Source organism: Hyperolius riggenbachi, chromosome 5, assembly GCF_040937935.1.
Source record: "Hyperolius riggenbachi isolate aHypRig1 chromosome 5, aHypRig1.pri, whole genome shotgun sequence".
Classification (NCBI taxonomy): Eukaryota; Metazoa; Chordata; class Amphibia; order Anura; family Hyperoliidae; genus Hyperolius; species Hyperolius riggenbachi.
The window spans coordinates 359,079,555-359,209,181 of record NC_090650.1 but is presented as its reverse complement, the minus strand read 5'-3'; the positions used below and the strand labels follow the sequence as shown (position 1 = coordinate 359,209,181).

The window sequence follows — 129,627 nt, the reverse complement described above, 5'->3', positions numbered from 1 at the left end:
TGTTCTAGCGCTGGGGCCGAGGCGAGATAGGCTCCAGCCTCAGGGAGCAGTGTAGGAGGGAGCACACACAAGGCTGGGCCGAGGCAGAGGGTTTGCTGAATTTTTCAAGCGCTGGCGATTTTAGAAATCGTCCTAAAAGCTCTTATGCAATGATTTCCTGTGAGAGTGTTCACATGTGAGCGGTTCGATTTTATTAAAATGTTAAAGGTCTACATGTACCATTTTCTGAGCGTTACCACAAACCTCAGATCAACAGCAGCCAATAACTTGATCACCCCCAGTATCCAACGCAAATCATTTAGGGCTTGAGTGCAGGCCATGGCGGTTTTTCCAGCCCCCATGGTCGGGCTGAGCTAGATTAATGACAGTAAAGTGAGCCAGAAAACACTGGTTATGCAGTGTGAACCCAGTGTTGGCCTAGTAGGCTTTATTGAATAATCACCTGAAGTGACCAAAGGTTTAACCAAAACGTATCCAGCCCATCGATCGAATTTGGTCTGTCCACAATGAAGCAAGAACCTTATCCTCTTGGGTGTGCCGCCAACACACTCATATAGGTCATTGGTTCATTGTGACATGCAAGCCACTTCACTATGACAAGGTAATGATCATGAAGGGGAATTGACATCATTTACATCATGCCTTTTTTTTTTTTTTGCAGCCACATTTCAGCACCACAGTCCAGAAAAATTAGGACTGTACACATGCCAGAAAAACATATTTTTTGTGGCAGAACTCCACCTGGAGTCCTGGGCTGGACCCTGTTGGTGTTGGCAGAGAAGTCAGTCAGTCAAACACAATATAGTGATTACAGAGGCAATAGAGTAGTAGTGTGCTTGTATCTAATGTGGCACACAATAATAGTAGTGGGCAGAGCTCTGGGTGGGTGCCTGTGGGCTGTGGAGTTTCGCACACAGAAAGAAATTAACAACAGAAGGATGTAGTAGCCCTCAGGAGGGCTTTTTGGGGTGCTTTATCAGCAAGTCAGTCAGCGAGACACAAAAAAAAAACAGGCCTAGCTAACGCTTTCCCTATCTTAGCAATGTGTCTCTCCCTTCCTCTCACTAGCCAAAGACTGACTGTAACATGGACGACGCAGCAGCGTTTTTATAGGGGACGGGGGTCCATGAGGGAGTGCAGGCTGATTGGCTGCCATATGTACCTGCTCACTTCCACTCCGAGTTAAACACCCCCCTTTCAGTCACATGTGCATGCAAGGAAAGAGAGTGATTGCTCTGACAGCTCAAGCTATGCCTCTCTGCTCTCCTCCACTGGCTCTTCTCCTGACACTTGTGCCCCATGTGGTTGCCTAGTAAGGAAACGCATGTGATGTCAGACGTTACACACGCGGGCATGTTACTAGGCAACCACGTGGAGCATGCGTGTACGGAGAATGGAGAAAGCCAGGAGCCAGCAGAGGACAAGCGGCGGGCATGAAGAGGTAATGTATAACTTGCACTGGGCAATGGGGGGGGGGGGGGGGGAGAGGGGAGACGACATTTAACATTAGGGGGATATAATATCGCAAGCGAGGTGGCCATATGCGGTGTCACAAGGCCAATTCGTGATCAATTTTAGCAATGTTAGAGTGGCATTTCAGCATGAAATTGATCGGTGATCGGCCTGCGGTGTATGGCCAGCTGATCAATCTCTCTCTAATCAGATTCGATTACAGAGATTTGTATTTTGGTGGGCTCATCGTCGCTAGATATATGGCTGCCTTAACCATGGGCAATTCGTACTAGTAACATAACCTAAATGTTGTGATAACCAGGACAAATGGGCAAACAACATGTGTGGGTTTTATCTACAATAGCATGGTTTAATGAAGACATTGTCATTCTCCCATTTCACCCCTTTAAAACGCAGAGAAAATAGTAATACCTAAAAAAAATAAAAAATAAAAAAAACCCCAACAACCCACAAAAACCCTAATTTGGCCCCAAAGAACAAAACAAAAACAAGACATAGATCACTTAGGTGTGATGAGTACCATAGTTGGGCGAATGAATGAAATCAGCGCTGAAATGTGAACAATAAAGTACATATGTAATGTTCACTAGGGAGATGAAAAATTAAAGGATCGTGCCCAAAGGAGTAACCAAAGAAAATGGCTCCTTTAGTGTTAACTATCCCACTTGTCCGAAACTGGTTTTAAATTAATAGGCAAATTTGCATGCAAAAACACGCATGCAATTTTTACAAATGTTAACACTGCCTAAAGCACAGGAATGGAGCTCCAGTCCTCGGAGGTGTAAGATCCACTAGTCGCTCATGGCGGCGGAACGCCAAGAACCACACTGAGGTGCAAGCCCCTGGGGTCTTGGCCTGTCTCTGAAGTCACTGGAGCGCATGGCGCTCAGCTCCCATTGGAAAAGCGGCGGACGCGGTCAGTACGCGCTCCGCCGTTGTAAACAATGACCACGTGGGCGCACAGTGTGTCAGCTGACCAGTTGACACACTCTCTGTGGATTGGTCACTTTGGATTCCTTTAGTTCTAAATGGTTTAGCGCTAGTATACTATGCTAGCTCACACCAAGTGGTTGTCTTGCTGCCGACTTGTGTCTGTCTCTTGACTAGATTGGATACCCGTTATCGACCCGGCTTGAACCTGACCACACTTCTATATTGGATACCTTGTTACCGACCCGGCTTGTTGAAAGGATTCACACGAACGCTGCCTGCATTGACCCTGGCCTGATTGACCACGCATCTGTCTAGTGATTACTTCAGCCATTCCCTGTTACCGTGTCTTCGTTTGGATTGCCTCAGCCTACAGGCCTCAGGTGACTATTCAGTATATTGGATTATATTGCATTGCTGTGTTTGGTGATTGTTGTCTGCCAGGTTGTATGCTACATCTACCTGCAGGGTATTGTAGTTTATATTATGTAGGAGCTTTCGCAGGTGTTAGGGCTGGGTTATATGTCAGTCATATGGGCATACAGTCTGACTCATAGCAGGTGACCAGGCAAGCCTGGGGGGCACTTGTCCTGGAAGATTACTGGAGACAATGTTACCAGGTAACTAATAACTCTAGTCTTCCCCAGTAATCTTCCAGCATATGAACTCTGAGATGGTCAGCAAGAAATGAGAGGTTAGGATGAGTCCCCAGCCTAGAGAAAGGCCTGAATGTAGAGCAGGTGACATCAGTAGATTAGTTCCAGCACTGTGAGGCCACGTCATTGCTGCTGCTCTAATAATATGTGCTTCCAGGAAACGTGTGCTTGTATCCCCGTAGCTTCATAAGCCGTCTGACTGTAGCTTTCCTCCTGACACTACTAAGGACACTTTCCTGTGTGACTAGCTTTCTGACTGAAACATTTACCACACTCTGAACACAAATAAGGATGCTCTCCTTTGTGTCTCCTGTGATGTCTAAGAAAAACATATTTCTGACAACCATTTTACGCATTCAGAACATGTAAAAGGACGCTCACCCATGATTTTTCTCAAGTGTAGTAAGATTACCTTTCTGGCTGAAACATTTCCCACACTCTGAACATGAATAAGGACGCTCTCCTTTGTGATTTCTATGATGTCTAAGAAAAATACATTTACGAATGAAACATTTTCCACATTCAGAACATGTAAAAGGACGCTCTCCTGTGTGACTTCTCTGATGTATAATAAGACTACCTTTCTGTGTGAAACATTTACCACACTCTGGACATGAACGTGGACCCTCTCCTGTGTGAATTCTCTGATGTTTAATAAAATTTGATTTCACACAGGGAGATTTCCCACATTCGGAACATGAATAAGAAAGCTTTCCTGTGTGATTTCTTAGATTTCTAACAAGATCAGATTTCTGACTGAAGCATTTCCCACACTTTGGACATGAGAAAGGATGCTATCCTGTGTGAATTCTGTAATGTGTTCGTAGACCAGCTTTCAAACGAAAACATTTCCCACACTCAGAAGATAAAAAAAGGATGGGTATTTGAGCTAACAGGATGGGATCTATCAGAAGATTCCTCAGGATTGGAGAGATGTGGTGATTTGTCCTTCTGGTGACGTCTGCTTAGTATATTTTCTGCAATGGAGTTTCCTGCTGGTAAATGCAGTGTGGCACCATTATCTGCTGCACCATAATCTGTTAGATAAATAATAACAGAGTTATTACCTGACACAGTTATTATCCTGTCAGCAGTCGTGTGTGTTGCCGTAGCAGTGACAGATAATAAAGACCAGGTCAGACTCAAACTCAATAGATTAAAAGATAAAACCAAGAAAAAAAACAAAAAACACAGAGACCCACGCATAAGCGAACACGGTAAATCCAGCGCTGGAGACTTGGGCGCAGCAGCGCAGGAGACTTGGGCGCAGCCGGCGCCACCATAGGCCGTAATAGGAACTACGGCTATCGCAGGCACAGGGAGTAACTTCAGCGCCGTCAGAAGACGGACCTGAAGTTGCTTTTAAAACAATAATTCGCGAATTATTTCATTCCCCCACTATCCATGTCGGCCTGGAGGGGGAATAGTAATTAACACGGCCCGGACTTGTGCGGCAGCAGGATCAGTCATATACTGGCTGTGTCCTGCGCCCAAGTCTCCGGCGCCGTTCTCTCTCGTACGCCGCATAAGATCCAATGTCATAGAAACAATTACATCACTCAATCCAGTCCAACAATAGAGCAGATGCCTCCCGCGTTGCAGCACATGTAATGTACACACTGGGTGCCCCAATACACAGCAAGGTGCCACATAGCACCACAAATATCAGTATAGATACATAAATGTAAGTGCTGAAGGGTTAAAGCACCGTGTGCCAAACGCTATATAAAGGCGGCCACAGACCATTAAATGTTTCCTTAGCTTTTTTAAATACAATCAGTTCTCTTGATTGATTGTTTTGTTTAAAACCCAACACACCATTCAGATATTTGTACAGACTGATCAGAATTTTGCCACCGCAGCTGATAGATCAGAAGGCGGAAAACATTTTAGGGAATTTAACCCTTAAACAGCTTTTTTTTTTTTTTTTTTTTAACAAAGCCAGTTATGTTTGTATTGTGTTTATAATCTCTCGAGGACCACAGGTTTACACCCCCCTAGTGACCAGGCTATTTTTTACAATTCAGCACACTGTAGCTTTAACAACATGCTGCAGAGTCATACAACTTATCACCCAAATTAATCTTGCCTCCTTTTCTTGCCACCAACATAGCTTTCTGTTGGTGGCATCTGATTGTTGCTGCCCACAGAATAATGTGAACTTGAATAACAAGGACTACTACTCCAGTGCATGATCTGGCATTGTGTATCTTACTGCTTATTACCTGCAGTGTGTTGCATGTCACCCCTATTATCATTGTCTGTAGTCTTATTTATTGTCCAGCACTGTGTAATATGTTGGCGCTATATGAATCCAATAAATGATAATAAGCCTGGACCTGTCATTAACTAACAAACAGCCATTTGCTAAAATGTACAAGCAATGGAGCCAGCCAATAGGAGGAGCCATCCATCCTGCTACTCACTCCATTAATACTGATATACTGCCGGGTGGGAGATCATAAAGTAATACACAAGATACTAGAGCAGGACACATTCATAGAGGTTTCCCCTGTAACCCTTCAGACGTAAACAGGGAAAGACTGGTACTCTAAATATACATGACATACCTAAGGCAGTACTTTACCAAACTATTATTTTTTTTACCGAACAGCTCTGAGTGATTTGAAGCCAATGTGAAGGCTGGAGGGATGATGCACAGTGTCTAGTCTGGGGCACCAAATAGGTGTGAAATGGCCCTGGGTGTAAGCACATTGTTACATGTGGCAATGGGCAAGGCTGCTTGTTCACCTGTAAGTGGCATCCCTGAGTCACTGGTCCCTATCATGTCAAGACTCAGACACCACTAGCAGTTGTGTGTGAACAAATCTGCTAGACACACACACAGATTTCTGCGCTGAAAGGGATATCTGTCCCTGTTTATGGCAGTTACGACAATGTTACCCACTGCTGTCAAGCTGCACGCATTCACGTCTCTTGTGTCAGCCGCAGGCTTTACTGGCATAGTAGTGACACAGTGGTGGCTGCTGCTGGCACATTAGGGGCACAGTGGTGGCTGCTGCTGGCACATTAGGGGCACAGTGGTGGCTGCTGCTGGCACATTAGGGGCACAGTGGTGGCTGCTGCTGGCACATTAGAGGCACAGTGGTGGCTGCTGCTGGCACATTAGGGGCACAGTAGTGACTGCTGCTGGCACATAAGGGGCACAGTGATGGCTGCTGCTGGCACTTTAGGGGCACAGGGGTGGCTGCTGCTGGCACATTAGAGGCACAGCGGTGGCTGCTGCTGGCACATTAGGGGCACTGTGGTGGCTGCTGCTGGCACATTAGAGGCACAGTGGTGGCTGCTGCTGGAACATTAGGGGCACAGTGGTGGCTGCTGCTGGCACATTAGGGGCACAGGCTGCTCTTGGCTCGTTAGGGGCACAGCGGTGGCTGCTGCTGGCACATTAGGGGCACAGCGGTGGCTGCTGCTGGCACATTAGGGGCACAGCGGTGGCTCCTGCTGGCACATTAGTGACTTCTGCTGGCACATTAGGGGCACAGCGGTGGCTGCTCTTGGCACGTTAGGGGCACAGTGGTGGCTAATGCTGGCACATTAGGGGCACAGCGGTGGCTGCTGCTGGCACATTAGGGGCACAGTAGTGACTGCTGCTGGCACATAAGGGGCACAGTGATGGCTGCTGCTGGCACTTTAGGGGCACAGGGGTGGCTGCTGCTGGCACATTAGGGGCACAGTGGTGGCTGCTGCTGGCACATTAGGGGCACTGTTGTGGCTGCTGCTGGCACATTAGGGGCACAGTGAAGGCTGCTGCTGGCACATTAGGGGCACAGTGGTGGCTGCTGCTGGCACATTAGGGGCACAGTGGTGGCTGCTGCTGGCACATTAGTGACTTCTGCTGGCACATTAGGGGCACAGCGGTGGCTGCTGCTGGCACATTAGTGACTTCTGCTGGCACATTAGGGGCACAGCGGTGGCTGCTCTTGGCACGTTAGGGGCACAGTGGTGGTTAATGCTGGCACATTAGGGGCACAGCGGTGGCTGCTGCTGGCACATTAGGGGCACAGTAGTGACTGCTGCTGGCACATAAGGGGCACAGTGATGGCTGCTGCTGGCACTTTAGGGGCACAGGGGTGGCTGCTGCTGGCACATTAGGGGCACTGTTGTGGCTGCTGCTGGCACATTAGGGGCACTGTGGTGGCTGCTGCTGGCACATTAGGGGCACAGTAGTGACTGCTGCTGGCACATAAGGGGCACTGTGCTGGCTGCTGCTGGCACATTAGGCGCAATGTGATATGACTGATGTGTTAGTTAGGCTTTATGATAAAAAAGAGGGGTCTACATGTGCCAGCAAGGGTATAAGATGACAGAGGTACACACCGACTGTCAGCAATGATGCACATCACACAGGGGTACAGAGGTGTCTCCATATGTCAGAAACTATGTTTGATGACAGACTGAGAGAGATGGGGAGGGGAGGGGGGGTTATGATTGTGAATGTCAGTTAGACCACCACAGTGACTGACAGGTACAGTACACACAGGTCCGGGACACGGTTCCCCAGCAACAGAGGCTGAGCTTCCAAAGTGCGCCCCCCGCCCCCAAAGTAGGTCATTTGGGTGCCACTAAAGGGGCCCATGTCAAAATTCTAAAATTATTAGCCATAGAGGGGGAGTAAAGCCTCATACGCACGAGGCACAAAACGAGGCAAGCGATACACACACACACAAAAAAAAAAAAAACAGCGACAGCTCGTCGCCAAAGGTCCCTCCCCCCGCCGGAAGCTCCGCTCACTGTGTGTGGGTTGCTGTCGCTAGTCCGCATACACACGGCGGACTAGCGACAGTTGCGGCGACAGCTGTTGCAGGCGATTGGCCAAGTCAATCGCCCGGCGACAGCTCTGAGTAGCGATGGTTCGGGGCACGCGCGTCATACACACGGGCGACCTGTCGCCACAACACATGCCACATGTGTATGAGCCATTAGACTGAGGGCATTGCAGTACTGAGAACACACATCTGGTCACTCACAGTGGCAGCTATTGATGTGTGTGATTGTCAGATAACTGTCTGCCCTTCTCCAAACCCCCTTCCAAATCCATACCAGTCTCATTCTAGGCATGGATGATTCCAGACATCCATATAACAGCTGCTTCCCTGTCCCGTCGTCCAGTCATCCATGGGCACGGGTGTTGACACTGAAAGGTTCACTGCTTCCTCCTGAATGAGATCAAGGGGGGATTCCCTCCCCCCTGTCCAGTCCAGCCACAGCTCAGCTCACGTTTTACACGGGCATCGCTGCAGGAAGCCACTTCCGTTGGAGCTGAAGTCGGCTTCCTGCTGTTGCCTAGCAACACAATGCCATAGCCGTGCCTGTTATCTCTCTGATGACAGCACGGCTGTTTGAGTCACACAAGCACACTAATTAGGAGGATGGCAACACTAGGGGACTCGGGCAATTGCAATGCAGTCATAAATGTGACAATCCGGAGCTTTCCCACTTCACTCCTCCCTGTGGCTTTTGCCCACTGCTGTGCCAAGTACTTCGGAAACTTGACCAGCCTAACGCCTGTGCTCTGCTTGGCTACGCTGAGGTCCAGCTCCTCATCAGCAGCCACAATCAGTCTCTCCTTTCCACCACTGTAGCAAGTACATTAGTGTTGTCCGGATCATGAACCATTCGGATCTTTGATCCGAATCTATTTTGTGAGTCGAATCATCCGAATGAGTGATTCGGATCGCAAAAGGGGCAGGGCCAGGAGCGACGCCCCCTCTCAGCGGGCAGCGGGGTCCTGGAAGCAGAGCTGAGATGGATCGCTCTGTTGGATGGGAGCCAGCCTTGCAGGGAGACAGGTAGATGAGAGAGAGGGGACATGGGTGCCACTGCCAGATATGTGTAGAGCACAGATACTGGCTATAACGTGCTGCTGATTATAGGCTGTCTGTTCCGTAGTTGTGCACAGTGAACACATTGGAAGCTTTTGGCTCAGCTCAGGACAGCTCAGTAACTTTGCAGGCACTGTAATTGCAGCGCAATATGATCCTCCTGCACTGCTCTAAACAGCTGCACTTTACTTCTGGGAATGCTTTGGGGAATGCTTTCTTTCACTGTGCGACGTTTGCATTCAAAGTACACAGATGAGCATATAGGTGACATACATGTAAAGCATATGATTGCAGCATGTGGGTATTGTGTGCAAGCAAACATTTCTGCTCTCTGCTCGTCCCTCCTCCCTTCTCTGTCCACTCCCTGCCCTCTGTCCATCTTCTCCCCTTCTCTGTGTGTCCACCCCCCTCCCCTTCTCCTGTCCACAGCAGGGAAAGACCTGTCCTGCTATTCATTTCACCCCTGAATGCTTCAGTAGTAAAATGATCCGAGATTCGGATCAAAGATCCGAACTTCCCATCTCTAAAGTACATGTGCACACAGGAAGTAACTCAAGCCAGTGCACACTTCAGTAAGGAACACAGGATGGGACACAATGCAGAAACAAATAGCGCTGGTGAATGCAGCAGGCAGTAGAGATGTGAAGTTCGGATCTTTTCAATGATCCGGATGATTCGAATCGGATCATTGAAAAGATCCGGATCTTTGATTCGAATCTCGGATCATTTTACTACGGAAGCATTTTGGGGGTGAAATGACTAGCAGGACAGGAGAAGGGGACACTCAGAGAAGGGGAGAAGATGGACAGAGGGCAGGGAGTGGACAGAGAAGGGAGGAGGGACGCGCAGAGAGCAGAAATGTTTGTTTGCAGACAATACCCACATGCTGCAATTATATGCTTTACATATATTTCATCTATATGTTCATCTGTATACTCTGAATGCAAACGTCACACAGTGAAAGAAAACATTCCCCAAAGCATTCCCAGAAGATAAGTGCAGCTGTTTAGAGCAGTGCAGGAGGATCATATTGCACAGCAATCACAGTGCCTGCAAAAGTTACTGAGCTGAGCCAAAAGCTTCCAAATTGTTCACAACTACGGAACAGACAGCCTATAATGAGCAGCACGCTATAGCCAGTATGTGTGCTCTACACATATCTGGCAGTGGCACCCATGTCCCCTCTCTCTCATCTACCTGTCCCTGGCTCCCCTCCAACAGAGCGATCCATCTCTGCTCTGCTTCCAGGACCCCCGCTGCCTGCTGAGGGGGCGTGTCGCTCCTGGCCCCACCCCTTTTGTAATCCAAATCACTCATTTTGATGATTCGACTCACAAAATAGATTCGGATCAAAGATCCAAATCGTTCATGATCCGGACAACACTAGCAGGCAGTCGGCCAGGAAGATCACACAGAACTGCGGCAGATGGGGATAGAACAGAGGAATGCGCCCCCTGGTGGCTGCGCTGAGGCCTCAGCCTTCCCAGCCTCTGCCTCGGCCCTGAGTACACATAGTACTCACATTATGTGTTATATATTAGTGAAGTGATGCACAGGCAGCAGAGGGCACCCCCACCACAACCAGACTGGACGGCTCCTTCCCTGAGGGAATCATTGTATCACATGTACTTAACTCCGAAGCTGCCAGCAACATTTCTAAAAAGCTACTGTCCAGTCTGTAGGATTTATCCCAGGAAACAGCGCTGCAGCATTCATTCCAGTCACCAGTGACCTCCTCCATCACACAGGAAGCATTCTGCAGCCAGCCAATAAAATACCACAGGAAGCACTATGCAGCCAGCCTGTGGAGCTCAGGAGGAGCATCTGTGCTTTTGCTAATCCTCCAGGGAAAATGTCACGTGATTCAGAGTAATTATACACGATCTTGATACTGGGTATGCGCGGCAGCTTTACCTTAGGGCAGCATGATCAGACAGACACAACACGGGGTCAGTAGGAAGCCGCATTACACATGGAGGAAGTGACAGGGCCAGGAGGAGGAGTTGCACGGAGCTGGCGGGAGCTTGATTTCTATACTACACATGAGGTATTTGCACTTGGTATTGATGGATGGGAGATTCCCAGAGCAGCGTGAGTAGTGATAGCAGCGCTGCAGCCAGTCAGTGATCTGTGTATTGTAAGGAGCGCTCTGCTGCTGCATATATATTCCGGAGACATCCTCGCTATACTCTGCCGTCACATTGTACGCAATGTTCTACACATTCCAACTTGGAATTTCCAAGGCAAGCTGTGCCTCAGCTCCCTGGTGGTGATACTGTCCCCATAACGTCGTTGTGCAGCTGTAGTGTCGTCATTCTCACCAGAGATGGGTTTCCTTGGTGTGTTTATACTTACCTGGGGCTTCCTCTAGCACAAAAAGTGCATGGGGTTCCTCTACAGCTGCTCTGTTCTCTTACAATCCCCCTTGGTATTGCGTGCGAGCCTTTTATAGCAGCGCAGAACTCTTCAAGACATGGAAACATGGCCAGGCCATGCATGAGCAGAAGCGCATGACTGGCCAGATTACTGAGAGGACAGCGAAGGACCCCACGCACCTCATGTGGCTGGCGAAAGCTCCAGGTAAGTATAAATACACTCAATTAGCCTGTCTCAGGTACACATTAAAGGGGTTCTGTGGGGGTTTCTGAGGAGGAAAGCTGCCACTTACCTGGGGCTTCTATGAGCCCCATGCAGCAGTAATGTCCCACGCCGTCCTGCTCCCATCCGCCGTTTCCCGCAGCCAACACTGGGCTATTATTCGTCTGTCACACAGACGAATAATGCGCGATACTGCGCCTCCGCTCGCGTCATCTGAGGCTTACTGCGTAGGCGCAGTACGTTTTCTTGTACTGCACTTGCGCAGTAAGCTTCCGACGACGCAGGCAGAAGCGAGCAGGTGCACGGCCACTGTAGCACAGCCGCAGTTGGATCCCATGCCGCGCTAGACCGGGGCTGGCGGCGGAGAACGGCAGATGGGAGGAGGACGGCGTGGGACATTACCGCTGCACGGAGCTGATAGAAGCCCAAGGTAAGTGTTTGTTTTTCTCCGCAGCACCCCCCCACAGAACTCCTTTAAGGTGCCTACTAATGATACAAACGTGATTGCACAATCTTACCAAATCTATGTAGTAGAATGCTAAACTGAGTGAATTTACTTAGAATTGATACTTTTGGAAGTCCAGCATATTACATAGAAATGGTAAGATTGTACAATCAAGATTGTATTATTAATGGGCACCTTTACATTGTACAGCTGCAGTGCCGACACTCAACCTTACATTGTACATCTGCAGTGCCACCACGCTTACCCTTACACCGTACAGCTGCGGTGCCAGTGCAACCACTCCTACCCTAACATTGTACAGCTGCAGTGCCACTACTCTTACTAGGGCTGCACGATTTTAGGGGAAAATCGAAATTGCGATTTTTCTCTCAGAAATTGCAATTTAGATTTTCCCCCGATTTTTTTTTTTTTTTTCTTTTTTTTTTTTTTTTTTTTTTTCTCCCCCAAATCCTGCATTTTGCACTTTGGGGCAGCGGGGGGGGGGGGGGGGGGGGGGGGTTGTGTTTGTTCACGGTCCGGAATGCCTGTCCGCACTGCCCGGTCCGCTGTCTGTAACTTGCTTCTGGCCCCGCTGTGCGCGGATTGGCCAGAAGCAGTGAATATGTATAAGTGTTAATGAGCGGGGGGGGCGGATCCACTCGAGAGCGGCCGGGCACATACAGCATTACTAATCACTGGCTAGCGATGGAATGATGGCAGCGGTAGACGGAGCTGTACAGAGCATACAGCTCCGCCTACCGCTGCTGTGATTCCATCGCTAGCCAGTGATTAGTAATGCTGTATGTGCCCGCCGCTCGCTCGAGTGGATTCGCCCGCCCCCGCTCATTAACACTTATACATATTCACTGCTTCTGGCCAATCCGCGCACAGCGGGGCCAGAAGCAAGTTACAAACAGCGGACCGAAAAACCGAAGGTACTGACGATCAGCAGATCGTCTTGCCACGAACCGCGGTTTCGGTTTTGAACCGAAAAACCGTGCAGCCCTAACTCTTACCCTAACATTGTACAGCTGCAGTGCCACCACTCTCACCCGGTCATTGTACAGCTGCAGTGCCACCACTCTCACCCGGTCATTATACAGCTGCAGTGCCAACACGCTCACCCTTACATTGTACAGCTGCAGTGCCACCACGCTCACCCTTACATTGTACAGCTGCAGTGCCACCACTCTCACCCTTACATTGTACAGCTGCAGTGCCAACACGCTCACCCTTACATTGTACAGCTGCAGTGCCACCACTCTCACCCTTACATTGTACAGCTGCAGTGCCACCACTCTCATCCTTACATTGTACATCTGCAGTGCCACCACTCTCACCCTTACGTTGCACAGCTGCAGTGCCAACACTCTCACCCTTATGTTGCACAGCTGCAGTGCCAACACTCTCACCCTTATGTTGCACAGCTGCAGTGCCAACACTTTCACCCTTACGTTGTACAGCTGCAGTGACAACACTCTCACCCTTACGTTGTAGAGCTGCAGTGCCAGTGCCGACACTCTCCCCCTTACATTGTGCGGCTGCAGTGCTGACACTCTCCCCCTTACATTGTGCGGCTGCATTGCTGACACTCTCCCCCTTACATTGTACAGCTGCAGTGCCAATGCCGATTCTTTCACCCTTACATTGTGCGGCTGCAGTGCAGACACTCTCCCCTTAAACTGTACAGCTGTAGTGCTGACACTCTCCCCCTTACATTGTACAGCTGTAGTGCTGACACTCTCCCCCTTACATTGTACAGCTGCAGTGCTGACACTCCCCCTTACGTTGTACAGCTGCAGTGCCACCACTCTCACACTTACATTGTACAGCTGCAGTGCCAACTCGCTTACCCTTACATTGTACAGCTGCAGTGCTGACACTCTCCCACTTACATTGTACAGCTGCAGTGCTGACACTCTCCCACTTACATTGTACAGCTGCAGTGCTGACACTCTCCCCCTTACATTGTACAGCTGCAGTGCTGACACTCTCCCCCTTACATTGTACAGCTGCAGTGCTAACACTCTCCCCCTTCCATTGTACAGCTGCAGTGCTGACACTCTCACCCTTACATTGCACAGCTGCAGTGCCAACACTTTCACCCTTACATTGCACAGCTGCAGTGCCAACACTTTCGCCCTTACGTTGTACAGCTGCAGTGACAACACTCTCACCCTTACAAGATGATTCAGTGGAAAGGGTACACCGCTACACTGCAGGCTGATGGAGACAGTGCTGGACCCTGGATTGCTCAGTCCAAACAAAGTAACAAGTAGAAAGGGAAGGTCCGCAACAGTAACACTGTTGCGGACCTTCCCTTTCTACTTGTTACTCTCACCCTTACGTTGTAGAGCTGCAGTGCCAGTGCCGACACTCTCACCCTTACATTGTGCGGCTGCAGTGCTGACACTCTCACCCTTACATTGTGCGGCTGCAGTGCTGACACTCTCCCCCTTACATTTGTACAGCTGCAGTGCCAATGCCGATTCTTTCACCCTTACATTGTGCGGCTGCAGTGCGGACACTCTCCCCCTTAAACTGTACAGCTGTAGTGCTGACACTCTCCCCCTTACATTGTACAGCTGCAGTGCTGACACTCTCCCCATTACGTTGTACAGCTACAGTGCCACCACTCTCACCCTTACGTTGCACAGCTGCAGTGCCACCACTCTCACCCTTACGTTGCACAGCTGCAGTGCCAACACTCTCACCCTTACGTTGCACAGCTGCAGTGCCAACACTCTCACCCTTACGTTGCACAGCTGCAGTGCCAACACTCTCACCCTTACGTTGCACAGCTGCAGTGCCAACACTCTCACCCTTACGTTGCACAGCTGCAGTGCCAACACTCTCACCCTTACGTTGCACAGCTGCAGTGCCAACACTCTCACCCTTACGTTGCACAGCTGCAGTGCCAACACTCTCACCCTTACGTTGCACAGCTGCTGTGCCAACACTCACCCTTACGTTGCACAGCTGCAGTGCCAACACTCTCACCCTTACGTTGCACAGCAGCAGTGCCAACACTCTCACCCTTACGTTGCACAGCAGCAGTGCCAACACTCTCACCCTTACGTTGCACAGCTGCAGTGCCAACACTCTCACCCTTACGTTGCACAGCTGCAGTGCCAACACTCTCACCCTTATGTTGCACAGCTGCAGTGCCAACACTTTCACCCTTATGTTGCACAGCTGCAGTGCCAACACTTTCACCCTTACATTGTACAGCTGCAGTGACAACACTCTCACCCTTACGTTGTAGAGCTGCAGTGCCAGTGCCGACACTCTCCCCCTTACATTGTGCGGCTGCAGTGCTGACACTCTCCCCCTTACATTGTGCGGCTGCAGTGCTGACACTCTCCCCCTTACATTGTACAGCTGCAGTGCCAATGCCGATTCTTTCACCCTTACATTGTGCGGCTGCAGTGCAGACACTCTCCCCTTAAACTGTACAGCTGTAGTGCTGACACTCTCCCCCTTACATTGTACAGCTGCAGTGCTGACACTCCCCCTTACGTTGTACAGCTGCAGTGCCACCACTCTCACACTTACATTGTACAGCTGCAGTGCCAACTCGCTCACCCTTACATTGTACAGCTGCAGTGCTGACACTCTCCCACTTACATTGTACAGCTGCAGTGCTGACACTCTCCCTCTTACATTGTACAGCTGCAGTGCTGACACTCTCCCCCTTACATTGTACAGCTGCAGTGCTAACACTCTCCCCCTTCCATTGTACAGCTGCAGTGCTGACACTCTCACCCTTACATTGTACAGCTGCAGTGCCAACGTTCTCTCCCAACGGCTCCTTGGTAGATTGGTGTAAATTGATTTTCAGTCAAATTGGATTGCACTTTTCTAACCACAACTATCCTGTTGGTGGCTCACACGGTCTTGCTTTTAAGAAGTCTACAAAGTGTCATCACTGACGCCTTGATGTGTGCAGCATTTGCCTGGTTTGGGAAAAGCCCTTGATTTACTTAGCGTTCCTCACCATTTGGGGCATCCTTGCAAAGTGCTTTCCCACAGCGTTTGGCCAGGTTGCCCAATAAGTATCATATATTCAGACTTACGCATTGTGGCTTGCAAACAAAATGTCTATCAGTATTTTGATATGCGACGCAGTTTAGTTATGTCTGTCACGGAACAGCTGTGAGAAACACAGGTGAATTTAGAGTATTCAGTCGATTTCCTGATCGCTCCCTGTCGGATCTGTGCAGTCGTGCAAGCGATCAGAAAACGACACTTTTGTGTTTTTTAATCCAGAGATCTGTTCCCCTGTGAGTAAAGCATTCCCCTCACCCCTCAGGAATGCCTTACCCCTCAGGAATGTCGCACGTGGCCAGATTCCCTGCAGGGACCAGCTCCTCCCCCCCCCCCCCCCCCACAGCCAGATGGCCCCATGAAAAGAACAAGGAAACTGGCTCTCCAGGGGGCCATGACAAAGCAGCCGGAGCGGCACCGACCAGGCAGATATGAAAACCTGTGGGATAGGGTTTCTTACCTATTAAATGGAGACCGTATATCGCACAGCTATAAAATTCATATAGTCTTATTCGTTAAAGTCTGCCCAACGTGCTGATAGGAAATTCATCGCCATAGCCCGTCCGGTTATTGCGGTATGAATCTTCTCAGGAATCTGACCCGCTGCCCTAGCCATGTCTGATGTCATATTAATCAGTATTTTCCGACAAGTATGAATCTGCTATCCCCCTAAATATGACATGTATCGTTCATGAGTTACGGCACTTTATAAGTTTAGCCCTAAAATTTCTCAGAGGGAATGAACTGTCATTGGGTGGCAACTCAGAGGGGGCCGGCATTGCCACACCCCCAAACCAGCTTCATCAAAAGCACATGGCCGGCAGGCTGGCCCTCAGTCCTCCAAATTCCACCTTCACGAGAGCACACTGCCAGCCAGGGGACCATGTGGTTGGCGGCTATCTTGTCTGAACTGAAACAAAGGACATTTTCCATTTTGCTTGGATTTTAAATTGAGCTGAAACAAAGGTCTTTACCAAGGAACTTTGATTCTTCCCACTAAAGGACATCTTTCCAGAAACGAAGTATTTTTTTCTCCCTTCCTTTATTTTCCTACTGTGTTATCTCATGTCTTAATAATTGTTGATTTTAATAATTGTCTGTATATATTAATTATATTGCCGTGAATAAAAGACTTTATCAAAGTCATTCACTGTTCCGCTACCCTGCTTTTCAGCCATACACAGAAACTGATCCCAGGTCTCTGGAGGGATGCTACTACTATTGTTGATATCTAGACAGAATAGAGTGTGTGTAACCGGTTTTATTCGCAGGACTAGTCAGTCAGTCGGGTCCACTGGCCCATACCAGTGGTGGTGGCAGTAATACCCTGAAATCGTGTGTAGGTTGTAATTACCGTACCTCACAGGCTCCCTTCTGGTCGGGCTGCTGCCCAAATTTCTGTCTATTTCTGCGCAAAGATCGCGACCAAAGCTTGCATGGTCTGTGTGCTGAAACCGATTGGAAGGCAATTTGCGGTCTGACCACTAGGGCTCCTGTGACAATGTCCAATAGAGAAACACCACACACAGCGCTGAAGATGGTGGTGGCAAGGTGGGCAGCAGTGAGTATTGTATGAGTTGGCTCTAAAAGTAAGTAGTAAATTAGGCTCACATTGTTTTTTGTTTTTTCCAGTGGTGTGTTTGTTAAAATTTTTATGCAAGCAGCATTAACACTTTCTATTGAGTCCCTCAGCTTTATAATACATGAGGATTTGTGTCCGACGAAGGCTTTTTATAAGCCGAAAGCTCACTGTTTACTCATCTCTAAGTTAGCCAATAAATGGTAGTATCCTGATTCAAAACTCCTTGTGTATTTTCAGGTAATATGTTGAAGTGAAACATGACCTCGATGGAACATTTTCCCTACCCCGAGGAAAAGCTCAAGGAACTGGGAGAGCTAATACTCTGCCGAGAGTCCCAACTTTCTGCACTGCTGGCTATCTTTGGAGAGGTGATTATTATTTAGCTGTGTGCTTATTTACATCTTAACCTGAGGTGAGAGGGATATGGAGGCTGTCATATTTATTTCGTTTTACACAATGCAAATTACCTGGCAGTCCTGCTGATCCTCTGCTTCTAAAGGCGCGTACACACTCTAGATTAAAGTCATATATAAGGACTGCCTCTGCCAATAGTACAGAAGACCACCGCCCAGCCAGCAATCCGCCAGGCCGTTCAACTCAGCTGAGTGATAGCCGATAGCTTTGATCTTGCTGATTGCCCGCTTGCTGCATGACGACATGTCTGTGCCGCTCTGTTGGTCCTCCTCTCCTCTCCTTCCCTCCCTGCATAGAAATAGATCACATTGGTGTCAATTCATAAAAGGCTGTGTGAAAAAAAATCTAGTAGGGAGAATACTGCATTTGGTATTTTAGACTTTTGTATGCTAATTCATAAAAAAATTCACAGGTGGGGAAGAAGTGCGGTAAATTACTGAAGCCCATTGACAAAAACCTTTGCAGTAACAGCAGAGCAGTCTTGAGTGTATCTTTGTTGTTACAGAGCACAGAATATGGAATCGCACACCACAAGTGAGGTGCTGGAACCAATATTGTTATCCACAAAAAATTCCAGAGGGTCCGCACACTCATCAATACCAAACGTGACACAACCATTCCAAAACATGACACAACCATTCCAAAATCCAACGAATCATTTCGGGGCCCCCGGGGTCCCCTTTGTCAAGGCAATTGTACAGAATGGTAACCCTTTGTCAAGGCAATTGTACAGAATTTGTCAAGGCAATTCTGTACAATTGCCTTGACAAAGGGTACCCCCCGGGGCCCCGAAACGATTCGTTGGATTTGGGAATGGTTGTGTCATGTTTTGAATAAAATAAGATTTGGTATTGAAGAGTGTGCGGACCCTCTGGAATTCTTTGTTGTTACAGGCTGTTCCGTGCAGTGAGGGCATTGCGAGGGATCACGACATACCTTTAGATGTACAGGTTTTGTTATACTGCCTCTGCTTGCTCTGAATATGTCTATTAGTCTTTCTTAACATTCTGTTTAATTGCCACAGCTTAGATTAACTTCGAAGAAACTTCACACACGCCATGCTTAGGTGATTTTTCCCCACTAACTTCCACATATCTTCAGACAGGTACCCAAGAGGTTAAACAGCCACACAGCCTATGGTATTCAGGGGATGCCTTGCTTGTTCCAATCTCACTCTGCTGCTGTTTCTATTGGCTCCCTGCTCCTGTCAGTCACAGCTCTCACTGCTTCTGCTTGTGAGTCCACGGCTCCCAGCACAATCTCCTCACACAGATACCGCACTCTTTTCACCAATTCAAGGCAGGTTTTACCGCTTGTTGTAGGCTTTATGAATTGACATTTACTGACGTGTTGAGGTATTTATCACAAAAGTCAGTAATTTACCTCACTGCTCGGTAATTTCAGCTTTTCAAGCGGTAACGGCTTTTATGAATTGACATTTTCTTAAGTGCTCGGTAAAGTCAGCTGTTTTCTGCATTACCGAATGCGGTAATACTTTATGAACCCCCTTGTCAGCCTGTAGGCTGACTACATGTTTGTCCAGGCCTTGGCCCAGCGATATCACTCGAGGGATCGGCTCCGTTCCCTGTTGGGCAGCATTAATCCAGTGTGGGTACCAGCCTTAATACATTAACCACTTCAGCCCTCAGTTGTGTTTCACTTTATGCATCCAAGCAATTTTAACCTCCCATTCATTCGCCTATAACTTTATCAATACTTATCACAATGAACTGTTCTATATCTTGTTTTTTCTGCCACCAACTAGGTTTTCTTTGGGTGGTACATTTTGCTAAGAGCTAATTTACTGTAAATGCATTTTAACAGGAAGAATAAGAAAAAAACTGAAAAAATTCATTATTTCTCAGTTTTCTCATGCCTCCATAATTAAAACCCACGTATGGTATTTGCCTAATACTCCCGGGTATTACACCGTTTAAATTATGTCCCTATTGTCAGGAACCGGCCCGCGGCACGCCTGCGTATACGGTTCCCGACTGCGGGTTTGACCTGATCAAGCGGGGAACAGCCTTATTTAAGCTAAAAACAAGGCTGGGACCCCTCAAACACTTCCCACTGCCACTACTAGCCGTTGCTAGACACGTTCACTCAGCTGTCGAGTGCTCAACACGCACTCCGCGTTTTCGTATTTGGGTCAGCTTTGCGCTTAGGCCGAATACGAGAACGCCACGCACACACACACAGTTGCAATCTTACGCTGTAATGAAGCAAAACCACTAACAGTCGTTCCGAACGATACTGTTAGACTTCCCACTCGGCTGTCGAGCGCAGAAGTGCCTCATACACACAATGCAATTACAATTTCATACGGTAGTGTTGCTCAAGCGTACAATTAGGCATGAACTTATACACAGCTACACTGTAGTCTCCTAGGCTATGAGTGTTAGTTTAGTACCGCAGAAGTCAAGCTTATTAAATAACGATTTAATATTCCATGAAAAATAGAACAATACAGAAAATAATATATACAAAAGATTACAAAAAAAACTAAGTAAAAATAGTTACAAGATAAAAGTTACAAAGATACACATGGATACTTGCGTAAAAATAAAATTGGGGATTAAAAACGTTACCAACTTGAAGGTCTCAACGTTGTCGGCAGGAGCATGCCGCTTGTTCGACCAGAAGTCGAGATCATCTCTAGCTATGCGCTATCTCCAAGAGAAGATACCGGTGGCTGTCCTGGGCCAGCTTAAATAGTCCGAAGTGTCCCCTGGGGCATTTAATGTCCAGCCCCCAGGAACTAATGCACTTTCCCCATTTGTGACATCACTGAACGCTTGTCATAATCTTGAGAACAACAGATATCCTGTTGACACTTACAGATTTCAAAGCAATTCCTTTTCCAGAGATCCAACATCCACTATAGTACCCACACCCAACAAAAGACTTCCTTAGCCCAATTTCCCCAGGTTACAATGTCTATACATCAAGAGATTGTTAAGTGAGGCTTTTCAACTCCAGGTGAAAACTTGATTAAGGCTTTTTCCTGTCTCCGTTTTTAAAGTCTGCAGAGATTTCCAACCCCCTTCCAATAGATGTAATTTACAGGGCATGTTTGCGTTTCTTCACCACAAGTTGACATGTGTTAGACTTTTCCTGACTAGGCTTGCTTTGTGTATTGAGACAATGGGCCGTCTCCTGAGTTCAAAAAGCCAGGCAGATAATCCCATTAGCAGAAACTCAAAGCACTTCATATGGTCAAGACAATACCCACTTCCTTGCCCCAAGCAATCAAAGGCAACAGCTCCCTCCATGGAACACAGGCAGAAAAATGAAAGAATATGTTCCTGTTATCCTTACATCATAAGCACCCCAATATATTCCTGACACCTATCACCTAATAGGTGATAAAATATGTCCCTAATATATGGCGACAAAATTTTATTTGGAAATGAAAGTGCATTTTTTCCGGGTTTTTGCATCCATCACTATTTACAAGCTAATAATAATAATAATAATAATAATAATAATAATAATAATAATAATAATAATAATAATAATAATAATAATAATAATAATAATAATAATAATAATAATAATTAATTTAAAAAAATAATATAAAAATACTACTTTTTACATGGGTATTTAAAAAGTTTAGGCACTTAGGTACTTTTTTTTAAATGTAGATGTAGTTTTACTATTTGACCACAAGACTGCAATGATGAGTTTGTTTACGTCACTCTAAGCGTAACATGTATGATTAGAGGGACGTAGGAGGCAGAAAGAGCAAGGCTTCCGAGAGAAGCCGTCACTTTTTCTGCTGGGGAAAGGATCAGTGATCGGACACCATGTCCCGATTCACTGATTCCATGGCTAACAAACCACGGGCCGGGAGCACGTGCATGCGCGGGATTGGCTGCGGGAGCGCACACGCGTCCTTTTGGACTTATATTATACGTCTGAAAGGCCAAAATAGTTAAGCATAGACCCTGAACAAGCATGCACATCAGGTGCTCTGACTCAAGTCTGACTGGATTAGCTGCATGCTTGTTTCAGGTGTGTGATTCAACCATTACTGCAACCAGAAAGATCAACAAGACTGCCAGGCAACTGGTATTGTTTAAAAGTAGTCAAACTTCTCCTCACTCATTTCTTCAGTCCCATAAACCTAAACTGTTTAACACCTTCAACTCTTAACTTCGCTCCCCGCCTCCTGATTGCTGGCAATCAATAGGCTGTATACTGCGTTTTTTACTCGATTGGAAGTGAAAATTGTTTGGGGTGTAGAAGGCCTGAAACACTTTGATGCATCTGGTCATTTGATCAAAACTTCAAGATAGAATCTTTAGTTGCTGAAGTCTCATTTTACACACATCCAAAAAACTTAACATTAGGGCACTGTGATAGTTATCAGGTGGAATACAAAGATCTGTGCTTGGATATGGGCTTTATGGGTGCTGGGTCAGGGGAGCAGCCATACAAGTGGCATTTTCTGAAGAGAAAATTAGATCAACAAAAAAAATATCTCCACACTCACAAAAGGTCAGATGGGTAATAGTCGGCGTCTGTCACACGCTGTGCTCCACCGAATAGCCAGACAAGGACATCTCTCAATAGAGAACCATGTGCACCAGCGTTCTGTAATGACAGTTTAATCAGTAATAATTGTACTTAATTGTTGTCTCATCACTCAATGACAGGATTAGGCAAGACTTCAAACTGTAAACTGACGTCTTTTTTTTTTTTACTCCTGTTATTTGGGAGGTGGGGCATCCATTATGTACTAGTATTGCTGAATAAACTCATTACAGTGCACACGGTTTTCTATTGAGAGATTTTTCTTAACAGTTGTCCATACTCCCATCAGACCTGGCTTACATTAAAGGGACCCTGAGCTGCACTTAAAATCGGAATTTAGACTTACCTGGGGTTTCCTCCAGCCCCCTGTAGCCCCGCAAGATCCCCCGGCATCTTCCTGGCCTCTTCTGTGGTCCCACTGTCTGGTCCGGTAATCCAGCAACTTCAAAGCAAGTTGCCAGTGCGCGCTCCGATCCGGCGCGCCTCCTGTGTATGATTACCATTTAGATAACTGCGCAGGAGGCTAACGGCGCCTGGTGTGATGACGTGACGGGAGCGCGCACAGGCAACTTGCTTGGAAGTCGCCGGATTACCGGACCAGACAGCGGGACCACGGAAGAGGCCAGGAAGATGCTGGGGGACCTTGTAGGCTACGGGGGGCTGTAGGAAGCCAATTTTAACTGGTTCCGACCAACGTAGTTTGAATCTACGTCCACCAGGTGGTGCTGCCACTCTGACTGCACGTATATTCAACATCCTGCTGAACGGCGCGATACCGCCGATCTCGCCGCTCTGAACCCGCCACAATTCACTCACTCACGACAGAGCTCTGTAAGCAGGTCAGGAGCTGCTTTTATTGGCTACTGACCGTGTGATCCTGGAGAACCAATCGCATTGGCTTCCATTGATAGACAGCGTCAGGAGCCAATGAAAGCGGCTCCTCACCAGCTGTCAGCACTCTGCCGTCATAGAGACGGAAGACAGAGGCACCTGCGGCAATGGGGCAGCATCGTGACCGCCGAGAGGCGCGTATGTGCGGCGATTCGTCTGGAAGCTGGGTTTTACCGTGCCAGCAGTCTCTGGTCCATAAGGGGGCAGAGACTGCTAGTACGGAAGTGGTTAAGTACAGCTCAGGGTCCCTTTAACCCCTTCGGGACCGGCTTGTGTCAGGCAGCCAGAACCCTGCTGGGCTGTGTCCCCCCCCCTCCTTACGCCAGCAGCCTCTGCTCACCTCCCAGGCTCCAGTGATGAGCAGCTATGGGCAAGTTCCAGGTCTCTGCTTGATGTCATCAAGCCGGGACTCCGCACTTAGCGTCAATACAGCTGGGATGCCGGCCAGAGCCGAGGGGAGCGCGGATCGTCGAGAGAACGGCAGGAAGGTGAGTGGATCCGCGATGGCTTCTGATCACTGAGGGGAGATGACAGCTTAATCTCCCCTCTTTGGTGCGCACAATCGCATCGGGACAGTTCGTTATCATGGACGTTGAATCTACTTCGAGTCAGGGCGGCAGCACCACTTGCTGGATGTAGATTCAAACATGTCAGCCCCCAAAAGGTTAAGCTCCACAGAGACAATATTCTGTCAACAAAAATAATCAGTTATGTAGTTACAAGGGATACTTTACAAGCGCACCAGGGGCGTAGCAATAGCCACAGCAGCCATAGCAGCTGCTATGGGGTCCCAGAGGATAGGGGGCCCAATTGGAACTGAATGTATTCACCATTAAAGAGAGTCTGAAGCGAGAATAAATCTCGCTTCAGAGCTCATATTCAGCAGGGGCAGTGTTCTCCCCAGGCTCTTTTAGCCGGGTGCTCCACCCGGCTAGATTTGGTGACCACCCGGCTGTCATCGGCTCACCTCCTCCTATGCTGTAAGCGGAGTTGCCCTGCATTTTCATCTCAACCCACCCGGCTACTTTTTCATGCCACCCGGCTACTATTTCATGCCACCCGGCTGGGAAAAAATTCTGGGGAGAACACTGCAGGGGCATGTGTGCCCCTGCTAAAACGCCGCTATCCCGCGGCTAAACGGGGATCCCTTACTTCCCAAATCCCCTCCGTGCAGCGGGAGATCACTTCCGCATTGAGGCATGACTAATGGCCGCAGCCCTGCCTCACGCACGTCTGTCAGAGCGTATCTCCGCCTCTCCCCAGCCCCTCTGTCTTCCTTCGCTGAGAGGGGCGGGGGAGAGGCGGCGATGCGCCGCTGATAAACGGCGCTGAGAGGCAGGGCTGCAGCCGTTAGCCCTGCCTCAACAGCAGCAAAATCTACGACCAAGTTGGTCGTAGATTTTGCAGGGGGGGATTTGGGGGGTAAGGGACCCCCGTTTAGCTGCGGGATAGCGGTGTTTTAGCAGGGGCACACATGCCCCTGCTGAATATAAGCACTGAAGCGAGATTTATTCTCGCTTCAGTGTCTCTTTAACTTCCTTGTGTTTCTCCACCCTCTGACTTTGTCTCACTGCCCATTAGGCCTGAACGATATATCGTTTTTGGATCGAAATCGCGATCCCGGAAATGCAGATTCCGGGATAGCCATGGCAACGATATTCACCCCCCCCCCCCCCTCTGCAGCCCATCCAGCGGTCCCCTCTGCTGCTCTGTGCAGCGGCGGTTTGCGGTGGCTCATTGCACACACTCGTTCTCTGAGTGGAGGCGGGACACTCTCCCACAACTTCCCACTGTGCAGCCAATCAGCGGAGCGAGCGGCAGGCCCCGCCCGCAGGCTCTCACACTCCTCCCAACATTAGCTGGGCGGGCGGCAGACTCTGCCCGCACGGCTGTCAATCGCTGAGTGCTACGAGAGTACGAGTGGCAGACTCCGCCCACCCCGGCCTGCAGTCTCTCACACGTCCCGGCGGCTCAATATTCCCTCCACATCATAAGCTGGTGAAGAATCCCCAGTAATATAAAGAACTTTTTGCCTTGTCCCAGGTATGCTTTGCTCAACTTCTACAGTGTGTCTTCAACTGTAATGTGTGATGCTGCTGGTAAGAACAGCAGAGACTCAGATTTGGGTATCATCATTAAGGCTGTTAGGTTGTGGTCTTGCCCCCTTTACTATAAAGTGCCAAACATTAGGCAAGATTGTAGCTTCATGTGTGTTAAACTGAAATATTGGAGCCGTAGGTCTCATTAAAATCTGTTGGATAGCACTATACTGTGCCAACACATTTTTTGTTTGTTTCTAAAGCATCTGAAAAAACCTCCCAACAGGTCTACACCCTATTAATGCACAGACTAACCAAAAACTCCAGAAATAATTCAAATGATCTGTCCAGCCATCTGTGTCAGTGGACACCAGAGATTAACTTTCACCAATTATTTATGGATGTCTGGTATGCTACTGACAATCACTTTTTTGTATGGAGTGATTTGTGTCACTTTTTTAAGTGGTATCAACTGAGCAGCAGGCTCTCACCTGGAAACTCCCTCCTCCCAGTGCTTTAACATCATTTGCTGGGCGGGCGGCAGACCCCACCCGCATGTATGTCAATCAAACTATGTAACAAGGCCAGCATACTCCGCCCACACTCCTGCATGTTTCTTATTAATACATACCTAATTGAAAGCAATTCTTGGCTTTAATTTTCATCACTGCATTTTAGATTAATAGCTATTTGTTTTGATACATTCACATAATGCAGTGACATTTACAAACATAATTTGATAGTATAATGTCATTTTTTCCTTTAACCTCCAGGACAGGTCCACCACGAGAACGACAGGCTCCTCCCAGGAACAGGAAACGTCCAGATAGAGCACTCTATAAAACTTTGTCCAACCCCTTGATCCCCAGTTGACGTTTCCTGTTCCAGGAACAAGGAGTGCTCTGGTCGCTCGCCGGTCCGTCAGACCAGGAGAGTTTGGGACTTGGTTGGCGGCTATGGGTGGACCTGCCTGGAGAGGTTTTGCGGTCCGGAGGGGGAAGAAATAGTGGAGTTACCTTCCCCATGGCTGTCCTGGCTGCCCGAGTTGCGGCGGATCCGGAGGACACGCGCGGCGTCCATGATTCCCCTTTGGCGGAGGCTAGTGGCGCGCCGGAAGTGACGCGAGGATCATGCGGGCCTCCGGAGGGAAGGCAGCTGATTGCCCTCAGTTGCGGAGTACGTATGACGTACTTCCGCCCTTACGTGACGTCACTTCCGGTCGTGTGGGTGAAGAGACGCCGGAAGCCCGCATGGTTTGCCAGTTTGTGTTCGGAACGGAGCGGGATGGACGCTAAGCAGGAACCAGGAAAGGGCCCGGAGCCTACTGAGCCGACAAAGCCAAGGAGGCGGTGCCCGCTCTGTGATGCAAAAATGGCCCATAACTACAATAAGCAGTTTTGTCAACCTTGTTTAATGAAGCTTATACAGGAGCAATCAGGGGGGTTGAAGGAAGAGTTAATGACAGCCGTAAAGAAGGAAATGGCAGACACTATTAAATCTCTAAAGGAGGCGTTTGCTTCTGCTATTCCCCCAGCAGCAGAGTCAGTAAACCCGGGTACAAGTACAGATATACCGGCCGCAGAAACACCTAATACAGAATCTCAGCCTGTAAAACACAAAAGTAAAAGTACAAAGAGAAATATGGTATCTTCCTCTGAAGAGGAAGACATGGAGGGGGAGGAGGAAGATAATGATGATGAGTCAGACTCCTCTGCTAAAAGTTGGGACAGCCAGTCTGAGGTTAAGAAAATCTCTAGATTTAGATTCCCAGCTGATGAGACAGAGCAGCTGATAATGGCAATTAACAAGACCTTAAACATTGAATCCAAAAAATCGGAGGAAATATCTATACATGATAGGTTATATCAAGGAATGGAACCAAAAGAATCATTAACCTTCCCTATACACAGATCCACAAAGAATACCATATTAAGCCAGTGGAAATACCCTGATAGAAAATTGTTCATGTCAAAGGGTTTTATGAAAAGATTTCCATTTACAGAGGAAGATGTCAAAACTTGGGATAGATGTCCCAGGTTAGATGCGGCATTTTCTCAGGTTAATAAAGACAACGAATTGGCCTTTGAAGATCTAGGCTATCTAAAAGATCCGCAGGATAAAAAGGTAGAATTCGCTCTTAAGAAAGCCTGGACAGCAGCAGGAGCAAATTTTAGACCTGCAGCTGCCACAACTTGTGTAGCAAGAGTTCTATCCCTATGGGTTAAGAAAGTAGAGGAGAAAGTTGAAAAAGGAGCCTCTAAGGAGGAGATTTTGGAATCATTAGAAGTGGTCTCTAAGGCCACTGATTATATAACTGATGCAGCAGCTGAGAATATCAGAGTAAATGCTAGAACCTCGGCATTAATTAACACAGCAAGGAGGAATCTGTGGATAAAGAATTGGGAAGGTAGTCAGGCCTCAAAAGCCAGAGTATGCAATATCTCCTTCAATGGAGAATTACTATTTGGAGAGCAGTTAGACCAAATATTAGAAAGAACTTCTGATAGAAAGAAGGGATTCCCAAAAAAGAAAAAGTTTATACAGAACAAAAGATTCTTTAGGCGAAATAGACAAGACAACAAGGATAAGCCTCAGCAGAGGAGAAGACCTTGGGCCATTAACAGAGAGGGGACGAAAAGGATTTTTTTTTTTTCGAAAACAGGAGGGACAAGAAAAGAAATGACGCCAGAGAAAAAGTTGGGGGGCGTCTGTCGGGATTCTATTCCCAATGGACAAAAATTTCCAAAAGCGATTTCATCCTCAATCTCATAAGTCAGGGGTACAAGATTCAGTTTCAATCCTTCCCTCCAAAGAGATTTATTTCCACGTCCCTTCCAAAAGAAAGAGAAAAAGCTAGCGTTAAAAAGCATAGTAAAATCAATGTTAGACGAAAACGTGGTCATTCCGGTTCCAGAAAATCAAATCTCGAGCATTCAGGGATTTTATTCGACGGTATTCTTAGTAAAAAAGCCGACGGGGAAATTCAGACTGATTCTAAACCTAAAGGCCCTGAACCCCTTCGTATCTTATCAGAGATTCAGGATGGAATCAATTTACTCTGTGCGAACCTTGTTAACCCAAAATTGTATAATGACAAATATAGATCTGAGGGACGCTTATTGGCACATTCCGATAAGGGAGTCATCTCAAAAGTTCCTCAGATTTGCGAAAAAAGAATGATTCAGCATTTTCAATTCAGGGTCCTACCTTTCGGGATATCATCGGCACCGAGGATATTCTCAAAGGTAATGGCGGAGGTGACAAAGTTTTTCCACATGGAAGGGATTCTTGTAATCCCGTACCTAGACGATCTCCTGGTAGTGGCAGAATCATATCAGAAATCAAAAGAAAATACAGAAAGGGTGTTAGAACAATTACAAACCCTCGGATGGATAGTAAACTGGGACAAATCAGTCCTTCAACCAACATCAAAGATCCAGTTTCTGGGAGTCATTATAGATTCAGAGACAGAGAGAATGTATTTGCCAGTCGAAAAGATAGGGAAGTTAAAAGTTATGATACAGTAATTCATAACAAAGCCAGTAATGACGATAAGACAAGTAATGAAAGTTTTGGGATTCCTGACATCAACAGCTCCAGCTATACAGTGGGCAATGATGCATACAAGACATTTACAAAATTGGATGCTAAAAGTTTGGAACAAGACACAGGACAATCTAGAGACACAGGTCATATGTCCACCAGATGTACTGAAGTCCTTGGAGTGGTGGTTATCGGAGAAGATACTCACCGAAGGCAGGATGTGGATCATACCAACAGGGAAGATTATCACGACCGATGCAAGTCTTATAGGTTGGGTGCACATCTGCAGGGAAGAATGTTACAGGGGCGGTGGCCAAAGTGTGTGAGGATGCAGTCATCCAATTACAGGGAGCTAGCAGCTATACAAAAAGCACTAGAACAGAGTGTACAGACACTGATGGGTCATCATGTTCAGGTCAGGTCAGACAACACCACAGCGGTAGCATATTTGAATCGGCAAGGGGGTACAAAGTCAGCGAAGCTGATGGAACTGGCCATGAACATATTAACAATAGCGGAAAATAATTTTCTATCATTATCAGCAATACATCTGAAGGGATCATTAAACACGATAGCAGACTTTCTGAGCAGACGAAAGATGTCAAATACAGAGATGGAAATATCAGACAAGATGTTCAGAAGATTGACCACACAGTGGGGTCGACCACGAGTAGATATGTTCGCAACCAAGCAAAACACAAAGTGCAGAAGATTCTACTCCCTGAATCCAAGCGAAGGAGCCGAAGCGGTAGATGCGCTAAGTCAGAACTGGATATTCGACAGGGGGTACGCATTTCCACCAATACAGCTAGTGCCACGAGTATTACACAAGTTATCAAGGACCAAGACAGTAGTAATTATGGTAGTCCCGGATTGGCCAGCAAGAAGTTGGTATCCACTACTACTAAAGATGAGGCTGGAGGGTCCAATAAGGATTCCGGACAAGGAAGTACTAGCTCAGGGGTCAAGAAGAACTGGAAGCTCTATTCCAAATCTAAGCCTGTCAGCCTGGCTTCTGAGAGGTCCCCTTTAAGGAAAAAAGGAGTATCAGAAAGGGTTATTAGTACTCTATTGGACTGTAGGAAGAAAGTTACAAGAAAAATTTACCTCAAATATTGGAAAACCTTTAATATGTGGCAGGAAGAGTCAGGGTTCAAGGGTGATTTAGTGCCAACCATTTTAGAGTTTCTACAGGACGGGGTTGAAAAGAATATTTCGTTAAGTACTTTAAAGGTACAGGTAGCAGCAAAATCTACCTTTATGGATGAGAGGTTAGCAAGGGACCCCCTTATCATCCAATTTTTTAAGTCAGTGGAGAGAAAGAAACCTATGTTAAAGAAAAAAGTTCCCAGTTGGGATTTATCCTTAGTTTTAAAGGGACTCCGAGCAGTGCAGAAACTATGGAAAGATGCATATCATTTTAAAGCGCTCTTTCTCCTCTTTCCAATGATATATAAACCACCACCCTACGTCTTTTAGTTTTCGCTATTTTCGCGATTGAAATTGCCGCGGCCGCGATTTCGATCGCGAAAATAGAGAAAACTAAAAGGTGTAGGGTAACGATTTAGGTGTCGTCAGAAAGAGGAGAAAGAGAGCTTTAAAATGATATCCATCAAGCCATAGTTATATTGTATTAGACAGGGCGACACTTTCCCCAGTGTCAGCAGCTCCATTTTGCTGAATGCAGCTGCTGACTTTGACAAAAAGTCGCCCTGTGTAATACAATATAACTATGGCTTGATGGATATCATTTTAAAGCTCTCTTTCTCCTCTTTCTGACGACACCTAAATCGTTGCCCTACGCCTTTTAGTTTTCTCTATTTTCGCGATCGAAATCGCAGCCGCGGCAATTTCAATCGCGAAAATAGCGAAAACTAAAAGGCGTAGGGCGGCGATTTATATATCATTGGAAAGAGGAGAAAGAGAGCTTTAAAATGATGTGCATCTTTCCATAGTTTCTGCACTGCTCGGAGTCCCTTTAAAGGTACTAAAGAAAGAACCCTTTGAGCCCATAGCAGATATTTCCTTCAGACTATTGACAATGAAGACGGTATTTCTTATAGCTATTACATCGGCTAGACGGGTGAGCGAATTAGAAGCCCTATGTTGTGATGAACCGTTTTGTATAATACTTAGAGATGAAGTGATACTGAAGACATGTGATGAATTTCTCCCGAAAGTTACTACAAAATTTCACAGATCCCAGGACATTGTATTACCATCATTTAAAGAGGAACCAACATTGGATGTAAGAAGATGCCTTATGTGTTATTTAGAGAGGGTAGCGGAATTTAGAAACTCTAAAGCTTTGCTAATTAACACGTCAGGAGCTACAAGAGGTAGTAAAATGTCAAAGAGATCTATAGCTAGATGGATAAAATTATGTATAGAGGAAGCCTATACGATTACAGGGAATACGGTAGTAGATACAATTAGAGCCCATTCAGCTAGGGCAGCTGCCACCTCATGGGCTTACAGAGCGGGTGCTACGCCAGAAGAGATCTGCAGAGCAGCCACGTGGTCAAGTTTAAGCACCTTCTCTAAACACTACAGAATAGACCTGATGTCTGCAAGACAGCAATCATTTGGAAGGAAAGTTCTGCAGGCAGTCAGCCCACCCTAAGGCTCCCTGCACATTGCAAATCCGTTTTCCGATTCCGTTTCCGATTCCGATTCCGTTTCCGATTTTCCTTGAATACATTCAACAGAAAAACGGATCAAAAAACGCAGCATGCAGTTAAGATTAAAAATCGGAATCGGAATCGGATGTAAAAACAGATTAAAAAGCGGAATCGGAATCTGAAATGCATGCAGTGTGCAAGAGGCCTTTATTGGTAAGATTCTTGCTCATCTTCTCGTGGTGGACCTGTCCTGGAGGTTAAAGGAAAAACCAATGTTAGTTACCTGGTAACATCCTTTTTAGTAACCTCCAGGACAGGTCCGTAACCCACCCGATATCAATTGTGTATATATATATATATATATATATATATATATATATATATATATATATATATATATATATATATATATATATATATATATATATATATATATATATATATATATATATATATATATATATATATATATATATATATATATATATATATATATATATATATATATATATGATGATGTGAGAGTATATGTATATGCAGTATGAATATTAAAACCCCTTTTTTTATTTAGGAACAGTACTTGAAATTGACTGGGGATCAAGGGGTTGGACAAAGTTTTATAGAGTGCTCTATCTGGACGTTTCCTGTTCCTGGGAGGAGCCTGTCGCTCTCGTGGTGGACCTGTCCTGGAGGTTACTAAAAAGGATGTTACCAGGTAACTAACATTGGTTTCTGTCAGCACATGTTTGTAAATGGTACTGTGTACATTGTGAATTTAGTGCTAAGGCTTGATTTGAAGAAAATCGCGAATCGAATCGAAATCGCAATTTCTGACAGAAATCGTGCAATTCAATCTTTTCCTAAAATCGTTCAGGCCTACTGCCCATGAACTACCATATGTGCAGTGATTGCATGATAATGGAAATTGCAAAATTAACTTCTATCCATAGGGTAGGGGCAGGTGGCATTGCTTAAGAGAGCCTACATCCGAGGGCCCCATGAAAGTTTTGCTATGGGGCCCCATGATGTCTAGCAACGCCACTGAAGTGCACATACTGCTTCTTCCAGCCCCCCGGAGTCCATCGGCTCTCTTGGCCTCCTCTGGGTCTCCCCTTTTGTCCCGCTGGCAGCTCTGTAAGATCTGCAACTGGAACCTCTACTGCGCATGCATGATGTCATCTGTGCACTCTTTTCGATCTCTCTTCCGTTGCCAGGAGAGTTTAGCGCATGCACGATTCTCAAAAGGATCAACTACGGGAGACCCATCAAGAAGGGCGCGTGAACAGGGCCACACATACTCGGTAGGCGTGACTGGAGTTCCAGTCGCAGATCAAATGGAGCTGCCAGTGGTAGAACAGAGGGGACCCAGAGGACACCAAGGGACCTGGTGGACTACAGGCAAGTTAAAATCCTCAGTTTTGAGTCCAATTCAGGTTTGCTTTAGATCTTCTGGGTTTCATCATCCTGCTGTTCAGACTTCAAGGAGCCGAAACTGACATGTCTGAGAAGATTTAAGCTGTTAGCTGTGGCAGTCTGTGGTGTAGGCCACTGTCTGGGCTTACCGTATTTTCCAGGTATTCAAAATATCACATCAACTAATCAAGTCGCTTCTCCACAAACAAACCTTCTGCTTCTGAGTGCCAACACACATCTACAAAAACGTTTGTGTCTTGAGTTCAGATTTTAATGCTTTTGGAGTCACTGACAGTAAACTAGTATGCAGATCATGTGTTCTGATGCCATAGAGACTCCACAGGCAGCATGCTCGCTTTAGGTGGGTGACTCAAAACCTACAGAAGTCGAAATGTGGGCAGGACAGCTGGGTTAATGAGCATTTAAAAAAAAATATGAGGATACCGTAGCTTCCATGTTTCTCTTCATTAAATTTAATTTAAACGTTGGAGTTTGCAAAGATTTGTAACAACTTTTAAGTAACACATAACAGAGCAAATAATGCATGCGTTATTTCGAGAGGTCCTGTAAATAAATGAAACTTGTGTGGTACTTAGCAGTGTTGTCTGTTTTTGTTTCACATGCCCACATGCAGCTACGAGTAAACTAGGGCTGTTGAATCTCTTGAGGAGCCAATTAGCTGGAAGCTCTTCCTAAACTTGTCCCTGAAATCTAAATTGAGCTTATTTTGGCTGCCATATTGATTTCCTTTTAATCAATACCATTTGCCTGGCAGTCCCACTGACCTCTTTGGCTGCAGTATTGTCTGAAACCTACAGCTGACACACACATGTCAGACTTGGATCAGAGCCCCTTGATCTCAGGGTCTTTGGTTTAAAGTATTAGAGGCAGAGGATCAGCAGAACAATCAGGCAATTTTAATTGTTTAAAGGAACTAAATATGTCAGTCTCCATATTCCTCTCATTTCAGGTGCTTTAAAATTCCAAAATAACTTGCAGAACATTTAACATTATTAGTCTTTCCAAAAAAGTTGGTATCTTTTTGGCACGAGGTTTGCCTTCCATGCAGCTTTATGTTCTGCCCCGCCTTCCATCCAGCTTTGTGTATTGTCCTGCCCCGTCCTCCATGCAGCTTTGTGTTATGTTGTGCCCCGCCCTCCATGCAGCTTTGTGTTATGTTGTGCCCCGCCCTCCATGCAGCTTTGTGTTATGTTGTGCCCCGTCCTCCATGCAGCTTTGTGTTATGTTGTGCCCCGCCCTCCATGCAGCTTTGTGTTCTGCCTCGCCCTCCATTCAGCTTTGTGTTATGTTCTGCCCCGCCTTCCATTCAGCTTTGTGTTATGTTCTGCCCCGCCCTCCATGCAGCTTTGTGTTATGTTCTGCCCCGCCCTTCATGCAGCTTTGTGTTATGTTCTGCCCTGATTTATGCTGGGCATACATGATGCGTTTTTTTGCTCGATTCTCCGCTTAATTGATTTTGCCACTTGATTCTCTTATCTTCCGCTTGTTTTTCTTATCTTCTTCTTTTCACTTCTATGAGAAATCGAGTGGCGAAACGATCGAACGGGGGAACAGACATGTCAGAAGTTCTCTATCGAGCCATCTATCTGCGGCAGAAATGAACCGTGTATTCCCAGCATTAGATACAGCATTTATGCTATGGCAGAGTACAAGATATCATGAGATTTTTTTTATTTCAGCGTCCTCATCTTAGCTTTCCATCCATCTTCATATATGGCCAGACAGGTACAGGGAAAACGTACGTCCTGCAGACAGTGCTGAGTATACTACAGGTAAGACTAAACTTACAATCTGGTGCAATCAAGGGAGTTATTTGAATTGACTGTTTCAATTACTTCTACTTTCCATCTGTGACTGATATTATATATTTATCAGGGTACTGCTGTGCACCACCTGAGATTTCCTCAGTTGTCAAGAGACATCTGAAGCAATATTGATCTGGCTGCTGATGGCACGAGCTCTATACAGTCAGCTGACAGCCAGTTTTAGAAATTCATAGCCAGCTGAAAAATGTAATGCAAAGGTACTTTTCAATAACGTTAAAATGCAAAAACATTTTTGCGGCACCGTTACATTTTTACAGCATTTAAAGTGTACCGGAGTTGAAGCTCTGGTACAGAATCGCATACCGGTACTTACTGAAGGAGAGGGAAGCCTCTGGATCCTAATGAGGCTTCCCTTACTGTCCTCTGATCCCCCGTCGCTGAGAGCAGATCTTCCAAAAATTGACTAGCGCGAGTATGGCCATGCCTGCACAGTAAGCTGGACGAGCGGCTCTGTGCTACTGCGCAGCCACAGCCATGCTTTTGCAGCTGCAACGGGGGTGGGCTCATGCCAGCATAGCACGCCCCCGATCAGCTGGAGGATGTTGGTTTTTTTTGTTTTTTATAGCATTATTTTTTTGGTTTACGATTTTAGTTCATCTATGACTTATGAACAGTATATATTCTCCATATCATTATCTACGGTCTGTATCTTGCAGCTGCCTCATGCCTTTGTAAACTGTGTGGAGTGCTTCACATCACGGTTGCTCTTTGAACAAATACTCAACCAGCTCTACAGTCACTGTCCATCCCCCGAAAATGAATACTGCTCCTATGAGCGATGCGACACATTTAACGAGTTTGTCCGCTTGTATAAAAAGATGATTCAGTGCCAAGAACTGGAGAATGAAACCATTTATATTGTGAGTACAGCATGTGGTAATATGGGAAGTGTGCTGCTGCCTCCTGTAGTGTGCTGTTATGTAGTGCGAGTCTAATGGCTACTTGTAAATTAGGGCTATCTGTTTATACTGTGTACTGGTAGTATTGCATGTCAGGGTGGCTATGGCCAAATTCTTTTCAATAAACCTGGACCCGCAAGATTACTTCTAATCTCCTTTTTACATTACAGCAATGGGTACAGTATTATAGTATAAGGTTACATTTTCCTGGGCATTTTAATGGCCTATTACAAATGCATTATCCCATCAAGTACCACGTTAGTGAAATTTCAATTTAAATACCATTTTGTGGATTGTACCTCCTTTAGATTAGTAAAAATGACACACTTGTCTCGGACCTTATTCCGGCCATGCTAGAATAATTTAAAGGACTTGTCGTCATAGAGAGTCATATGGAGGCTGCCCTATTTATTTCCTTGTAAACAATACCAGTTGCCTGGTAGCCTTCCTGATCTTTCATGCATCAGTAGTGTCTGACTCGCACACCCGTAACAAGCATGCTGCAAATCCACTCAAACTTCAGTCAAGCATCTGATCTGCGTGCTTGTGCATTATCTATGGCTAAAGGTATTAGAGGCAGAGGATCAGCAGGACAGCCAGGCAATTTGTATTGGTTAAAAGGAAATCAATATGGCAGCCTCCATATCCCTCTAACTAAAGGTTTCAGTCAAGATGAAGACAGCTAATATTGTAGACAAAACTCTAAAGTGTGTACAAGCGTCCCCCACCCTTTCAGTGATCCAGCAGGACAGACCGCTCTTCTCTGCTGCTGTTCTTCCTGTGGGAATTCATTTAAGGGACTCGCTGGTCTTCCTTCCTCGCCTATCCGTTTTGTTTTATAGAGCACCAACATATTCTGTAGCGCTGTATTATGTGCAAAACTTAAAACAATGGGGAGCATAGATACATGAGCAGTTCAACATACTGTGCAATCAGGACAAGCAGTGACTCGCATACCGATGCATACAATTGATGTGTAGTGTGAATAACTTCACCAATACTGATAGATGTTCATTTGATAAATTGCACAAAAAAAGAAAACAGCAGAGCTCCCTGCCCTAGCGAACTTACAAGACGGTAGTGGGGTTGAGATACGGGGGAGTAAACAACGGGGTTAGCAGATGAGGCAATGATCTTTAACCACTTCCTGTCCCTATGACGTCAAAATAAGTTTCTGCACTGTCCTACCTACAAAATCTTTAATACACTGTTTATTTATCTTTGGCCTGATAACATTAGTACAGAGTTGCAAAATAATGACAGCAAACCCCTCTCCTCCTCCCAGGGAATTCAATGGCAGAGTTAATTAGTAAACAAGTGTAAAATACGCATCCCAGGAGCAGACAGTAGCAGATTGTATGCATTACTTAATTGTTACATCTAATACATTATAAAAACAAATGAACTGTTTAAAGAGACACTGAAGCGAAAAAAAAATATGATATAGTGAATTGGTTGTGTACTATGAATAATTACTAGAAGATTAGCAGCAAAGAAAATATTCTCATACTTTTATTTTCAGGTATATAGTGTTTTTTCTAACATTGCATCATTCTATAATATGTGCAGATTACACAACACTCAGCATTCAAAATTAGTCTTTCAGAGCAGTCTGTGAAGTAATGACCTCTCCTCTAGCAGAGAAAAAGTAAACAGTTCACTTACAGTTGAGATAATAAAAGTCAGATAACAGCCCTCTCCACGACTAGTCGGAGTGCTTAATGGCTTGTTTGCATAGAGATAACAACTGGAGTTTCTCAACTCTTCCTGTACTGGAAACAATTAGACTGATGTATCTGATCTTAATGTTTTATTTCTTAGCTGTACTACACATACAAATCATATCATAATTTTTTTTTCGCTTCAGTGTCTCTTTAAACAGGTGGGATAGACAAATAAAATGTGTGGGTTTAATGTACAATAGAACTGTTCACATTCAAGCTATAATGTATGAAAGTTTATAAATTGTGTATTTTTTCCTTTTTTTTCCTTTTTTTTCCTTTTTAACCAGTTGACCCCCCAAGGGTTTTTACCCTGACGGACCAGAGCAATTTTTACCAGTCAGTGCTCCTCCCTTTTATTCCTTAATAACTTTATTACTACTTATCACAAGAAAATGCTCTATACCATGTTTTTTTCCCCCACCAATTAGGCTTTCTGTGGGTAGTATATTTTGCTAAGAATTTTTTTATTCTAAATGTGTTTTAATGGGAAAAATACAAAAATAATGGAAAAAATTCATTATTTCTCAGTCTTCAGCCATTATAGTTTTAGAATTAAATGTTCTCCTGTGTATAAAGCCAACACATTTTATTTGCCCAGTTTTCCTGATTATTAAACCGTTTAAATTATATCCATATCGCGATGTATGGCGACAATTTATTATTTTTAAATATTGGTGTTGTTTTTTTTTTTTTTTTTTTTTTTTTGTCCAGTCCATAATTACAAGCCCCTATGTAGTAAAGTGAAAGTAATTTTTCCTCATAAAATATAGATTAAAAAAATCAGAGTCCCTAAGGCAACTATTTTTGTATTTTTTTTTTTAAGCTGATTTTTTTTTTTTACAAGTGATTTTTGTTTTTGTTTTTTTAGCTTTGGAAGTGTTGTTATTTTATTTTATTTTTTATTATTATTATTATTATTATTATTATTATTGTGTATGTATGTCCCTGTATGTGTAATATACTTTTTGGCCACAAGATGGTGAAAGTGAACACTCTCTCCCGTTATAGGAAGTGATCACTTTTTTTTTTTTTTTAATTTTATTACATTGTGTTGGCGTCCTGTTTTATGAATGGACGCGGCCGCTCTTCGCGGTCACGTCCATTCACTCAAGGCATTGCGATTTGGGTAGAGGACCACTCGGTCCTCTTCCCCAATCACTCAACATGGATTCCCGACGGAAATGGCAGGGGGGCGGGAGCGGCGCGCACAAGTGCGGAGCGGCGGCGGGAACGCGCGACGTATTAAAACGTCATGTTGCCATTAACGGTAAAACATGACGTTTTAATACGATACGTTATTAAGTGGTTAAAATGCATGGAAAATTAGGTAATTACTAAAAACCAATGTCTGCCATAAAAAGCCTAATTTGTCCTGAGAAAAAAAAATAGATTTAGTTGTGATAATTATTGATAAAGTTATTGCAAAAGTAATCAGAGCTGAGCTGATTGGGGAAAATTACCAGGGTAGGGAAGTAGTTAAATTCTAGCTATAGCAAATTAAAAGCTTTGCTCAGGAAAGGTGTGTATTGAGGGCATGTTTTAAAATTTCCAGGCTCGGAAGAATGACAGACTGTGGTAGAGAGTTCCAAAGGAGTAGTGACACTCATAAGAAGTATTATGTTTGTTTGTTTGTATGGTATTTCTGCAGCAGGCACCATGTCTTTCAATTTGTATTCTGTCTCCATAAATGCTAGTTGTGCCAAGTGGATCCCTCAGAGCTGTGAGAAAAAAATTAAGTTTTCAACAGAGTTGGAAGCCATACCTGAATATTACTCTTTTTGTTGTGATTTTTTTTTTTGTGTGTGGCACTTGTTTGTGAAAATGAAGACACACTTTGTGAATGTGAAGTCTTTCTCTCTGTAGGTTCTTGATAAAGCTGAGCTCCTTCGGGAAATGGAAGCAAACCTTCTGCCGGCATTTCTCAGGCTGCAGGAGCTGGTAAGTGTAATTGTATCACACAACCTGTGCATGCAGAAGTACCAGCACAGTGTCTCCAGAATACATGGTGATTCATCTTTCACCTGAGTTCAACCCAGACATTTTTTATTTTTTTTTTCCCCTCTGAGGGCTCTTTCATAAGGGCAGTTGAAGGCAGTGAATTTGCCTCCTGTCAGCTGCTCTCCTGCACTGGCTGGGCGCTTGTTAGTGCTCGATACCGGTAGTAGACATGCAGCCCGTCCCCATGGAGTCACATCTGAGCGCAGCAATGCTCAGGTGATACATGTCGCATCTCTGCTGCTGGGTAACATCTTTTGTCAAGCACTGCCATCCGGAAATTGCCTCAGCAGTGCTTGGCCGAGTCGATCCACCATGGCGGTTCACTGGCTAAGGCATCTAGGGTTGTTAAGGAAAACTTAGAGACACTAACAAAAATTGCATCCTGTTTTTTATCATCCTACAAGTTCCAAAAGCTATTCTAATGTGTTCTGGCTTACTGCAGCACTTTCTACTATCACAGTCTCTGTAATAAATCAATGTATCTTTCCCCTGTCAGACTTGTCAGCCTGTGTCTGAAAGGCTGCCAAGTTCTTCAGTGTTGTGGTTCTGCTATGAACTCCACCTTCCAGGCCCCTCTATGCACACTGCCTGTGTATTTAGATTAGGGCAGCTTCTCTCTTACCTTTTACAAGCTGGATAAATCTTCATCTGAGCTGGCTGGGCTTTCACATACTGAGGAATTACAGACAAGGGCAGAGCTGTTTGCAGGAAGAAACGAGCAGCCTGAAACTTCAGTGCATGAGAGCAGAAGGGGGAAAGAAACACACAAATGATCTCTTGAGATTCAAAAGGAAGGGTGAATACAGCCTGCTTGTGTATGGATGTATTTTCTATGTGTGGACATACTGTACATCAACCTACTTCCTGTTTTGGTGGCCATTTTGTTTGTTTATAAACAAACTTTTTAAAACTGTTTTCTACCACTTTTAATGCGGCGATTAGCGGCGAAATTGTGACAGAGGGTAATAGATGTCCCCTAACGCACTGGTATGTTTACTTTTGTGCGATTTTAACAATACAGATTCTCTTTAAGTCAAATATAAAAAATGATTTTTACTCTCCCGGGGCATTCCTCAGCCCCCCGAAGCTGGAGGAAGGAACCCGGAAGTAGCCGCCGGCGGGAACAGGACGATCGGAGCGGGGCTGCGAGGGCACCATCCAGCTTCGGGGGCTGAGGAATGCCCCGGGTGAGTAAAAATAATTTTTTATATTTGACTTAAGTTTTCCTTTAAAGGGAACCTGAGAAGGAGAGGGAGAGAAAAATTATACATACCGGGGGCTTCCTTCAGCCCCCTCCAGGCTGATCGCTCCCTCGTTGTCGTCCTCTGCTGCCTGGATCATCTGGGATTCGGGCCTGAAAGACAGTCCTCCCATCTGGGACGTTGTGCGCATGTGCAGCCCTGTTGCACTTTCATCGCCTGGAGCATTCTGTGCCTGTGAAGTGCTACTGTGCAGATACAGAACGCTCCTGGTGATGGAGTACGCATGGACGGGTCTTCGTCTGCGCTGTATGGACCAGACTGAAGGACTTTCAGTGCGGAACTCCAGGCACCCCAGGTGGTGGAAGAGGACAACGAGGGAGTGATGGGCCTGGAGGGGGCTGGAGGAATCCCTAGGTATGTATAATTTTTCACTCCCTCCGTCTCAGGTTCACTTAAATATGGAAAGTTGTGAATGTGAAGTAATGTGTGAAAACATGTTTTCCACAGTGCTGTACACAGTATATAGTCTTGTTACTAACTGTCCCTCACAGGGGCTCAGAATTTAATCAAGAATTCCTGTTAGACTGTGATGGAGCCTGCCATTTTCTTACCTGATGACTTGTCGTCTTAATTTTTACAGACGCAAAGTAATGTGACCATGATATTCCTGTCTGAAATAGTATGGGAAACCTTCCGACCAAACACTGGATGTCTGGAGCCATTAACAGTATACTTCTCAGATTACAGCAAGGGTATGTTCCCCATCTTTACTACTGCTGTGCTGTGAGACACAACGCTGCACTGACACTGTTACCACCACTCAAGGCAGCTAGTCTTGTGGGAATTATATACAATACAATACCATATCTATAGCGCTTTTCTCCCATAGGACTCAGTGTTTAAGCTCTCTCAGATTCAGTAGTTGGTAGTAGGATGAAGTATTCACACAACAAGTTAGATTTCTGCAAATGCCAAACTGAACAGGTGGGTTTTCAGTCTTGGGACGGAGCTGTCCTGATCTGCTGAGCAAAAGTGTACCCTAATAGAAAAGTATATAAATTTTTATATACTTTTCTATTAGGGTACACTTTTGTTTAGTATCTTTAATCAGGTTTGTTTTTTTGTATACTGATCTGCTGAGGTAAGGAGTTCCAAAGCAACAGCAGCATGACAGAAGGCTCTGGGACCAAAAGTTTCCATATAGACTATTAACCACTTTGCATCCAGACCTTGTTTTCCCCTTATGGACCGGAGCAATTTTGACGTTTTAGCTATGTCCCTATTTAATCAGCCATAACTTTATCCCTACTCAGTACACCTAAATGATCTATGTATCTTTTTTTTTCAGGTCAAACTAGACTTTCATTGGTGGGTATTTTGTCCCTAGACCAAAAAAGTTTTCTATGCATTTTAATAGGAAAAAGAGGGGAAAATGAAAAAAATTATTTTGTTTTCTCAGTTTTTATCAATTCCAGTTTAAAAATGAAAAGTGCCACAGGAGATAAAAACATGTCACCAGTATTATGTCCCCCATTATAGATAGCAAATGTGTCCTGAGCATCAGCCCCCCCCCCCCTCCATACTCAGATGTGTCCAATATCAGTCACCCCCAGTATAGCCCTATGTGTCCTCTGTGTTTGGCACCACCCAATATAGATAGACAGATGTTTCCCCAGGATTGCTGCCCTTCATAACCAAATGTGTCCCCAGGGATAGTGGTCCCCCATTATAGCCAGATGTGCCCTCAGGATTAGCGTGTGCACCCAGGATTTGTGTGCACCCACCACTACAGCCAGATCTGCCCCAGTATAAAATTCTACACTCAAAACTGGTATATGTGGCCCCACTTATTTTATCTCCCCCCCCCCCCCCCCACCAGCTGCACATTTCACCCCCACCAGGGGTCCACGCACCCCATAATGGATAGCCAGATGCCCACCCCCCGTCCCCCACCCACCCAGGCAGTGGCCAGATCGCTATAAAAAATGATCAGCAAGCAGCCTGACTCAGCTTATCTCGTTCCAGCGATCAGCCTGCAGCCCGAGCATCCATTCCCCGCTCTGCACGCAGCCCTGTGATGCTGAATAGCCAGGTCCTGGCTTGATGACGTCATCAAGCCAGGACCCGAGTAACCGACATTACACGGCTGAGTTCAGAGGGGTGATTGGAGGCTCGGGCTGCAGGCTCATCGCTGGAACGAGGTAAGGTGAGTGCGGCTGCTTGCTGATCACCTTTTTTAGCCGATCTGGTCACCGAAGGGAGAGATGAAGGATCACAGCAGTGATCGTTCATCCGTGGGGGGTCTCTAATAGGCTACAAGGGAACATGTTTCCCGACGTCATGGTCGCTTGGAGGGTGCCACATATGGAGTAGATATAACTGTAGCAGTGGAAAAAGTGTTTAACATCTAGGCACGATGCTGAACATCTGATATGTGGTTTAGGAGTACTGGGGTCCTCAGGCTGGATGGTGTAATGGTTAAGGGCTCTGCCTCTGACACAGGAGACCAGGGTTCGAATCTCGGCTTTGACTGTTCAGTAGGAGACCTTTGGCAAGTGCAACATTGCTACTGCCTATAGAGCGCACCCTAGTGGCTGCTGCTCTGGCGCTTTGAGTCCGCCAGGAGAAAAGCATGATATAAATGTTTTGTCTTGTCTCAGTCTGTCACATGATGGACACTCCGTTGTACTAGGTTTTGCCAATGAGATGCAAATAGTTTCTCCTTGCATACAAATTTTAAGTATATACAGCTTGAAATTGGACAAATCGGAATAACTCCATGTTAGTTTTTATTGGACCAAGTTCAAGCTGCATAATATTTACTTGAAATCTGAATGCAAGGAGAAATTGTTTGCATCTCATTGATCGACCCATGCATGCGGGGAGAAGAAAAACAAAGATGTGTGCTCTGACCAGGTTCACCTGACTGTGTACTTACAGCCTAATCATCTATTAACTAATTAAAATAGCATAGCATATGGTGATAACACATGCCTGCCAGAATAAGGACCGTCTAAACTAAATCACCACGTTCCCTGCAGGAGTTGGCCCATGCAAAATCCATTGGATCTCAACAGGAGTGCCGCGTGTAGACCCTCTATGCTCCCAGGAAAAGGCGAGCAGCAGTGACACCCCACGAGCATCCACTGCCCAGGAGTACCGCAGCTGCCTGCATTAACCCTACTGTTCACAATATCTGTCAAGTCATCAAGTTTGCTGATGACACCACCATCATAGGCCTTGTCACCAAGGAGAGCATTCAGGAGTACTGTCAGCAGGTGGAGAGAATATCACTGGTGCAAAGAGAATAGGCTAGTGCTCAACACTGCAAAAACCATTAAGCTGATCATCGACTTCATCGATCATTGAGGAAGTCTGCTCCCACTCCACCCCCCCCCCCCCCCAATCTAGAGGGTGGGCCATTTATATGGATACACTTTAATAAAATGGGAATGGTTGATGTCACATGTCCCTCTTCCTATTGAAAAAACAAAAGTTGGATTCAAAATGGTCGCCATGGTCACCACCCATCTTGAAAAGTTCCCCCCTCACTATACTAATGTGCCACAAACAGGAAGTTAATATTACCAACCATTCCCATTTTATTAAGGTGTATCCATAGAAATGGCCCACCCTGTATGTTCATGGCATTGAGTTGGCCAGAGTACCCTGCGCCTGCCTCCTGGGCACTACCATCTCCAGCGATTTCAGCTGGCACTCAGCGGAAAGCCCAGCAGAGACTGTTCTTCCTCCGCCAACTGAGGAAGTTTGGCATTGCCCGGGAGATTCTAACAAGTTTCTACTCCGCCATCATAGAATCGATCCTCTGCTCCTCCATCTTGGTTTGGTATACTGACGCCACTGCCAGCGACAGGCATAACCTTAAGAGGGTTATCAGGTCGGCGGAGTGAATCATCAGTAGACCCCTCCCCTCACTTGCCACCCTGTACGACACCAGACTATGGTCTAGGGCGCTGAGGATTACCAATGACCCCTCTCATCCGCGCCAGTGCTTCATCAGTCCACTCCCATTGGGCCAGAGGATTTGAGCTATCTACACCAGGACAACCAGACACAGAAATTCCTTTCCCCTCGGCTGTCAGCATCCTGAACTCCCTCCACATTCTTCCACCCCCCCCCCCCCCAATAGTGCCAACCACGCTACGATTCCCATTCCCAGAACGAGAATTGCAAATGCAGTCGCTGGTAATCACTGTGAGCGCTAGTGATTGTGAGTTTTCTGTGTGACAGCGCTTAGGTCTGGGCCTGCTAGAGCGCTTTTCAGCTGCACTTTGGGATCATCAGCAATCCCAAAAGGCACTACCTGAATGCAAGTAAATGAAGGTAAATTCAATCATGGGTTCTGTAGCATTTTTGGAGCATTTGTGGAATTGTTTTTCAAAAGCAAATTTGCAGTAACTTTGTAGGTGGTTTTTCTGTTTAAATAAAGTTTGAAACTACTTGCCGGGTCTTCTGATGTCTAGCTTTTGGCATGTAGCCCCACCCCCTAGCACAAGAGGTCATCAGCGCTTCTCTATTTGGAGATATAGAAGTGCTGATAACCTCTTGTGCTAAGGACAGGGCTGGAGGCTGGAAATGGATCTTGGGAGACCCGGCCAGTATTTTACACTCTATTTACAAAAGATACAAGATAAAATAAAAACGTAAATTATAAGCGCTGTACTATCACTAGCAGTAGATCATTGTACAGCGCCTCTAATCGCTGAAAATCACAGTAGCAAACACTAGCAAAAACGCGGAGCGTTTGGTATAGCGATTGGTGATCTTTAGTGGGCCCCAATCCTAATGGTGTGTTCCGTGAGAACATAGCTTTCCTGCAGGTTCCTTATATACCAATCGGGATCTCTGTCTAAAAGTTTCTGAAAGTAAATTTGGATTGCTGTATGTAGTCACATCCATGGGATTGTACACTACTGGTGAAGTAGGCAAAATGTTGGTTGGGGGTTGCATGATTTCTAGTTATGTGCCTGCTGCCTGACTTCTGAACTGGGGCAGAGGCCATGCCACCATGGAGCTTTAGTTCAAATAATATGCAGCCACTAAAGCATTGTGTCCAGGTAAGCTGAGTGGACTTCAGAAGAGAGATCTTTCTGTATTAGCTGCCCTTGAAATACATTGAGTTCTGTATCCAAACATCATATTGTATCCTCTTACATGTTTACAGTGGAACTTCAGAAGATCCTATCCAGTAACTATCCCGAGGAGTACTCTTCCGACTTTTATGCATCCTACATCAACATTCTGCTGGGCGTCTTCTACGCTGTATGCCGGGACATTAAAGAGCTCAGACATTTGGTAAGATATCGGCACAGAAAGATTATTAATGGGATTTATTTTTAAAGCACCATCATGTTCTGTAATGCTGCACAGAGTACAATGCAGAGAATAGTGGAGGTCGTAAACACATCTACCCAGGGTACTAATGGCTTATGTCCAGCAAGACCACTATAAAGCTACCGGTACATGTATAGTTAAAGAACACCTGTAATCGGGTTGAAAAAAGAAAAAAATTAGATTATTATCTCGCTCTAGCTTTTCTACTCTGAAAACCATTTAGGCCCATATACACTTTTAGTGTAAGTCACCCAAAACAATCATGCTTTTGGGCATCTTTTCCAAGTGTGTATCCGTGTCCCCCGACACCCACCTGCTGCTTGTTGGCAATTAGGCATGCTGGAAAACCTGTAAATAGTTGTTTGCTGCTACAGGTGCTTGCAGTTTGCCCCCGCTCAGCTTTTTCCTCTTCACAGAGGAAATCATGCTTATTGGCAGATAGCTGAGCAGCCTGTTTGTACAGTAAACAACCACCCAAAAGTAGGTGTGTCTCTCTGTCTTTGAAGGTGTGCCTGGACCAATGTTTAGCTACATGCACACACAGTATACTCATCATTTAATGGAAGTCACATCATGTCTGCTTCCAGTGGTTATCTGCAATTTTCCAGCGAACAAGTGCTCTGAAGTGTACGTTCCTGGGGGCTTTTCTGCAGTTATAGAGTAATTCTATTGTAGGTTACAGAGTACACTATGCCAGTCTCTCCAGGGAATGATGATAAAATGTAGTTCTAATGTATGGCATTTTATAAACTGGATTCACTTTATGGCCTCAGAGCTTACATGGGACACCAGGTGATGCTGCTAGTAGAATATGGACAATAGTGTCAATATTCTACTAAAGCTTTACCTAGCCTATCTCTCTCACTAATGTTACCTCTACCTGCTCCTAGCGCTAACTGCTGCCTTAGCTACTTCTAAAACTAAATCTCCTGCTACTCTTCCTGCACTTACCGGCTACAAGATCCACACCGCTAACATCGCGCTCTGTGGCAGCACCCAAGTTACCTGTCTCAGAGAAGCTGCTGAAATCTAACTCCGTGGATGGCCACAGTAGAGATGGTTTGTGCCTGAATGTTTGCCTTTCTGACATCCAGAGAAGAAACTTTTGGAGAAATTGGATTGACCGATGTGATGACTCTTTCCAGCTTTCCATTACTTGAATTTATAATTGTTGTAATAGTAACAGTAACTGTTACAAGTCTAAGCGGGGTCAGAGGTGACCAAGATTGCCTCTGTCCCCTCACACCCTGCTCACTCCATCATCCAGCTTATGCCTTCAGGAGTGAGATACCGGTCAGTCGCAACTAAAACTTCCAGGTACAGGAACAGCTTCTTCCCTCAGGTGGTAACCATGCTTAATGTGGAACCACACTAGAACTGCTAGGACTGGAAGCATTACAGCCCAGAACTGAAAATAATTACTTCACACCCTGTTTACTATGACTTAATCTTATATACTATATACTATACTTGTATACTATACTTGACTTATATACTGTCCTTGCATTGTTTTGTCTGTTCCGCCAAGTCATATTCCTTGTAAGTATACTGTACACTTATTTGGCCAAATAAAATTGATTCTGATTCTGAAAGCAGAAGTGGAAATCTTTCTATTTTTTCTGGCCAGTTTGCTGCCTTTACCGTTTATCGTGTTTGTATTTTGCAGGCTGCGCTAAACTTTCCAAAATTCTGTGAACCAGTGATCAGAGGAGAAGGTAATATTGCATGAATGGCCTTTACCTCTAGTTCAGGGGTCAGGAACCATTTTAGCTGAGAGAGAGCCATAAACGCCACATATTTTAAAATGTAATTCTGTGAGACCCATACAATATGTTTCAAACTGGAATAGTGCGCATGCGCAGCAGAGGGCTCTCGACCCTGTTGCCATGGTGATGTGTATACAGTTGATCCGCTGGGCAGGGGAAGTGTCAGACACATCTTCAGCTTCTCTTGGGTTTCAACAACATCAGCAATTTCCCTGAGAGTTAGACAATAGAAATACAGACTAACAGTTTGTACAATTAGCTAGCTGACTTGGGGGTTGAGACACTGACTTTGTAGGACGAGATTTCTGCGCTTTGGCCCAGTAGGCTTCCTGTCAAGTGACAGGCGGCCTATTGGGCCAATCAAAGTGCGGGGATCTCATCCTAAAAAGTCACTGGACCTGACATGATCCAGGGAGGGACAATTGGAGCAGCCGTTCGTTTTGTGGTAGCGCGAGTAAGTTAGTAGTGCATGCTACAGCAGCAGCGTGCCTACTTTGAAAATTTTATCTGCGCTGCCACACTAAGCTGCGCTGCTTGATCAGTGTAGCTAAGTGAATCAACCCCTACTGATTTGTATGTGAGCCAGATGTAGCCATCAAGAGAGCTGCATCTGGCTCCCGTGTCATAGGTTCCCTACCCCTGCTCTAGTTACTAATAAGCTGACTTAAAAGGACTCATTCTTGGCTGGCTTCTTTTTCAGTTTAGAGAACGGTTTCCAAATTCATAAAAGTGAACCTGGAGGGAGAGCGATATGGAGACAGATAGGTATTTCATTTTAAACCATACAAGTTGCCTGGCAGGCCTGCTTATCCTCTGCCTCTAATACTTTTAGCCATAGACCCTGCACAAGTGTGCAGATCACATTTCTGTCAATATTAGTCACATGCTTGCTACAGGTGGGTGATTCAGACACTACTGACCAGAAAGATCAGCAGGACTGCCAGGCAATGTGCATTAAGGAAATAAATATGGCAGCCTTAATATCCCCCTCACTTAAAGTTCCCTTTAACATCTCTTCCTTGGTTAAACTTCTTTTTTTTCCATCTGGCACTCCTGCAGAAATGTTCTTGTCATTTCCCTCTTCTTTCTCCCATTCTAGAACTACCGGTATGCCGCATCTGTATGTTGATTTACCGCTGACCACTAAATCGGGGTCATTATACAACCATTAACCCCCGATTCTTTCTAAGAATCCTCCCCCACTCCATGCACGCCTGCGCATAACTGCCAAGCGTGCACATGCCCGCCACTTGTGGTGCGGTGGCTTGTGCTTTGCACAGCTGCGTCCATGCTGTGCATTACAACTGCCGATTAGTACATTCGGTGAAGCGATCAGCTTTTTACTTGGTAAATGTCTATCTGTGTCTGGCGTTACAGCAAGCTCCTGTATCACATGACACCAGGTACCTGTAGTGATGTTAAATACGCAGGTGTCAAATGGTACAGACACTTGCAGTGACGCCAGGAACTGAAGGAGGGCAGATTTGTGCTCCCATGACAGGTGAGCCTTCAACACTGCACATGGGGGGCACATATACACTTGGGGGGGAGGGGGGACAACGGCCAGTGGTCCATCGGTTGTCATCCAGCATTCCTGAGCTTACTGGTAACAATCAATAGTTGGTGTATTGTCCCTTTAAATGCTGTGAATAATGAACTTGGGTTGTATATTTTTTCAGCAAAAGAAGGTGATTCACATAAATTATGGAGAAACATTGAGCCGCACTTAAAGAGAGCTATGCAGACTGTTTACCTCCGGGAAATCTCAAGGTATAAAACTGCAGATAATTGTACTTTTCATGGATGATTAATACATCTGTGACTGTTTTTCTTGTTTTGGCTGTCGTGCCTCACTAGTGTAAGCTTGGCAGTGGGAAGTACTCATCAGTACTCTTTTGTACTTTAGGTGTCTTTCACACGGCAGGTTGAACTGCACGCTTGCCGCTCTATTCAGGTTCAATTAATATGGCAGCATTTGTAACACTACGTGTGTCAGCACTTGACACTGCGACCACACTCCGATATATATAATCACATACAGGAGCAATAAAGTGGAGGTGAGATTTGTGTCCAAAACCAGAAGTGGTTTATATACGAGAGTCGTCCAGAAAGAAACATTTTTATAACCACTTCAGTACCAGTGGTTTCTGGCCCCTTAAAGAGAAACCGTAACCAAGTATTGAACTTCATCCCAATCAGTAGCTGTACAGACTAACCAGCAAGCTCATGGTGACCCAGAACTCATTGGAGTGTGTAAGGGACTACAATGGTCCTAAAAGCCCCCTTACTAAGATGTTAAGAAAAACAAAAATTTGCTTTCCTAAAACAGAAAGAATTTGCGATAATTCAGGTTGGAGTGAGCTCGAGATGTCTCCCAGGCACCACTGCTGAATATATGCAATCAGTAGCTGATACCCCCTTTCCCATGAGAAATTATTCCTTTTCACAAACGGATCATCCGGTGGCTCTTTATGGCTGATCCTGTGGTGACCCCCACCCACATGTGATGTTAGCGCCTCACAGCTCTGAGGTCCTGACATCACACTGTGGGAGCCTTGATTCATTGTGGGTAAAATCCGTTTCCAACTGCCAAAAAAGCAAGCAGCATCTCCTTCCAGTGACATCACCTGCCAGAAGTTAAAATGTCACCATGTGATAAATGTTTGAATGTAAATCAGGGAGAGGAAAGATTTTACAATGAGCAAACACTGATTAAATCATTTATACATAATTATTGTAAAAATTAAGCACTTTTTTGTTACATTATTTTCACTGGAGTTCCTCTTTAAGGACCAGAGACAGCTGGTACCAAAAGTCAGGGCTCCCCAATGTCACACCGAACAGATTTTTTTGGCATGCCGATGTTCAGTCGCCATAGCCCACCCACTCTGCAGTCTCTACGATGGCAGAGCTGTGTGAGTCGGTCAGGAACCGATGTGGCTCCTGACCCTGTGATCAATGTGAGCCAATGAGATCGGCTGACAGTGATACAGGGGTCAGGAGCCAGTGAAATCAGAGCTCTGCCGTCAGACGACAGGGTGAGTGAGTTGCGGCGGGTGCAGAGTGGTGTGATTGGCGGTAGCGGCAATATTGAAATCTACGTCCTGTCAGAAATAAGTGGCCACAAACAGGACATAGATTTCAACTAGCGCAGTCTGGAAATAGTTAAATTAACCAATTAGTGAAGCATTTTACTTTTTTTTTTTTCGTTTAGATGCACTGCATCTTCTGGTTATCTCTACACATAATCACATTTATTATAGAAGATTTTTAATCCCTTTGTTGCCGTAGCATCTCTCAACTCAGCTGTAGGCCCGTGCACAGGCTTGATTTATGTAGCTCTATGGGGATGGGAAATCGATCCCTCAGGCGACACCGCTGGTCTGAGGCTGTACAGAGGTGTATTCAGCCAATAGGCTGTCAGCACATTCTGATGCAATATGGGGGAGGCACACGAGGCATCCTGCTGCAGGCAGGGCAGACAACAAGAAAACGTTATTGGGCATCAATCGGCTGAGTTGATCCCGCCTGGCAGATTGCTTGCTGGGCGGCAGTCGGGGACTGAAATACACATGCCGGATTATCGGCAGAGGTGGTTGTTGCTGTGTTTAAAAATTCTTAAAACACAGACACAAGACTGTGCAAGATTTGTCAGTTCTCAGCTCCTAGACAGGAAAACTTGCTATCCAGGTAAAAATAAACCCAGACCTGACCAATCACTTCACTAATGAACAATCTGCAATTTTGCAATGTGATTTTCGGAGCCATTTTAAAAAAAATGGTACAAGCAGCACGTTCACAATCGGATAATTTATTTTACCAAGTACAAATGGTGGGTTGTACCCAGAATTGGCTTGTACAGGCTCTGGAAGGATGGGGGGGGGGGGGGGGGGGGGAATAATGATCAAAAGCTGAGGCTGCCATACTACGACGCCACCAGTCGCACTTGGCAATCATCTGTCATCCCTTAGGGGGGCGCAGAGGGTTCAGCAGTGATAACCCAGTAATTCATGAAAGAAACTGGCGGTGATGTCCGACGCTGCTGAAGATCCAGGTTGCTGGCATCTTTCAGTGCTGGCCAAGGTGTTCCAGTTCAAAAGGTGCTGTAGCGTTCATTTCTGTGGGGGATCCTGACTCCTGGGCCTTTGTTTTTGATTTCCTCGAAATGCTGCAAGGAAAACCGCCTCGTAGGGTCACACTGATCTAGCGAAGCTGAGCGCAATCGCTCATAGTGTGAACCAGTCCTTAAGCCTCGTTCACACTTAGTGCGCTTCTGTCCGCTTTTTATCAGCATATCAATGTTACAGATTGATACATGCTGCTGAAAAGCGGACAGAAGTGCACTAGTGTGAAGCCGCCCTTAGACATTGTGAAGGTCTCTATTCAGTGCACTTGAGAATGAGCTACTGATAATATCTGTTGGGTTGAAATCAGGGCAGATTTTTACCTTTTTTTTAAAATGTTGTTTTACTAACCGGCTACGTTTTCCCATGCAATGTCATGTTGACACTTTAGAAATGCCAGATGTCTCCTAGCGGAAATTGTCCAAGGTCAGAAAGAGCTGGCTGTGCTCAGAGTTGTGCCAGAGCTTTCCGCAGTTCACTCATTCTAATTAATCAGATTAAGCGCTGCTAATGCTGAGTCTCTGCTTGATGATAGGTGATTCTCTGAATATATGTCTCCTCATCCTTCAGCTTCAGCATCTCGCTACGCAATGACGCTGGTATACGGTTTCCTGGAATGTGATCTCTTTTCTTTCTAGGAACATAAAGTTACAGTATTGCCTGCAGCCCCTACAGGAAGGCCAAGAGTAACGCATATTGTGTCTTCTCTCTTTAGTTCACAGTGGGAAAAGATACAACAGGAAGACAGAGAAGCATCACAGCTCAAAGGTCTCTTTGTAGTTAATGATATATGATTTACAGTATATACATGTATTTTAATATACAGTATATAAATTTGGTTTTTTAAATTCTTTTTGCTGAGATTGACCTGTTTCGGACGCACGCTATTGAAATCCACAGCCTGTTTGCAGCCTCCTATCGCTGGCAGGACGTAGATTTCAATAGTTGTCCCTGTGTGTTTCAGCGACGATTGCGCTTTTGTTGCACTGCTAAACTCAGCAGTCCAATGACAGCTGAGCTTTGTTCACTGGTCTGGAGCTAATTTCATTGGCTTGTCATCACTGTGAGCCAATCACAAAGGTGGGAAAAATGCTCTGTTCCTGAAGTTAGAGGTATATGGAAGCTGCCATATCTATTTCCTTACCAGTTGCCTGGCTATCCTGCTGATCCTCTGCCTCTAATACTTTTATACCATAGACTCTGAACAAGCATGCAGCAGATCAGGTGTTTCTGACATTATTGTCACATCTGACAAGATTATCTGCATGCTTGTTACTGGTGTGATTCAGACACTACTGCAGCCAGACAGAAGAGCAGGGCTGCCAGGCAACTGGTATTGTTTAAAAGGAAATAAATATGGCAGCCTCCATATTCTTCTCACTTCAGTTGTCCTTCAAGGGGTCAGAGCCTGCGGATCCCAGTGTACTGTGGAAACTACCAGACAACAACTCCCATTGAGAAGTAGAATTGTAAAGTTTAACGGCAACTGAGCATCTGTAAGTGAAAATGTATAAAATGAAGCTCCCCATAAGGGAAGTTTATAATAGGGTGAGCTCTTGGTGGGGGTGATCATCATTACTTACCTATGGGGGGCTGCTCATCTGTCCCTCTTGTCATATGGAATCAGCCACCATCCCCAGGAGAGACTGCAGCTGCTGCATTTCAAATCTCCCAATAAAGTTGCGCACCTGCCGTAATGCATGTTGGGATATGTAGTCTGTGGATGTGTGTGCTCACATCCACAAACTAAATCTCCCGGCATGTGCAGCAGTCACGCGACTTTTCCGGGAGCTTCAAAATACGGCAGCTGCGGTCGCTCCTGGGGATGATGGCAGACCCCATATGACAAGAGGGACAGATGAGCAGCCCCCATAGGCAAGTATAAACAGCTGAAGTAGTATCTAAATCAGGGCTTTTCAACCCCGTCCTCAAGTACCACCATTAGTGCATCTTCTGCAGAAAACCACTAACATGCACAGGTGAGGGAATTAGTGTCTCAGCAGAGCTAATAACCACCTTAGTGGAGTTCCACAAAACATGCACTGTTGGTGGTACTTGTGGACAGGGTTGAAAAGCCCTGATCTAAATAATACCATAAATCAAGTATTCAGCTGATCTTGTCAGATCTGACAATAATGTCAGAAACACCTGATCTGCTGCATGCTTGTTTAGGGTCTAATGCTCATACATGGTTAGATAGTTCTTATCAATCGAGCCGCTGATGGCTCGATTGATAAGATCCAACCTGTCCGATCTTATCAATCGAGCCGCTGATGGCTCGATTGATAAGATCCAACCTGTCCGATCACCGCGGCGGATCGATACCGCGCTCGATCCCCATGGGCGGACAATAGAAAAAATGATCGAATAGAAAAAACGAAACGAATCGATCCGCGCGGACGAGCGGTGACGCGCCAGCATCGAGCCGCTGGCTCGATACCGGCGCATTAACGAACCATGTATGCCCAGCATAAAGCAGAGGATCAGCATGACTACCAGGCTACTGGTATGCTTTAAAGGAAAATTAATATTAAATCCTCTATATCCCTCTAGCTTCATTTATCCTATAGCCACTTCAGCAACGTGTGTGATAGTCTCGTCTGTGGTTGCTACAGCCACAGGGACATGCGTGGTCCCAATGGCCCCCAAAGCAGGAAGGATTGGTGGAAAGAGATGAGTCTACTGAGCCAATCTGTGCCTGTTTAGTGAGAATTATTGCTGTTGCAGCCAGGAACAGCGATCATTCTCAAAATGCTTACAGTAGTGATGGGTCGTTCGCGAACGAGCCGGCTCTAAGAGCCGGCTCTTTGCTGCGAACGACAAGAGCTGGTTCTCAGTTTCAAAAGAGCCGATGCCTCAGCCGCCCCACACAGCCCTGCTTTGGTCTGTAATAAAGGGCGCTGAGGCATGCTGGGAGATGTAGTCCTCCTCTCGCAGCTTGTAGGAGTGTATTGGGCAGAGCAGAGCAGTAGCAGGAGGGATTGCACCAGTCAGATAAGCAGTCTGGAGTTGTCATTGAGACGGGGGCGGGGCTTTTACTCCGATTCTGAGTGGTGTCTAGTGATATTTCATGAAGAGCCGATTGAGAGCCGTAAGAGCCGGCTCTTTAATGGGAGCCGATTCAGAAGAGCCGATTTTCTGAGAAGAGCCGGAATTCCCATCACTAGCTTACAGGAAGTACATGACTTCCTGTAACGATTGTTTACAACCCTCCCTACTGCAGCAGTGATTGGTCAAAGGAGTCATGTGATTCCTTAAAGGGACACTTAAGTCAAACAAAAAAAATGAGTTTTACTCACCTAGGGCTTCCAATAGCCCCCTGCAGCTGTCCGGTGCCCTCGCCGTCTCCCTCCAATTCTCCTGGCCCCGCCGGCAGCCACTTCCTGTTTCGGTGACAGGAGCTGACAGGCTGGGGACGCGAGTGATTCTTCGCGTTCCCAGACACATTAGCACCCTCTATGCTGCTATATGGTATATGATATATGCTATAGCAGCATAGATGGCGCTATTGTGGCCAGGAACGCGAAGAATCACTCGCGTCCCCAGCCTGTCAGCTCCTGTCACCGAAACAGGAAGTGGCTGCCGGCAGGGCCAGGAGGATCGGAGGGAGACAGTGAGGGCACCGGACAGCTGCAGGGGGCTATTGGAAGCCCCAGGTGAATAAAACACATTTATTTTTTTTACACTTAAGTGTCCCTTTAAACCCTGTGGCTGCAGTGATTAGCCCAAGGGATTGGCCAATCAGTGTTCTCACAGTCCTTCAATGATCACTGTTGCTGCTAGTAACAGTAATCATTGATTAAAAAAAAATAGTACAAATTCTACTGTTATGGAAAATTTTCCTATGATTGTTGTAATAAAATCTTTAAAAGCTTTTTGCTTTTAAAAAAAAGTGTTTAAAATAAAAATTAATATATACATAAATAATTTATGTAGTATGCATATTCATTAGCGCCCTAGATGCTCCACACGGCAGCAATGATTGGTGCAAGGGATCATGGGGTCCCTGAACCAATCAGCTTGCTACTATGTGTGATGTGTGGCAATCACAACAGTCTTGATGGGCCACTGAGCAACCAATTGGTCAGATCCTCATTGCCTGCTGTGATTTTACTGCAATCGTTTAAACAATCATTCGCACCATCGGGCTGCGGTAGTGAAGATGGATCATGGCACGATTGCTGCTGATCCCGATCCACCTAATAATTGGGGGAGCTGATACAGTTAGTGGCGAACGAATGGGGTGGAAGGTTGAAATGTGAAAATTGTTTGCCTCCATAAAGTGAAAACAACCCGCAGGCTGAAGTGGTCAAAGAGAAACCACACACAATGTGTGAAACTAAGCTGCAGGGTTGTACAATTTTTTTTTTTTCCCATATGCTAAAAAAAAACCCATTAGATGTGAAAAAGTCCATCGAATTATATTGATTGCAAGTTCAAACGCAAAATCGCATGCGGTTAAATTCATGTGAAAAAGCCAAGTGTGAACCCTGCCTAAGTAAGGTACATGTATACAGGTTGGTTCTTACTGGTTCCATAGAACAGCAAAATATGTCTGCAGACTCCAGTGTTGAGAACTTTTGACTGAAGGCAGGGCCATGGAGGAGATGCTAGGTAAGGAGAACATTGGCTAGGATGAGAATGGGTATTGGTAGAGTGATACTAAGCGTCCTCTGCCAGGTGGCCCTGTCTAATCAGAACATAGGGATTGCAGAAGCCACTGAAATGATTTCCTCCTGAGAACATAATTTGTTCCCTGTCTATGCCACTACATTGGGCTGCAATGTGCTAATAGTCATTTGTTTCCTTAGGATTGTCAGCACATGCACACGTGGAACTGCCCTTTTACTCCAAATTTTTACTCATTGCTGCATATTTAGCCTCTTACAACCCTGCAAGGACCGACAAGAGGTTTTTCCTCAAGGTATGTGGTTAGATCATGTATTACACGAAGGTAAAATATACAGGATATGGACTTTCAAGTCACCCTGAAGTGAAAATAGAACTTTCTCAGGTTTACTTTAATGTGCGACTCCATGAAAGTCACACACCTACCTCAATAGTGGGAAACCTCTAGATCCTCCAGAGAATATTGTAAAGCATTACCCTCTCTCTCCTCATAGTCAGCTTAAAGTGGATCCGAGATTTACTTTTACTCATTGGATAATTGTGTTCCTTTCATATAGTTTATAGGGCAAGCCAAATACTTTTTTTGTTTTGTTTAATATTCTAATTCCCTGTAAACTAAACAAGCCAGGCCTCCCTGTACACTAAACAAGGCTCCTTTTGTGCCTTGGCACTGTAGCAAGGGCTTATGGGAGCTCAGTCTGGGCAGGAGGAGGTTACTAGCCATCAATTTCAGAGGCAGAGGGGAGGAGGAGAGGGGACTGAATTTACACACAGGCAAGCTGATAGCATCTCCAGCCCTCAGCCTGTGACACTGTGACAAACAGAACATGGCTGCCCTCATTGTATCACAGGAATAAATAATCATAAACGGTTGAAGCTGTTTGCAGTGAGATATGCTGTGTAAACTAAACTTTAGATAAGATATATAGAAAAGTTACTTGTTATAGCTAGCTTTTAATCTCGGATCCGCTTTAAAGAGAGTCTGAAGCCATATTAAAAATGGCTTTTTACCTTTATATTCAGCAGGGGCATGTTTGCCCCTGCTAAAACGCCGCTATCCCGCGGCATAACGAGGGGTCTTTACCCCCCAAATCCCCCCTGCTACCTTCGGGCAGTGCTTCCGTGTGAGGCAGGGCTATGAGCTGCAGCCCTGCCTCACATGCGTCTATCAGCGGCGGATCTCCACCTCTCCCCCGCCCCTCTCAGTCTGCCTTCGCTGAGAGAGGCAGAGATCCGCCGCTGATAGACGCATGTGAGGCAGGGCTGCAGCTCATAGCTCTGCCTCACACGGAAGCACTGCCCGAAGGTAGCAAGGGGGATTTGGGGGGTAAAGACCCCTCGTTATGCCTTCAGACTCTCTTTAAGGAGGAACTTTACTAAATATAATGTAATGAATTAAATTGCTTATTTACAAATCATTTAGTGATTGTTTGCCCATTGTACACACACCCTGATTTCCATTCTGAAATTGATCACAGGTGGCAGCATCTTTTCTGCTTGCAGGAGCATCACTGCGGAATGTACATTTGTTGTGCATTCCAAAGTGATAAGAATCGCCTGGTCATCCAGAGTGCACTTGAAGAAGTTATGCATAATAAATAGCCTAGGCTAAACATAAGTGGGAGGGTGGGGCTACATGCCAATACACAGCAATATATACATATAGGAAGTGTTTCTGATGCTGAATGTAAAAGTGGGTATACTGAACAATTTGGTACAGTCTACCATATGTCACTAGAGTTCCTCTTTAAAAAGAGTAAATCTATATCTGGTGCGTTCTTCATGTGGACTTCGGGTGCAGGAACTCGGGGGGGGGGGGGGAAATTGCATGCAAATGTAAAATAGCATACGCCTATAAGATTTTTATTTTTTTTCATGCGAATTAGCATGCACATTCACATTTGTTTTTGTATGATTTTACAATGAAGGAAGTCATATTACTACTATTTTTCGCGTATGCGAAAATCGCATCGCACGTGATATTTCTGTATACAAAAAATAGCAAGATGGTTGTCAGGTTTTTTTTTCTGTGTGTAAATTTCAAACTTCACTTAACAGGCCCATAGGAAATCGCTGCTATGTGAATTTGTGTGGCTAAGAAATGCACAAATTCGCACCTAGTGGAAACAGGCACTTAACCTAGAGATGACTTTAAGTCGCACAAGAGGAAACTAGGCTTAAATCACATGAAGCTCATATCACACTGTTACCCTAGCAGTCTGATCACTGGAAATATGTTTGTTTTGTAAAGCAAAAATCCTAATTGTGCATTATTTCCTTATTGCGTAATTTCCTGGCATTTTTTGGTTTGGATACGAGACACTTTGGATGATACATGATTCACACTATTCAACGGTTTCTTTTTATTCTAGCATCATGGGAAAATTAAGAAAACGGATTTCCTGAAAAAGCATGAAAAGGTAATGAAAATACTTTACATTTTTCCAACGCATATTTCATGTTTGCTCAGGCTGGGGCCCCCTAGGAGCGCTTATGGCCACAGCAACTGGCAAAGCACTACGACCTATATGGATGATTGCACTGCAGCTCTGTGATTTGTATGAAATCACAAAAATGCTGCCTGCAGCATTTTCCTTGAGTGATCACATTGAAGGAATGCAGGGCAAAATCACATTCCTTTAGAAGGGCAGCAAGGTCACGTAGTGGTTAGCACACTCGCCTCGCAACGCTGGGTCCCTGGTTTGATTCCCAGGGCAATTTCTGCACGGAGTTAATATGTTCTCCATTTGTTTTGTGGGTTTCCTCTGGGCACTCCTTTTTCCTCCCACATCTCAAAAACATACAGATACAGTAAGTTAATTGGCTATGATACATACATTATGCCTGGCATACACGGCAAGTTTTTTTTTTTTCTTATCAATCGAGCCGCTGATGGCTCGATTGATAATATCCGACAGGTCCGATGACCCGCAGGATAGATTCCCCGCTCAATCCCCGACGAGTGGGAATCGAGCCGCCGCACGCGCGGGGATGCGGCGGGAGTCAATCCGGTGGCTAATCGGCCGCCGGATCGACCCATGTATGCCAGGCATAACGCACTATAGGAATTGGATTGTGAGCCCTTCTGAGGGACAGTTAGTGACTAGACAATATAATCTGTAAAGCACTGCAGAATGTCAGCGCTATAAAAATAGTAATACAAATAAGATGGCTCAGAAAATTGCTCTGTATTTTGTGACAAATCGCAATTTACCTCATCAGGTATTTGTTTTTCACCACAATGCATTTTGTCCAGCATCAGCTAAGCCTGTAAGCTGTGTTGTCAGTTTAACATAACGTTTTTTGAAATATAGGTCTACATTAATTCATCTGATAGGTCATCTGGTTGTCGATCACTCCTGCATTACATCCATTCTACATGTTGCACCTCAGAAATACATGTTTTAAAGGCCAGTGTGTGGCTGGGCGCTGTGTCTGCTACACAGGAGTTATGAACAAATGGTAGTCACTCAAACTTCGACAAGAGCTATGGATGGGACATTCAAAAAGCAAACAGACACCAACTTAAACTCCCACCAAGTCTGCAAAAAATATCCATCACGACCTTGTTCACATTGCATTCTGTTCGTGTGTCTGTCCGTGTTTGGCGGTTTGACGCAATTTTTCTTTCCGATTCCCTGCGCGCTGTTTTTTTTTTTTTTTTCGGGAACCTCTTTTCTAAGTGGTTAAGCCGAGCAATTGCGTTTTTTTTCACTTCACAGGTTTTTTTTTTAAATCAGGATGTGAACTCTTCGATCCGGTAAATAATAAATACAGTGTATTTATTCTTTAAAAAAGCAAATGCAATCGATGCACAAATCGATTTTGTGAGCGTTTGCGTTTTTCCTATACCTTACATTGTGGCAAAATCACCTAAGAAATGGCCCATGCACCGCTTTTCTGAGCGGATCGGAAACGAACTGCTCAGATGTGAACTGTCTCTAAGAGAATAATGGTGTAAGCGCTTTCAGGGCGATTTTTGAAAAATCCCCAGCGCTTAAAAAAGAAGAAAAAAGCCTCTAGTGTGCCGAGCCCTTAAACAGATATTAGTTGCACATGCCTGCAAACATATGGGAGGCTGCAGTGCCACATCAAGGCTGTATCTGTAATTGCAGTCCTATCCTACGATGAATATATTCAAAACAATGGGAAAAGGCTAGCTGAAAACTGCCCTTCTCTTCCCTGTGGTGGGTGCTATGTGTATTGAGTAAAAATGGCAACAACATTGGCTCTTGGGTGCATGAGTATACCAAACTTTCATTTTCCATAAATATTAGTATAACAACATACAAATGACAATACGAATCACAACACAGAATAAAAACACTGTGCCGCTATACAGCCACATAAGTAACTGGGGCTGCAGTCTACGTGTCTAACTGGCAAGTCCAGAGTCTAGTTAGAAAACAAAGGACCTCATAGGTAGTATAGAAGGTCATAGAATCCTCATTGATCCTGCTCAAGGATTATGAAGTTACTATGCCGGTAAGTGAAGCATACAAATGAAACACAGATCCATGCAAATACAAGAATCCGAGGATACAGATATTCCCATTGCATGAATTCCTGGAACTACGGTATATAGCCATCAGTGATGGTATGCTGTGTATTCACCATCTGTGCAGGACCCGGCTATCACTACGGCCTGTAACAAAGTCTAATGTCGGATACATACCATGCAATGCATCAGATCGATGGGTTGAATAGATAATTTCCGACAGGTCTTTTCTGATTTCCGAAAATTTTTCTGATTGAATTTCCGATCACTTATTTACAAAATCGATCAGAAAAACGGTAAATCGTATCGGACCTGTTGGAAAGTGTTGATTTGATGTGTTGAACCTGACAGGAAATTGCATGGTATGTACCAAGCATAAGAATAAATTCTACCACCTTATACTGTACCTTATATGTGTAGAGCACAATGAGTGGGATAATTTAAACAAATTAGCAAAAATGTTTCCCCACTCAAATTTCCACCAGGTAGTCTGTCCCCAGTGGTTATCTGCTGCAATGTATTGTTAAATTTTAGATTTATTAATTGCAGAATAGAACCACAGTTACACTGATTGCTTTGAAGAAGTGGTTTCAGCTTCCCATATGTTTTCAGACGTGCAACAACTATCCAGTGGCGTAGCAATAGGGGGTGCAGAAGTAGCGACCGTATCGGGGCCCTGAAGGGTCCACCCTCTATCACAGTATTAGCTCTCTATTGGTCCTGTGCTGGTAATAATCGCTTCTATAGATGCTTTGAATAGCAGTAATCACTAACAAACTGTTCCCCATCCCCTTCTTGCATCTCTGATACTGTGGTTGTCCTTGGCAGGTTGTGGTACGCCATATCAATTGTTATGTATAGAGTGCCTGGGGGGGCATGTAAAACTTGTATCGGGGCCCACAGCTCCTTAGCTACGCCAATGCAACTATCTCTTATAATGCTACCCTCCACGTTGTGTTCTGATCTACAGCTACTTCCTCCTTCCGGCTGTGAAGGAGGAAGTATATGAGAGCTGGAACGTAACTTGGAGGACAGCGCACAGAGGCGGTGACAAGTGTAAGTTTCCGCCCGCCAATTGCTTGCTGCACAATTATATGTGGTTGTTTGTGTTAAGGTATAGTTTTCTTTAAAATATCCAACATTGTTTAGACCATTTTTAATGAACCAAGTCCAGGTTTGCTGGAATAATTATGGTAACTTCTCTGGGGATGTTTACGTGCGATGCCTTCGTATATCGGATTCTTATCGCACGACAACACAGCACTTGAGATCTCGGATTAAAGGCAATTTTTCATGTTCACATGTTGCTCTGCACTGTAATATGTTGTGTGATATTGCACTTGCCATTTTTGCTTGCTTGCATGTGTTGCCTCATTCAGTACCATATATTGGGAACTGTATAATAGAGCACAGCAATGAGTGTGATAGTATGATGCAGAGCTACTTGTTCCCACTTGTGTCCGTAATGTGAACTGTGGCCTTCCTCTTAGTACTGTCTACATAGCTATAATCTATAATGACTGCATTTCTTTCTCTTTGTAGACTAGTAACCACCTACTGGGTCCCAAACCATTTCCTTTGGATAGATTGTTGGCCATTCTCTACAGTATTGTGGACAGCCGAGTTGCACCTACTGCAAACATATTCTCACAGGTAAACAAGAGGCGTGTAATCTGACTCTGCATTTACTTTTCTCTTTGTGAAAGCGACTGTTGGTTCCCCTAAAGGTCCTGCTTTCAACTGCTATTTTTGTTTGCAAATGAAACTCGGACTAAAACGTTTAATGAGTTGTACGTGGGTACTCGAAGTTAATATTAACCACTATATCCACCACTGCAGTATATCTACGTCCTCTGTGACTTCATCTAAGTCACGAATCAGTAGATATACGTCTTGTAGCAGAGGTAGTGCTGTGCAGGATTGGGCTTGCTCCTGTGCACATTTCTTGCACTATCTGATGCAGCACTAATTGGTGAACGGGAATATATGTTTCCTGAGCTAATGAGATTGATTTTTACCATTCAAAAATACTTCATAGTGAAAAATACTCTGTAGCATTATTTCAAAATCAAATATCTTCACCATAAATCGTGACTGGAACATAATCTATGTTTTGTGGTAAGCGGTAAGAATACCCAAACAAAATGTGTTTTGTTGTTTTTTGTTTTTTCTTTATCTACAGTGGCACTTTTTATTTTTAAACTGGAATTGGTAAAACTGAGAAATGTGTGTTTTCTATTCTTTTCCTTGTTTTCCCATTAAAATTCATTGAAAACAAAATTGTTCGAGGGAAAAAATGGCATAGAATGAAAGCTTGTAGTTTGTCTTGGGAAAAACAAAATATCTATCTATCTATCTATCTATCTATCTATCTATCTATCTATCTATCTATCTATCTATCTATCTATCTATCTATCTATCTATCTATCTATCTATATATATATATATATATATATATATATATATCTCATTTGTGTGTCAAAAGTGTCAAAAAGTAGGGATAAAGTTATTTCTGGTTAAATAAGGACCTAGCTAAACTTTCAAAACTACTCTGGTCCATATGTGGGAAACAAGGTCTGGATGCAAAGTGGTTAAACTATACCTTAAGTGACTTGTAACGTGAGATAAACATGTGTATGTGCAGTGCCAATCATGCCAATAACTAGGCTGTGTTCCTCTTTTTTTTTTTTCTTTTTTCTTTTTCTGCCTGAAACAGTTAACATTCAGGTATACAACTCAGTTTCCATCTGATCAGGACCCAGTCCTTTAGCACCTGTCTCTAATAAGGAATTACAGCCATAACATTTATTTCCAGGACGTCTCAGGACAGCAACCCTGAGACTTGTCTCCCTCCATTTCCAACTGGACAGGATACTAGTTAAAAGAATTAACATAATTGATTAGGCAGGCACCCTACATAAGGAAGCATTCCCTTACCCTCATCAGTTGTTTTCCTGTCCAGCAGGATGCTGGTTGTGTGGGGAGAGCTGGCCAACCATAATAGATTTCAGGAGCCGCGGCATACAAGTGTCCCCTATGTCAGCGCTGGTCAGGCGAGCCTGCGCGGGTGCTTGATGTCTGCATCGGCTTCTCCCCCAGTCTGTGTTACACGCCGGAGCGGCTTCCGCTGAAGGACGCGCGCAGAGGGATATGTGACTTCCGCATTACGTGACCAAGGAGGAAGTAGAATGCTTTCCATGGCTCGGCGTGCATCCCAGCGGACATCTTTATTTAGCCGCTGATTGAGCTAGTCTGCTCAGTAATGCGGTGGATTTCTAAGGTAAAGCAAACCTTTTCATTATGTTTGAGCGGAAACCTTCAGGTGACCTATTCAAGGGTTGTGCATCCTGGTCAGTCTTGTGTATGCTGACCATGGAAGCGTCCGCAGGCTCTTGCTCCCATAGTTCTGAGGAGTCAAGCTCCACTCCCTCTCTGGTATGTGTCTTCTGTTATAAGGCCTTTATACCGGCTATTATTTGAGGGTTATCAAGCACCCTCCCCTGGTTCCTCAGTTTTAACTTGGTTTCCATCCTGGAAACACCCAAGAGGAATAGATGCTGAGTTTATTTGGCCGGATGGATGTCCTCTTGGCAGCACTGCTCATGCATGAAATCCCTGGGCCACAAGCCATGGTCGGGAGACTGGTGCTGGTGGGGGAGTCCAATATAGGAGAACTAGACAGCATAAGAAATGGTACTGTTCCTGACGTTCTCCCCTATGCTGGAGAGATGGGATCACAGACAAGAGCTTCCAAGCTTGTTCCAGCAGCAGGGATATTCACTCATATAGTTCACATTAGAGTGTGATTTTCCCCCTGTGTGTTTTACCCTCTCTCTTGTTTCCTCTATAATCTAGGAAGCTAATGGAAACTTGCAGGGTAATGATAGTTGCAAGGAGTCATTTGCTTCCCATTTGATTGGTCAGGCCTGCAGTAAACCTATGCTAGCTGTAGAGACCGACCAATCGTTGAAGGGATGTACACTCACATGGTTGATTTTAGAGTGATGTTTCCTTGGTATAAGTTTATACTTTCTCTTGTCCTCTGTGTCCATGCAATCTAGCAGTGGGTGCAAAGCAGGAGGTGAAGGTAAATTGTTGCCATTGCAGCAATAGGCTTCCCCGGGGTTATAATAAGATGATTTGTCAACCCTGAACTGCAGCGATGGGGATTGACAATCTATGGAAATTTTCAGGAAGTGAATCTCTTGGTAGTTTCAAGGAGTTCCTTGTTTCAAACTTGTTCAGATCTATTGTGCATTTGTTTCAGATCTGCATTGCATTTGTTTCAGATCTGCATTGCATTTGTTTCAGATCTGCATTGCATTTGTTTCAGAGCTGCATTGCATTTGTGTCAGATCTGTATTGCATTTGTGTCAGAGCTGCATTGCATTTGTTTCAGATCTGCATTGCATTTGTTTCAGAGCTGCATTGTATTTGTTTCAGATCTGCATTGTATTTGTTTCAGATCTGCATTGCATTTGTTTCAGATCTGCATTGCATTTGTTTCAGATCTGCATTGCATTTGTTTCAGATCTGCATTGCATTTGTTTCAGAGCTGCATTGCATTTGTTTCAGAGCTGCATTGCATTTGTTTCAGAGCTGCATTGCATTTGTTTCAGATCTGCATTGCATTTGTTTCAGATCTGTATTGCATTGGTTTCAGATCTGTATTGCATTTGTTTCAGAGCTGCATTGCATTTGTTCTGATCTGTATTGCATTTGTTTCAGATCTGCATTACTTTTGTTTCAGATCTGCATTGCTTTTGTTTCAGATCTATATTACTTTGGTTCAGATCTGTATTGCATTTGTTTCAGATCTGTATTGCATTTGTTTCAGATCTGTATTGCATTTGTTTCAGAGCTGCATTGCATTTGTTCTGATCTGTATTGCATTTGTTTCAGATCTGCATTGCTTTTGTTTCAGATCTATATTACTTTGGTTCAGATCTGTATTGCATTTGTTTCAGATCTGTATTGCATTTGTTTCAGATCTGTATTGCATTTGTTTCAGATCTGCATTACTTTGTTTCAGATCTGCATTGCATTTGTTTCAGATCTGCATTACTTTTGTTTCAGATCTGCATTACTTTTGTTTCAGATCTGCATGGCATTTGTTTCAGATCTGCATGGCATTTGTTTCAGATCTGCATTGCTTTTGTTTCAGATCTATATTACTTTGGTTCAGATCTGTATTGCATTTGTTTCAGATCTGCATAGCATTTGTTTCAGATCTGCATTACTTTGGTTCAGAGCTGCATTGCATTTGTTTCAGATCTGCATTACTTTGGTTCAGATCTGTATTGCATTTGTTTCAGATCTGCATTGCATTTGTTTCAGATCTGCATTACTTTGGTTCAGATCTGTATTGCATTTGTTTCAGATCAGCATTGCATTTGTTTCAGATCAGCATTGCATTTGTTTCAGATCTGCATTGCATTTGTTTCAGATCTGCATTGCATTTGTTTCAGATCTGCACTGCATTTGTTTCAGATCTGCATTGCATTTGTTTCAGATCTGCATTACTTTGGTTCAGATCTGTATTGCATTTGTTTCAGATCTGCATTGCATTTGTTCTGATCTGTATTGCTTTTGTTTCAGATCTGCATTACATTTGTTTCAGATCTGCATTACTTTTGTTTCAGATCTGCATTGCATTTGTTTCAGATCTGCATTGCATTTGTTTCAGATCTGCATTGCATTTGTTTCAGATCTGCATTGCATTTGTTTCAGATCTGCATAGCATTGGTTTCAGATCTGCATTACTTTTGTTTCAGATCTGCATAGCATTTGTTTCAGATCTGCATTACTTTGGTTCAGATCTGTATTGCATTTGTTTCTGATCTGCATTGCATTTGTTTCTGATCTGCATTGCATTGGTTTCTGATCTGCATTGCATTGGTTTCAGATCTGCATTGCATTGGTTTCAGATCTGCATTGCATTGGTTTCAGATCTGCATTGCATTTGTTTTGAATTTTGTTTGATTTGTCAAGCCTGCACTTAAACCTTTACTGGCTGTAGAGATTGACAATTTTTCAGTGAGATACACTCTTAGTATTTAGAGTGTAATTTCCCCTGTATGTTTTATCCCCTCTCTATATTCGGGCAAAGGTGAATGTAAAGCAGAGGGTTTCAAGATTCTGGAATCTTAAGCAATGTGGACAGTAGATTTTTCCAGTATTATAAGTAATTGTTGAATCTGCACAAAGGGCAGTGCTCAGTCGTGTGGCAGATTTATTCAGCAGGGAAATTCACTGCCCATATAAATCTATGGGTCTGTGCACAGTGCGGGGTTGTACCTGATCGCATTATTCTAAAAAGCGGCATGCAGATTTGTAAAAAGGCCATGTCTGGTCTCCAGTGCAGTTCACACTGTTGCGTTACTATGCATGCATTATAAGCTTATCCACTGTGATCCTAGCCTAGAGCTATCATAGCGGTGGGTGTTGTCTTCCACTTAAAGAGGAACTCCCAGTGAAAATTCTTCATTTTTACAATAATTATGTATAAATGTAGTCAGCTTTTGCCCATTTTAAAAGCTTCCCTCTCTTTTATTTACATTCTGACATTTATCAGATGGTGACGTTTTTACTGTTGGCAGGTGATGTAGCTGGAAGTACATGCTGCTTGTTCTGGCAGTTGGAAACAGCTGTAAACCGCTATTTCCCACAATGCAACGAGGTTCACAGACCGGAAACTGCCAGGAAAATAGTCCTCAGTCTCCTGTGGGAGGGGCTTCACCACAATATTAGACATACAGAGCCCTCTGATGATCTCTGTTTGTGAAAAGGAATAGATTTCTCATGGGAAAGGGGGTATCAGCTACTGATTGGGATGAAGTTCAATTCTTGGTCACGGTTTCTCTTTAAAGGAGAAACTGTTAGGAAGCTGTTAAAACAGATTCCAAGAATGGCAAGTTGGATAAGACTAAGCTGTCAAACCTGATAAGCATGCAGCGTCTTCTGAAGCGGTGTATAAATCTAGGAAATGTGCAGTGACCGTATGCCTGATTCTGCAGAACACCTGTGTCAATTATGCACTGAAAAGGTAGTGAAAGATGAATCCCCTACATAGCTTAAAGATTCGATGGGATGGTTGAGATCAGAGATGTCCTTTGCTATTAAAGAAATTGAAGAATCTGCTTTCATACTTTCTAATTCAGATGTTACACCTGCATTTACCCCCTCTACTTCTGATGCACTTATTGCTGGTCCTTCTAATCCTCCTAACAGATCTCCTCAAGAGGTAGAGAGTCGAGGTTGATTCAGATAAATTTGATGTCTAAAGGGAGAGTGGATATCTATTATTGGAAGAGTTACCACAGGGCGAAGTAGACACATCTGAGGGTAAAGGCGTTAAGTCTCAGAAATTCGTTTTTCCACAGAATTTATGAATGAGTTATTTGAAGCTATGCATAGGGCTATGGGCATTACCAAGGAACAAGAAGACCGATTACTATTGATCAAATGTACAAACGTTTATCTGACCTAAGATTGTACATAAATTCCATAGATCTCAAGAGATCTTTTTACCATCTTTTTGCAGTAATTCATCAAATCGAAAGGAAGAAAGGTTGCACTGTCTAGGTGTTAAGAAGGTGTCTAATTGAATGAATATCTTCAGAGATCCAAGAATTGGAGGAAGTCCAATGCTTTGTTGGTTCTCTTTGCCGGAAAGCAGCCATCTAAAGAAACCTATTGCAAGATGGATCAGACAAGCTATTGCTTTATCTTACTTGCACCAGGGCAAGCAGTTATCAGGACTAGCGAAAGGTCATTCAACCAGAGCGGTTTCTACTTCCTGGGCAGAGAGAGCAGGGGCTACTATTAATAAATCTGTGAAGCTGCAACCTGGTCAAGCCACAATACCTTTGTTAAGCATTATAGACTTGATTTAACCTCTAACTCTGACTTGTGTTTTGGTAGAAGAGTTTTGCAGGCTGTAATCCCTCCCTAATTATGTCTTGTTTATCATCTCAGGGTTGCTGTCCTGAGACGTCCTGGAAAGACAAAACTTACTTACGGTAAGGTCTTTTCCAGGAGTCGGAAGGACAGCACCCTTACTACCCACCCTGATGTATTGTTAATAAAAATTATTTGAAGCATCATTCTGTGTGGTCTTTTTTATTACTGATGAGGGTAAGGGAATGCTTCCTTATGTAGGGTGCCTGCCTAATCAATTATGTTAATTCTTTTAACTAGTATCCTGTCCAGTTGGAAATGGAGGGAGACAAGTCTCAGGGTTGCTGTCCTTCCGACTCCTGGAAAAGACCTTACCGTAAGTAAGTTTTGTCTTTCCTGCCAGAGAACAGCTTCTGACTGCAGGGGATAGATAAAAAAGGTCAATAATTCATATAGTATAGTTCTAAGGAAACACTGTGTAATTGAGCAGAGACAAAACAAAAGTTTTTAAACATAACATAAAGCTGTAGCATTCTAATAAAATAAAATAAAAAAAAAAAAATTAGGAGGAGGATGGATATAATAGTTTATCTCATCAGTTGAATTTCACTTAAAGTTCACGCTAAGTGGTGGAACGAAGATGAGTTTTACTTACGTGGGGCTTCTTCCAGCCCCTCATAGTGTTGCAGGGCCTTTGGTTTCCTCCTGAACCTCTCCGTTGTGCCCCCCGGTAGATCCCTGACTAGACCAGTCATGGGCTACTGCACATGTGTGGTTCCTGTTCAATACAGTGCAACGCTGTGGGCCGCCTAACAACCGTCACTCCTCTGCTGCCATAGAACAAAAGCTATATTCCGGTACGAACAATGCTTCCGATTGATTTTAGGTAAAAATTATTTTGATGGCATTGTTTCCTGACAAATTCAATCACAGCGATCAAATCTGATGAGAATTGAGTGGGAGAATCAATGTGTGTATGGCCTTGCTAAAGACCTGTTGGTTGCTTGTCTGATCTCACAGCACCATAACCAATAAGCTTAGGGCTGGTTATCATTTTTTTTCCCTTTCCCTCCAGAACTCTGTTGTTGGATGTAACTGTAAAATATTCTTAGAAACTGTGACCAAGAATTGAACTTCATACTAATCAGTAGCTGATACCCCCTTTCCCATGAAAAATCTTTTCCTTTTCTCAAACGGATCATCAGGGGGCTCTGTATGGCTGATATTGTGTTGAAACCCCTCCTACAATATGATGTCAGGACCATGGTGCTGACATCACACTGTGAGAGCCTTGTGGGAAAAAACAGCGGTTTCCAACTGCCAAAAAAAAGCAAGCAGCAGCTACTTCCACTGACATCACCTGCCAGCAGTAAAAATGTCACCATGTGATAAATGTCAGACAGTAGATCAGGGAGAGGAAAGATTTCACAATGGGCAAACGATGACTACTACATCATTTATACATAATTATTGTAAAAATTAAGCACTTTTGTTCATTCTGTTATTTTAACTGGAGTTCCTCTTTGTAAAATTCAAACTGTATATCAATAAAAATGTGTTTTAATGCCGACTATGATGAATCGTATTTCTCTGCCTGTGACAAGTGTTGTCGCGTGTGCGCGCACACTCACTCACACTCACTCTCTCTCACACACACACTCACGCCACACTCACACACCACACTCGCACGCCCACACACTTTACATGAAGATTTGTAGTCTAGCCTGTGAATGGAGCTGCTGCATTGTGTGTAGATGGGTCGTGCACTTCCTTGTGCTGATAATTTGTTAACCTTTCCTCTAGATCTCTTCTCTTGTGACGCTTCAGCTGTTAACTCTTGTGGGTCACGACGATCAGCTTGATGGACCCAAATACAAGTGTACGGTATCGCTGGACTTTATGAGAGCTGTGGCAAGGTAGGTCCTATCATTCACAAAGCTTGTGCTGCATTCCAATGAGTACATGTTATGTGATGGAGGACATTTTACATTGCGCGACTTTATCAGTACTCCATTTACCTTTTAGCGAGTATGAAGTCTATAGCTACTGTAATATAATATTGAAAAACGGAGTATCAGACATGTATGCGTCTATTCCCAGGTATGTATGTAAGAAAACACAGCTCAACTTCCTTAAGCATAGCCAGAGGTGTCAGACAGCCAATTTGCTATAGACCAGGTTTCCTAGGTGGAGTCCGCACACTCAAGGGTGTATAAAAGTTCAAAAGTTGTTTTTTTTTTTTTTTTTTTTTTTTTTTTTTTTTAACCAGAAAAAAGGTTTATAGAAATTACAAAATATCTCGGGAGGGGATGCCTCTGGGTCCTAAAGAGGCTTCCTCTGCAGCAGGGGGGATCCAGTGCTTGGACTCTCCAAAGATCTCCTGGTTGGCACTTGTTGACCTGTGCGCATGCAGAGTAGCGCCTCTCCAATCGGGCTCTGGCGGAAATAGCCAAGCCCGATCGCATCCGCTCTACTGCTCGGGCGAGCTGTCTGCAGGAGTGCAGATGTAAATATTGTGGCCGGCTTGTCCTCTGGCTGCCAGCGGCGGATCGGCCTGTCGAAGGGAGATGGGGAAGCCTCATTAGGATCCAGAGGCTTCCCCCTCATGGGGTAAGTACTCCCCAGGGGCCCTTTTGTACATTACAGGTTTACTTTAACAGTGGGCATAGGATGGGAGGGACATGTATACACTTGGGAGAGGCACCGGTCGGGGGTCCATTGACATCGACACAACATCGAATGCCGTTACCGCTGTACTCGCAATCGTGCCCTTGCGATAGAGATTTTGCCAGCATTCCCGATCAAGCCTTTCGTCCGATTTTGGACCAAAATAGATCAAAGGATCAATTAGGGGGCCATTTTACAGCACTGATTTTCTTCCGATTCAATAAAATGATTGAATCGGAAGGTCGATTGGGCCGCAATGTCAAGTAATGTATGGGCACCCTACATTAGTGTCCTTATCTGACACAGGACACTGCACAGGCTGCACCCAGAATTCTGTGTACAGGAAACTCATTTAGCTATTCTTATATCATTTACAGCAGACTGTATGTGTGAGGAGTGGAATGAACAAATGGGGGCATACTGTAAGAGGGGGTGAATAGGTAGAGGATGACCTCATGGTAATTATAGACCATTCTTCTGTACGATCCTGTCTCTTTACAGTACCTATTTTCCTATCTCTGAGCACTCGCTCTCTGAGTCCGCTAGTGTCAGTCAGGCCATTGCATTTATGTCTGCAGTTGGAGGAATAACTTTCTTTGAAGCTGGGTGCACACACAACAGAGCCTGAAAGGTCACGTTTTCTGTCATGTGCGTTTTTGTTTTGTTTTTGTGTGCGTTTTTAGTGCATTCGCGGTTTTCCCGCATATGCGTTTTTCTACCATTTTGCATGTGTTTTTTATGCATTTGCGATTTGCATATACAAAACGCATATGCGTTTTGTATACGTTTTTTACATTGCATTTTATGCAAATCACTAAGACAACTGGAAGCGGAAATACATCGCAAAACATTTAAGTAAAAAAAAAAAACATACAAAACGCAATATATTGCGTTCCCATTGACTTTCATTATGTGCTTTTTTGAATATTGCAACAAAACCAGTGTTTTCAAAAACGCACGCATACAAAACACACATGCCCATAGACTTCCACTAGAGGCAAAAACGCAGCGTTTTCCACAACATTTGCGTTCTAAGTGTGCACCTAGCCTGACTGAAGCACAGCAGCTAATTACTTTATGTAGATATATGGGAGTTCTTAAGCAGTCTGTACTTTCATGGCTGGAATAAAATGGCTTTCTCGGCTGTTCTATTTTAGGTATAGGTACCTGAAAACTGAAATGAAAATACAATTTTAATAGCAATCAATTAAAAAAAGACTCCTGTGTGGCTGATAGGCGTTCTAGCAGGTTTTTCTTTTTAACAAAAAGGACACCCGACCAGGGGGAAAGCTACCCAAGGTAAGCACATTGGCATGTTTATACTGGATCCTCATACCTCTGTGCATTGTCCATTCTTCTACTCATTCCCTAGGTCCCCGTAATCACTACTTGAAAAATGTGACTTTTGCGAGGGTGAGAAGAATGAATATTGCAGCCAGTAGGGATGAGTTTTGAATTGAATCAGAATTGATTTAGAGTAGCTTCCTACTCAAAGTCACTCGGATTTAAAACATTAATTAGAGCACCTGAGAGGGCAGATGGATGGGGGGGGGGGGGGGGGTGTTAAAGGGTCCCTATGCAATAAAAAAAAAAGAAACTGGTACTTACCTGGGGCTTCCTCCAGCCCACCGTAGGCTGCAAGGTCGCCTGGCGTCCTCCTGGTCCTGCTGGCGTCTCCATCATCGCGCCGGACGGTGTGACAGTCCTTCAGAGTCCTTCAGAGTCAGAAAACCGCACATGCGCAGGCCTGTCACACCAGCCGGCGTAATGACGTGGAGCTTCCCCGTTCAGGAAGAAACGGCCGACCTTCAGCCTGAAAGTCTAAGCCGCCAGCGGGACAGAGAGAGGAGCCAGGAGGACGCTGGGGGGACCTCGCAGCCTATGGTGGGCTGGAGGAAGCCCCAGGTAAGTGCCAGTTTCCTTTTTTTTTTTTCCCGATTACTCAGGGTCCCTTTAACTTACCCATGCTGCCGTCTACTTTAATGAGCTTCAATTGGGTCCCACGTCGCGTTCCAAGTCGTGTCACGTGACTACCACGCTGTCTCCTGTGTTGGAGGAAGCATGGTAGTCACGTGACACGACGTGGGGCGCGACTGAAGCTCATTAAAGCAGACTGCAGCATGGGTAAGTTAACCCTTCCTCATCTGCCCCCTCAGGTGCTCTAATTAACATTTGGAATCCAAGTTATTTCGAGTAGGAAGCTACTCGAAATCAATTTGGATTTAATTGGATACTCATCCCTGGCAGCGAGCCTGCCTCTCCTCTCTGAGAAAATGGCTTACGACATTTTTCGAGGAGTAATTTTGCAGCCCAGGAAGAGAGGAGGAGCAGTACGGACAACGCACAGAGGTATGTGAATCCAGCATGAACATAACCTCTGTGCTTATCTCAGGTCTCGGATCATTTAACGGACCACTGTCACTAAAGAATGTAAAATGTATGCATATGCGTATGCATATGTAATAAATGTGTGTTCCAGAATAAAAATACCTTACAAAAAATACCTTTTTCCTATTGTGCTTTCACTTACAGTAGGCAGTAAAAAAATCTGTCAGGTTTTAAACTAGTCCATCTCCTCATGGGAAATTTTCAGGGTTTTCTTTATTTACAAAAGCACTTTCTGAATGGCAGTTGCTCAGTCCAATTGCCACAAGAGCATTGAAGGGAGTGGGCAGACTGGCCGGCTTACTTCTATACAGTAGATACCTTCCATAGAGTGCTTTTAGAACGAATAGAGGAAATACTGAGAATGGGAGAAAAATGTAATTAGAAAGGTTGCATTTTATTATATGAACATACGGTAATCATAATGGGGTGTGCTGTGTCTTTGTTTTCCTTCTTACACAATATATTTTTTCTTACCAAAGTGGCAATTTGCACTGAATCCCTTAACATTCTCTCTTTCATTTATTCAGGACTGTGAATTTCGATATTGTGCGATACCTTTATGACTTCCTTTGATATTACTGAAAAGATATGTAAGACAAGAATCTGTCTTTCTGCTGTATAGATATGTAAGTACAATAAACTGCACAAGTATTACATGCAACATTGAACTTTATAATAAAACAATTCCAAAACAACAGTCTCTTCCTTTTCTATTGCTAAAAGGTTGGCCAAAAAGCCAGACGATGTACACTGGAAATCACTACAGACGCTGTCCCGTTTACATAACACTTCATGTAAATGACCCTGAGCATCATTTTTACATAGTACCTTACACATTAACTCATCTTCATGTACATAGTGAGGTGCACATAACTTCATTATCTAAACTGCCCCATGCACATAACTCCATCTCTATGTACACAGTGGCTGGATAGTGGACTGGTTAAGGGCTCTGCCTTTGAAATGGGAGACCAGGGTTCAAATCCTGGCTAGGATCAGTACCAATTCAGTAAGAGGTCCTTGGGCAAGACTTCTTAACACTGCTGGGTGGCCCCTTGAGTGCGCTTTAGGCCCCGTTCACACTGCACGCGTTTCCAGCCGCGTTTTGGAAACGCGTGCAGGTGGCCGACACGCACGACATCAGACATTGCATAGAGTGCAATGTCTGATGTTCACACTGCATGCGTTCTGGACCTGTGCGGTCCGGGAACGCATGCTGCATGCATTTTTTGTAAAAACGCATGGCTGTCCCATTCACTTTTCAGTGATGGGATCAGCCACGCAACGCACACAAACGCGGATGGCGTGCGTTCGTACGCGTTGCGGTCCGCACGCGTTCCGCACGCATGGCCATCCGCGTTTGTGATGTGAACGGGGCCTTAGTGGCTGCAGCTCTTGAGCGCTTTGAGTTCAACAAGAGAAAAGTGCTATACAAATGTTAGGATTATTATGTACACAGTCTCATGCATATAAACCCATCATCATGTGCACAGCCCCATGTGCATAACCCCATCTTCATGTGCACAGCCCCATGTGCATAACCCCATCTTCATGTACACAGCCCCATGTGCATAACCCCATCTTCATGTGCACAGCCCCAAGTGCATAACCCCATCTTCATGTGCACAGCCCCATGTGCATAACCCCATCTTCATGTGCACAGCCCCATGCGCAAAAAAACCCATCTTCATGCACACAGTTCAATTCACATAACCCCATCTTCATGTACACAGCCCCATGCGCACAACCCCATCTGTATGTGCACAGCCCCATGCGCAAAACCCATCTTCATGTACACGGTTCAATGCACATAGCGTATGGTTCTGATCCAGTTCTGTAGCATGCCTGAAGAGAAAACTTAAAGAGAAACTCCGACCAAGAATTGAACTTTATCCCGATCTGATGCCCCCTTTACATGAGAAATCCATTCCTTTTGACAAATGGGTCATCAGGAGACTCTGTATGGCTGATATTGTGGTGAAACCCCTCCCACAGAAAACTCTGAGGACCATGGTACTCCTGGCAGTTTCCTGTCTGTAAACCTTGTTGCATTGTGGGAAATAGATGTTTACAGCTGTTTCCAACTGCCAAAACAGCAAGCAGCAGCTACATCACTTGCCAGCACTAAAAACGTCACCATGTGTTAAATGTCAGAATGTAAATCGGGGATTTAAACGTTTTTACAATGTGCAAACACTGTCTAAATCATTTATACATAATTATTGTAAAATGAAGCACTTTTTCTATTACATTATTTTCACTGGAGTTCCTCTTTAAAGAGACTCCGTAACAAAAATTACATCCTGTTTTTTATCATCCTACAAGTTCCAAAAGCTATTCTAATGTGTTCTGGCTTACTGCAGCACGTTCTACTATCACCATCTCTGTAATAAATCAACTTATCTCTCTCTTGTCAGACTTGTCAGCCTGTGTCTGGAAGGCTGCCAAGTTCTTCAGTGTTGTGGTTCTGTGATGCATCTCCCCCCTCCTGGCCCCTCTATGCACACTGCCTGTGTATAATGATCTCTTGAGATACAAAAGGAAGGATGTATACAGCCTGCTTGTGTATGAATGTATTTTCTATGTGTGGACATACTGTACATCAACCTACTTCCTGTTTTGGTGGCCATTTTGTTTGTTTATAAACAAACTTTTTAAAACTGTTTTTAACCACTTTTAATGCGGCGAGGAGCGGCGAAATTGTGACAGAGGGTAATAGGAGATGTCCCCTAACGCACTGGTATGTTTACTTTTGTGCGATTTTAACAATACAGATTCTCTTTAAAGGATACCCGAGGTGACATGTGACATGATGAGATAGACATGTGTATGTACAGTGCCTAGCACACAAATAACTATGCTGTGTTCCTTTTTTTTCTTTCTCTGCCTGAAAGAGTTAAATATCAGGTATGTAAGTGGCTGACTCAGACAGGAAGTGACTACAGTGTGACTCTCACTGATAAGAAATTCCCCTTTTTACATTTTTCTTGCTCTCAGAAGCCATTTTCTGCTAGGAGGAGGGGTCAGGCAGCCGGATCCGTGCTAGGGCTTAGGTGGTCATGGGGTCCCCAGTGTGCCCAGGTGTCCCCCCTGTATGCAGCAGCCTTTACTCAACTCCCATGCTCCAGCGATGAGCTCCTGTGGACCTCTCTGCCCTCGCCGGCATCCCTGCTCGTACTGCTGCTAAGTCCCGGGTCGCGGCTTGATGATGTCATCAAGCTGGGACTTGCATCAGAGCGAGCGAGAATGCTGGCCAGAGCGGAGGGGATCGCCGGGGGAATGTAAGGAAGGTGAGTGGATCCTCTTCTTCCAGCCCTACCGCCGCAGCTCTAATGGTGATCACTATGATCTGCAGGCGATCATAGTGATCAGAAGCCAAGCGCGATGGCTCCTGATCACTGAGGGGAGATGTGAGCTGTCATATGTCAGCTTAATCTCCCCTCTCGTGTGCGCACGATCGCGTCGGGAGCAGAAACAGCGGGCGACGTAAGTCCTACGCCGCATCAGGCTAGAACAGCCACAAGTACGGCGTAGGATTTCATATTGGCGGACCCCAAAAGGTTAATGTAGGTTGTGGTGGGAACCTGAATAGTTGTGATTTGGAAAAGTAGTGGGATGTAAGGCTAATCAGATGCAGCCTTGCTGTATACTAAAGTAATCTAGCTACCCTTTAATGCTAGTTATGTACAAGAGCCAGCTCTAGTGATTTGTGGAAATCTGTTGATGACTGTTTGTATTGTTCTGTATAGCATGCTCTTGAAACATCCATTTATGTATGTAATTATTGCCCTTGTGTTTTCCATATTATGGTAAGTGTATTTAAAGAATGACATACAATTAGAGCGCTAGCATCACATTTGCAATTAGTGTCATTGCTGATGACTTTATGTGCAATTTAATATATTCTAGTTTACTTCCATAACGGATGCTGGTAGAACCTGCAGAAAAACACGCATGATTATGCTCCAAGATGTCTTTTTTAATCATCTTCTTGAAGCGATAAACGATGAGAGTAAATGAAATATCAACCGAACCGTAATGACTACCATTTTCACATTAAATATGTATGTGGAATATAGAGTGCATCTATGGGCGACTCAATCAGATTTGGAAATCGATGCTAAGGCTTCTAAAGTTGGTGTTTGTTTTTCGTAATTTGGAGATGCAGTTTAATGATCACTTTGATGGCGCTTTTTTTTTTTTTTCAAAGTGAACCTTTCACTTTCCTGTGTGCAGCCAAGGGAGCGTTTATTAGAGGAAAACAGGGCCAGGGTAGGGAGGATGAGGCTACAGGTAGGGCTGGTTCACACTTTGCTGGTGATCAGCAAAGCTCTGCTGCTAATGTATCCCTATGGGATCATTCTCACTGCAGCTTTTGCGATTTACATAAAACACAACGTACTGCATGCAGCGCTTTGGGGGCGATTGCGATGCGATTCTCTCTGTTGAATGGGAATCACAACACAAAATGTGACGCAAGATTGCGGTCGTAATTGTGATTTGTGTTCGGTGTGTACTTCAGTTCAAGGCTCTGTAAGGGGAGGAAACACATTTTATTGAGCAGGCATTAGGCCCGGTTCACACTTTCAATTTAGTGGCAAATGGATCTGATTACTGGCCGATTGGATCCGTTTTCACTCTGTTGCCTTTCAGCTGCTTCCGTTTCTCGCCATCCTCCCCATCACCAAAGTGAATATGGCTGGCGAGAGCGGTCCGTTTCTTCACTAGTGTAGAGAAGGATCACTATTTATCTGAAACGACACACAAGAATACATTTTTTTTCTTTCTTTTGTGCATTTTTTTTTTTTTAGGATTTTTATGCATATGCCAATTTTTAGAAATATATTGTTTGTTTTTATATTTTTTATCCCATTTTCATCACCAATTTTTTGATGGGGGCACCAGAAAGCTCACAATAGTATGGGTGATTGAATGGGGGGTGACAAGTTTGTTTGTGTGGTACAATCCATTTTAACTTTTTAACAACGTAAGGAAATGACCTATTTAGATATTGAACATTAATAAATTTAAAATTATTCTAGTTCAGCGCTCCTCTTGACCCTTTTTTTTCTTTATAGCACTTCTCACTTTTATGGGTAGGGGGCCACCCCATATCTAAGAGGTAGCAGCAGTAAAACTATTGGCAGCGCCTGTTCAACTCCTTCTATTAATAGGATAGATACAATTGTTTATTTCATTAGTTTGTTTTCACCTCGGGTGTCTTTTACCGCAGTAGTGGCCGCGCTGGTGAAGTATTGCTGTAGCGATACGTCGCTACCTCGTGGCTATTGCATGATGATATCAACATTGACCAAAATGCCAGAGGAACGTTTCCAACACCATACTGAATCTGCTGCAAAAACGAAGGCAGTTGTGAAGGCAAAAGGGAGTCCAACCGGGTACTAGCAATAAGTACCTAATAATAAAGTAGCCAGTAAGTATTTATTGCATGGAACTTTACAGAACAAAAACATTACAGGTTTTACACACACATTAACATTTTTCTGTTTGGTTTTACCCCAATACGATAAAAATGATCGGTTGTACTGAAAACTCGAAAGGTGTTTTTTTTTTTTTTGTTTTTTTTTTGGGTGGGGTTTTTGATTGAGAAATCTGAACTTCTCATTTTTCTCAATTTTTTTGAGATAGTTTGTTGAGATATTCTAAACTTTAGAAAGAATTGTATGGTGTGTGTTGGATTGTGAAATTGTATTTAACCAGAAAAAATTGTAAATAACTATTCAGTACATCAGTACATGCCAAACCTTAGTTACTGTTTGTATTAGCAACAACATGGATTGCATTATGAAAGTGTGTTTTTATATGTAAAAGAATTGAATATTTTATAAGTAATTGAAATCATAAGTTGAGATGATGTTGAGAGGCGCTTCGAAATTGGGGCACCCAATTTCTGCAAGTGGTCTCTGTCTGTCTGTATGTATGTATGTATGTATGCGTGTGTTTATGTATGAATGTGTATATATATTTATATTTATTAAGGTTGCAACAGTATGAAATTCCATGGTATGATAAAGTCCAAAATAAAAAAAACACCACGGTATGACTGTATTACAGTATACACTCACCTAAAGGTTAAGGAACACCTGTTCAATTTCTCATTAATGCAATTATCTATTCAACCAATCACATGGCAGTTGCTTCAATGCATTTAGGGGTGTGGTCCTGGTCAAGACAATCTCCTGAACTCAAAACTGAATGTCAGAATGGGAAAGAAAGGTGATTTAAGCAATTTTGAGCATGGCATGGTTGCTGGTGCCAGACGGGCCAGTCTGAGTATTTGACAATCTGCTCAGTTACTGGGATTTTCACGCCCAACCATTTCTAGGGTTTACAAAGAATGGTGTGAAAAGGGAAAAACATTCAGTATGCAGCAGTCCTGTGGGCGAAAATGCCTGGTTGATGCTAGAGATCAGAGGAGAATGGGCCGACTGATTCAAGGTGATAGAAGAGCAACATTGACTGAAGTAACTACTCGTTACAACCGAGGTATGCAGCAAAGCTTCCAGACCTTGGGGGACCTGCGGAAGCAGTGGACTGAGTGGAGTAGAAACATCCAGAGCCACCGTGTACAGGCGTGTGCAGGAAATGGGCTACATGTGCCGCATTCCCCAGGTCAAGCCACTTTTGAACCAGAAACAGCGGCAGAAACGCCTGACCTGGGCTACAGAGAAGCAGCACTGGACTGTTGCTCAGTACTCCAAAGTACTTTTTTCGGATGAAAGCAACTTTTGCATGTCATTCGGAAATCAAGGTGCCAGAGTCTGGGGAGAGGGAAATGTCAAAATGCCTGAAGTCCAGTGTCAAGTACCCACAGTCAGTGATGGTCTGGGGTGCCATGTCAGCTGCTGGTGTTGGTCCACTGTGTTTTATCAAGGGCAGGGTTAATGCAGCTAGCTATCGGGAGATTTTGGAGCACTTCATGCTTCCATCTGTTGAAAAGCTTTATGGAGAAGATTTTATTTTTCAGCACAACCTGGCACCTGCTCACAGTGCCAAAACCACTGGTAAATGGTTTACTGACCATGGTATTACTGTGCTCAATTGGCCTGCCAACTCTCCTGACCTGAACCCCATAGAGAATCTGTGGGATATTGTGAAGAGAAAGTTGAGACGCAAGACTCAACACTCTGGATGAGCTTAAGGCCGCTATCGAAGCATCCTGGGCCTCCTTAACACCTAAACAGTGCCACAGGCTGATTGCCTCCATGCCACGCCACATTGAAGCAGTCATTTCTGCAAAAGGATTCCCGACCAAGTATTGAGTGCATAACTGAACATAATTATTTGAAGGTTGTTTTAAAAACACTTTTTTCTTTTATTAGTTGGATGAAATATGCTATTTTTTTGAGATAGGAATTTTGGGTTTTCATGAGCTGTATGCCAAAATCATCAATATTAAAACAATAAAAGGCTTGAACTACTTCAGTTGTGTGTATTTGAATCTAAACTATATCAGTCTAATGTTTATCAGTACATTACAGAAAATAATGAACTTCATCACAATATGCAAATTTTTCTTAGAAGGACCTGTATAACCTAGTGTATTCTACATGATCGTGTGCTCCTTTCATATGACAGCCTTGTATTGCTCGGCCTATCTAACCAGCCCAAAATCGCATGATCATGTACCCTGTTTACCTTGTTACATCTATCATCCTTTGTATCATTGCATGTATTTATTATCCAGCGCTATATATATATATATATATATATATATATATATATATATATATATATATATATATATATATATATATATATATATATATATATATAAAATATATATATATATATATATATATATATATATATATATATATATATATATATATATAATTATTTTTTTTTTCTACATTGTTAAATTGGCAATTATGACAGGAAAACTCCTCACTATTAAGAAGCCACCTCTTGCGCCACATTTTTATTTTATTTTTTTTGCTTCTTTTCATCACATTTGCTCTATAGCTAAGTTGCAAATCTAAATTTCAACTTGTCACATTTAGATATCTATTTTCTCTCACAGAACGGAGAAAAAAAACAAACATGTATTTGACATTTTTATGTTAATTCCGATCGTACATTATGTATTGGTCAAATATATACTTTGTACTCTCAATCTTTCCATCCAACCAACTTTTTTGAGATTTATCATCTTTTTTTTTTTTTTTTTTTTACCCAAAATTGCAGCAATCTCGCACACACGTGTTTATTAAATCAAAGACTTTCTTCAAACATTCCAACCGACTGAAAAATTGGACTAAAATGGTCAAATAGGTTCAAAATGAAAACAAGTTGTATAGTGTGTGGCCAGCCTTTCTTTGTACAATGTACTCATTCCACCAAAAGAGGGAGTCCAAAGATAACATACAAAGCTCCTGTTTATCCGCTGCTTCTCCTTTTCCTTTCTTCCTGCATGGCAGCTGCAGGGTCAGAGCAGTTATATACTTACAAAGTATGACAAATAGTAAATTGATACATATACTATGAGATAAGAGTTCAGGAAGTGAGGAGAAGAAAGGGAAGCACTGGCTGTTTAAGCGTTTTTATACTTACCCTGTTAACTTTTGTTGGCAGGGTGTTTATTATTATTATTATTATTTAGTATTTATGTAGCGCCAACATCTTCTGCAGCGCGGTACAGAGTGTATATACATATATATATATCTATCTCTCTCTATCTATCTATCTCTATATCTATCCTTGTCGATTAACTGTCCCTCGAAGGAGCAGACACAGGGAGCAGGGATGAGCAGAAACTAACCCAGTGCGAATTTACACATCGTAGTTCGCATCTAAGCATCGTAGTTCGTAGGTGACGTTTCAAAGCTACGCTTACGAATTTACGCGTAGCAAAGGACTGTTACGCGTAGCTTACGCCCACTGTGCGTAGTTAACATGTGTATTGCGTAGTGAACTACGAATGCGTTACTTGCGTCTAATTTTCCGCGTGCGATTGTATGTTTACAAATTTACGCATTGGAAAGGGGAATGTACGCATAGAATAGTGATCGGTATAAGCAATTAAAAAGGAATTAATGCGTAAAATTTTATGCATACAGGCATAAGCATCTGCATGAACTACGCTTCGCACTATGCGTAATTGCGTATTTTAACGCGTAGTCTACAAAATACATACGAAGCAAATTTTTGATTTCGAAAGCCGTAGTTTGGCGAAGCGTAATTGCGTAAAACTATGTGTTGTTCCAGCGTAGCGAAGTTGGCTGACTAGGACCATCCCTGATGGGGAGAACATACAAACTACTTGCTAATGATGTTGACCTGGCTAGGATTTGAACCAGGAACCCAGCGCTGCAAGGAGATAGCGCTAACCACTAGGCCACCGTGCTGCCCGACTCAGCACCGACTCAGCATGGACTAGGCTAGACAAGACTCCCTAACACTGCTACTGCCTATAGATGGCGCCCTAGTGGTTGTGTAATATAAATGTTATTTTTGTCTTGTCTTATAGTTAAATCAGTTAACACAGAGGGGAAAAAATGTTCTACTTGTCTAATAATCTCATGTGTCAGTGCCACAGAAATGGCCATCTTAAAGTGCTGCACTAGCCCCGCTAATTCATTACCTGCTGGGTAGCTGATGGGCAGCAAGTTAAAGGACAACTGTAGGGAGAGGTAGAAGGAGGCTGCCATATTTATTCCTCCTTAAGCAATACCAGTTTCAAGGCAGCCCTGCTAATGTCTTTGGATGCAATAGTGTCTGAATGACACCAGAAACAAGCATGCAGCTAATCTTGTCAGTTTCTGACATTAATGTCGGAAACACCTGAGATGCTGCATGCCTGTTCAGGGTCTATGGCTAAAAGTATTCGAGACAGAGGATCAGCAGGACAGCCAGGCAACTGATATTGCACAAAAGGAAAAAAAAAAAAAAAAAACATGGCCACCTCCCTACAGTTGACCTTTAATTTGACCCCCCCCCCCCCATTGTTTACCTGTGAGCAGGGGCATTGCTAAATTTCTAAGAGATCCGGGGCACTTTTGGGCACTCCTGCCAAAAAATGGGTGTGGCCATGTACCAGAATTTGGGTGTGGTTATGGGTGAAGCCAAATTTACACTGTTGGGTGAATCCCCCCTCTCCATTAACACACACTCAAAAATAAAAATGCAGCATTTGTCATAAATGGGCAATGTCACTTAAAGTGGATCCGAGAAACTTTTACACATTGCGTAATTGTGTTCCTTTCATATAGTTTATAGGGCATTCCTCAAGCCAAATACTTTTTTGTTTTGTTTTAATACTCCAATTCCCTGTAAACTAAACAAGCCTCGCCCACAGCTTTTCAGAGAGCTTTGGCACTTAGTCCCAAGTAGCAGGGGCTTATGAGAGCTCAGTCTGGGCAGAAGGAGGTAACTAACCATTGATTTCAGAGGCAGAGGGGAGGAGGAACGAGGAGAGGGGACTGAATTTACACACAGGCAAGCTGATAGCATCTCCAGCCCAAAGGCCTGTGACAATGTGACAAACAGAACATGGCTGCCCTCGTATCACAGCAATAAATAATAATTAACTTTTAAAGCTGTTTGCAGCTAGATTTGCTTTGTAAACTATCTAAACTTAAGATAAGATATATAGGCAAGTTATTTGTTATAGTTACTTTTTCATCTCGGATCCGCTTTAAAGGGACTCCTAGCACCTCTTATGGGCATGCCTTTAAGACAGACGACTTCCAACAAAGTCGTGCTATGACCCCTCTGGAGGAGCCTCTTGCAATGGCCATGCGTGTCACTTCCTATTCCTGCTTCATTCAGTGGTGCACTTCTCTAACAGAGAAGAGAGGGGTGACCCGGAAGTTATAACAGCCAAGATGGCAGACGCAATTTTTAAATGGATATCGAACGAAAACTATTTGGTGTAGAACGGCGATTTAGGCATCGAATGAAAGAGGATAGCACAAGCTACAGAAAGGTATGCATCTTTAAAGGAAACATCCAAGGAGGAAAAAAAAATCCTCTTACCTGGGGCTTCCTCCAGCTCATGGCAACCGTCCTGTGCCCTTGCCGCAGCTCCGTAGGCTCCCGGTCTTCTCCGCTGCAGAACCCGACCTCGCCACGTTGATGACGTCGGCCGGACCACGTGACCCGTGCCGTGGAGCGCAGAAGAGGCTGACCTGGAACTCGACGTGGCGAGGTCGGGTTCTGCATCGGAGAAGACAGGGAGCCTCCGGAGCTGCGGCGAGGGCACAGGACGGCTGCCAGGGGCTGGAGGAAGCTCCAGGTAACGGGATCTTTTTTTTTTTTTTTTTTTTCCCTCCTTGGATTATTCCTTTATGTACTTTGCAGTACTGGTCGGAGTCTTGAAGGCATACCCATGAGAATTGCTCGGAGTCCCTTTAAACATAACTAGACAAAGTTACCTGGCTTCTGTGCTGGCTGGTCTGGCTTTCTGCTGAGCAGGCTTACCTGCTGCCAGGTTCTTTGGAATTCCCCCACATAGCATTCCCTTACCTTCTAGTGGATATGCTCCCATAGGCCTCTCATTGAGGCACTACAACTCTAAGCATGCCGCCATAGAAGAACCACCGCTCCCTGCATCCCCCCCTAGAGGCACCACAGCACCCAGCATACCCCCATTGATGCACCACAGCTCCCAGCATGCCTGCCATTGAGGCACTACGGCTCCCATCATGCCCTCATAAAGGCTTCACAGCTCTATAGGGGGTATGCTGGGAGATGTGGTGCCTTTGTGGCGACATTCTAGGAGCTGTGGTGCCTAAGACGCTAGTAGCTCTGGAGTCTGATTAATTCTCAGATACTTAGAAGCCCAGAAGAGAAGATGTCTGCAGAATCGGGAACCCAAGCGGCTGGAGGCGAGTACTGCCACCCGCTGCCTGGGAAACAGCCGGAGCACCCCAGAATAGATCCATGGCATGTGCCACTGCTCTTTGGGGATAGCAAAGCCCCTGCCTGTGAGAGAAGATTTGCACTTTATTGTGCTCCCAATTTTCCACAGCTGTCTGCAGACCCTATTCACAACTGAAAGTGTAGTGGAACTGACATGTTAAAGCAGACCCAAACCAAACATTTTTTAAATTCAAAATATTTAGTTGCACCACTCTGACACATACAAAGATAAATAAACACTCCTTCAAGCTTATGAGCATTTCAGTGCATGCTTTTCACCCTTCTCTTTCCAGAACTAGGGTTATACAGGTGGCAGCCATTAGCAATTCCTCCTTTGCTGGACACCATCTACTCCACCAGTTTGCCGGATTCTGTCCCGGCAATATGAAAGGAAGGGAGGGGTTCCTCCAATAAATGTCAAATATTTTATATTTGTCATCATGCAGCTGAAAAAAGACTGCTATTTATTATTATTATAATTTAGAAAATATATTTTATTTCTGAAATCTTGTATTTTTAATTTGGGTCCACTTTAAATGATGAAATATGCCTAGCCCTCTGCTAATAACTTGTCCCTTTCTGTTTTCCTGTACAGCAAGTTTTAAATAACCAGTTATGTTATCTATGCAACTGAGGCAGTCAAGCAGCTTGCAGAATTTAGCCTGATGTCCTGAATCGTAAATGAAGGTAAACCACTTTAATCTGGCTGAGGTAACAATGCATATTAAGGCCCATACACACGTCCGTTTTTTGCGAACAACGGGTCGTTTGAATGTTCAGTCGTTAGCCCGCTAAATCGGGCGTGTGTACAGACTGTCGTTCGCGTGATAAGAGTAAGTTTGAGCGATCCGCCCGGCGGATCGCTCAAACTCACTCTTATCACGCGAACGACAGTCTGTACACACGCCCGATTTAGCGGGCGAACGACAGGACGTTCAAACAACCCGTCCGCAAAAAACGGACGTGTGTATGGGCCTTAAGGTTTTAGTGCTGAGAAGTTGAACGAGTCATTACTTCTGTTTGTTTTGCTTCTGACTGAAGCAGATTTCACACCAGATTGTCATGGCTGCTATTTAAAAATGAATCCTTTAAGCTGAAAATAAAAATGAGACTGTTCTATGTTACTCATGTTCTATTTTCCAGGAGTAAAACATACAAGTAATAATCTCATCTGTCTACTCCCTATGTCTATGTATGTAACATGTAGTGTATGTATCATATCTAGGGTCAATTTAGGGGGAAGCCAATAAACGTATCAGTATGTTTTATATCTTAACTTATCAGTATGAGATGTGGGAGGACAGTGTGCCTGGAGGAAACCCACGCAGACACTGGGAGAACATACAAACTCTGCAGATAGTGCCCTGGCTGGGATTTGAATAGGGACCCAGCGCTGCAAGGCGAGAGCGCTAACCAATATGCCACCATGGTGCTCCAATAATAATTTCGAATGGTCGATCGGCTGTTAAATCACTAGATGTATGTGTACCTTTAAGTAACTTGCAAATCAGAAACATAACCTACTAATCAATCAAGCCTGGCAATTAAGCTGATTACCTGCTGGGTAGCTGATAAGCAGCTATTACATTTGATCTCCCCAGCTCCTGTTTACTTGTGAGAGAAAATTTGCAAATTGTGTGAATTTCCTGCTTGATGGTACAGGTGTGTACACACACTCTACTAAATACTGGCTGAGGTGGTTGTTTGTGGCTGCCTCAGCTGAGAATTGAGTGTATGTATAGGTGTCCCCCCAAGTTCATTTACACATCTGGAATGGCAGATGTAACAGCAACCCCCAAATGCCTTGTTTCCCCCCTTACCCCACCTCCCTGGAGCCACTCCATCATGTGTCAATGTTGCAATCCCTCCTTCCCATAGCAACAGTATGTGGTACCCTGATATATTACAGTGATGTGTCTATATCACCCAACTCCTCCAAGCTGGCCACAGGATCAAGCTCATTCCTTGCCAGCGACACAAATGATGCATGTGTACCCACCTTTATCTCTGTCTCTTCCCACCTCAGGTCCTACAGACAGCAGAGTTGTCGGGGTGAGATGTACTTCCATTAACTTTCTAGTTCCAGTCTCTTACCACCACAGAATCCGTTACAGCATACTGCACTGTTGTCACCTCCCTCCTAATTAACACTATAAATATACACGAGGAAGATGTTTCAGAGAGGATAAGGAAGTCTTCTGTTCACAGCAAAGCACTGCTCGTGTTGCTGTGAGTAGAAGATGTTGGACAGCAACAATACCACAGCTTATCAAACAATGTAAAAATTGTTATAAAAATATTGTTTTAGGAAAAAGTTCACAGGGCCGGATTTGTACTCTTTACCGCCCTAGGCCACTGTCTCCAGCCGCCCCCTTCAGTATAGGTAGCGAGATGACCCTCCCCCTTCCCTCTTGTATAGGCAGCCTTGTGACCCACCCTCCCCAGTATAGGTGCCAGATGACTCCTCCCCTTTTCCCTCCAGTATAGGTAGCCAGATGACCTCTCCCCCTTCCCTCTAGTATATATAGCCAGTTGACTCCCTTAATCCCTCTTTTTCCCACCCCCACGCCATTCAGTATAGGTAGCCAGCTCACCTTCACATTGCAGCAGCAATCAGTGTCACTCATTTCTCTGCTTGTTTCCAGTGCAGAGGCTTCCTTTCCGGCTCGAATGCTGACCAAGTCCATAGCCGCCGGCCACAATGCAAATGTGCACAGAGAACAAGGTGGCTGCTGCACAGGCCTCTAGCTGGAGAGTACCTGCATTGCGGCATTTGCAAACTTGCAAATGCTGCACCAGTTTAGCTTGCTGCTTTGGTGCCCCTGCTCCTGTGGTGCCCTAGGCCATGGCCTCGCTGGCCTTGGCCTATATCCGGCACTGAATGTTCACCAACAGTAATTACTGTTGGTAATCTAGTTTATGATTAAGTTTACATAACTCTTTACTAATGTATGTAAGTCCTGCTTCCATTTAAATAGAAGAGGAACAAACTTACACTGCTATCAATCTTAGGCTGATTTTGCTTTTTGAAGTAACTGTGACCAATGGAAATGCATGGTGGAAAATGAAAAGAAAAATGGTCCAGGTAGAAATTACTGTTTGTGAATTTCTCTTAGGGGCTTATTTGAATCTGCCTATGAAGACCCCATTACTCCACTCATATGCAATAGAAAGAAGCAGCAGGGAAGTGATGAGCATGAATGGTGGCTCAAGGAAGGCAGCTGCTCTCCTGCACCGGCCAGGCACTTGCTAGTGCTCAGTACCAGCGCTGTACAGTCGGTCCTCCATGGAGTCGCATCTGAGCACAGCCACGCTCAAACGTGACAGATTGTGGTCCTCTACTGCCGGGTAATGCCTGATCACAATTTCACAGTTTTTTTTCCAACTGTGATTTCCAGTACGTTGCAGCGTGACTTTCTTGCGATCGATGTTCTGTATGGCATAATTGTGTTTTTTTTTTGTTTTGTTTTTTGAGGGGGTGGGGTTTTATGCCACATTGATGAAGTGTGTGAAAATGGCAGAGTGTCTTGCTTGTTATGCGTTTTTTGTGCACTGCCATAGACTACTACTGAAGTGCAATCATAGGAAAACTGCAGCAAGCAGTGCGATTGCTTTAAAACTCAGACAAGATTGCAGCAATAGAAAAGGGCACCACAATTACAGTGATAATCACTGTGAATCTAGGAAAGCCACAGAATGGCATCTGATTTTCTTATCGGAATGCTGCCTGTGCAAAGGGCTCCAGCACTCTCAGAAATTGTCTGTGAGCCCTTCAGCTATGGGACGTGAGCTTCTAGCAACTGAGAACCCATGTCATGTGACGTGTGACTCCCCTTCAGCCCAACATGCAACTGGCATATGCAGTTTTTTGAGCGTTTAGGGAGCACTTTCAACCACTAGCTTTTTTTCTAAGCGCTCTGCCAATGTAAATGGATGGGACAGATTACACTAGAGCGATTGCGATTAAGGAAATCACAATCGCAGGACATGCAGCATTTTGGAAGTGTTTCCATTCTAATTAATTGTATAGGAGAAGGGAAAATGCTCCCAAAATCGCTTGCAAAACGCTATCACAAATCGCTAGCAATAGCGCTTAGCACTTTTTAGTGGTTTCCAGGCCTTAGACTGGGCCCAATGCTGCTACGAGAAACGTCGTAATATTGCACTTCACCTGGTAAATAAGAAATAACAGACCAGGACTTACACAAATATGTCTGGAGAATCACGTGTAATCCACCTCTGAATCTATTACCATGGCTGTAAAATATATGTCTATAATCTTCTAAACTGTAGATTAAACCTAGACATTTTATTTGCCCATTTGTCCCACTTATTATATTATTGCATTTAAATTGTGTACTTATTACAATATATGGTGACAATACTTTATTTGGAAATGAAGGTGTATTTTTTCCATTTTCTGTTTTCTCATTATACTGTATCATTAACTACAAGCCCTTTATTTGAAGAATAGCAGTAAAACACCCTCATGGCATACAGATTTAGAAAGCACCCTAAGGTAACAATGTACGTATCGCTATATATCTATCTATATATATATATATATATATATTTATTTTTTTTATTATTATTTATTTATATAGCGCCAACATCTTCCGTAGCGCTGTACATAGTACAAACAAATAATGGGGAACAAATATACATAAGAAATACAAGACACTGTACAGTCATGACATTGAATAGAATAAATACATACATAGTTAATGTGTTGTTGGTACATGTACATATGTTAAAATTACAGCAGTATGAGAAACACTAGGAGGAGGTCCCTGCCCTTGCGAGCTTACAATCTAGAGAGGGTAGTGGGGAGGAAACAAAACGGAAGGAAACACAAGGTTTTGTGGGTGAGCCAGTGTGCCTTCAGTGCTACATATAGCAAATTATAAGCTTGTCTGAACAGGTGTGTTTTCAGAGTACGTTTGAAGGTTTCCAGACTCGTGGCATGACGAACCGGCTGAAGGAGAGAGTTCCAAAGGAAAGGGATAGCCCGTGAGAAGTCTTGGATGCGAGAGTGAGAGGAGGTGACTAGGCTGGAGGACAAAAGAGTCTCCTGTGAGGAACTGAGGGTCCGGGCGGGGAGGTATCTGGAGATTAAAGAGGAAATGTATGGAGGCGATAGCTTGTGTAGAGCTTTGTATGCAAGCGTGAGAAGTTTAAACTGGATCCTTTGGGCAACTGGTAACCAATGGAGGGATTGGCAGAGAGGGGCTGCGTCAGAGGATCTAGAAGAGAGGTGGATGAGACGGGCCGCTGAGTTTAGTAGGTATTGGAGAGGTGCCAGTCTGCTTATTGGTAGACCACAGAGTAGGATGTTGCAGTAGTCGAGACGGGAGATGATTAGGGCATGCATAAGCATTTTAGTTGCTTCTTGTAAAAGGAAGGGAATGATTTTGGAAATGTTTTTGAGATGGAAGTAGCAGGAGGTAGTTAGTGTTAATATGTGGTTTGGGGAGAAGCAGACGGGTTAATGGCTGAAACTAAATGCAGACAAAACTGAAGTCCTTCTGATCGGAGGGCAGCCCATGGCAACAAAACACCTTAAGTTGCAGTCTTCACCACTGGGAATAGGAGGCACAGATCTACACAGCTCTGATCATGTGCGTAGCCTGGGAGTTCTAATTGATGGGGATTTAAACTTCAGAACTCACATCTCTGCTGTGGTGAAATCATCCTATTTTCACCTTAAGAACATCGCAAAAATCAAGCACCTCATCCCCCCAGAAGATCTACCAACTTTAGTTCATGCCTTCATTACCTCCCGACTGTGATGATCCGCTCAGCTGGCTGCACAGGCAGACAGCTGTTTGTCCATTCCACTAGTCTGTGGGCTGCAGGTCTCTGGAACAGAGACCTGTCTTTCCATTGCAAGTTTCTGGTCTGTTCTCTTGCTGGGGAATTTGCATACATTCGTTATGCAAATCCCCTACCTGCCTTCTTTGATGACTGGCACTATAAGAGCTTTATGTTTCCCAGAATGCTTTGCTGGACATTTCCCTTCCATGGTCTGTTCCTGATGGACACTGCTGGAGTGTCAGCCATTGCTATCTAGTATAGTTAATTCCTGGGGGTTGCTTTAGGCTCCCCTTCTAGCCCAGTCAGGTTGTATTATCTGTATTGCCTGTTCTGTCTTGTCTTGCCGGTTTGCCATTGTCCTGTCCCTATGGTGGTTGACAGGAAATGGTTCTGATCTCTGTTCTTGGAGTATAGCTGGTGCAGCGGTTGCTACCAGCTATCTCTTCTGTTCTGTCTCCTGGGATCGCGCTAGCTACTTTTTGCGAGCGCTGGGGATCCTTCTGTTCTGTCTTGTCTGTCGCGATTGCGCTGTCACCAGCGGCGGTTGATAGCGAATCGCTCTGTCTTGTTTAGATCGCACTAGCCGTTAGCGGCTGTGGATCTTTCTGATCTGTGTTCCTGCTTGGATCACACTTGCTCTGGCGGAAGAGCGGTGGATCCTTTCTGCCTAGTTCCTGTTTTTCGTGTGTCTGTCTTGTCCGCTACGCTTGCTGCAGGCTCGGTGAGGTAACCGTTAAGCAAGCGCTCGCGTCCTCTGTTTCATGTTTGTCTGTTTATGGTTAGTTAGGCGTGCTTGTCTCTATTGTGCTTATCACGTGGAGATCGCGCATAACCGCGTGCACTGTTGCGAATGAGTGCGGTGTTCGCGGTTAGCTAGCGTTGTTATTTTCCGTATCTCCTTATTGTATTTGCTGTGCCTTTGCTACCCTCGTATTCTATTCTGATCTGCCTTGTGTCACGTCTGGCGATCGCACCTCTCGCGATCGCGTTCCTATTTCGTATCTGCTGTTTGTTTGCGGTCGCGGGTTGGCGACTGGATTGGCGCACACACATACAACCTATCCCTTTGCTCAATCTCATTCGCAATGGCCTCTCTTGCGATTGCGTTCTGCGCTTCGTACAATTCCTGTCTGGCACTTGTGGAGGTACAGAGGATTGGTTCCTCTGCACTCCCCAGCGCCATCTGCCGACAGGAATTTCCCTCTACAGGTGTGTAGCACCTTTTGCTGGGTGCCTGCAAATATACGCTTGTGGAGGATTTCCGCCGTGTCAGCGCACGCGTTGTGCGCTGATCACGGAGAAAGTTCCACAATCGTGACACCGACTGGACTACCTTCCAAAAAGGTCTTGTACCGCCTACAGCTGATACAGAATACTGCTGCCAGCTTGCTAACCAACCAACCAACCCCGTCACTGCCACACAACGCCAGTCCTGCACTCCCTTCACTGGCTACCTATAGAATGGAGCGTCCTATTCAAGATCGGCCTACTGACATTTAAATCACTGAATAATCTGGGCCCTGGATACCTGAAAGAAATGTTGCAGCTGCGTAGCAATCCCCGCATTCTCAGATCCACAGGTTCTAATAATCTAGTCATACCCAGAGTCCACTTGGAAACTTTTGGTCCCAGAGCCTTCTGTCATGCTGCCCCTACGTTTTGGAACTCCTTACCTCAACAGATCAGGACAGCTCCATTCCTGGACGTGTTTAAATCCAGACTGAAAACCTACCTGTTCAGTTTGGCATTTGCAGAAATATAACTTTTGTTGTGTGAATACTTCATCCTGCTATCAATTACTGAATCTGAGAGAGCCTAAGCACTTTGAGTCCTATGGGAGAAAAGCGCTATAGATATATTATTGTATTGTATAATAGGTATAGGAATTTTATTTTGTAATTTAATGTAATTTTTTTTGTCCACAAGATGTCTCCACACAGTCTCCTATCTGCTTGGCATTCTGTGCTAGCAGAAAGTGACTGTGCCCTGCCAGGGTCATGCGCGTGCTTGCCCATGCTGCTCACGGTAACAGAAAGGCAATTATCTACATCCCTGGGAGCTAAAGTGAAGTTTTCAGGGGCGTAGCTACTTGTCCCACGGGAGGGGAAGTGGTTAAAGCTTGTCAGGCTAGTCATCACCGTGTAAAGTGGGCTCATTCAGGGTGCAGAGTCTAAAACCTTATACACTTGTTCCGCTTGCTTCATGCCATCGGTCGGCTATTCCTTCTGGGCAACAGTCCACGTATACCAGGCTTAAGAAGCCTCTGGTCTTCACCAGAACATCCCACCGCAGTGATTAATGGATTGATAACCTTAGTGGCCACTGGATTATTTTCTGACTTGTGGTCAATACTGACAGGCAAGGTCGGTATTGGCTGAGAAAGGATGACCTCAGGACTTCTGGTTACCTTAAATGGCACATCAAAGGCTGAGGCAGAAGTCAGGGACAGGTGTCAAACTGAGATGAAGAATATTCAGATGAGTCAGGTAACATCAAAAGCTGAAGATCAAGGATAGTCAAACCATCTGATATACACCAGGAGTTAGAAATCAAAGGTGAAAAACCCAGGTCAGTTAACAGGAGCAGTAGATTAAGGGTAGTCAGTCGGGCTGGGTCACAATAGTAACTGGATCATAAGCACAGAAAACAATAATGGAGCTGAAAGAACTGTGTGCATGGAGTGCATCCAGAAAAGGAATTTACCTAGTAGTGGGAAGCTTCTGAATTGTCCAGAGGCTTCTGAGATCCTCCTTGAGACCACCGCTGCTGCTCAAGATCTCTCTCTTCTGGCTGTGCTTTTAGTCTTGTATTGGCGCATTCAGGCTGGACATGCATGAGTATGGTCAGAGCATGCCCAGAAAGATGGAGCCGCTCACGCACAGAGGAGAAAGCCATGCGGCTTTGTTTTGGGCATGCATAGACCTTACTCGCACATGCCCAGTACGGATTTGCTTGTACATGGTGAGACTGTGACTACGAGACCATATTTATCAAGCTCTTGTCAAATAGTTTAGAGGGACCCAGTGCTGGAGTGTTGGGGTGTAAGAGTAGACTAGAGGCTTCCTACTACTGAAGTATCTTTTTTTTTTATTTGCTTCAGGTAAGTTTTTATAATTACCTACAGTATTCTGTTCTCTTACACTCTGGCTGTTCTTTGAAATCAGGTTTTGCTGTTCTGTATCATGCAACCATTATATATACAAAGACAGAGAACACTCAGGTAGCTAACTTGGTGTATTACGACAAATAATTGGGGTGTGTAAGAATGAGTACAACATACAAACTTTTAGGATTGCCAAACTCATAAACAACCACTTTAGCGGACAGTGGTAAGAGGCCTGGGATTGCCAACCTACTACTAATTGTGGTCATGAGGTCTTTGTTGCTCTGCCAATGCCACCCTCTGGCTGCAAAGTAGGTGACCATGGCGTATGGCTCCAACAAACGGCACAGTGTGTATAAACTAGGAACTACAGAAACTATAACTGACACAAAACTTGTTCACAAGAGAGGCACAACAAATGTGTCAACTATAAAAGAAGATTCTGTGGTATTGATGGACATAGGTGAATGGTTAACTGTCAAGAAGACATTTAGCACGTTGTCAAACTCTTATGGCCTCATTAGGTAAAAAAATCTATTATAGGTAAGTATGTAAAGGTAAATCAAAAATAAAATATCTACTTTTAATATTTTAATATAAGAAAAAGAAATACATAAATACAGTCCAATACAAATATCAAGAGCTATAAGCTACAATGCAAAGGAGTATCTATAAAGGGAGGTATAGTTTGGCCTATTACAATTTGAACCTACAATAAACTACAATTCGATCCTAGACAGCTAAAAAAAAGTTATATTGTTGCACTGGGCTACCAACCAAAGAATGAGTACTGTAATCATGTTTAATAAATCTCTCCCTGCTTTACAAAGTGTATAAACTGTCCAAACAAACTTGATAAAATATGGTCAAAATGTTGTAACTTGATGCTTACAGACACAGTACTAGATATGGTATAATAAGGTAAAGTAAGGCCCAAGTAATATAGGTGTGGCGCCTCTGGTTCCTCCTCAACACCCCTCCCCCCCCTCCCCCATGGCGACATGCTGGAAGCTGTGGTGCATCAAATAGGAATTACGGCTATAGCAGCGCACAGACACACCTTGTGCATCAGCAGGATAAGCCATACCGGCTGTATCCTGCACCCGATTCTCCTGGCGGTGAATTCTCTCGGGTGCCTAGCAACCCGCTGACTCAAGATCTGATAATGTTGCTTCCTCCAAGCCCACAGTGATACCAATGCTGGAAAGAAGCATGCCCACAGTGTTGGCAGTGTTGAGAAGAAACATGCCCATGGTGATGGCAGTCCTGGGAAAAAGCATGCACATGGTGATGTCTGCTGGAAGGAAGCCTGCCCACGGTGATAGCAGTGCAGAGAGGAAGCATGCCCCAGGTTTGATAGCAGTGCTGAGAGGAAGCATGCCCACAGTGATAGCAGTGCTGAGGAAGCATGCCCATGGTGATAGCAGTGCTGAGAGGAAGCATGCCCATGGTGAAAGCAGTGCTGAGAGGAAGCATGCCCACAGTGATAGCAGTGCTGAGAGGAAGCATGCCCCAGGTTTGATAGCAGTACTGAGAGGAAGCATGCCCCAGGTTTGATAGCAGTGCTGAGAGGAAGCACACCCACAGTGATAGCAGTGCTGAGAGGAAACGTGCCCACGGTGATAGCAGTGCTGAGAGGAAGCGTGCCCATGGTGATAGCAGTGCTGAGAGGAAGCGTGCCCACGGTGATAGCAGTGCTGAGAGGAAGTGTGCCCACGGTGATAGCAGTGCTGAGAGGAAGCGTGCCCACGGTGATAGCAGTGCTGAGAGGAAACGTGCCCACGGTGATAGCAGTGCTGAGAGGAAGCGTGCCCACGGTGATAGCAGTGCTGAGAGGAAGCGTGCCCACGGTGATAGCAGTGCTGAGAGGAAGCGTGCCTACGGTGATAGCAGTGTTGAGAGGAAGCGTGCCCACGGTGATAACAGTGCCGAGAGGAAGCGTGCCCACGGTGATAGCAGTGCCGAGAGGAAGCGTGCCCACGGTGATAGCAGTGCCGAGAGGAAGCGTGCCCACGGTGATAGCAGTGCTGAGAGGAAGCATGCACATGGTGATGTGAGTGCTGAAAGGAAGCATGCCCACGGTGATAGCAGTGCTGGGAGGAAGTATGCTCATGGCAATGTCAGTGCTGGAAGGAAAGCATGCCCTTGTTGATGGCAGTGCTGAGAGGAAGCATGCACATGGTGATGGCAGTGCTGAGAGGAAGCATGCTAATGGTGCTGTCAGGCAGCACACCAACAGTGATGTCAATAATGGCAGCATGCCCACAGTATTGTGAATATTGCCAGACAGCATGCCAGTGCTGGGAGGCAGCATGGCCACTATGTCAGTGCTGGAAGGCAGCTTGGCCATTACCGGTAGGGAGCATGGTAACAGTGATGTCAGTGCTGGGAGGCAGTAGGGCCACTGTGATGTTAGTGCTGGAAGGCAGCATGACCATAGTAAGGTCAGAGATGGAAAGCAGCAATGGCCACAGTGATCAGTGATGGCAGGATTTGTGCCCACAGTGATAAGTACTGGCAAGCAGGATGCCCACAGCAGGTGTGTCGCTAGCCGCATAGATCCACAGCATGTGCCACAGATCTATTCTAGGGTGCCCCCCCCCCCGGCAGATGCGCAGTGGGCCGCACAGTACTCAACTCTGGCCTCTTGGTCTCCAGATCCAGCATTACAAATTGGCCGTTATCCTGACATTCACCAGAAAGATATCAGTGGTGCTGTTGGTGGTCAGCTAGCAGAAGTGTGATGTTAGTGCAGGCAGGATGCAGCAGTGTGGTGCAAGCATTAGAAGCTGACATTCGGCAGAGAGATATAAGTGCTGTTGGTGGTCAGCTAGCAGCAGTGGGATATTAGTGCAGGGAGGCAGCAGGGTAGTGCTAGCATTAGAAGCTGACAATCGACAGAGATATCAGTGCTGTTGGTGGTCGGTTAGCAGCAGCATGCAGCAGTGTGATGTCAGTGCAGGCAGGATGCAGCAGTGTAGTGCTAGCATTCGTAGCTGATATTTGGTTGACAGATATCAGTGCTGTTGGTGGTCAGTAGCAGCATCGTGTAGCAGTGCAATGTCAGTGCATGCATCAGTGTGGTGCTAGTATTAGAAGGTGACATTCAGCAGAGAGATATCAGTGCTGTTGGTGGTCAGTTAGCAGCAGCATGCAGCAGTGTGATGTCAGTGCAGGAAGGCAGGATGCAGCAGTGTGGTGTTACCATTAGAAGCTGACATTCGGCAGAGAGATATCAGTGCTGTTGGTGGTCAGTAGCAGCAGCATGTAGCAGTGTAATGTCAGTGCATGCAGCAGTGTGACGATAACATTAGGAGCTGACATTCCAGTGCTGTTGGTGGTAAGCTAGCAGCAGCATGCAGCAGTGTGATAGTGCATGCAGGCAGGATGCAGTAGTGTGGTGCTAGCATTAGAAACTGACATTCAGCAGATAAATATCAGTGCTGTTGGTGGTCAGTAGCAGCAGCATGTAGCAGTGTGGTGATAACATTAGAAGCTGACATTCGGCAGAGATATCAGTGCTGTTGGCGTTCAGCTAGCAGCAGCATGCAGCAGTGTGATAGTGCATGCAGGCAGAATGCAGCAGTGTGGTGCTGGCATTAGAAGCTGTCATTTTGGCAGAGATATTAGCGCTGTTGGTGGTCAGGTAGCAGCAGCATGCAGCAGTGTGATGTCAGTGCAGGCATGCAGGATGCAGCAGTGTGGTGCTAGCATCAGAAGCTGACATTTTGGCAGAGATATTAGCGCTGTTGGTGGTCAGGTAGCAGCAGCATGCAGCAGTGTGATGTCAGTGCATGCAGGCAGGATGCAGCAGTGTGGTGCTAAGCATCAGAAGCTGACATTCGGCATATAGATAATCAGTGTGATGTAGTAAGCATGCAGCAGTGCGATGTCAGTGCAGGCAGGCAGGATGCAGCAGAGGATATGGCTGTGGTTAGGGGAGGGGGCGGAGGAGGTGCTGGCCCGGGAGGGTGGGGAAGGAGGGGATCCAGTTGTTGGAGGAGGATCCCGGGATAAACAAGCCTGACTCTCCTGCTGGATGAGGGAATATGGCGGCCGTGTATCTGATCTCTCCCTGGGAAGCCCGGATAGCTGTGGCCGCTCTTCAGTGAGCCGGTAAGCTGTGTGATCAGAGTTCCGAGCTGTGCTGTGATCTGTGGCCGCCCTACAGGCTGAGGGGCTGGGGTGGGACAGAGCACAGGCACCATGCGTGAGTGTACAGCAGCCTGCAGCGTGTTGTCATTGTGGCTGCTGGGAGATAGAGGGACTGCCAGTGTTGCCTGCCGGGGGGCACAGGGGGCTGCATGCTGGGAGACAGAGGGGGCTGCATGCTAAGAGAGGAGGCTTCATGGTGCCTGCTGGGGGTCACAGGAATCTGCATGCTGGGAGATAGAGGGGGCTGCATGGTGCGTGCCGGCCGGGGGGGGGGGGGGGTCAAAGGCAGGGAGACAGAGGGGCTGCCTACTGGCTGAGAGATTTGGGGGTGGGTGCATGCTGCCAGCTCAGTGCTGCCTGTTGGGAGACAGAGGGGGCTGCTTGCTGGCAGATAGAGTGGCTGCATGGTGCCTGCTGGGGGGCACAGAGTGGCTGCATGGTGCCTGCTGGGGGGCACAGAGTGGCTGCATGGTGCCTGCTGGGGGGCACAGAGTGGCTGCATGGTGCCTGCTGGGGGGCACAGAGTGGCTGCATGGCGCCTGCTGGGGGGCACAGAGTGGCTGCATGGCGCCTGCTGGGGGGCACAGAGTGGCTGCATGGTGCCTGCTGGGGGGCACAGAGTGGCTGCATGGTGCCTGCTGGGGGGCACAGAGTGGCTGCATGGTGCCTGCTGGGGGCACAGAGTGGCTGCATGGTGCCTGCTGGGGGGCACTGGAGGCTGCTTGCTGGGAGATTGGGGGGGGGGTGCATGCTGCCAGCCCAGTGCTGCCTGTAAGGAGACATAGGGGGCTGCTTGCTGGCAGATAGAGTGACTGCATGCTGCCTAGGTGATGGGAGCTGCCTTTGCTAGAGGGACTGCATGCTGCAGATGTTGCCTGATGGGAGAGAAGCTGCCAGAGAGCAAGCCACTTCTGTGCTACTTGGTAGAGAAAGGAGCAGCATGCTGTCAGTGTAGCCTAGATAGAAGACAGGCTTGCTAGCAGAGCTTGAGTCAGGAGTAAGATGCTGGGTGCTGTGTAAAGGGGATGCATGCTACTTGAGAGTGCATGCTACTTGAGAGAGGTGTCTCATACTGCCAGGGCTTCCCTGGGTGAGAACTGCATGCTGCCAGGACTTTCTGGCATTGGGGCTATAAGGTATCTATAATTGGAGCTCATGCATTGCCTAGGATCAGGATGAAGCTGCAACTGCTGCACAGGATTGATAGGCCGCCCATGACACCTGTGATTGGAGGCTGCCATTAGGGAATGGTTGGGCTTGCCACAAGTTTCCCTGAGATGGGAGCACCTTGGTAGTGGCTGGATAGTGTACTGACCAGCACCTATTCAATAAGGAGTCCTTGGGCTAGACTCCCAAACACTACTACTGCCTACTAAGCACGCCCTAGTGACTGCAGTGCTGGCCCTTTGAGTCTGCCAGGAGAAAAGCGTGATATAAATGTTTTGTGTTTTTGTTGTGTTGCTAATGGTGGAAATGCTGGAATGCGGTCTGTCACAGAGATGGAGTTTATTTTGCTATTAGTGTTTTGGTTGTGTATATACTTTATGAAGGACATATCAAGAATTGTGTTAATTGGCTGTGTAATGATTTCCTGTGACACTTGCTTTTTTTTATTCTAGTTTAGGGGACCCAGCAGGAAACCTCATTTATACATTTTGTGTAATGTGATTGGGTGGATAGCACCCTCTTAAACTCTTAGGTGTCAGGTTGTAGTAAACTGCACCCACACTATTCAGCCTATCTCAATGCTCTGTGCTGTAGAGGGTCCTGTGATTGGAGAACTGTTCCCTATAAAGCTAGGGTCATACTCGCCAAAAATCGTGGGCGTTTTCACACATAATGCTTCCCAATGAACACTTGCAGTGCTCTGGGAGCAATGTGCGGTTTTCTGCAATCGGGAAAACGCTGACTTTTTTTGTTAGGCTGCAAGTGTGACCCCACCCTGAGGTCTCCTGCTGGGTCCCCCTAAACTAGACTAGCGCCAACATTTGATTAAAAAAAAATAAAAATTATCTATCTATCACAATGCATTTCACGATTATTATAGCTTTTACATATTATAATAATACCAGTAAAAAGGCCGCCCGTTGAAAAACGGGCGCTAGGCCACGGCCGCTATACCTCGGCAAAGCGCATACTGATGCTTCCCACTCACCCGTCCCTTACCACTGTCCGAAGTATATGTTGCTTGTTTGTCAGTTGGAAAAAGCTGTTATTTCCCACAATGCAATAAGGTTCTCAGACAGCAAACTGTCAAGTCTGGAAGCATAGACACAGGAGGACTCAGAGACACAGGGGTTTTATTATACTGTATAGGAAATGTCAATTAGGCAACTGTCAGGTTGTGGCGGTGCTGTATTTCAGCCTACAGGTAGTGGAGGATTCTGTATTATTGGTGTGTTTTGGGAGCTTCATGCTGTAATGTTTGGCAGTCGTCAGTCACTTCCATGGATAGCTCAGACCTGGCAAACTGAGGTTTAGTTTTTATGGAGAGCTCCCTTGGGTGGGTGGGGACTTCCTGCAACTCAGAGACCCATATGCAATTCCCATTTTCTACGGAGTTTTCTCCCAGGTGATATTTTCAAACTTGTCAATAAAATGTATTTTAAGGTAGCAGCAAGCAAGAAAATGCTCAAAATAGTATTGGTAGTACCTTTTTTAATCTACGTTTTGGTACTTCTTTATTTGGAAAGTGACAAAGATATTTTAAATAGTAGATGAAAATGATCTAGGAGAAAACTCAGGAGCAAAAGTTACTGTAACTACATATGGGCCAGAGACTTTTCACACACATCACAGCAATATGCAAGAACCACCACAATTATAATGTGGTGACTTTGTTGCTAGTGTGTGTCCTGTAATTCGGTGGTGCATTGAAACATTGTTACAGTAGAATCTCGTTCTAGTAAGCTCTGATATAGTAAACCTCTGGCTATGGTAGACTCTGTACCTGGGTCCCAACCAATGCACCTGTATAAATTTAAAATATATGACGAATTCTGATGTAGTAAACTACTTGGCCAGGTCCCTTAGAGTTTACTATAATGGAATTCTACTGTACAAGTGAAAACCACTGATAACCTTTTATTCTCAAGCTAGCCATAGACTTGTGAGTTTCCACCCAATGTTACAAAACGATTGATTTCTTTCAGAAGGAATCTATTCCTACCATATACTGCACACCAATTTCCAATGGATTCTAGCAGGGAATATGTTGAAAATTGATCAAAGTGCGGAGTTGCACTTCTGTGCAGTGTAAAGCTATAGGCCATCAATCTGCCAATACTATTGCCCCACAAACGATTGATTTTTCAGTGATTTGGGCTAAAAACAATCTGACATTTTGGTAATTTGGTTCCCAGCAGATGACTTAAATCTTCAAGGACTCTGAGAAAAAAATGATGAGCGTATGGACACTTCAACTTGCCATGTGATAAAAGCACCTTCAGTTTACCACTAAAAACATTTTGAGCTTGATTCACTAAGACAAATAGCATGCCTTATCAGAGTTAACACAGCTTATCAGTTAACATGCCTTATCAGAATTGCATTGCGAGCGCTACGAACTTAAGCCTGCTAATTGGCAATGAGAGCTCCACTCGTCCTGCCCTGAGCCCCTGTGGGTCCAATCACTTTAAAGGACATTATCCCCACACTTTGATTGGCCCAATAGGCTGCCTATCAAGTTTCCTGTCAAGTGACAGGCAGCCTATTGGGCCAATCAAAGCGCGGGGATCATATCCTGTAAAGTGATTGGACCCTCAGGGGCTCAGGGCAGGACAAGTGGAGGTCTTGTCATTGGCAATGAGCAGGCATAATTTCATAGTGCTCGCTATGCTACTCTGATAAGGCATGTTAACTTTGATAAGGCATGCTATTTGTCTTAATGAATCAAGCCTAATGAATCAAGTACCTAGTATTGAATTTGAGTGGTATCAATTATATGTATATCTGAGGGCAAAATGCAGCACATATAATTATTCTGTCACCATTTTTAATGACAATCCATGCTAATTCAATTAGCTGTAGATCCAAAAAATCTGACATGTCAAATTTTTAAAAGACCACTTTCACGAAAAACGTAAAATTTAAAATACATGTAAACACATACAAATAAGTTAATTTCTTCCAGAGTAAAATGAGCCGTAAACTACTTTTCCCCTATGTTGCTGTCACTTACAGTAGGTAGTAGAAATCTGACAGAACTGACAGGTTTTGGACTAGCCCATCTCCTCATGGGTTATTCTCTGGGTTTTGTTTAGTTTTACAAGCACTTAGTGAATCACAGTTGCTCTGTCCAAATGCAAAAAAAGTGTGCAGGGAGACTGGCCAGCATCTTTGCACAAATCCTTTTCTGGGAGTGTCTTTACAAAGAATAAAAGACTTGCTGAGAGCCCCCCATGGAGTAGTTCAGAACCTGTCTGTAAGATTTCTACTAACTACTTCAAGTGACAGCAACATAGGAGAAAAGTAATTTATGGCTCATTTTACTTTGGGAGAAGCACACTCGTATGTACAGCTTTCCATGTTTTTTTTTTTTAATTTTACTATTTTTCCCGATATTGATCCTTTAAGATCACAACTCTAATCATTACCTGTGATAATTATTCCTGTCTGTATACCTCTTGTTTTTTTTTTTTCCCCCGACTAGTTCCTGCCCCAACGTAAGGTTCACCAAAAAGAGGAAGTGAAGAAAACTTTCTCTAGTAGGGACACAAACAGCAATAAGTACATTCCTTTAATAATGTGGGGCAAGGTATAAACATTTCTCATACAGGACCAATGAGCAAACAGTGAGGTATCTCTGCAGCCAAGAGACAGAAATCAATTTAAGAGCCCCAAACAGGTTGTCTCTAGTTGGTAAAGGCTGGAGGATGGATGTGATCCAGCTAACTTGCACTGGATTTATGTTAATTATCAGTAGTTAATTACCTAGGGGTCATTTTATGCCCAATGTGGCTAGTAGCTGATAGGCTATTACATAGCATTTAATGGTTGTAGCCAGTCAGCTATGACTATCGGTTGTTTGGACACCCAAGGTTATGGTTTGGGATTACGGTAGGTGGGGGGGGGGGGGGGGGGGGGGTTAGGTGTTAAGTGGGGGGGTTAGGCGTTAAGTGGGGGGTTAGGCACCCAGAATAAAGGGTTAACAGCTCATGTGTCACTGCAAAACATACTCGTTCCTGGGATTAGGTGGGAAAAGGTTACTGTTTTGGTAATGTAGTGGCAGACATATAACAGCACCACAAAGTTTTTATCTTTGATAAATGAATTCAGGGATGGCTTGAATTTTGAAAGAAGCTTTCTTACTGTGGGTACTGAGCATAACTGCACTTGCCTAGACACTTATTGATGCATGTCCTGATTTGACCCAGGTGATTGGTGCAACCTATTAGCACCTAATAACAGACACTTTAAAAAATAAAATCCAGTCTTTGCTTGCTTAGTCACTTCTTCAGAAGTTCTGCTCTCTTCATATTATTGATTTAGCCATCGGTGGAGCTGTGTCATAAATATTTAACTTGGAAATAATGTGGACAAACAAGGGCAATACTAACAGTATGCAGTTCTGTAGCATTACACATACTATATATACAGTACATATACATGGATGTGGGTATTCGCATGAGAAAAAATAATTTTCGCGGAAATGCATTTGTCTATGGGGCATACAAAATCACATTTTTGCATATCAGAAATCACATTTTCGCATTAATGTGATATGGGCATGAAAGTTATTTTTACAAAAATAAGCATCTTCAAGAAAATTATGGATCACAATTATGATAGGCTATTGCAACATTTTTAATGTAAAGTTTTGCATAACGATTTTGCATCGTAATTCTGAATTTCGCCTTGAAATGCAGTTCGTCACTAGTCCTGAGTAAGTTATTGAATAAGTTTCCGTTCTATAGTGCTTTCTGTATAAATCAATAATAATACATTGGTGCAAGATGTGCAGGACCAATCAATATTTAATCTATTTGTTTTTGCCTCACTGGTCACAGATACAGACTGGGCTTTTGAGTCTATACAAAAATTGTAGATAGAAAGTGAACACTGCTCACCACTCCACCAGTAGAACCAGGAGCAGGACCATGGGCAGCCAATTCAAATTGACGATATAGAAAAAGAGAAAGATCCGCTCGACCGGTGCAATAAAAGTCCAATCTTTATTTGGGAAAAAAACTTTGCTGGACATAGCTGTAATAAATATGTTGGTTGCTATGGGCAACAACACTACACCTTTGTTCAGCACCCTATCACAGAAAGTGTGATAACTTGACACTCATCACAGCAACAGCACAGGAGATAGAACTGCTTAGATGTTGTCACAGGTTACGATGTTTATTCGGAAAACAAATGTAGAGATGTGTTAAGCAGTAATCTTATCTTCGTTACCTCAACAAAGCAATCGGTCTGCAGAATCTTAAGTGTTCCATGTAGACTTGGTCTATCCCTTGCGAATAGACCAGGCTTTCTCTTATGGTACATCTATGCTAGTTGCACTTAAGCCTCATCTACACGGGTAGATGAGGCTGCGATCCGGCAGCTCAATTAGCCGCCGGATTGCCTCTGCCGCGTCCCCCGAATTCGATTCCCCGCTTGCCGCACGTGTGCCAAATTCGATTCCCCGCTGGCGACGCTTATCTTCTGCTCGATTCCCTGCCATTGTCCCTTCGCGGGGAACGAGCAGGGAATCGGCGGTGGGGAGATCCGTCCTGTCGGATCTTATCAATCGAGCCGCATCAGCGGCTCGATTCATAAGCCACATCGCCGCCGCATCTACGCGTGTAGATGCGACTTTAGAGTATATACAGCATACAGATAATGGAAGTTACGAGAAGGAAAGTAGAAAGTGGAAGTCAGAAGTTTCTCTCTGGACTCCGTTGGCTGTTTTATACTAGCCTCTAAAGAGTTAAATGTGGCATCATCCAGCAGGGATGGATCAACAACCCATCGCCTGCTATTGGCTGATAAGAACATGTGATATCGGAGCGAGTCTGAAGATCTGATACGTGATGTCCAGCAAAGTTTTTTCCAAATAAAGTTTGGACTTTTATTGCATCGGTCGAGCAGATCTTTCTCTTTTTATATCTATACAAAAATCATCCTGCTCCCGGACTCCGACTCCAGGAGATTTCTCCAACCTCGACTCCAACTCCTTAGTCTAATACTTACTAGAGCTGTAAAGTTGGTACAAAAATCATCCAACTCTTCAGTTTATGAAACCACCGACTCCAGGTAACCAAAAATGCCTCCACAGCCCTGGGCACAGATTGCCAGTCCCCCACAGGTGCACCACTGCTGATTCCTGAACCAGAGAAAATGATTGGACAAACAAAGATAGTAAGTGAGTTGATGGAGAGTTATGCAAATCCTGTATTCAAATGTTTGCCGCTTGAAAATCGACTAGTCACTTCACCAATGAGGAATTTAATTTGTCGGTTTCAAGCTACATAAAATTTGCGTAATCCTCCATCAACACAGAACCGTTTGCATCTTATTGACCATTCCTGTTCATCAATGGTGAGTGAATTTTGCGTCATGTTTATACTAACCTAGGCTGGATTCACACTGACTGGCATTCATAATGTGTGCAGCCACAGCGGATGCGATGCATGATTCCGTTGCTGTCTGTTGCAAAGGACATATTGTAGATAATAGATGGCAATCTATCTATGACATGTCCCTTTTCATAAGTCCGAAAGAACATGCAGAATAGGATCTTCCATTCCTTCACTACAACCGACACAACAGAAATGTTTCATGGTCAACATTGTCTGTTGTGATTCTTTCCCGGAAATGGTACGTTTCCCTCTTTAGTGTGAACCAAGCATTATACAGCAATATCAAGAAGCAGTAGGTTAGCTGGAACTGCTAGCTCCGTAATGTCCATTGTTACCAGTACTGTTGAGTCAGATTAACTATAGTAGCAATGAAAATTAGTGGGGATGGTCAACATTTTCGAGTTGATGCAGGATAATGCAAATTAATGCATCTTGAAAAGTGGACCAATCAAATTTTACCTCAGCTGGAATTGGATTGGTTCATGTTCAAGCTGCATAAACTTGCATAATACGGCATCAACTCAAAATTATTTGCATCTCATGGACCATCCCTAAAAATAAGTAAAATATAATTGTGTGTACAGTTAGGATGTTGTCGGCCTGTGCATGAGAGGTGAAGTGATGGATGGTGAAAAATGTGTATGTTGTGCTGAGATGTGGGTGGGGTTCCTCATTGGTTCAGGAAAGGCTTGTGTGATGTCTCTACAATCATAGCCTTGTGTTCCTCCCCATCCATTTCAACGTCTCTTACTGACTCTTCAGCATCCTTGCTGGGATTTGCTCCTGGGATTTTTTTTAATTTAATTTTTAAAGGGATTTTTATCTGCTTATGGTCAGACAAAATTATGACAAGAAGACAGGATTCTGGTGGATCTCCAGCCAGGTTTGATTAACTTTTGTGAATCGGCTTAGTGCATCTATAAATGATTTTATAGCCGTATTAGGGCTCGTTAACACTATACAAGAGCTTTTCTGGGCACTTTGTGATTGTTCGACACACACAAGCAATAGAACACAGCAATACATGCATCCAGCTACATTTAAGTGGTCAGCAGGTGCTCGTCAGCCAATCAGGATGCACTGTCATACACCCTTTACCTGCCATACCACATCCAGCAGCCATTAGCATTCAGGTGGGAGGCTTTAGTTGGACGCAATCGCAAGATTGCGTCGCTAGCAGGACCGCCCCGTGCAGGCATCCCTCCCACGGGGGTCCCTTCCTAACCGCTCACCTGTCCTCCATGTCCTAGAGCTGAAGAAAAGTCGTTTAAAAACACATGATTGGTTCACACGATGGCCAGCGACCCTGGACCTCTCTCACTGGCCGGGGCCCCAAGGCCAACATGCAAATGAAGTATTTGATCGCCACACTTTTTATTACAGTATAAAAATGTGATACTTAGTAAATACTAGTAATCTGTGAACAAATGTTTTTAATTGGGAATTCAATTCTCTAAACATTTACTATGAATCCATGTAATTGCACAAGTGTTTTTGCGGGTCATTGTTCCAAAATTACATTTACATTTCAAATTAGAGCCAGCTATAAATTTACAAAATTGATGGCAGGCCTGGGCTACATCATTTCTTTTATTTTAGCCTGGAGTCTGTGCTCTGATTTGTACTAGTTTTCAGTACAGTGAGCCCAGGTGTTTCCCTGCTTGCAGGAGTAAAATGCCTGCGTTTTACAGCATGTTGTGCATGCATTATATGTCTGTAGTCACTTTTGTCATAACGTGCGCAGTGGGCAAAATAAGATGCACAGCAGCTTGTTTGCTTTGCACTGTAAGGCACATAATGTGAACAGCTACACTTAAAGCTATGGGTAGCCCTTTGCCTTGTGTTAATTGTATGAATGAAAACATAATTAGCCGCATGGTGTTTATGGTTTCCCACGCCTGCACAAACTTATTTAGTGTCAGGATGCTCTGCACTATCCAGTCAGACAGCCTGTTAGTCGGTGTGGCATAGCTGAGCATTTGAATTCAGGTGTACAAGGTGAGCAAATCAGAGTAACATGACATTACTCCGAACTGTATGTAAAGCTGAACTGACTTATTTCTCAATTTAAAGGGGCTCCGAGCACCTCTAATGGGCATGCCTATAAGACTCCAACCAGTACTGCCAAGTACTTAAAGGATACCACAACTGACATGTGGCATAATGAGATAGACATGTGTATGTACAGTGCCTAGCACACAAATAACTATGCTGTGTTCCTTTTTTTCTTTCTCTGCCTGAAAGAGGTAAATATCAGGTATGTAAGTGGCTGACTCAGACAGGAAGTGACTACAGTGTGACCTTCACTGATAAGAAATTCCAACTATAAAACACTTTCCTAGAAGAAAATGGCTTCTGAGAGCAAGAAAGAGATAAAAAAGGGGGAAATTCTTATCAGTGAGGGTCACACTGTAGTCACTTCCTGTCTGAGTCAGGACTGAGTCAGCCACTTACATACCTGATATTTACCTCTTTCAGGCAGAGAAAGAAAAAAAAGGAACACAGCATAGTTATTTGTGTGCTAGGCACTGTACATACCCATGTCTATCTCATTATGCCACATTTCAGTTGTGGTATACTTTAAAGATGCATACCTTTCTGTAGCTTGTGCTCCTCTTTCATTTGATGCCTGACTCGCCCTTCTACACCAAATAGTTTTTGTTCAATTTCAATTTAAAAATCGCGGCTGTCATCTTGGCTATGTTATAACTTCTGGGTCACCCCTGTCTTCTCATTTAGAAAAGTGCATCACTAAATGAAGCAGGAAGAGGCAGTGACATGCATGGCCATTGCAAGAGGCTCCTCCAGAGGGGTCATAGCGCGAGTTTGTTGGAAGTCATCTGTCTTAAAGGCATGCCCATGAGAGGTGTTCGGAGTCCCTTTAACTTCATAGTGTTGAAAAAGTGGTGATCAGGTTTTCAAAAGTGGAGAACATTTCCCTGCCTCTCTTTTGATTGATAGGCCTCATAGGGAGGATGCTGAAAGGTTAGTACAGTAGAAGTTTTGATTACATATAGAGAAATGCATTGAGGTCTGATTTTACACCCAATGCGCTGCATCAGCGTCTGCTGCCCAGATGTTCGGTGCAACGGCAGTGCACAACGCATTGATGTGTTCCTTTTTAATGCACAGCAGATATATTGTCTTTCCATTGAAAAAGGCATGGAGTCCGTGTGCCAGAGGAAAAGCTGAAGCAGCAAATTTGAGGTAAACTTAGCCTAAATGTAAACCAGACAATTTTGTTTAACGTAGGCTAACAGTCAAATGCATTTCTGCATGCAAAAAAGGTTAAAATTGGCCTTAAAGGAGTTGTCAGGGGAAATATAGTAAAATGAGTGGTACTTACGGGGGGCTTCCTCCAGCCCCAAGCTCCCAGGACCTCCCCCGCCGCAGCTCTGCCCGCAGCTGTTCGCCGGAGCTCTGACCCGGTTCCCGGCGATGACGTCAGAGCGACCTGGAGGTCGCTCTGTACTGCGCCTGCGCAATAGGCGCTGTCAATCACCGCCACGTGGGCCGGAGCGGACTATGCAGGCGCAGAACTACTGCGCCTGCGCAGTCCACTCCGGCGCACGTGGCGGTGATTGACAGCGACCGATCGCGCAGTACCGATCGACCTCCAGGTCGCTCTGACGTCATCGCTGGGGACCGGGTCGCAGCTCCGGCGAATGGCTGCGGGCAGAGCTGCTGCGAGGGAGGTCCTGGGAGCTTGGGGCTGGAGGAAGCCCCCGGTAACTACCACTCATTTTACTATATTTCCCCTGACAACTCCTTTAAAGAGACTCTGTAACAAAATGTTCAGCCTTATTTCTTCTATCCTATAAGTTCCTATACCTGTTCTACGTGGCCTGGATTACTGCAGCCTTTTCTGGTTGTTCTCTCTCTGTAATATATCTAATCTTCTTTTCTTTGTCAAGCTTTGATGACCCAAGGAGGAATGGGCTGCCTCTGTTGTAATGAATACAAGTTATGCACGCCCCCTCCAGGCTCTGTGTGCTTTGTTATTACTTACAGAAAGCGACTCTGCTCTAAGTTTCAGCTTGTTTGTGAGGCTGAGGGGGGAGGGAGCTGCCTGTCACATGCTGAGAAACTGTGTGAATCCCAGACTGGAGTACAGATAATTCACTATGTAATAAAAGCTTGTAGTATACTGTAACACACACTTTTTTTTTAATTTCGGCAACAGAGCCAGTCACCGGCCATGCATGCATCTTCAATTTTCTCATACTGGGCTTGCGCTGGACACTCCCGGAGGTGGGAGAGTGATCGAGGACACGCACATGGCTGGCAACTGGCTCTGTTACCAAAATTGAAACAATTTTGGGGGACTGGAGGATAGTTCCAGGACGGTGCACGCACAGGGCGGCTGCAGGGGGCTGGTTGAAGCTCCAGGTAAGTGAAACTATTTTTCCCTAATCTAGCTTCCCTTTGAAGGATCACAGGTATCCTCTGTGACTTTATTGCATGCTGATCTCACTTGCCCACTGCAGGTAACTGGTTGGAATTGGTGTAGCTACACCTCTCTACTGGCCCTCCTGGTGAAAGGAGGATAGGGGTGTTCTCATGTCCGGAATTCAGGCAAGGCCCCAAAGGCCGTGGCCTAGAGCACCAGAAAAGCAAGGGGCGGGCTGAGGGCAGCAGGGTGGCAGTTGCAGTTAGCCTGCCGAACATTCGTCCTGCAACACAGTTTGCACATAGCGGTGGCTGGCTACCAACAGCCAGAACTGGCACTCGGGGGCTGAAGGGGCACCGAATGGGGACTTACAGTGATCTCTGAGCTGCATGTCACTCACCAAATGTTCCGCTCGTCAGAGGATCTTATAATGTAATCCCTGTCATCACTTCACTCAGAGGAGTTTACAATCTAATCCCTGCTGTGTTTGGGGGGGGGGGGGGGGGGGAGTTTAGTGCTGTTGCCAGGGGGCATCTCCTGATAGTGGGCCTAAGGGCTCTTTTCCACTATGAAATGCGATTGCAATCACGTTTCAATTTCCACCATGCGATTGCGATTGAGCTACTATACTCAATATCGCACTAATGGAAATTGCTGATGCAGTTTCCATTAGTTTAATGTACTTTGCGATCAGAATCAAATCACAGGGTAGTGGAAAAAGGCCCTTATGCTGGGGATACACGGTACGTTTGTGTACCGTGTATCGACCAGCTGATCCGGCCAGCTGATACTATTCAGATGGCCCGATCATGCCGCTCGACCCGCGCCCGCTCGATTCCCGCCGGCGGACAATGGCAGGGAATCGAGCGGTGATAAGGAAGTGCCGGCGGGGACGAGCGGCAATCAATCCGCGCGGACGTGCGGGGATGCGCCGGCATCGAGCCGCTGGCTTGATCCAGCGCAATAAACGAGCCGTGTATGCACGCCATTAAACCGTAAAAAGTACAAATCCGGCCCAGGGTGTTCTGACTGCCCTTCCTGCTAAAGTCTACAGGATACGCTGGTTAGCAGTAGGACCCATTTTGTGCTACATGGGCTGTGGTACTAATGTCTTCAGGTGGCTGAAGGGGCTTTAGGGTCATCCTTGATGCAGATGCGTTGGGGGAGTCTGTCGCTCAGTGCTGCAAGTACTTTTTATATTCCTTTTGCAGAAATGAAGTTTTACAGAAAATAAAAATAAAAAAATTGCCATGCAATTTTTTTTTTCCTACTAATTAACAATTTGTATTTACATCAGAACTGGAAGTGAAGTTTCTTCCCGTTTTTTGCTAACTTCTTTTGACTTGGGCATTTATTTGAATGGTATCTGCTTAGTCTCAGTGATTTTCGGTCTGCAGCATTATATTACATGTTCAGCAGTGTAATAGCCCAGTGTGTTTGAAAGTAATATTACAAAATAGTTTAATTCATTTTCAATTACATTCTTATGCAATACACATTAATGCATTAGTTGAAAGGGATTTCAAACTGAACTGCTCAATTAACCCAAAAAAAAGAATCTGGGATAATATGTTTCATTATATTCCCTCTTGAACCGTGCTGCTTAAAGGGAAGTTCTATGTGGCTGTAATAGCACACACAAATTCACTAACCATTCAGGAATCCTTGCTTTATTTTTATACAGATCATCTGGACTTTTAAGTCCCGTTTTTTTTGTTCCCTCAATAAATGTTAAACGGTTTATTCTATTTTTGGAAACTTTTACTCAGTGACCTACCAACCCTAGGTACTGAAATTAGGGCTGTGGGGGGAGGGGGTTTATCTAGTTTGCTCATTATTACGGTACCCATAAATCTAGGTTCAACCCTTTTTTTTTTTTTTTATCCTGCATGCTGTATCCTTGCTTGATATGACAATGGAGGGTTCCAAACATTTGCCAATAGCTGTGACCGTTTAACCACTCTGCGACCGACTAACACCAATTGGCGGCTGCAGAGTGGCTCCCGCAGCACCGCCTAGCGCGGATTGGTGTCAAGAAAAGCTATTATTTACTTGTACAGCGCTGCAAACTACTGCAGCGCTGTACGGGGCTCACAGGACGATCCCTCTTATAGGCTGTTTCCTATGAGAGGAGATCATGATGATAAGCTCTCTGGAGTGAGGGAGGGAGGGTGGAAGGAATAATCTAAATAAAATAGACGTATTTATTACAGATTTAATAAGAATAAAATTAAAAAACATACAAATCACAGCAGTAATCAGATGCCACCAACTGAAAGCTCTGCTGGTGGCAAAAAAGGAGGGCAGATTGATTAGTGTGCTAAGTCGTATGGCTCTGCAGCCAGCTGTTTAAGCTGCAGAGCACTGAATTGTAAAAAAAAAAATTGCCTGGTCACTAGCTTGTGGTCCTTAAAGAGACTCTGTAACCACAAAAACCTCCCCTGGCGGGTACTCACCTCGGGTGGGGGAAGCCTCCGGATCCTAATGAGGCTTCCCACGCCGTCCTCTGTCCCACGGGGGTCTCGCTGCAGCCCTCCGAACAGCCGGCGACAGAGCCGACTGTAGCTTCAATATTTACCTTTGCTGGCTCCAGCGGGGGCGCTGTGGCGGCTTTCGGCACGGAAATAGACGGAAATACCCGATCTCGGTCGGGTCCGCTCTACTGCGCAGGCGCCGGAAACTTGCGCCTGCGCAGTAGAGCAGACCCGACGGCGATCGGGTATTTCCGCCTACTTCGGAGCCGACAGCCGTCAGAGCGCCTGCGCAGGAGCCAGGAAGGTAAATATTACGTCACCGCTGCACGGAGGGCTGCAGCGAGACCCCTGACGGATGGAGGACGGCGTGGGAAGCCTCATTAGGATCTGGAGGCTTCCCCCACCCGAGGTGAGTACCCCCCAGGGGACGTTTTGTCGTTACAGTTCCTCTTTAAGAGGCTTAGGAATCAAGTTGAAGTATGTTGTATTAGTTATTTCAGTGTGTTCTGCTGTTTTTTAGCCTTTATAAATCTTTTTGTTAAAGGGAACCTTAACTGAGAGGGATATGGATGTTTACTTTTAAACAATACCAGTTACCTGGCAGTCCTGATGATCTATTTGGCTGGAGTAGTGGCTGAATCACAGACCTTAAACAAGTACTGGTATTCAGCTAATCCAGTCTGACTTCAGTCAGAGTACCTGATCTGCATGCTTGTTGAGGGACTGTGGCTGAATGTATTAGAGGCACAGAATCAGCAGGAGAGTCAGGCAACTGGTATATTTTAAAAGGAAAAATCCATATCACTCTCTGTTCCCGTTAAGTCAGGGCTGTGGAGTCGAGGAGTTGGAGCAATTTTGTGTACCCGGAGTTGGAGTCGGTGGTTTCCTAAACTGAGGAGTCGGATGATTTTTGTATCAAATCCACAGCCCTGGTAAGCATTAGGCCCTGTCACACCTAAAAGCGCAAAACGCGGCGATTACGACTGGTGTTTTGCTGGAGTGATTTTTCCGCGATCAACGCGGAAAAATCGCTGGACACTGCAGCGATTCCCCCCCCCCCCCCCCCCATGATCGCGATTAGTGCTTCTATAGCAGTGTTTCTCAACATTTTATTGGTTTGTACCCCTTTTAAAACCCCGTACTCACCAAGTACCCCCTAGCACAGTAAACATTATCACAAGTACCCCTTGACAAATATATATTTAATCTTAGCACATGATAATTGGTTCTAAACAATTTCCAAACATTTACTATTGCTTTTAATTAGCTAAAATACTAATTTGATGGTGTTTAAATACGATTTATCATTTTCTAAAACTCTAAATTTGTTATTCTTGGTTAAATATATCAAGCCCTAGTACCCCCTGGAACTATCAGAAGTACCCCCTGGGGTACGCGTACCACACGTTGAGAACCTAGGTTCTGTAGCACTAAACACGATCGCCGGGAAATCGCTTGAAAATGGTGCAGGCTACACGTTGGGGATTTGTGTTAATCACCGGCGATTAACGTAAATTGACCAAGTGAGAAAGGGCCCATAGGGCATTATTGCACTAGCGCTTTAAAAAGCGCTAGTGCCTGAGGGTTTTGCTGAAATCACCGGCAAAACGCTCTAGTGTGAATGGGCCCTTAGACTAAGGAGTCAGATTTTTGTACCGACTCAACAGCCCTGGTTAAAGTCAACCTAAAGGTGAAATTGAATGTATGAGAAATGACTTGTATGTGTAGTGTGGCTAACCAGTTTAGTATTAGTAATATTGAAAAGTTTACATTTTTATTTTAGGTTTTATAGCTTTATTTTTAAGATTGCATCAGAGTGTCACAGTTGCAGTTAAGAATCCACACTCTGCATTTAAGCTGAAAAAAAGCAGAAGTAAGGACCCTTTGAACTCTTTTGCAGTAAAACTTTGAAGTAGCCATACATCTAGTGATGATGGGCAGATTCGATCAAGAGACAAATCCATCTCTAATAGTTGGCTGCCCATACACTGTATGCTGATTCCCGATAAATTATATGCTGAAATTGATCGGAAATTGGCCTTGTGACACCGCATCCGGCTACGTCACTGCCCCGACGTTATCCCCTCAATGTTAAATGTGCCCAGTGCAAGTGATACATTACTTGTCCCCGGCCTCTGCTTGTCCTCCGCTGGCTCCGGGCGCACTCTATTCTCCATACACACGTTCCACATGGTTGCTTAGTAATGTGGCTGCATGTGTGATGTCTGACATCACACGTGCGCTCTTACTAGGCAACCGCATGGGGCGGGTGTATGGTGAGTGGAGTGCGCCCAGAGCCAGCGGAGGACAAGCAGGGGCTGCGGACAGGTAATGTATCACTTGCACTGGGCACCGAGGGGGACATTAACCATTAGGGGGACCAGCTCCAGGGTTTTCGTCACGTTTGTCGCTCATCCCTATATGGCTACCTGTTAATGCCGCGCCCAACCGCGCAAATTGGCCCTACATCTTGCAGCATGTGCGATCGACTAATGCGACCAATTTCGGCTTGAAATTGGTCACATTGTGAGTTGGGCATGCACTAGGCAGCACCGATTTTCATCTGACTCGATTATCATAATCAAATCGGATGGTCAATCGGCCGCCAAGTCGCCTTATGTCTGGCTATCTTTGTCATCTTTTTCACTGACCAATATCAGATTTTTAGCTTCTATTTACTTTTCAGGGAACCAGACTGAATTGGACAAGCTCTTTTGCATAGATAACAATCCAAGTTTTTAAACTCTTGCTGTACTGGAAAACCGAAAAGGACTAAAGATACCGTATTTTTCGGAATACAAGACGCACTTTTTCTTCCTCAAAAATGAGGGGGAAAAGTGGGTGCGTCTTACATTCCAAAGATGCGGTAAATGTGGCCCCGGAATATACTTACCGGATCCTTTTGCCGCGATCCTCTCCTCCTCGTCTGGCTCTCTTCATCCCAGGACGTCTTGTCATGCATTGTGAACGTCTTCAGAGCCCCAGCTGCCCGCGCTCTTCTTCACTGCAGTCTTCGTATAGACTGCAGCCTTTTGATATACATGTGCTGCCGCCGCCATCCTTCCTAGTTACGGCGTCCTCCCCTGACGTCCTCCCTAGTTACGACGTCCTCCCCGACGTCCTCCCTAGTTACAGCGTCCTCTTCTAACGTCCTTCCTAGTTACAGTGCCTTTGACGTCACGCGCACATGTGTGCCGCAGATCAACCAGCAGAGGGCACTGTAACTAGGGAGGACGTCGGGAAAGGACGCTGTAACTATCGAGGACGTCGGGGAAGGACGCTGTAACTAGGGAAGACGTCGGGTGAGGACGCCGTAACTAGGAAAGATGGCGGCGGCAGCACATGTATATCGCAAGGCTGCAGTCTATGCTAAGACTGCAGCGAAGTGGAGCGCGGGCAGCTGGGGCTCTGAAGACGTTCACAATACATGACAAGACGTCCTGGGATGAAGAGAGGAGACTGCAGCTGAAGAGGAGCGCCGCAGCTTGGACCCTGAAGAGCTGCATCCTGAATGACGGGCGCCCTCTGATGAAGAAAACCAGATGGGGGAGGAGAGGATCGTGGCAAAAGGATCAGGTGAGATGTTTCATCAGGGTTTAGCTAGTGTAGTGTATTTGGTGGTGGCAGAAGGGGTTGGTTAATGTAGTGCAGTAGGTGGTTACAGCAGCAGGGGTTAGTTAGTGAAGTGTAGTGTAGTGGGGGCAGCAGGGGTAAGTGAAGTGTAGTGTGGTGTAGATGGGCAGTGTAGCTTAGGTCAGTGTGGTGTAGATGGGCAGTGTAATTTAGGGAGAAAAATTCCATAAGACGCCCCTGCACCATAGACGCACCTAGGATTAGTTTTTTTTTTTTCTCTGATTTTTGCCCCCTAAACCTAGGTGCGTCTTATATGCCGGAGCGTCTTATATTCCGAAAAATACGGTAATTAGGGCTAGCACTATATGTCTAGTCTATATATTTATCTCACATGTCACTTGATGTTTGCTTCAAAGCCACCTCCCATAAAAATAGTAAAGTGCTGTCCCTACCCCATGAATAGTGACAACCAGGACATTCCCCCTCCCATGGAGCACGTTAACCTGGGCTGTCTCTCCCTATGGAGGGGAGGTGGAGGAGGAGTTTGGTGGCGGTCACCTGAATAGTTTTTAAACAGGCAGATAAAAAGATAAATACAGAAAAAGTGATGCAAGTTGTGCCGTCTATTTCATTATTTGATTCAAATAATTTTTCTGGTCGGCTGTAAGTTCCCAAAAGTGCCTGAGATTCTTGGCAACCATAGTTTGTTGGGTGCATGGAACTTTTATCAATGATTTCTTAGAAGTCTGCACATAGTGGGACGTAACATTTTTTTGAAAATGGTTATTTTAAAATTCAATATGTGGTCTATGACTGTTTGTTTCTTAGGGCTGCTGAAACTGAATTGAAAGTAACAGATGTCAAATTTCTCTTTTCACCATATCAGATTGCTCATTTACATCATAATGCCATACTTGGAGCAGTCATGGCCCGTCCCCTACTCAATATAGACAGGCCATGCTCCTCCTAGAATTCTCTGTGGTTTGGTGTGAAGCAGCCTCTCTCATTCAGAACAGAGGGAGGGACTAGCAGCAGGTTCTCTTGAAGAGCCTCCAGAAAATGCTGGAGTAAGTTATGTGGTTATGCAGTGTTGGCGTGTCTTGCTCCGTATGCAGTAAGGGCTGGTTTGAATGGATGGTGGATGCAGCCATACATCTGTTGCTCATCGTGTCCCCTCATTGGTCAGGGGAGTTAGTGAATGGGGTGTGGCTGGCGCACCTGTGGGAAGCGTCAGGTGCTAAATACAACTGCAGTATGGCATTGGACCACTAGATGGCCTCTGCTGTGTGATTTTTGAATTACTCAAGTTATACTGTCAGTGGGCAGTTAGTGGCCCTTTAGTGAATGCTTGCTGAGTGCCCTCGTCACTGTTCCCTGAAATCAGCACCGCATTGTCAGAATTGCATGTCTGACTAAAGCCCCCTCTACACCATTCAAATCAAGGCGCGATCGATCGAATTCAATTGGATCGATTTAAATCCGACATGTCCTATTGGGATTCGATCGATCGTGTGATCGATATGCATTAAAAACTAGCCAAAATTGATCACACAGTGATCGAATCTCAATTAGACATGTCTGATTTAATCGAACTAATCAAATTCGATCCAATCGAATTTGATCGATCGCGCCTGGAATTGAATGGTGTAGAGGGGGCTTTATAGACATTCACATGTGCTATATTTACCGGTTTTCCTAGAGTTTGGCCATCAGGTCATGTGCCCATCATTCATCTACAACGGGCCCCTGCTCTATAGTGCTCTCCACTCATTGTTATATTATATTATGTATGAAAGATTTCAATTACTGTATAAAAGATTTCAATTCATCTAACGTTCTGGTAAGAATACTAAAATGCCAGATGCCAATATGCACTGAACAAGTAAGGTCGTCTATTGTGAGAAACCTTAGTAAAAATAAATAAAATATTAAATAGCAGCTGTAATTGGTTACCTGTTTCCTGGTGTCACTGTGACTTTTAGAGTCCCCTCAGCAGGTAGATGCAGTGTGTGTGCAGCATGCAGCTGCTGTGTCTCGGCCTGATAGATGCAGTGTGTAATGTGTGTACAATATGCAGCTTCTCTGTCTGGGCCGGGTAGATGCGGTGTGTGTGTGTGTACAGCATGCAACTGCGGTGTCTGGGCCTGGTAGATGCAGTTTGAGGGGTGTGTGTACAGTATGCAGCTGCGGTGTCTAGACCTGGTAGATGCAGTGTGTGTACAGTATGCAGCTGCTCTTTCTAGGCCTGGTAGATGCAGTATGTGTACATGTGTACAGTATGCAGCTGCTGTTTCTAGGCATGGTAGTTGCAGTGTGTGTGTACAGTATGCAGTTGCTGTTTCTAGAACTGGTAGATGCAGTGTGTGTACACAGTATGCAGCTACTGTGTGTAGGCCTGGTAGATGAAGTGTGAGGGGTTTGTGTACACAGTATGCAGCTGTTTAGGCCTGGTAGATGCAGTGTGAGGTGTGTGTACAGCATGCAGCTGCTGTGGCTAGGCCTGGGCCTGGTAGATGGTGTGTGTGTGTGTGTGTGTGTGTGTGTGTGTGTGTGTGTGTGTGTGTGTGTGTGTGTGTGTGTGTGTGTGTGTAGGTGTGTATAGTATGCAGCTAATGCTATGCTGTCTGCTCAGATCTGTGTAATGTGCAGGTGGTAGGCACTCATGGAAGCACAAATCTCTCCCCTCCACCTGTGTGTGTTGTGACACATCTGCTGACACCCGCGCCACACAGTTCATTCTTCCTGACAGACCAGTGTCAAAATATTGAAATAAAACAGAACCGACTGAAAATTGCTAATATACATTGTTAAATGGAAGGACCTACCATACAGTGCATATTGAGTTGGAAGTTTATACAGCAGGGAGAACGTGTCCTAGCATTTTCCTGCACAATTCCCAGGTTTCCAGTTTACGGACTGAACTCTATAATTCTGTTTGCATTTTTGGTGTGCGACTTTCCACGTTCGGATTGCAGTAAAATGCGTTTGAATCGCTAATGAGTACTTTGTGCAAGGAAAAAGCAGAAAGCTCTGTTTTTTTTTTTTTTTTTTTTTTTTTTTAAATCGCAGGGGGGAAAAAACCCACAAATTCAATATCCTGTGCCGCGCATGCAACAATAAGTGTGAATCCAAAGAGTGTGCTCCCTGCTTAAGGTGTACGTACAGTTTCCTAATTTTTTCACCCCACCTTTTGCACACACATCCAGTATCTGGTAAGTTGATCATATGTAAAATAAGAATAAGATGTTCTGTTAACTGCTTCCAGACTGTGGTAATTGAAATCTACGCCCTGTTTGTTGCTGCTTATTCCTGCCACGATGTAGATTTCAATTACCGTGCTCGCACGGACCCGCCAGGCAGGAGCCGAGTTCATTGGCTCCTGACCCCATGATCATTGTGAGCCAATCTTATTGGCTGACATTGATCACAGGGTCAGGAGCCAATGAAATCTGCTCCTGACCGTCACACGGAGCTCTGCTGTCATAGCCACAGGCCTACGGTGATGGGTGAACAGCGAGAGCATCAGGTCTGTGCCGCAAAAAGTCGGTAGGAGTCATTTTTTGGTACCAGCAGTCTCTGGTCCTTTAAGGGCCTTTTTGTGTGCGTACAGCGCTCCCACTATGTGGCACAGATATACAGTATATGTAATATATTATAATGTGTACAGCGCTCCAACTGCGTGGGAACAACTGGGATTGTGGCTCAATGTACCCTTCCTCAGTACTTCAGCAAAATATATAGAATACAGTATCATATAACAATCATGCAACTCATATTAGATTGAACACAGTCCAATTTTCCCTTGTCTGCACAATCTGCTCTAGAGTCCAGCATATAATCCCCACTGAATTCCAGGTTTTCAGATAACACACAGTTCCACAGTTAGTAGTTATACTCTCACCGATGTCCAATGGCTGATAGCAGAATATCAGCAATCACGCTTATTACAGATCCAGGCATTAGCTCTCCTCATCAGCTTCACTCTATATTGGACTCAAACAGTACAAGAAGAAAGCACATAGTGTAATCCAGTTAAGGCAATGCTATCGAGTGTCACCCTCCACCAGTGAGCACCTCTGTGCCAGCACACTGTGTCCGTATACACACCACCAACACAGAACATCTAAACGCTCACCAGATTCAAAGGCTGACTGTTTCCAGATCAGCAAAAGCGCTTGGGTGTCATTCAGATACCGCCATACGGACTTCCGCTTTCCACCAGCTTTTTCCTTCCTCCCTCAAAAATATAGAACTCAATTGAGTCACAATATATCAATACAAAAAAAAGGTTTTATTTAACTCCACTTAGTGCAACGCGTTTCGCAGGTGTGGTCCTGCTTCATCAGGCAAACAGGAGTATAACTCAATGGGTCTAGATGCAGAAGTGAGCGCCTTAAGGACCAGAGACTGCTGGTACACAAGTAGTTAATACTGTTTTATGTTGTCCTAACTTACTGTTATGCAAAGCTTCTGTCGGAGAGTGCTTACTGTCCTGTGTGGTTTTTTTCCAAACTGCTCTCAATTTTTCTTTGCCCTTCCATAGACCTATACAGGTTAAGAATAGCCAGGTAGCATGTCTGTACATTTCCAAACTGTCAGCTGAAATTATCACTAATGGTAGTTTCAGGTGACCGCTGTTGCAAGAGTCGACTTATATGCGGCTAGCAGCATCTACTGGCACTTTTACATGACTTGAGGAAGTGGGCAAGATCCCACGAAACGAGTTGCCTGTGCTTTATAATAATTCATCTCATACATGAATTGGTCTTCATTGAGGTAAGCCACCTCACGGTTTTCATTTTTATTTGTTTTTAACGGATTTTATCTCGCCTGGGAACCTCTTCCCCCTTTTACCCTCAGCTCTTGCCCCTCTTTGGGAGGGTATCATCAACATCTGACCCCTAGTGGTTTTAACCACCTAAAGGTACATCAGAGTGTGTGTGTTTTTACAAGAGTGCGACTGCCTCCAGGCTACCTGGAAACACGAGTGGAGTCGGGATTTCTCCAGCTGCCTGCTGTGGTCGGTTGCCCTTCTGCAACCCACCTTTTGTGAGTATCATTCAATTGTCACCTATTCATCTCTGAACTGTTGTGACTGCACCACTTGAGCTCCTGCTGTCTTTGTGTTTTTTCCATTTAGGGTGTAGGTTTTTAACCCTCAACCACTGCTGACTAGCTATTGCAGGTGTATACATAACTTTACTTCTACCCTTTTTTTTGTGTTAAATGAAAACTTGGTTGATATGTGATTTTTAGTTTTCGGATCAAATTAAGCGAACTTGTTCCTAGGGGGCATTTTGCGGTTTTGAAACGGGTTAATAGGAAAATTGACAGCAGCTGCTTTCCTGTGTAAGTGACATGGCCTCAGGTGCAGTTTAATTATGCAGCTATCGCTTCAGCTCCTCTCCCCGAGTGCCCCCCCCCCAAAGCTCGCCGCCCATCTGACTCTAGGAGACTGTACTAGAATTTTTACTTAAGCACCTAAAAATGGGGAGGCGTCAGCCTGGGAATACACAGGTATCACGTTACAGGCACAATCAGTGTTTATTACAGCCTGACACTGTATGTGTACAACAGGCAGATCTGCCAGGCTTAGGGGCGGTGTGCCATGCCACTGTGATGTCACCAGCTACCCAAATACAGAAGCCGTGCTGCAGGCGTGACTGTGTGGGTGTAGTGATATAGTGAGATCACTGAGATGGCTGAATGGAGTGTGACCTTGTGTGAAATAAATATTTCATGCCTATTTTTCTGGTGCTAACCTGTGGCCTCTGTGGTGTGGTAGAACTATAAATCCTAGCAGGCGCTGTGGGAAGATGGCAGGACCTGCTGGGACTCAAAGAACTTCTTCTGCACTTTATATACTTTTTTGCTTCTCAGTAGCTGCCCTGTTTTTTTTTTTTTTTTTTTATCACAAGTGAGATTTAGCATTGCTTTTTTTTTTTTTTTTTTTTTTTTTTGTGAGAGGGCTTTTTGGTCTCTTTTAGCTGCTTGTACTCTACTAGTGGTTTGTGGGGTGGGTCACCATGAGCTATCTGGGGATTCTGAAGTGAAAAGATGTTGCTGGTCTGGGCTCTTCAGTGTTTCACAGGGTTTTTATTATAAGTTTAGAATAGTTTTTGTTTTTTGTTCTCCAAGGAAAGATTAGAAAATGAAAGCTAAAATGTGATTTGTTGAGAATGCCAGCATCAGGTTTTACCATTCCTCTAGCAAATAATTACTGTATTAGTAAAGGTGAATGGCAGGACTTTGCTATTACTCACAGAATCTTTACAACATCCAGAAAAACTGTTTCAGAACTTGTGGAAATAGGCCTCAATACACGATGCAGACATTCCAGAGAACTGCCCATTGGAAAAGTCAATCTTGTGACCCAGAGATCACTATCAAATGCATGAAGGTGGCAGCAGAGTTTGTATCTCACACTTAGTGAATAGCTCTTGCTATCCACCATCTCCTCCTTGTTGCTGATTTACTCTTTTTGATCAGCACTTCAGCTCAGCAGATACTGCCACAGTGAAAGAGGCACCGTAGTGATACATATATTAGAATGTAATTATTCAGGATACCCACTTTTACTATTATGCTGGTTTCAGTATCTGAAACACTATAGGGACACATACACTGGTCGATTTCAGCCTTCGATCGATCAATTTGCGGCCGATTTCGATCTATCTGACAGAGTGTCAGATCTAGGTTGATCGATGGCCCATAGAGTTGCATTGGATCTAATAGTGCAATAATGCATTTAGATCGATTTTTCAATAGATTTCCAATATATTTTATTCTGAAATCTATTGGAAATCTGTTCCTAGTGTGAGCCACACATCAGATTCATGTCAGATTCGACTTGACACGCGGCTGACAGAAATCTATCTGATGGTCTAAACTGCTGTAAATCTATAAGTGTATATAAGCCACCTTTACTATATCCATGTTGCAGAATTCTCCTAAAGCATTCTGGGAAACCAGGTTTTATTTCTGCTGGCTTCCGAACACACAGTAAAAAAAAAAATTCAACAGTGCTGTATCTATCTTATCTATCTGTGTGATAAATTTTAAGAATGTAAATTGGGCAGAGGTTTACATTGAGCAAACATTTACTAATATTGTTAACGATAATACAGTGAAAAAAGACAAATCTGGACTTGCCTAGGGCTTCCTCCTGCCACAGACACTGTCTTTCAACTGCATGTTGCTTATATGGCGTTATCCTACTTACCTTTCACTCAAAGCAATTTCATCTTTGTGGAAATTACAACCCACAGCTAGTGTGGAGGCTGAGCTGGAGATATTATGCAAAATGGCTATGTGTAAGCACCACAGTGCTATTTTCTTGAAACATGCAGCTTTCTATAAGTTTGACTTGCACACAGAAGATGCCTGCTAAAAATCTTCCTCGTCTCCTGCATTCCAAGATAAAACAATTTCTGGTGATCTGGAGAGCTTTCTGCATCTCTGTGCAGCACATTGATGAGGCTATTTAACCCTTCCATAGAAAAATGAAAGCAACCCTATTTATTGACACTTTTAAAGTACACCTGAATTGAGTAATTTTTTTTTAAAGCAGTACCAGATGCCTGGCAAACCTAATGATCTCGGACTGCAATAGTGTCTGAATCACACACCTGAAACAAGCATATGGCTAATCCAGTCAGAGTTCATTCAGAGCACTTGATATGCATGCTTGTTTGGGGTCTTTGGCTAAACGTATTATAGGCAAAGAACCAGCAGGACAGCCAGGCAATCTGTATCGTGTAAAGGAAAGTCATATGTTAGCAACCGTGGCCCTCTGAGTTCTGTTGTCCTTTAAAATATGCTCTGAAGACTTAGAGGTCTACTCATCTAGGATGGGGAGAATTTTGACTATAGTTCCAGTTTAAAATGCAAAGAAAAAGACTAAGTGGCTTGGTGCTTTGCTTCAGCAGCAGTAACTGGCCTAAGATAGCTGGTGGATGCCAGATCAGTGTGTTCTGCTGCAGTGTCAGTCCCATCCACAAGGGTGGCCAGCTAGTGTGTAAGCATACACTAGAGATAATATAAAGGGAAGTTATAGGTTACATCCCTCAGGACCAAACCTCTGAAAACTACACCTGTACAACTCATACCACTCGCTTATATGCTTTGCTGCATAAGGGCTGGTTCACACGGGCGTCTGCTGAGCTTTTGCTTGGCATTGCGTTCAAACGCCAGCGTTTAAACGCCAGCGTTTAAAAGCTAGCTTTTGAAAGCTTTTGAAAAGCGTTCAAGGCTAGCAGTTCTGGTCTCTGCTATTGTTTCCTCGCGTTTACTGCCTCTGAAAGCAACATGTTGCAAAGAGACTAGACGCAACGCTGGGATCTACTGCCAGGCTTTCATGAAAGCCTGCAAAAGCCAGCTCTAAACGCTCCCATTCACTTGCATGGGATGGCAGTAGATCCCAAAAAACGCTGCGTTAAACGCCACAAAAACGCCCGTCTGAACCAGCCCTTACAGATGTGGGAATAATCCTGAGGTTTTTCACCTCCCAATTACTTACTCCTTGAGCATACACCAGACTCCCCTGTGGCATTCTTGCATCATGCTGAGCAAGATATGGACTTGCATCCAGAAAATGTATCTTTCTTTCATTCTTTCTTTCTTTTTTTCTTCGGTTTTACATCCATTGTCTAATACTACTAGAGGAAGCGTTCTCTGTTGCCATCATGACAGGATGTGTGTAGATTTTTACTTGTAGCTGTGTATCACCTTGTTATTGGCATATTATTATTATTTATTATTATTATTTATTGTATTTATAAAGCGCCAACATATTATGCAGCGCTGGACATTAGTTTAGGTTACAGACAATATTTAGGGGTGATATACAGCAAAATGACAATACATGAATACAAGAAAGACCACAGTATGAGTACAAGGTAATGCTTAGTCACTGGAGGGAAGCATGGAGATTAGGCAAGTTAGGTTCACTCAGATGCCTAGCATGGGTTCACAGTAATGGGGGTGCATGACAGACAGGGTAGAACTCCTGAAAAGGGGTGGGGTGAAACCCCTATCAAGTTATTGCACTGCCCTATTTCCTTTAATGACTACATTTCCTATTAAATCAGTGAAGGTCCCAGAGACAAGAAGTGATGGGACATTTGACCAATATGGACACTGCCATTGCATTTCGGGGTTAATGGCACTTTCCATGCTAATCAGATATAAATTGTATTTTTTTTTCTTTCCCCTGGATTTAGTCTTTAAAGGTGGTGGGAATCTGCACCCTACATTGGTTGTAAGGATGCATTATACATTCTGTATGAGGTAAAAGGATTTGAGAGCTGGTTCTATAACAATCATGTCCTGTTTCTGCTTGTTCTCATTAGGAGCGTCCGGGATGTGTTTGTGAAGTGCAGCTCAGCATAAGGTCTGATGTGCTGTGCTCCCATATGTAGCAGGATTCACACCTGTCTCCTCCTTTATGATGCAAACATCTGCTGCTGACTGCGCTTCATTACTGGAGACAGAAGGCAGAGCGGGGTGGAAGCACTCTGGGCTGCATGTTGTGCTGCACTGATGGGGCTGCAGCAGGGAAAACCTCCCAGGGGTTTACATATGTCTCTCACACTAATAATGCTAAAGTAGACATGTATTGGCTGTTTGTAGTACCTGGTTAGCCATAGATGGTCTCCAAAAGGAGGATGGTTATGATAGGTGATGCCTTTTATGGGCAAACTACTACAAAGGCAAGCTTTTCTGAATATTTACATCTCTTGATGTCAGACATTTTGTTACATAAATGACATGGCATCACTAGTGACAATGAGTGATCCAGGAAACTTGAACTGAGTTGATGTAAATAGGAACTGTAACCAAGGATTGATCTTCATTCCAATCAGTAGCTTATACCCCCTTTCCCATGAGAATTTCTTTTATTTTTCTCAAATAGATCATCCGGGTGGTCTGTATGGCTGATATTGTGGTGAAACCCCTCCCACAGTGTGATGTCATGACCATGGTCCTGACAGTTTGCTGTCTGTGAACCCTGATCAATTGTGGGAAATAACGGCTTTTTTCCCACTGTCAAGCAACCAATATCTTCCTCTGTGCATAGAACTCTCAGTAACAAACATTCCCTACAGATCACCTGGCAGAATATGAGATGTACCGGTAACCACCAGTACAAATTTCAGAATGTATATCAGGGAGAGGAAAGATTTTACGATGGGCAAACAATGACTAAATGATCTATAAATGAATATTGTAAAAAAAAATAAGCAATTTTATTCATTATGCATTTTCAATACAGTTCCTTAAGTGTGCTAGTAAGTGGTTGGTATTTGCCACCCATGCCTGGGTGGTTACATTGGATTGTAATCATGGTTGCTTGAAGGTGTATGAATCAGTGGTGTTTGTGGTTGTTTTCACCATCCACCATAAGAGTTATTGTTTTGTTTCCTATAAATCTAACATAGCCGTGGTTCATTAACCCCTGCATGGCTGCTCATTAGTAGATTAATTGACTCTCCAGGCTGCTCCTTGTGAATCTGTGTCACGTTGCTATTTCCTGTCTTCAGTTGCTATGACAGCTCCGGGAAGGGGCTCTGCCTCCTACAGCATCTCGAGTCTGGATCTTCAAGAGACTTCGAGTTGGAGCAGAGTTCTATGGAGCTCTCCGATTGGCTGTCATAGTCATGTAATAGTCATCAGTATCTTTCTGCTTGATAACAGAAAAGGGATAGTGGGTAAAGGAAACAGAATACCCAGATAATTTGCACATTCAGGAGTGATGCATCATGGGAATCCACATGTGCACACAGCTGAATTATTGCACATGCCTTTTTGTTTTGAGAAGGCAAATTACACTTGGGTAAAGGAAAATATCGCTAGTTTTAAGTAATGTAAACAAAATTGACTGTAAATACTGCAAAGTGACAAGGTCATGGGCTCCCACGGCTCATTGATCTATGTGGAGAGCGAAGCCTAGCCCTTCTGGTTCAATCCCACTGATGAGTAAAGCCTTGTACATATGATGGTGTTCTTTCAAGGTCAGGTGTGCCTATGCTGAAATCTAGCATGTGTACGGTGGCCCCGATTCCCTACATTTATGCATCACTGAGTGTTCCGGACTGGCATATCATCCGGGCACAGGCTGACCTTGCTGTTTTCATGCTTTTGCATTCCTCCCTAGCAGCAGAACGCGTTGCTAGCATGTAGACTAGTGATGGATCTGTACAGAACGCGGCCCTCAACTGTCACCCAAATGATGGTGTCCTCTTTCCCTCTGGCAACAGTGTGTGCGTACCTTTTACTTTTGCACAGATGGCTTAGGTATTAACTAAGGTGAGATATTGGGCCTAATTTAGCGCCTTAGTCTTTGATACAGATGACTGAAAATGTATTGCTATCTTGCTATTAGAGAGAAATTTTGTTGGGAACGCCCACAGGGTGCCGATGCTGACCCCAATCCCCCTACCCAACCCCCCGGCCACCAAAACCTCTTACACTAGCTCTGTGAGTATCAGAACTGGACCACAGAACAATGAAAGAAAATAGCTTGGTTTAATGAATTTGTTTTCTTTGGCCTCACAGTTCTCCAGACCTCAATCCCATCGGTGGGATGTGCAGCAAAAATAGGTTTGATCCTTAGAGGTCCCACCACAGAACTGCAGACCTATACTCAGTGTTCTCCCCAGGCTCTTTTAGCCGGGTGCTCCACCCGGCTAGTTTTGGTGACCACCCGGCTGTCATCGGCTCACCTCCTCACCTCCTCCTATGCTGTAAGCAGAGTTGCCCTGCATTTTCATCTCGCCCCACCCGGCTGCTTTTTCATGCCACCCGGCTACTATTTCATGCCACCCGGCTGGAAAAAAATTTCTGGGGAGAACACTGTATACTAATGGGTTTAGTGACAAATACCACGTAATGCCTTCAGATATGTGAAGTCCTCGCCTCCATGGACCAGAGCCATTTTAGCAGCTCTAGGAGGACCTACTTACTACTTCTATGTGGATGGTTTTAATATATTGTCTGATGAGTGTAAAAGAACCTTGAATCAACGGTTACATTACTGTAAGCACCGAGGTAGGCTCAGCATATACTTTGCTGAACTTTATTCAATGTATTATCACAGAACACAGCTCAGTGTGTGCAGAGAAGCAGCGGGTAGCTTGGAAATGGTCACTGGAAGTGATACAAGCTGCTGGAATTGTCCCATTACTACTTTCTTTCTTTCAAACATAAAGGAAACAGTACTTTGGCTGTAGAATGACATCACCTACCAAGCAGCTATATTCATATTTATTTCTTTGTTCTATTTAATATTCTTGAGGCTTCCTTCCAGGACTGCTTATTGTTGAGAGGCCGCTGTGCATTTGTCTGTATATGGAGGTATGTGGCTGTATATGGAGGTATATGTGTTCTTAAAGTGGATCTAAACTCAGAACTTCCTCTCTGCTCTAAAAGATTAGCCACAGCATAAAAACCTTTCTGGAAAAAATATATATTACAATTTATGGAACTCCTTAAGGGCCCGTTTCCACTTGTGCCGCACGCGTCTGCGAATCGCGCGGCAACAGTTCCGGGTCTGCGAGTACGCAGACGAATCCCATCAGCCGTGCCATGCACGGCTATGGGAATCGCAGCCTCCCGCACAACTTCAGATGGA

At 44.7% G+C, this 129,627-nt stretch overlaps 2 protein-coding genes across 5 annotated transcripts in view; both read left to right on the top strand.

Moving 5' to 3' along the window:
• The first annotated feature begins 10,680 nt into the window (after window positions 1-10,680).
• On the top strand, window positions 10,681-74,730 carry ORC5 (origin recognition complex subunit 5). 4 transcript variants are annotated; one of them, XM_068237487.1, is made up of 15 exons: window positions 10,681-10,774; window positions 17,815-17,945; window positions 34,738-34,830; window positions 35,541-35,744; window positions 39,371-39,445; window positions 41,348-41,459; window positions 45,893-46,023; window positions 47,729-47,777; window positions 49,508-49,598; window positions 52,668-52,720; window positions 56,764-56,876; window positions 58,954-59,001; window positions 62,622-62,732; window positions 70,782-70,894; window positions 74,561-74,730. In XM_068237487.1, exons 2-15 carry the CDS (start codon window positions 17,835-17,837, stop codon window positions 74,604-74,606), a joined length of 1,350 nt encoding a protein of 449 aa, XP_068093588.1. In that variant the 5' UTR covers window positions 10,681-10,774; window positions 17,815-17,834; the 3' UTR covers window positions 74,607-74,730. The 4 variants fall into 4 exon arrangements, with proteins under 4 accessions (XP_068093588.1, XP_068093585.1, XP_068093587.1 ...); XM_068237484.1 differs by lacking the exon at window positions 10,681-10,774 and adding an exon at window positions 10,781-10,952; XM_068237486.1 differs by lacking the exon at window positions 10,681-10,774 and adding an exon at window positions 10,781-10,996.
• A 24,110-nt stretch (window positions 74,731-98,840) lies between these two features.
• The window catches only part of NCOA2 (nuclear receptor coactivator 2), a 372,516-nt gene continuing 341,729 nt past the window's right edge, over window positions 98,841-129,627 (top strand). The window contains exon 1 of the mRNA XM_068237481.1: window positions 98,841-98,949. The gene's annotated coding sequence lies outside the window, so the exon portion shown is untranslated. The remainder of the gene's footprint in view (window positions 98,950-129,627) is intronic.

Bases quoted from the DNA above. Each gene is read 5' to 3' on its own strand.
- ORC5 (XM_068237487.1), top strand. From the start codon at position 17,835: ATGACCTCGATGGAACATTTTCCCTACCCCGAGGAAAAGCTCAAGGAA. The intron at 47,778-49,507 runs GTAATATTGCAT...ATATTTTTTCAG, and splicing joins ACCAGTGATCAGAGGAGAAG to CAAAAGAAGGTGATTCACAT. The intron at 56,877-58,953 runs GTATGTGGTTAG...TTTTTATTCTAG, and splicing joins ACAAGAGGTTTTTCCTCAAG to CATCATGGGAAAATTAAGAA.